Source organism: Leptodactylus fuscus, chromosome 5, assembly GCF_031893055.1.
Source record: "Leptodactylus fuscus isolate aLepFus1 chromosome 5, aLepFus1.hap2, whole genome shotgun sequence".
Classification (NCBI taxonomy): domain Eukaryota; kingdom Metazoa; phylum Chordata; class Amphibia; order Anura; family Leptodactylidae; genus Leptodactylus; species Leptodactylus fuscus.
In genome coordinates this window covers 88832341-88948123 of record NC_134269.1, presented here as the reverse complement: position 1 = coordinate 88948123, position 115783 = coordinate 88832341, and the positions used below count along the sequence as shown (strand labels likewise).

Sequence of the window (115783 nt, the reverse complement as noted above, 5' to 3'; positions counted from 1 at the left end):
ACTTTTTTCAACGTCACCGGTGTCGTAGTTCCTGTCCCACCTACCCTGCGCTGTTATTGGAGCAAAAAAGGCGCCAGGGAAGGTGGGAGGGGAATCGAGTAATGGCGCACTTTACCACGCGGTGTTCGATTCGATTCGAACATGCCGAACAGCCTAATATCCGATCGAACATGAGTTCGATAGAACACTGTTCGCTCATCTCTAATTATGAAGATAATCTTGTTTCCCTTAGTCCTAACAGCGGCACAATATGGGATATTTTCTGCCCCTGTGTGCTGGTAGGACAGGTGGAATTTTTATTCAGCCAATATTTAATTCACATGGATTGACCCTTAAAAAGGGCACCTCCCCCTACGTGTAAATACAAGAGTAATAAAAGATAATACAATAATAATCATAGGGTGGGAAGCCTTGTGCCGCTGTTAGGACTAAAAGAAACAAGATTAACTTCATAATCCTTCATTCCCTGTCGTCCTACCAGCGGCACAATATGGGGAGATAACAAGTAATCCCCTAGGGTGGGACTTCACCACAAACAGAGCTTAACACTGCTCGCCCAAAAGCGGTGGCTTCTGAGGTACGTGAGCTCAGACGATAATGACTCACAAAAGTCGATTCAGAAGACCAAGAGGCAGCCGCACAGATTTGGTCCAAGGGCAGAGCCCTATTCTCTGCCCAGAATGTGGAGACCGCTCTTGTAGAGTGAGCCCTTAAAAGGGCAGGCGGAGATAACCCCTGGCTGCAAAGGATGTTTTTATAGCCTCCCTAACCCATCGCGAGATGGAAGCTTTGGAACCTCCAGTATACGCCTTGACTCATCCACATGAGCTGGGCAAACCAAGTCCTTTTTGGCCAGAACGGGATTATGGCAATTCCCGAGACTTGGTCCTGTCTTATTTTCATCAAAACCTTTGGTATGATGGGAATTGGAGGGAAGATGTATATCAGCCTGAACCTCCACGGGATGGACATGGCATCCACTGCCAAGGGATTGTCCTCCTGGTACAGAGAGCAGAAGGTTTCCACCTTGGTGTTGAGTCGGGTTGCCATAATATCGACCTCCGGGAGACCCCATCATTGGACGATTTGTTGAAACACGTCTGAACTGAGTGACCATTCTCCTGATACGGTGGTGCCCCGACTCAACTGATCCGCTACTATATTCAGGGAGTCCTTGATGTAAACAGCAGATAAGTGGGATAGGTTCTTCTCTGCCCACAAGAAAATTAGATTCGCCTCTCTCAGTAGGGCTGGAGAACTGGTTCCTCCTTATATGTTGAGGTAAATCACTGTGGTCATGTTGACTGACTGCACTCTGATTGCCTTCCCTTTGAGAAAGGGGGCGAAGTGACAAAGTACCAGATAGACTGCTCTCAGCTCTTTCAAATTGGATGTTCCCTCCTCTGGGATCCTCCACTGAACTTGAATGTTTTTTTTCGTCCAGAGGGGCTCCCCATCCCGTATGGGATGCATCTGTTGTCAACAGGGTCCAACGAGGTTGAACCGAGGACCTTCTGTCTTTCAGGTGTCTCCACCATCTGAGGGACAGACAGGTATTGGGAGATAGGCAGATCTTCTTGTGCAGTCCCCGTGGAGACCTGTTCCAGGTGCTCAACATTTCCATCTGGAGGGGACACAAATGCCATAAAGCCCAAGGGAATGCCCTGGCCGAGATGAAATTAAGGGTGTACTGGGGCCAGCCAAAGCTTTTTGATCTCAACCCACTTTGTAAATGCCCAAGAGGTTGCCCAAAATAGGATACATTGCAAGTGGGATGCCCAGTAATGGTGCAAGAGGTGTGGGACCGCCAACCAGCGCCGCACCTCCCATGAGGCGACCTGAAGCGACCGCTTCAGGCGGCGCTATGCCAGGGCCCCAGGGAGGGCGGCATTTTTGCTTACCTAAACCAGTCCAGGACAAGCTGTCCAGGACAGATTTGGTCCAAGGGCAGATTTGGTCCAAATCGGTCGCTTAGCACCGAGTGGTGGATTGGGGAGGCCACTGGAGCAGCGCTGCTCCAGCAGCCTCCCCTCACGTTCAGGCAGAGAGCAGGTCCTCTCCGTGCCTGCTCTCTGCCTGCGAACGCCGCTAAGCCCCGCCCCTTCGCTGCGCCCCACCCCCTTCGATCTGTCACGCCCCTCTGCTCCGCCCCCTCCTTCCAGAAAGGAAGGGGGGGTGGCTTTCTGTCGTTCGCCTCAGGCGGCGAAAGGGGTAGGTTCACCCCTGCCACCAACCCCCACTCTCCTTTGCCTGCAAGCATGACTGAGTGAGGGATGCGGTGGCGATTGCCATTCCAAATAAATTGGAGAATAGATTTTTGTAGGGTATGGAGTTCAGCACGAGGCACTGCTACAGGTAGTGTCTCAAAGAAATAGAGAAGCTTTGGGAGGAGGGTCATTTTAACTGCTGCAACGTGACCTTAAAGGGCCCAGGAGTTTTAAGTTACGTCTCTGTATAAAGGCATGTACATATAGATATAATGTATATAATCTTGTGTTTATTTTTGTGTACAGGACTGATAGCATTCCTTTAGTTAAAGGTAGTTAAAAGGTTAAAGGTATGAAATGTGATCTTTTCAGAGTTCATAGTACACCATAGTTTTCTAAAGCACACACCTGCCCAGCCTCTTTGTTTGACATCAGGCTTTGCTCAGTAAGGCTCACACTTTCTACTGTGCAGGATGGCTATCGTGCAGAAAGCTTTGATCGGGTTACCATTACTATGGATGCTAAAACGTATATTTTTCCCATACCTATGGCAAGACATCAGATTTTTCTTCAGAGCAATTGGCTATGCACGGAAGATAGAACAAGCAGTTAAATCCTGCCCTTCCTTTGGCATGTTGGATATGTTTCTGAAACAGGTATCCATAAGACCAAACCAGACATTTATTCTGTATCAAGACCAGTCGTACACTTACAAGGAGATAGATCTGAAAAGCAACCAAGCTGCATGGGCTCTAAGTCACTATGCAAAACTGAAGAAAGGTGATTGTGTTGCCATCTTCCTGGGTAATGAGCCTGCATACATCTGGCTTTGGCTGGCACTAGCTAAATTAGGATGCCCAATGGCTTGTATGAACTACAACATACGTTCTAAGTCCTTTCTTCATTGTTTCAAGTGCTGCGGAGCAAAAGTGCTAATTACTGCTCCAGGTAAGAGAAATCTACTATAAGTATATATCATAATACGTAATAAAGTATTTCTAGCAACTACATACAGGTAGGTGAAGTATGTAGGTCAAGTATGTAAAGAGCTGCATGTGAGCTTATACAGGAAAGAAGCTCAAGGGGTTAAGTATTATTGGTAATAAACTATATGGAAACAAGTGCTGCAACTAGGTTGTCTATGGACAAGGTGACCTGTCACTTCTTATCTTTTGTAATGTACTTTGCATGAATCTTGATCACGAAGATGATATTCTATGAACTGTGAGACACAATCTATTGTACTGTAAGTACGACAGTCCATTCATTCACATAAATATTGTGCAAGCTGTGTGTAGGTGTGCAAGATGTCTGTTTTTCTCTAACATCAATTTCACCGTATCTCACAGTTTAACGTAAAGTTGTAAAACACATTATACGCATTCTATAAATCCATTACTTGTCTTTTTGCATAGAGTTCTGTTTGTTCACTTTACTGACATATTTCCACTAGCTGGCACTCCTGTTGCCTACTGTGCCTACTGATGCCTACTGTGTGTGCCCAGGGTCCTGTGGTATCCCAGCAACTGTTACCTTGACCGTGCTTGCCGAGCACACAAGAGAGAGCTAAAAAGAAACAACAATGACATCATTTAGAAAAAGAGTCCTTAGTTATGTCTTAAAAAACTTACCTGCATCTTTCTGTAATATCTGACCCATATTTACTGTTGCTGAATGTAGTGGAACATTGTCTAGATTTTTATTATGGTAAGGCTGTATTCACATGGGTCTTGTTAGTTCTGCTGCATTATAAGGGCAGAGCAAAGAAAATTACACAAGGGTTTGATCTCTAAAATGATGGACATCAACGATGCCCCTCAGATTCCATAAAAGAAGTCTGGCGTTGTACCAGACAAAATAGTATTACAGTACTATATCCATCATAATCGATGGATACTGTGGCAGAGGCTCCTAGAAGGACCTCCAGTGCAGATGTGAACACAGCCTAAGGCTAAGGAGAAATGTGCTGAGTCTGTTATGGGATGTCTCACTGCTGTATTTTTTCTGCAGGGTGTGGATGAGATTTGGTTACATTTAATTCACTGCACTCCTAGTTCTCAGCGACCCAGTCTGTAGTGATTTGGAGGCTAGCCAGTCTCTAGTTTATTACATGTGTCCCCAGACTAACACCGAAATCACTTGTTTTTTCCATGGAATTCCATAACATTCTACTATATGCCAAACATTATTACCTATGTTTAAAGAGGATTGTCCAGCAATTTCAGTACTTGGGCAGGAGGCCAGGGAAGGTGAAACAGAGAAAAAAAATCATGCCCACCTGTCCCCACCGCTGTCCAGTCCAGGGCACATATTCGAAACAGCCGTTTCGAATAGCATGCTCCCAAAGAAATGAATGGAAACGGCTACATTCATTCATTTCTATGGGAGCGTATTATTCGAATCGGCTGTTTCGAATAGTGATCGCTCATCTATAATCAACACTTATGCCAGTGGAAATCCTGTCTGCAAGTGACCACTGAGGCCAATCAGCAGTCAAAAACTTCTGCCAGCACAAGCCCCAGTATGTGCTGGATCGGACAGCAGTGGGAGAAACTGGAGCGTCAGAGACAGGCAAGTATGATTTTTTTTTCATCCTCTCCAGCATCCTTCGCAAGTACGGTAATTTTTGGACAAACCCTTTAAATATAAATAAAATAATAACTGACACTGCAACTTAGTGAAATGGTGACAAATACATTTGGCCACGACCTTTATTAAATGTATAATACGAAACAACTGAATAATCCTTGAAATATTAAACTCATCTCAGTTAAACCATAAACTCAAGTACAGTATTCCTCTTATGTTAATGAGCGACAAACCCCCTGCCAACAACGAACTGTGACACATATAATACATGTATAGCCAAAAGACAGGGTGGATGGGAAGGCTTACCTAGAAACAGCGCTGAGGTATGACTAACACTGCAGCGCTCTGCTGATTTTTAAAGCTATCTCTGACCGTTTCACTCTGGAAAATAAAATATACTACTACTAGCCTCTGCCCACGACTGTTGTTGGCGCCAATGATCCACCTATATTGAGTAAATTGCTGACGTCGATGGTTTGCCTCCTCCGGCATTTTGGCAGCTCTCAAGCTGTCCTGCTGCTGAACTTGGTCCTCGCGCCGTGCCTGTGATTGTTCCGCCATCTCAGCAGCTGGCTGAGATGCCATATAATGAATTTTGGATTAAAGGGGTTTTCCCATGTCAGTGTGTATGCAGTTCCTTGTACATAATGGACTCAGTGTTATCTGTGTGTTTACATAGTGAGATAACAGACCAGGCTTTGTCAGCAAACTCTAATTAGCTGATAGTGCTGGTAGCAAGAGCAGATTAATATAGTATATGAACATAAATTCATAACAGTCGTGAAGTCAAGTAATTTACTGGGATAAAAAGTAGTATATATGTTAATCCAGGTTACAAACTATCTATGTGCCAAATTTCATCCAAATCCGTTAGGTAGGGGCCCCATTACAAATTTTGCATTGGGGCCCACAATCTACAAGTTACTCTTCTGCTGCCCAGTGACCAATTACTGTCACCAGTTGCAAAGGGAAATTTTCCTCTGTAACCTGTACTCTGTAACATTGGCCCTTAGGGATACCCAATCATAGACATCAGTGGGTAAGACCCCATTCACATGACTCAGCGTGCATCTGTTCTGGGGCCAAGTTTGCAGCAGAATATAGTCGGATAACACACAGAGAGACATCCTAGTGTCATCCCAGTGCATTCCGTTATGAATTCATGTCTACCGCGGCTTCTGATCCATTCCACCACACTGTCACAGAACAATATAGGACCTGCTCAGTTTTCATCACAACAGAAAGGACCAGCAGACACTCCCTGGGATGGCACACTTGAACGTGTGCATGGAGCCTTAGTGACTATCTGCTCAAATACTGGTGGGAAAATACTTCCTATCCATAAATTCAACTCAGAAAGAAAACCCAAGGGATGTCAGTAATCCTGAGGTTCTGGGCTTCTCCCTTTCCTTCCTTTTTTTTTTTGGGAAATATGTTTGACATATAAGGCGGATTGATAGACCTGTGTCTTCTTACTATCTTATCAACCATTTAACCTATGAAATGTATAGGTAATGTGTGAACTGGCCAAGTTCTTAGATGCAAGTGATACAAATGTTTTCTAGTTACATATTAAAGATCTGCTGTAAATGCAACTTTTAAATAATAAGCAAAGGTAAAAGCTCCAAGCTGTACAGTATAGCCATATGGATCTGATAATATATGTCAGCTTCATGGATACACAAGATATATATTTTATGAAAGTTTAATTGCATTTTATTCATTGTACTGTGCACCATACAGCAGCACTGCACACATAGACTTCTTTTTTCAATACGGCATCCTGAACATGACTTGACGTGTGCGTGGGGCCTAAGGCCGGTCTTACACTACCGTAATATATGTCTGCAAATGGTCCGCAATTGAGAGTTTTCAATTGCGGACCATTTGCGGATGCATTATAGTCTTACACCACCGGATATTTTATCCGTGGTGTGGCTGGGCCGCAGCCGTTGTCCGCAATTTATAGAATGTGTCCGTTATGGCCATGAATTCCAGCACTGCACGGACTCGCCCATAGAACTCTATGGGCCAGTGCGGCAGTTTACGGGCATCTGCGGTGTCTATGTTGGTGATCAGCAACTAGTGTTGCTGGTCAGCAACTTGCAGACCGTAAAATCATTACGGTAGTGGAAGACCAGCCTAAGTCTGCTAAAAGCACAATACTTTAACGGAATATTAGGTTGAGGACACACAAGATGGGTTTACTGCAAAAAGCTGTGACTTTTTACTAATTTTGGTATACTGGTTTATTTTCTTATACTAGTGTTATTAGTCTTATTGCATTCCTTTCACTGTGTGCATAATGGGTGAATGATAGCAAAATTGAACATCTATATGCACTTTATTCGTTGCGGTCACTGTGTAAGAGAGAGTCCACTGGATGTCTCAAGCTGAAACCAAAATTGTAATTCACCATGGATGTGGTCCATAGTCTAGTAAAGAAGTTTCAACTCAGTTTGTTTGTAAAACGTACAACAAACATTTCTAATGCGCTTTTCTTATAATAGAAGTAACTAAAGGGGATTTTGCAGTGTTCTATATATAGCGAGGGTGTTATTTGTCCTCAAATGCCAGACTCAGTAGATGTGTGTTATGAATCAAATGCAGCACCAAGCTACATGGTGAGTCCCAGCACCAGACAAACTGCACTGAGCATCCAGCGCACTCCGAGCTACACCAAACCCGACCCTCCAGAGATGTTCACCAGAGCCCCTGATGGTGGGGATGGACTTGGAAGCTACTGTTGGGCAGGATGATTAGAGTTCAGAGAGCGCAGGATGCACAGCGCACCACTAGTCCCAGCAGACTCAGAAACTGAAATCACTTACCGGAAAAATTACAGACAGGAGGAAGGTCTGAAGATGCAGAAAGCAGCAGATGGCAGTAACCAGAAGGTGGCAGCAGCATAAAAGTAGAGTAATCATCCAATCATAATCGTCAACATGAGGTCAGTTTAGTACAAAATAAATCCACCCTCAAATCCACAGCAAATTCCTTTATGTGAACAAAACCTAAAGTTGACCTACAGCAGCGAAGAATAATATCCAGGTGATTAAACCAGTGTGTATGTGAGCTTGTGTAACAGTGTCATCCACAGCATCCTGCCCCTTTAATACACCAGTTAAGAAAAATCACTGGGTTGTTATGGAAACCTGGAGTAAAGCGGTGTTCATGTGGAGACTAAGCGCTTGTGAGCTTCTATTGGCTGATAAGGCACATGTGACCGTGTGTATGGCAATTGGAATATGAGTGAAAGACTTTCAGCCTTGCATTGGCTAATGCAGGTCATTTATTTGGGAATACTGCATTTCAGGAATGGTATGTCCTAGAGTGCTGAGACCCGGTCTAAAACCTTCCCGGACACATGATGTACCTGTGTATTTGGTTATGATTGGTCCAGGCATTTTGATGGACATAAAGAACAGACAGACGGACAGACAGATAGAAACGGTCTCTCTCTCTCTATATATACTAGTCTCTGCCCGCGACTTTGTCTGCGGGTTGTTGGCATCGGTGATCCGCCTATATTCAGCAAATTGCTGCCGTCGATGGTTTGCCTGCTCCGTCATTTCAGCAGCTCTCAAGCTGTCCTGCTGCTGAACTTGTTCCTCACACCGTGCCTGTGATTGTTCCAGCATCTCAGCAGCTCGCTGGGATGCCATATAATGAGTGTGTTGTTGATGTTGATGATCCGCCTGCTCCGGTGTTTCGACAGCTGTCAAGCTGGCCTGCTGCTGAACTCGTTGCTCGTGCTGTGCCCGTGATTGTTCCAGTATCTCAGCAGTTCGCTGGGACGCCATATATTGAGCAGGTTATTGGTGTTGATGATCCACCGGCACCGGCATTTTGACAGCTATCAAGCTGGCCTGTCACTGAACTCGTTCCTTGTGCTGTGCCCATGATTGTTCTGGTATCTCAGCAGCTCGCTGGGAAGCCATATAATGAGCGTATTGTTGGCATTGATGATCCGCATGCTTCGGTGTTTCAACAGCTCTCAAGCTAGCCTTCCGCTGAACTTGTTTCTCACAATGTGCCTGTGATTGTTTCCGTATCTGAGCAGCTCGCTGGGATGTCATATAATGAGCGTGTTGTTGGCATTGATGATCCGCCTACTCCAGCGTTTCGGCAGCTGTCAAGCTGGCATGCCACTGAACTCGTTCCTCGCGCTATGCCCATGATTGTTCCGGCATCTCAGCAGCTTGCTGGGACACCATATAATGAGTGTGTTGTTGGCGCCAATGATCCCCCTCAACTCCGCTTGAGGTGAACTCTGTTGACTTCTGGCTACCTTCATAGCTCTTGTTGTTTGTGACAAATTCGATTTTCTTTCTCCAGGCATGTTTAAAATTGGCAAACTGCCAATTTGGATTAAAGGTGTTTGCCCATGTCAGTTTGTCAGCACTGCCTTGAGCAGATCAGATAATATGCAAATGTGAGTACACAATCCACTGAGGGTTAGCTGAGTGTTTAAACAGAGAGATTAACAACCCTGGCTTTCTCAGAAGCTGAGATAAGAACAGTGTAATATAGTATGTGATCATAAATTCATACCAGTCGGAAAGCCATGTCATTTACTGGGATAAAAAGTAGCCTATGTTTTAATCGAGGTTACAAACTATCTATGTGCCAAATTTCATTCTAATCTGTTCAGCCGTTTTGCGTGATTGAGGAACAAATACACAAACATCCAGACACACAAACTTTCACATTTATAATATTAGTAGGATATATAAATTTTACGTTTAACCTCTTTAACCCCTTCCCGCGGGTAACATTTTTGATTTTCATTTTTGACATTTTTTATTTATTTGTTTTTTTACTTCATTTTAATTTTTTTCTTGCAATTATTGGACCCCCTAGGGGTCTTAAATCCCAGGGGGTTTGATCATTAATACAATGCATTGTAATGCATTGAAAAATACAGGCTTATGTATGACAGGCTGGCATAAAAAATAATGAACTCCCCCCATGTATGTAAATAGTAGAGCATTGTTTAAAGGAGAACATATACTTTATGGTGAAAGTTTTATCGTATTCGGGCTCTTTGTGCATTGCCATATTACAGAGCTTAGAACAGGTTCAGATCATGCCATGTTAGAACAGGTATGTTTTTCAAAGTTTTTTAGAAAAGACTTTTCAGAACTGGATTGTACCCTGTGACTTGTTCTAGGTATACAACTTAAACAAAACCATAACAGGGTTGCAAATGCACCAGTATTAGCTTATTACCGTTTCATTTGCAATATCCTGATCATTTGGACTGGGTCTGAACAACCGCTGAAAACGTTACATGAACAATTCAACCAGTTCCATCCCACAATCAACCTGACGCTCAATCACTCCTTCTCTGAAATAAACTTCCTGGACATAGTCATCAAGATACAGGACAACAAAATTGAGACATCGCTGTATCGGAAGCCGATTGACCGCCCTACCTACCTAAGATGGGATAGCTTTCATCTGAAACACATAAAGAAATCCATTGTCTACAGCCAGGCCATCAGATACCATCGCATATGTTCAGACCCTGTGGACAGAGACAAGCACATTGGGGGCCTCAAAAACACATTCTTGAGGCAGGGTTACCACCCAAGAACAGTTGAAAACCAAATTAACAGGCCACGAGAATACCAAGATCGGAGTTATTAAAATACAATACCAAACAGGAAAACAATCGAGTGCCCCTGGTCGTCACATATAACCCACACCTGGAGATGCTGAGAGGAATTACATGCAAATTACATCCACTACTGCAAAAAGACAACCATCTAAAATCCATATTTCCAGACCCCCTCTCCTGTGCTACACACAGCCACCAAACCTCAGGAATATGGTTGTCAGCAGCTCACTGTCACCTCCAACCAACACAGGAACATTTCCATGTGGACAGAAAAGGTGCAAGACATGCCCTCACATACTGACTACGGACAAAATAAAGATCCCGAACTCTGATCAACACTACAAGATCCCAGGTAACTTCACCTGCAGCACACCTAAAGTGGTGTATTTAATAATGTGTACCAAGTGTCCTGGGGGCCTGTATGTAGGTGAGACAGGACAGTCATTTAGGATGAGGATGAACTCACACAGACATACGATTAGAGAACAGAGAATGGACCTCCCTGTGCCAAAACACTTCTGCAATGAAAATCATAATATCACCAAAGATATGAAGATCCTGGTACTAAGAGGGAATTTCAGAAACAGAAAGGATCGCCGCATATGGGAGATTAAACTCATGATGACCTTCAACACCCTCCAAAGGGGATTAAATCAGGCACAGGGTTTTATGACGTTTTACAACAACTAGACACCACGTCACTGATCAAAAGAAGCAATAAACCCAGAGAGCTTTCCTGTGAACTGATATATATATATATATATATATATATATATATATATATATATATATATATATATATATATATATGTTTTTTTTTTAACTTTGTATTTACATGTTCTGTTTTCCATCTATTTTGCATCTAACACCCCACTCCTCAGTATATATATATATATATATATATATATGCTTAACTTCAGAAATTGTGTTATACCATCCTGATGAAGGGACCTAGTAGTCCCGAGAGATCAATATGTCATCAGAAAATTTTTAAGTTAGCCATTAAAAAAGGTATCAACTACTGAGGACTTCTCTCAATTTTTTTTTTCAGTATTAGCTTGTCATAGATCCATTTCTGAGACACGATATACAGTATATTCTAAACATTTCTTTATTCATTTTTACCAGAACTGAAGACAGCTGTGGAAGAAGTGATGCCAGATCTTGTAAAAGATGGCGTGCAGGTGTTCTACCTGAGCAGAGATTCACCTACTGATGGTGTTTTATCTTTACTTGACAAAGTGGAAGCTGCCTCTGAAGGTCCTGTTCCTGAAACCTATAGATCAGGCTGTACGGTGAAATCTCCGGCTCTATATATTTACACTTCTGGAACTACAGGTAAAGCATCTAAAGATTAAACTAAACAGGTTAAAAAATTATTAAACTATTAAAGATTAAACTATTCATGTCCTGCTCAGCACCTCTGCTTATGTAACTAATATTGATGTCCCCAATGGAACTGATGCAAATACTCCAACCAAAGTAACATTGGCACGTTTATCCGAGGTGCATAAAGAACAGAAAAGGGAAATTGTTTAAATCGTAAATTGTTAATATTATTATTCCCCTCATAGTCTCCAAAAATACCTCCAATTATAAAGCAACTTTTCACAAATCAATAGCATAGGTGAATATATGAAACTTTGTAAAATAGCCTATTAACCGGTTAAGGACCAGGCCCAAAAGTATGTTAAAGACCAGGCCTCTTTTTTCAAAACTGACATGTGTCACTTTAAATGGCAATAACTTTGAGACGCTTTAACTTACAAAAATGATTTTGAGATTGTTTTTTTCGTAACACATTATACTTCATGATAGTGGTAAACACTAATCAATATTTTTGCATTTATTTATAAAAAAAACTAGGAAATTTGATGGAAATTTGAAAAAAATTGCAATTTTCAAAATGTGAAATTCTCTACTTTTCAAGCAGATAGTCATACCATCCAAATACATGAATAAATATTATCTCCCATATCTCTGCTTTATATTGGCATCATCTTTTGATGGTCTTTTAATTTATTTTGGACGTCACAAGGCTTAAAAGTGTAACAGCGATTTTCCAGATTTACAAGAAAATTCTCCAAACCAATTTTTTAGGGACCACTTCAGTTCTGAAAGTAATTATAAAGGCCTGTATAATAGAAACCCCCATAAATTACCCCATTTTCAAAACTGCACCCCTCAAATTATTCAAAACAGCACTTGGGATGTTTGTTAACCCTTTAAGCATTTCATAAGAATAAAAATAATATGGCAGTGAAATTTAGACATTTCATTTTTTTTCACTAATACATTCATTTAGACCTAAAATTAACACATTCACAAAGGGTTAAAGGAGAAAATGCATCTGATAGTTTATTGTGCAATTTCTCCCGTGCACAGAAATACCCCACATGTGGGTATAAACTGACTTTTGGGCACACGACAGTGCATGGAAGGGAAGGAGCGACACTGGGTGTTTGAACAGCAGATTTTGCTGGAATAATTTTCAGGCGCCATGCCTTATTTGCAGAGACCCTAGAGTACCAAAACAATGGAAACCCCCCAAAAGTGACCCCATTTTAGAATCCACACCCCTCACAGAATTCATCAAGGGGTATAGTGAGCATTTAGACCCTACAGTTGTTTCACAGATTTTACTAACATTGGGATGTGTAAATGAAAAATTACTAAAATGTCACTTTATCTCCAAAGTTTTCATTTTCACAAGGGGTTAAAGGAGTAAAAGCCCCCCACAGTTTGTTAAACAATTTCTCCTGAACACGGCAATACCCCATATGTGGCCATAGTATGCTGTATGGGAACATGGCGGGGCTTGGAATGGAAGGAGCGCTATTTGGCTTTTGGATGGCAGATTTTACTGGAATAATTTTAGGTGCCATGTCGCATTAGCAGAGCCCCTAGAGTACCAATACAGTGGAAACCCCCTAAAAGTGACCCCATTTTGGAAACTACACCCCACACAGAACATATCAAAGGGTAGAGTGAGCATTTTGACCCTACAGCTGTTTCACAGATTTTATTAACATTGGGCCTTGAAAATGAAAAATTACTTTTTTTCCAACAAACTGTCAATTTAGCCCCAAATTTTTAATTTTCACAAGAGGATAAAGGAGAAAAAGCTCCCTAAAGTTCGTTACACAATTTCTCCTGAACACAGAAATGCCCCATATGTGGCCATAATCTGCTGTATGGGAACATGGCGGGGCTCAGAATGGAAAGAGGGCTATTTGGCTTTTGAAGGGCAGATTTTGCTGGAATATTTTTCAGATCCCATGTCGCATTTGCAGAGCCCCTAAAGTATCAATACAGTGGAAACCCCCTAAAAGTGACCCCATTTTGGAAACTACACCCCTCATAGAATTTATCTAGGGGTAGAGTGAGTATTTTGGCCTCACAGGTGTTTCACAGATTTTATTAACATTGGGACGTGAAAATGAAATATTACTTTTTTTCCCAATGAATCGTCCATTTAGCGCCATATTTTTAATTTTGCAAATAGTTTAAGAATTAAAATCCCCCCAAAGTTTGTTACACAATTTCTTCTGAGCACGGCAATACCCCATATGTGGCCATAATCTGCTGTATGGGTACATGTTGGGGCTCAGAATGGAAAGAGCGCTATTTGGATTTTGGAGGGCAGATGTTGCTGGAATAGTTTTCAGGTGCCATGTCGCATTTGCTGAGCCCCTAAAGTACCAATACAGTGGAAACCCCTCAAAAGTGACCCCATTTTAGAAACTACACCTGTCAAGGAATGTATCAAGGGGTATTATCATTTTGAGCCTAAAATGCTTCCCAAAAATTAATGTACAAAATGAAAATTGAAATTTTTAAAAATATGCCATTTCGGTGCCCAATACGTTGCACCCACTTTGTGTTGTCAGAGACCTACACTCCTAAAACTATTAAGGGGCCATCCCGAGGGGCAAAAAATTATATATGTGGGTGTAAACTGCTGCTTGGGCACACAGCAGGGCTCAGAAGGGAAGGACCACTGTGCGTTTTAGCTTTTGGGGTAGAGATTTAGAGGGACCCTCTGGGCACCATGTTGTTTTTGCAGAGCCCTGGAGGTGCCAGTAAACTGGAATTCACCAAGAAGTGACCCCATTTTGTAGGGGCAATTTTAGGGTCTCTGCAAATGTGACATGGTGTCCAAAAACGAAGAATCTAAATCTGCACTCCAAAAGCACATATTGCTCCTTCACATCTGCGCCCTGCTGGGTACCCAAATAGCAGTGTATGCCCACATGTATGACACTGGTGTACCCCGGATAACGGACTTAATGCCATATGTGGGTATAAATGGCTGTTTGGGCACAGCCGGGGACAGAAGGAAAGGAGCGCTATATTGGTTTTTGGAGCACACCATGCCACTTTTGCAAAGCCCCTGAATTGCCAATAAAGTGGAATCCGCAGACATGTCACCCCATCTTGGACACTAGCCCACTAATGGGATTTATCAAGTGGTGTAGCGAGATTTTTTTAACCCTTGAGTGTTGCATTTATTTAGTTTCCAGAAATGAAATCGCAACTGATAGAGAAGTTAAAAATGAAAATTTTACTGATTTGCCATTTCAGTGTGCAACATGTTGTGCCCGACTTATGTCAGCAGAGACACTCCAAAAACTGTTAAGTGGGTATCCTGGGCACAACAGCTTTCAGAGCGTTCATCTCTGATACAAGTCGGGCATAACATATTACGCACTGAAAGGAAAAATGGTCATTTTCACCTTTCACAATCAGCTTCGTATTCATTTATGGATAATAAGTTATAGCAACACTTGGGGGTTAAAAATGCTCTCTGTACCCCTGGATAAATCCTTCAGGGGTGTAGTTTCCAAAATAACATCTCATATCAGGGGATTCCACGTTAAGGGCGTTTCAGCTCTGCAAAAGTGTCATGGCATCCAAAAACCAAACCGTCTGCGCTCCAAAAACCCAATAACCCTTCTTCCCTTCTGTGTCCGGCTGTGCCCCAATATCAGTTTATTCCCACATATGACATTACGTCCGTTATCCCGGGTACACCAGTGTCATACATATGTCATACATGTGGCATAAACTGTAGTTTGGGCGTACAGCAGGGCGCAGAAGGGAAGGAGCGCGATGCGGCTTTTGGAGTACAGATTCAGATGTTTGGTATCTGGACGCCATGTCATGTTTGTAGAGCCTGTAAGGTACCAGAAAAGTGGATTCCCCAAAGGAGTGACCCCATTTTGAAAACTGCACCCCTCAAAGAATTTATCAGGGGGTGTAGTGAGTATTAGTATCCCGGACGTGACTGCACAGCGGATGGCGAAGAGGGAATATATAAGCGGTGCGGAGTACATTGGGGACACCAAATTCCCTACTATGTCCCAGTAGCTCCTATGATTGGGGGAGTCACTCTGGGGGTCACTTTAGGGGTCACTTCTGGTGTCCGTTCCCTCATAAGCTGTAAATCTGGGGTGTCCCCTGATATCCGCTCGCACCGCTTATATATTCCCTTCCTGCCGCAGCCAGTTGTGTTCTAATAATTTGGCGATTTTTGCGGACTTTTGTCTTCACATTATTAGATGCTATATTTTCTTTATTTTTCTGGTGACGCGGCCATATAAGGGCTTGTTATTTGCGGGATGAGATGCATTTCGTAATGACACCGTTTTTGGGTGTCTACATCTTATTGAATACATTTTATTAACCCTTTTTTGCTGGATTTAAAAAAAAAAAAATCAATCCTGGCATTGAGTTTTACTTTTTTAATTTTGCGCCATGCAGCGTACAGTATAAGTAACATGTGTCCTTTATTCTGCGGGTCGGTACGGTTACGGCGATACCTCATTTATGTTATTTTTTATGTGTTACTAGTTCTGCAGAGGAAAAACACATTTGGGGACATAAATCAATGTTTTTTGCATAGCATCTTCTGAGAGGCGTAACATTTTTATTTTTCGGTTGACAGTGTTGGTTGAGGGCTTATTTTTTGCGGGACAACCTGCGCTTTTTATTGGTACTGTTATCGGATGCATATGACTTTTTGATCACTTTTTATAGTATATTTTGTAAGGTGAGACGGCGAAAAATCATTACTTCCAGCGAGTTTTTTCCGGGTTTTTTTTCCGGCGTTCGCCGTGTACATTAAATATTATTTCAGTTTTATTGTATAGATTGTTACGGACGCGACAATACCAAATATGCATTGTTTTTATTACTTTTTAGTTCTTTTTTTATATAATTCATTTTCTATAGAGAAAAAGGGATTTTTGGGCTTTATTACTTTATTAATTTTTTTCATACACTTTATTTTATTTTTTTTTTATTTTTTTTTTACTTTTTCATGTGTCCATTTAGGACACTTCAATCAGCAATACTGTGCTGATATAGAATGCCATGTGAGACACAGCCTGCAGGTGTCCCACATGGCATTCCGTAGCAGGATGACAGGCTGTGCAGACGCACAGCCTGACATCAGAAGGTCCTGGCAGGATCACCAGGTATGTGGGGGCTCCGGGCAGTCTGGGGTCACTGGCCAGACCCCAGACTACCTTTTACTGCTATCGGCACCCTCCGATCTCGCCGCGGGGGGTGCCGATCAGCTTCAATTGCTGGCGGATGCCTTTCGATCGCGCCGTGATGTTTCACGGCGCGATCGAAAGGGTTAAAACGTCCAGTCGGACTCAGTTCCGACTGGACGTTATTGAGGAAGGGGTTAGGTGTTAGTAACACCTAACCCCCGTCCTCCCCGCACCCCTCCCCCCGCCAAGAAGGTACCTAAAGACAGGACGTATTTTGACAATAGTCCGGTCTTTAGGTACCTGGACCGCAGGCCGTAAATTTACGTACGGCGGTCCTTAACCGGTTAAATCTTAACTAAACTTTTTGACAACCTCTGATTTTCTGGCAGTATTTGGGTCATTAATAAATGTAACCAAATAAGTGAATGAACAGAAGGATTTGAGAAAGCCCACATCCACAGACGATATGTGTTTAGCTCTCTAAGGCCTTGTTCACATCTGCGATGATACGCATGAGGACCCCCCCGAATGGAATACTGAGTGCAACTGCAAGCGGTGTGCCAGTGAAAGCACACGGATACCATAGACTATAATGGGGTCCATGTGCTTGCAGCCAGATCTCTGCAGGGATCGTTTGGACAGGAAAGTAGTTCACAATCTACTTTTCTGTTTGCATGATTCGTGCAGGCAGCACACGGCAAGTACACGGACCCCATTATAGTTTGTGGGGATCCATGTGCTTTTACTGCACAGCGCTTGCAATTACGTTTGGTATTTTGGTCGGGAGTTCCCATGCGGACTCCCCCAAACGGAATGCCAACGCAGATGTGAACCAACCCTAAGATGTAGAGAGAGCCGAGTTCCTTTAACCCCTTCCCGCCCCTCCTTCCAAGCCCCATAACTGTTTTATTTTGCCGTTCCAGAGCCATATTAGGGCTTAATGTTTGCAGGACAAATTGTTCTTCATAGTGGTACCATTTACTATTCTTTACAATGTACCGGGAAGCTGGAAAAGATTCAGAATGGGGTGGAAAAACGATGGCCATTTCTTCAATGTATGAAATATCTCCCAATTTAACATTTTGTTTTGAAATGTTCACAAGGACCAGTAGTTTTTATCCCTATTTGTCTTTTTACTCTTGTTTTTCCTTTTTTAATGTTTAACTGCTACTCTTTGGATTTGTATTGCACATTTGGACTTTGTTTACTTTATGAATTACAAAACCTAATTCTTGTGTTGGTTGTTGTAAGTCTATTTCCATACAATAGCTCAGTACCTATATAGATATATAGATTTCTAAGAAAAATTATCGCTTCATTGAACTGTGTGCAGAAATATAATATTATATGAAGCCATATAAGTTTCTTTGTCCTTTTAATGGTAGTCATTGGCAGATGCATACAATTGTATAAGTATACACTTGGATAGATCTGGGACAAAGATTCTCATTAAACATAATTGCCATGGTCGCTTCAGGTTGGCACTACATTTGGCAATTTAGTGTGAAATAACCTACCTCTATATCTATACATTTGTATATGTGTGCATGACAGTTATAAAAAATACTGGTCTAAACTAAACAAACTAAGTACACCGGTTTCTACAGTTTAGGTCAAAAAGTTTCCCACTTTGTCAATTTTTATCAACTCTTGCACCACTTTTTAGAAAACAGCATGGGGCAGGGTGGTTATGAAGACAGGCCATGGTCGGGACATCTCAGTCCATCAGATTTACTGTAACACATCCCAGATAAATAATGTGACTTATACCTGAAATACACGCCAGTATAGACTTTATTTCTGGAAAAGGGACCTCCCACAATACACCAAAATTAATAAGTGTCAAGCGGCTAGTGTCTTGTAATAATTCTGGTGCATCTGTCCCCAGCATTCACAATATTGAGAGTGGGGCACAATGTAATGGTCTTCAGAAATACCCCACTATGCATTAGAGGCCTAACAGATCAAAACGTTAAAAAACACACAAATTATTTCTGACTTCATCTTGAATTCGGTTTTACTTCTACTTTACTGTAGGCAAAATCTAATATTTAATTTGTATAGTCAGCAAAAATTTGGGATACCTGATATGCTGAAAATAAACAGTAATATCACATTATATTTCTGATGCTTATATTTAAGTGGTATAAAAGTGCACAATTTTATTCCTAGGTCTTCCCAAGGCAGCGGTTATAAATCAAGGACGTCTTTTGATAAGCTCTTCATTAAGTACACTGGCTGGAGTTTCATGTAATGATGTTTTGTACATTACCTTGCCTTTATACCACAGTGCTGGCCTTATGATAGGAGTCCGTGGATGTATCCAGCAAGGTAATCTCCCTTTCTTCCTCTTCCAATAACTAAAGCAAAAGGTTCAAGTTTAGCTTTTAACATGTAGTCCTTTGGTCATCCAGTGGTTTAACTACAAAAGGTCAAGTTCTCCAGTGGTCTTGTTAATGCAGACCTATTATATTACAGTTACATAATTCAGAGACCACCATAATGGACACTGACCACTAAACTATATTAATTGTATGATAACTAATAATATCTTGGATGCACAAAGAGCACCAAATAAACTCATTGATGATGTATACTTGGAATTAATACTTTATTTTTTTTACCCAGGAGCCACTTGTGTTTTAAGAAACAAATTCTCAGCTAGCCAATTCTGGGATGACTGCAGGAAATATAATGTAACAGCCTTCCAGTATATTGGGGAGATCCTCCGATATTTATGTAACACTCCTAAGGTATGGAGAATTGTATACATTTTAATGAATTGTTTAGATTTTTGCTTAGAAACAAGCAAGAGAATCACAGGACGCAAACAGGAGCGAGGAAGATAAGAGAATTGCTGTTTGGTCCTGTTTTTGTCTATATTTAGGGATCCTTCAGTACACTGAAATTAATTTTCTGCCATAGTTGTGTGAACCTGGGTTTAACCATTTACAGACACATAGCTCCAGTTTTCAAAATTGTCAGGACACGCAGCAGTGCCAATTTTAAAAAAAAATAATTTTATTTATATTGCTCATGTATTTTAGAGAAAACTATGAAAATCAAGAAACAGCCTACACCTTAGGAGAGTATGTTACTCTACTAAAGTAACCACCAGTCAGTGGACAAAGTAATATCAATCAAACCTGGGCTCTTCCTCGAACTGACAATGTCCACATGACATTTCTCAATAACCTAAAGTAGGAACATGTCTGAAAACATTACGTTGCAGATACTGTAGCTTTATATTTGTAAATTGTCCTCACTGGTTCTTTTTAAACAGGACCTTTCACTACCTCCACCAATTCAAGTTTTTAGTACCTATTAATAGTTGCTGCTCGACAGATTCCAGCACAGTTGGAATTTTCCCTCTAGTTTTGGTCTGATGTGCTATTTAAGTTCTGTAATGTCAGAAGGGCGGTGTCAGGCAGGGGGTGTGACTCAGAGCTCCAATCAGAGGCAGCCAGTGTCAGCGCTCAGAATAACACCCCTTATCTGATCCTGCCTGACCCCACCCTCCCGACAGTACAGAGCCTAAATAGCATATCAGGCCCCAAAACTAAGAGCATTATTGCTCAATAATGGTGGGGGCTAGAGAAACAATTCCAACTGTGCCAGAATTAGTGGAGCAGAAATTATTAAATGATGTAAAGCGCTGGACTTGATGAAGGTGGTGAAAGGTCCTCTTTAAATTCATGCAATGTACTCGCTTTTCTGGTTCATTCTAGAAACACAATGATAAGGACCACCGGGTACGACTTGCGGTAGGAAATAGACTAAGGACAGATTTTACTCAGTTATTTGAAAAAGGGCTCTGCATACTCTGAAACTTCTGTTTGAGAAAAGTAAATAAAAACTGGATGTATTCACAACTACAGCAATAATAATTTTTTACAATACAAGGCCAATTGGAGGTCCGGCCAAAGCCATTATTGGAAGTTATCTTTCTATTCCACATCAATTGCCTTACATTTGTATAATGATCTGACTTGTTCTTTTTACATTCATGCAGTGTACACATTTTTCTTGTTCGTTCTAGAAACACAATGATAAAGAACACCAGGTACGACTTGCGCTAGGAAATGGCCTAAGGATAGATGTCTGGAAAGAATTCATTAATCGCTTTGGTGATATACATATTTATGAATTTTATGCCGCGACAGAAGGAAATTCATTTTTTTTCAACTACACCAGAAAAGAAGGAGCAATAGGCAGATGCAACAGGTTTCTAAGGGTATGTTGTGTAACAAAACTCATTAAGTAATAATTACACTTATTGGCTTTACGTATATTCTTTATAAAATTTGCAAGTAAAATTGGGCAAAACACATCCTATAAAAGCAGTTTGGTTGCTTAGAAATAACTAATATGCTGTCTATTTAGACTTGAATGAAAGTTGTTAATTAAAATTCGACAAAAATAATATTAAGCGGATTCTGGAAATTGTTGTATTTTAGCGCATGAGACCTTTTGAACTGATCAAATACGATGTGGAAAAGGATGAACCAGTCCGCGATGCTGCAGGACATTGCATTCGTGTTGTAAGGGGTATAAATATTTTTTTTATATTCTGAAAATACAAAATATGTTCAGATATAATACTTTATCTTTTGGAGTTTCTGGGGTGTTCCAGGAAAGGTTATATTTAGCAACATTCATTACCACTATGTCTACATTCAAGTAAGCACATAATAAGCTACAATGCCTTCTGTTGTATATAGTAATCACTCGATTTAAAGGGTTAATCCCAATTCACTGCAAAAATGTGAACAACAATCTGCACGTCCCGACCACTAGGACAGGACTTAGAAACAGGTGAGTACCTCTGCTCTGTTTCCATAGCCACTATAGAGGTTAATGGAAGCTAGGGAAACAAAATAGCACATTTGGTCATGCTGTTTCCATAATTTTGGAGCTACGCAAACAGATTAGCTCAGTTGTGCTATGCTGATCCATTCGTCCCGTTCACCATACCTCCCAATTTTCAGAGGATAGAAAGAGGGACACAATGCTTAGTGTGCTGCGGCTAATTTAGCTCCACCAACTTCTAAGTTGACTCCAGCCATTCCCATATTTCTCTTTGTGCTCTCCACACAGTATAATGCTCATACAGTCACCCTAATATTATATACCCCCCCACATTATAATATATTCCTTAAATTGATCCTACAGTATAAAGTCTCTCTCCTGTTGCACCCACAGTTTAATGTCCCCTTCTAGTTGCCCCCACTTTAATGTCCTCCACCAGTTGTCCCCAGTTTAATGTCACCCTCCAGCTGCTCCAAAGTTTAATGTCCCACTCCAACTGTTCCATAGTTTAATGTCCCCCTCCAGTTGCCCCAGTTTATTGCCCCCTCCATCTGCCCCAGTTTAATAACCTTCATCTGCCCCTAATGTCCCCTTGATCTGCCCCCACAGTTTAATATCCTCCTCTATCTGCCCCAAAAGTTTAATATCTCCCTCATATCACACCCCCCCCCCCCCCCCGTTTCATGCCCATCTCCATCTGCCAAAGTTTCTTACTTTTTAAATTTTTTTTACTCGCCTCTCCTTGCTCCCCTGCTGTGCAGTCTGCAGTCTATCGTCCCGCAGTGTTCAGGGAGCTGCAGGCGTAATGTCATCATATTGGGCCTATGGGCACACAGGGCTAGTTCACATGGGGATTCCACTCCGGATTAAGCCCAAATGAAAGGGCCTAGTCCGGAGGGTGCTTTCGCAAGGTGGATGCAGGTGCTGAATCAGCCGCGGAATCCACCTGAAGAAAGGGCAGCTCGCTTCTTTTTTCCGCTAGCGGGAACAAACCGCTTGTGGAAAAAAGAATGCTAGTGGACTGTGAGGGGGCGGATTTTGAGGCAGATTCCGTGCCAAAATCTGCCCCCTCTTGCCCCGTGTGAACTAGCCCATAGGGGGCACAGTACTGAGAAAGGAGCTGCCTGCTCCTACTACACCACTGTACTCAACTCATCTGTGTCCTCTCAGGACGCAGAGGAGTTGAATTTGGGACATACCTTTCGCTGACCGGGACTGCGGGACAGTACCCGAAATCCGGCACTGTTCCACTGAATCTGGGACAGTTGAGAGGTATGCATTCACCTTTATAGGAATTACTGAAACAGTATTAACTCTAGTGGTTGGGACTAGCGGGAAGATATTTCTGTATTGGCAGTGAATTATCCATTAATCAGTATACAAAAAGCTTTGTAAATGTGAACTACGGGATATTGTCGGGATTTAACCGTCCACCAAAAATGCATGGGATGAAAAAAAATAAATAAATTTTTATTTCTGGAAAGGTTGTATATCTAATGAGTGTAAAAAGTAATTCCTTTATCGCATTTCTAAAAAAAGAAGCGTGCCAAATTCTTAATACCAAGGTTCAGACTCTAGAATTACCTATAATAATATGCCATATGGCCAAGCAGGTACAATTTCTTCATTATTTGTTTTAAAAAAGGATCAAACCATGTCTGTGTGAAAGAGACCCAAGGCTCTGTGCAGGAGTTGTATATTTAGTAACAGGACACAATCGAGCCTTTTGTAAAGCTTGTATTGAGAAAAGCTTTCTTGACCGCACAGGATGGCATCCTGCTCTTGGTACTAAATATACAGCTCCAGCACAGAGCAGAATTAGGTCAAGACTACACTACCAATTTTTGTAGTATTACTGAGTCATTTTAACTATTTAGTGACAGCTGCAGCACACAGCGATGAAAACTGGTGGTAAAACCCCCATCAATAATAACATGCTACGGGTTCAACTCCCAGAGCATAAGTCTTTTTAAATATGTTTCAAGCGGCTCGATCATTGGGAAATTTCATTTTTAACTAAGCACATCCTTGCATAGTCTTTAGAAAGGCTACTCCACACCTACCTTTAGTATGTAAATTCCCTCAGTAGATTTTGAATGAGCCCGTTTTTATTCCTTAGCCTGTTTAGACTTACCTGCTCTCACACACAACAGAGAAAGGAGTGCTCGCTGAGACTTCCGGGTGCACACTGGGGGCTAATTAGCATGTGAATAAAAATGGCTCATTCAAAAACTACTGATACAATTAATATACAAAAGGTATGTGTCAAATAGCCTTTCTAGGGCTATGCAAGTATGTGATTAGTTAAAAATTACTTTTCCCAATGATAGAGCCCCTTTAAATTCCATCCTCTATATTACCAATGTACAGAGAATGGATAAAGTCCCAGTTGGTAACACCGAGGAATAATGCAGTGCGTGTCCTTGGCCTTATATCCACATGCATAAACGATAACAATTTAGATGCCTTTACTGTGCTTACACATTGCCCTGTTTATTACGACTTGTTCACAGGAGAGACTGGTTTACTAATATCTGAGATTACAATTACCAATCCTTTCACGGGATATGCAGGAGAGGAGTCACAGACTGAGAAGAAGAGACTTCGCAATGTCTTTAAGAAGGGAGATCTGTATTTTAATTCAGGAGATTTGTTAATGATAGACAAACAAGGCTTTGTCTTTTTCCAGGATCGCGTGGGAGATACCTTTCGGTAAGATATTAACCTAGTCTACTTTAGTAGTAAAAGCTTTATCTTCAGAATACTTCTAGTTTTTAGTGAAGTTCACATTTTATATTCTACGGGCAAGATCGATCAAGTGTGTTATGTTAATATTGCTATGAATTGTTCTATAAAAACTGAAACCTGCCATGCTCACAAATACTGAGCCACAGCTAAAAAAAAACATATTGGAAACGCATTGTGTTATTCTGCAGCCGTTTCATTGACTTTCTACTTTTTTTTGTAGTTTTTCTTCCCTTTATTAAATCTATAGCTAAAACACTCACGTTTCCACAGGTACAATTGACATGTATTTTCAGAAATACATGCTTTTTCCAAAAACGCAGCTTTTCCACAATATTTGTTTTTTCTCCAGTGTGTGGATGGGATTAGCCAGAATCGTATTCACTTTGCTGATATTATAAAAAGCAGCACTTTTTTCTACTGGGTTCTCACGCAACGAGCTGCAAACCTCCAAAAAAAAATGTTTTTCACAGAAAGCCCACAGAGGTTTCCCCTGCGGACTTCATTGCTGTATTGCTAACATAAACTTATACATAGGATTTAATTCTCTTGCAGATGGAAAGGTGAAAATGTTGCAACTACAGAAGTAGCGGATATTGTAGGGATGACTGAGTTCATTGATGAAGCCAATGTGTATGGCGTACCAGTTCCTTGTAAGTGAGAATTAGTATTTACGCTCCATTCATATCATGTTTCTGCTGTCTTTCATAGATTCAGATAATAGATTTTTTTTTTAATAGTAAAAATGGTTATCGATATGCTTGCTTTTTTACATTAGAAAAACATATCCTTTTTGTTGAGCAGAGCGATGAATAGATGGTCTGACCTCACAAGATTCGTTTTGTGAGGATCCCTCAGTGTGTCATTTTGGGTCTGACATGTATAGCTAATCACTGTGTAAAATCTTTCTATATATATATATATATATATATATATATATATATAATTATTTTTTTAATTTATTACACCCCCCACACCTTATCAGCATTGACGTTTTCTTTTTTAGATCATGAAGGAAGAATTGGAATGGCAGCCATCAAGCTTAAGCACGGTCAATCATTTGATGGGGAGGCACTGTACCAAAAGGTGGCCGATTATTTGCCTAATTATGCCAGACCCCGTTTTGTGAGGCTACAGGTAATAGTATTTTATCTTATTCCATTAAATTCTGTAATACTGAATATTTAATATATTAGCCAAAATACCTGAATAATCATATGACTAATGTGTATGGAGACTTCCCGACTGTTTTTCATGGAAAATATTGAATAAGAAATGTTCAAATAATATTCACAAAGATCGAAACCTCGACTCGACACTAGTCAGAGCTTAAAAGAGAAGAAATAAATGAAAACCTCTTTAGTGTACATATAAATAGCATTCATTATGCTTACATACGATTGCATGAAGTGACCAAACGCTGAGCCAGTGGGGCAAATATACTAAGCCTATGTTCACAGAAACTTTGGATAAATGTAACATTTTTCACAGCCGTTTTGCATCTAGGCACGACCCGTTGTCACAGGCTGCTCATAGAGTTGACTCTTGATGGATCTGTGAAATCGGGTAAAAATAGGACAAACTATTTTTTTGATGGACTGTTAAAACAGACCGTCAAATAAAGGGTCAGAATAGCCACATCTATATAATGCAGCCTATCTAATGTGGCCTATTATAAATAGTATGTGAATGTAAGCTAATACTGTCTAGGCTTTAGTCAGTACATACTATGACTAGACCAGATTTTCCAAAGGGTCTAATGCGGTTTGAAAATATGACGCACTTTTAGTCTATCTTTATGCTATTTGGTACTTGAGTTAATTTCTGCAAAAAATTGCCCCACAAATTTTTGGTGCACAGTGTTCCGTATTAAAGGGGTTAATCCACTTTCTGCTATTGATGGTCTATTTTTAGACCACCAAATGAATATCCTTAAGATAGGCCATAAATATTACAACCCCAATTACAAAACAGTTGGGATGCTGTGCAAAATATGTAAAGAAAACAAAAATGCAAAGATTTGGAAATTTAACCAAATTTAACTCATTTTAACCATATTTTACTTACAGTAGAACACACAGCAGAAGATGAAAGTTAGACATTTTTCCATTTCATTAGAAGTAATTAAGGGCTCGTGCACATCTGCGCCCCTAGGACTCCGTTATGCAGGTTTTAGTTTCCTGAACAAAACAGAGCAGGAGACGGAAAGCTGCAGGACTCTTTCATACCCATTCATTTGAATGGCTTTGAAAGGTGTCCGGCCGTTAGCGCTGGTGAGCGTTTTATGCATGAAACGCTCACCGCCGCTCACGGCCGGACTCAGCATGATAGGTTTACGTCTTCTGCATGCAGAAGACGGAAACCTGGGAACGGACTGCTGAATGCTGGTGTGAACCTAGCATAACTCATTTAGGAATCGATGGCAGCAACAAAATTTGAAAAGTTTAGAGAGGGCCATGTGTACTATTGGGGAGCATCCTCTCTTTTTATAACAGTCTGGACAACATATCTGGGACTAGAGGAGAGCAATTGCTTGAGTTTTGGGAGAGAAATGTCTTCTACTACTTGTACAGAGCCTAAATAGCATATGAAGAAGCAAAACTAACAAACAGCGTTGAATACTCGGATACGGTAAGGGCTAGAGAAGGTGATCCAACTGTCCCAGATTTGGTGGAGCCGAGCCTATTACTTGATGTATAGAGTTGGACTTCGTGGAGGTGGTGAAATGTCCTCTTTAAAGGTTTTTCTACTATAAATTGATTACATCTCCCTTATGTCATGGAGTGTGGGGACTGTGACAGAGATGTCAATCATGCTCAGTAGGCGTGATTAGCAAGTAGACAGCATGACTAGGTTGAACCTGTTCCCCGCTCAGCATGACAACTTAGGTCAATTTACATATGACTTTTTATTCTTTCAAACATTTATAACTTCACTTTGCTACAACAGAAAGATTATAGAGGAGGACCAAAAAGGCACCTGAGCCTTTATAGGATCAGGACAAGTTATGGAGGAAAGGTTCCCTTTAAATTAATTTAAACTACAGGTTTTAATATGATCCTGTAGATGGGAATACCAGTTTAAGACTAAGGCTCCACATAGTGAACCCCAGCTAAAAAATACTGCAGAAAAAAAATGCAGCGAAAAGTGTTTTTTTTTTTTTTTTTTATTTAAAAAAAGCTTTTTTTTTATTGTCTATTTCTTTGTGTTTTTTCTTCCTTTATTAAACTTTTAGGGTTTAGTGCTGTGTTGTTTTTTTTAAGTTAACTATAAAACAGACCATATATCATTAAATCAGATGTAAGAGTAGCAGACATTTAGTATAAAATGTTTTTTTTCCTTACAGAGAGATATTGGATTTTTTTGTTTTGTTTTGAAGCAGCAGCCATTTTTGCAGTAAGTGCAATCTCTGTCATGTAATGGAAACATCCATTTAAACTAATGAAGTATTGCTTACATCTACAGGACTTTATTGAGGTTACCGGAACCTACAAGCAACGTAAAGTGGAACTGGTCAAAGAGGGCTTTAATCCAGCGAGTGTAAAAGATCCATTGTACTTCTTAGATGAGACTGAAAAGCGATACAAGCCATTGGATAGTCACATTTACAATGTTATTCTAGAAAAAAAATTAAAACTTTAATTCAATGTGATCATGCACAGATAGCTGATACTTTAATAGTGAATTTTCTTACGTAGAACAATGCTTGTCCCAATGTTCATCATATCTTTAATTATAGATTATCCCAGCTCAGATTAATCAGTTTGATGGTTTATATGTCATATTAACTTAGAATTTGGGTGAAAAATGTAATAAAGATTAAAACTGCTGACTGGACATAATTGGCCACTTCAACATCCCTGATACAAAGTAATACATCACATACATAAGTTATATGTTTGCAGTACTGATTATTGTGCTAATTAAGCATTATACTTTGTGAAATACACTGCTTAGTATGTTACTGGCCTATAGGGAAACTAGGCAAATGCCTACCTGTATTCTGTTTGTACTGTGGATTTAGCTAGTGTTGTTTCACCAAAAGTTCTCAATAGACATAAATGCTTTCAAAATTCTGTTTGTTGCTATACTTCGCTGTCATCTGAGCATTCACCATACACTGCTCTTTAATAACAAGAGAACAGTAAAATCCACAACTTTAACTTTCACTGAGAAGATTATACCAAGCAATAAAGGTACCAACACACTGTATTGTTTAGTTTCAAAGGTATTTATTAAATGGTATCAAAGGTACAACAAAGAAGCAAATAAAAGCACAACCATAAAAACAGTCTAGAAAATAGTGCAAAAAAAAAAATAGAAAAAAACCAGGGCACTCACCAGCCAGTAGTAAAATTCACCAAACTTTAATAATCTTCCATAAAAATAGGCACTTGAACAGCATTTACAGACGTCTGTAAATGCTGTTCAAGTGCCTATTTTTATGGAAGATTATTAAAGTTTGGTGAATTTTACTACTGGCTGGTGAGTGCCCTGGTTTTTTTCTATTTTTTTGCACTATATTGGACTATTTGTTTAACAGTGAGCACCACCTGAATGCCAGATCATCTAGTTTGAGATCCAGTGATTTGGTGTATGTTCACACTCACAGAACGGGACAATGGCAAATTCAGACTGAAGTCCTGTAAATTAATAAGGATAAAAAGGCAAATAGCCAACAACAAACATAATTAGGAAGGCAAAAAAATGGATTCTTGTACTCACCATAAAATTCTTTTTTTTTTTTTTTTAACGTAGATTGTGAGCCCCATATGGGGATCACAATGTACTTTTTTTTTTCCTTATCAGTATGTCTTCGTAGAATGGGAGGAAATCCATGCAAACACGGGGAGAACATACAAACTCCTGCAGATGCTGTTCAGGGTGGGATTCGAATCCAGGACTCCAGCGCTGCAAGGCTGCAGTGCTAACCACTGTGCCACCGTGTTGCCCCCATAAAATTATTTTCTTGTTGTACTCAATGGGGGACACAGAACCATGGGTATAGACCTGGGCACTAGGAGGTTGACACTAAGAATTACCAAAGATATGGCTCCACCACAAGGCTATGCCCCCTCCACAGACACTGTGCTGGTAATTTTGTACCGCCGCAGTAGGCGAGAGACACAAAAAAAACAAAAAAGAACATGGAACCAACAACTACCACCATTATCTGTGTCCCCCAATGACTACAATGAGAAAAGACAACAGGCCTCCATTATAGCAGAATGCTCCCAAGACTTCCTTCTCCTGATCTATTCAATCAGGCCCTAGTGAGGGCGCTCAGGGAGAAACAATAAGCCATACAATCTACAAGAGGACTAAGATAAAGACAAATAGAAATGGATCATCTGGACACATCCAGGCAGAGAAGACAGCACTCACACAGATGCTAGGGGTCTAGTCAGAAAGAAGGTAAGACAAGAAGAAGATGGTGGACAAAGAACAGCCTGTTGAGAACAAGAAAAAGATGCTCCGAGACAGGGCAGCCGCTTCGAAGACCCTGCAAATGGGAGTAATGGCTACTAGGAAGGCAACCTCCAGGACAGAAGGCAAAGAGATATCTCGCACAAGGGTTTGAAAGGGGGAGCATGAAGCACCTCAAGTGAAGATGGTAGGAGGGAACACAGAGTGTGCTACTCCCAGCAAGAAAGTCTTCACCTGAGGTCAGAAGGCCACAGTCTTGGGGCATGCACAGTAAGGGTGTAGCATGTAACAAGGTGGGGCTGAAATGAGATTCATGAATGCAGATATTATTGGGTTTCAGTTTTTCAAATTGGAGGAATGTCTTATGATATTTCGGAGGGGGAGTTAAATCTCCTTACATAGAGATAAACTTACACATAAGGAGAACACAAAGTAGGACTAAAGAACTGACATCTAGAAAGGGACACTGTATTTTTTTTTATTGCTGCTTATCTTATCTTTATACTGTTTTATCCAAACTACCGTATTTTTCAGACTATAAGACGCACCTAGGTTTTAGAGGAGGAAAATAGGGAAAAAAAATTTTGAAGCAAAAAATGGTAAAATATTTAATATATGGAAGTTGTAGTTTTGCAACAGCTGCAAGGCCACATTGACAGGTGACCCTGCAGCTGTACGGGGATGCATAGAGTGTTTTTTTTTTTGCGGGGCCAGAAGTACTTTTTAGTTATACCATTTTGGGGAATATCTATTTCTTAGATCACCTTTTATTGAAAAAAAAAACGGTGGTTTATGATATATGATTTTCTACTTTTATATATATATTCTAGGGACAGGAGGTGATTTAGAACTTTTATTTATTTCATATTTTTAAAGTTTTTTTTTTTTTTTTTACTATTTTATTCCCCCCGGGGGCTTGAACCTGCGGTCGCTTGATTGCAAGTCCCATAGACGGCAATACAACTGTATTGCCGTCTATGGGACATTCTGTCTATTAGTATTACGGCTGGTCATAGAGACCAGCCGCAATACTAATACAGCAGTGACAGGCCTGGGAGCCTCATTAGGCTCCCGGCTGTCACCCGAACAGGTCGGCTCCTGCGATATCGTCGCGCAGGAGCCAGCCTGCAACTTTACAGGTACGGGGCCGGTGGGGACCGGCCCCGGGGGAGAAGGGGCCACGGATACTGACCCGGCATCCGCTGTACTAGAGAGGCGGATGCCGAGGAGGGACAGACGCCGGGGCCTGAGACATCTCTGCCCTTCCCTGCATGAAGCCAGCGGCGGGGGGAAGGAGGAGCGGAATAGCAGCATCACTCCTCCCGCTGCTGGCTTCATGCAGGGCAGAGGAGCGCAGCGATGTCGCAGGCCCCGGCACCTGTAATGGCGTCTATCACTTGCCGGCTTCCGCCTCTCTATTACAGCGGATGCCAGGCGCCACATTCGTACTATAAGACGCACCCTTCTTTTCCCCCCAAATTTGGGGGGAAAAAAGTGCGTCTTATAGTCCGAAAAATACGGTATGTCCCCCAGGGAACCGAATAGGGTATTCTGCTTTATTTACTACCATTTGTTTTCCATACATTTCTCATCGCAGTTTCATCTATGAAATAAGATTCACTTCACTTGTGTACCAATTTGACTTAGTTATTAGTTAGAATTAGTTATTCTGTTCCTATTATCTTCATATTTGTTTTAGACTGTAGTCACAAACTCATGAAACATATCTGTAGCAGAGATAACCTAAATGTCACCAGATAACCAGAAAATGTCTGGTTAAATGGCTAGATATATTTTTGATAAATTAGGCAATGTAGAAAATAGACTGGAGAGGGTGTTTAGACTAGTGTAGGAATTACATTTTATCCCAGACAACCCCTTTAAGCCTAATTGTATTAGATTGCTAAAGGGTTAAAGTACATATAAGGCACCAGAGTTTTGTACGAATAATATTAAATTCAAACAGAAATTCAAAATCTGCAATAAAAAAAGTGACAATTTCATAAGGGTTTTTGCAATTTTAATTTGACTGTTAGAGGATTAAACTACTGCAGCATGATATCTTGTCACAGAAGCCAACTAAAAACAATGTAAAATGTTTTTTCCAATGACCTTTTATTGTTTTCTGTTGTCTTCTGCGATAAGATATCACACTGCAGCGGTTTAACTAATTGCAGACCTTCGGGTTGACACTGCTGTACAATCTGTACATTAAAATATTCTTAACCAGTCTTTCTTAAAAATAATCTGACAGCAGGCTCATGCTCCCCTAACCAAGCAGTACAGAACAGATGCAAGCTCCCTCAGGACAAGAAAAGGCTGCAATTTCAGAGAATACAGTTTAAAAAAGCCCTGGTCAAAGGACCGTGTCCGCTAAAATGGCTCCCCTCCTGCAGCTCTCTCACAGGTCTTTTGCTATTTGTATACATGTTCCCTATAATAGGAATGATGCCTTTAACCATTGCTGTATGCTATATGTTTATCAAAAACCACTGACCCCAATAGAAACAGAGTTAAAGGGGTTGCTCAGGATAACCTAAAATCCCAGCACTATTCTAAACACCCTCTTACTTTCTAAATAACAGTGATTATGAAAAATGGATAGTTACCCACATTTTCTGATTATCCGGTGATGATACGCTTCCCCATTTCCGGAAAAGGATCGTCACTACTATTGCCTCCCCCCATCCTCTCATACTTACCATCCACGGCTCCTCCTTCTGCTGTCTATGTGGTGCGCGCTCTGCTACACTGTGCACGCCGCCGCCTGTAATTCACCTCTACTGCGCTTCCATGCAGTGGACTCACCAATTTTGATGTTCCAAAAATAATCAAATAACTACTATTAAATAAAAAGAAAAAAATTAATATGCGAGCTGTAGCTATGCAGTCTGTGGATACGTTTATTAGTTTGAATTGTATATAATACTTTCATAAAAATGAATTTGCAGGTAATGTAACCAGATTTGTTACAAGCTGGAACATTTACAATCACAGAGTAACCCTATATGCCTTTTACCATACTGCTGATCATTACTAGTCCAAGCAAGGGAAAATTGGTCAAATTTATAGTGAACCTGTCACCTACAAAATGCTATACAATCACTAGCAAGGGAAGGTGAGATTATTGGTATATCATTTTTGGGTAACGTTTGCATATATAACTTGTTATCTCTGTTCTTTTTATGCTGAGAAGTCAAGGAGCGGTCCTACCAATGATTGACAGCCGTCCCTCTATGACAATCCATACAAAAACAGCTCACCTGTCCCTTATGCTCCATAGTCCTCCTAGAGCGGTCTGGTCCTTCTGCTTGGCTGCCTTCACAAAAAGAAACTGCTTGACGGCTGTGATGTCCTGGATCCCATCCACTGAAGCCGGTGATTAGCCTCAGTGGTCATGGCACAATTGACGCCAATCAGGAAGAGCCCCCTTACATTATGTGCCCTTTGCTGAGGCCTCTGATTGACCTCAGTGGTCACGTTCCAGGGAAATTCGCCGGAAGATGACAATGGACTGGGAGGACCCGACTACTGGGAAAAGTGTTTGTTTTTTTTTTACCTTCCCCAGCCTATTTAACATATAAAAAAATTGTCTAGCCAACCCCTTTAAATGAATAAATGGCAAGTTATATCAAACTTATTCCCACAAAATGATATAAGAATCTGTCCAGCTCCACCTGCCTGCATTTTCCATGTGACAAGCTAAGGGAAATCATCATAAAAAAGAACAAATAGAAAGAAGCAGCCATGTAATACCAGATGTAAGAAAATAGTAGCGTCTTATGAAGAAGCTATCTCTGCAGAACCAAGAGAAGAGATAGCACCTTGAATGGAGTAAAAGAGAGTTTCACACCCTGGTCTTGGAACATGAGTGGCTGGCTGTTGCTGGGACGTTCCAAGAGGTCACACCTATGGAAGAAAGAAAAAAAAAAGACAATAGTTTTAATCCTACTACTACTGGTGGGGTTTACATCCTAGTCCAATGAGACCCAAGAAAGCATCTATCTTCATGGTCCAGAACTGAAAAAACTTGGGTAATTTATGGTATTTTATAATATGAACTAGTAAACAGTTATTACATTAAAGGGGTTGGCCACTTTCAGATCAATATTGAGAGACAAATATTAATGTTTGTATAATTAAAAGTTATACAATTTTCCAATATACTTTCTGCATCAATTCCACATGGATTTCTAGATCTCTGCTTGCTGTCATTCATTCTGTTTACTCCCAGTGGATAAAAATCAGTCCATGGTCGTGTGATATACAGTCCATGGTCATGTGATATACAGTCCATGGTCATGTGATATACAGTCCATGGTCATGTGATGAACACACAGATGCACAGCTCGTTATAGTCCCATCACAGTAATCAGACATCTGCCTGGTAACAAGCAGTGAACCTGTGTGCTCATCACATGACCATGGCCCATGAGGCCTTAAAGTTGATCTGTCACCTTAATATACAGTTCTGTATAAGGGCAGCCTATTATAGCTACAGGACTGAATGTTTCGCTACTTGCAGCAGAGAGAGATTACACCAACCTCACAGTAGAAGTATGTCTGTATTCATGAACAGAGCAATAACTACACCTCTTCTCATGGAATCAGGGAAGGTGGTGTTAGCGCTCTGCTCAAAAATACAGCTGGAATAATACTGAGTCTGGACAATCTTTCAGCAACTCTAGTAGCAAAACAACATATTGTTTTGCCATTTGGACCTGTACTTGCATGATATCTGCTGCACCTGAAAAACTATCTGGTCTTCTCAAAGAGGTGGTCATTTGTAGCTGTTACACTGTATTATATTGTTCATAATGTGCCGTTCTAATGTACCGTACATTGGAGGAGATTTATCAATGTAAGTATGCCAATATTTTCTAAACAGAAAAGTGCTGTAAAATAATGCCCGGCTAAGTGTTGTTTTCACACTGTCACAAGTGAATGACATAGAATGAATATGGTGTAGATTGCTCTGGGAAAAAAAACTTTTGTCCTCTTGGTATGGTACACCAGTAATAACAAATCGCCATCATTGTCTTAAAATCCATCATTGTAACCACTTAACAACCACATGAGGTGCTGTACGAAGAGGGCTCAGGTGCAGGACCTTCACCATACACAGATTATGTCATCTGTATAATAAAGCCAGCACCCGCCGCTAACAGCCATGATCGTTGCCAGCACAGATTGCAGTTGTTAACACTTTAGATGGTGTGTAACGGCAACATAGGGTGGCAATCAGTTGAATGTTTCCAGGCCAGTCATTACTGTGGTTCTATTATTATGAAAAAAAAATTTGACTGGTTAGTAGGGGCAGCAGTGACATTGTAGATTTATGGAGACTGTTAGTTTCAATGCCAGTTTCCATATCCCTTTCGCTGGCAGGGGGTACACCTCATTTATGGCAAGGCGCATGCCTCCTCATAAATGCATGATCAGGTCATTCACCTGTAGTGGAAGCTACATCAGTTCATAGTTTTTTGGTGTAAATGATAAGAAATATGGTTCCTAAGTATGTTCGGTATCTCCATGTGCGTATAAGTCCCTACTATCCAAAAATAGTGTTATTTATCCCATGCGGTGAACGGTGTAAGAAAAAATATATATAACGCAATGCACAAATTAACGTATATTGGTCACTTTGCATTCCCCAAAGAATAACAATAAAGACTGATCAAAAAGTCATAAATATCAAACATTGGTATCAATAAAAAGTACAACTTGCCCCGCAAATAAAGAGCCCTGACATATCTCCAATCAACAGTACAGTAAAAAAGTTATAGATGTCATATATGGTGACCCCAGGAATATTGTTCATTTTCAAAAAGTGGCATTTTATTTGTAAAAGCAGTAAAACATAACTAAAACCAACTTAAATTTGGTATCATAGAAATCGTAATGTACCGAAGAACAAAGCTGCCATGTCATTCTTAATGCAGAATGAACACCTTAAAGCAAAATGCAAAACATTATGATAGAACTATGTGTTATTTTACATAAACCCCAAAGCTGAGGTTTCCAAGTTTTTTTTAATCTGCATTAGTGAAAACTGATGACAATCTTTTCAGTGAATGTTTAACTTGGTTCTCTGGTTTAATCTTCTATTTTGTACCAAATACATATGGTAGCGCTGAGTTACGTATTGCATCCATAGAGTTTATAATTAACTGTATATACTCACAAGAAAACTTCTTTAACTGGAAGTGAGGTCTGCAGCCAAGTATCCACAGTACTCCCATAAGACTCGTACAGTCTCAATACCAGAGAGCCTGGCCGCTTCTCTGCCTGTGAGAACAATTAAGTATTGTGGGTGAAACTGTACAGAATTAGGACTAGAAAATGGAATTGCTGCAGCTTGTGTTATGCTTATATTACTAGCAGTACTGTATCATGTTAACTTTAAAGAGGACCTTTCACCACTTTTGGGCACAGGCAGTGTTATATACTGCTGGAAAGCTGACAGTGCGCTGATTTCAGCGCACTGTCGGCTTTCCCGATCCGTGCCCGGTGTAAAGCGCTATCGGTCCCGGGACCGTAGCGCTTTAGTGTCAGAAGGGCGTTTCTGACCATTAGCCAGAGACGTCCTTCTGCCTCGCGGCGCCTATCGCGATGTGCTGTGTGAGCGGGGAGGAACTCCCCCCTCCCGCTCCTGATAATACTCGTCTATGGACGAGCTGTGTGAGCAGAGGGAGGGGGCGTTCCTCCCGGCTCCACAGCACAGCGCGATTGGCGCCGCGAGGCAGAAGGACGTCTCTGGCTAATGGTCAGAAACGCCCTTCTGACACTAAAGCGCTACGGTCCCGGGACCGATAGCGCTTTACACCGGGCACGGATCGGGAAAGCCGACAGTGCGCTGAAATCAGCGCACTGTCAGCTTTCCAGCAGTATATAACACTGCATGTGCCCAAAAGTGGTGAAAGGTCCTCTTTAATGAGGAACTCCACCAACTCCAGTATGCTATACCCAAGTTATAACATACTGTGTAAATAAACGTTGGAATTTTTCATTGGATCGCTTTTTATACTCATGTAAATAGTAAACATTTTTACATTCATGATGTATATAGAGTTAAAGGGGTGTTCCAACTGTTTTTTTGTTTAGTAGTGGTTCGAAAGGGGTCAAAAACTTAAAAAGCTTTACTCACCTTTCTCTAGGCCTCTGGTTGGTCCAAACTACAGTTTACACGCACCTCAGCTTTTTGTGCTAACTGACCGCAGTCAATCACAGGCCTCAGCGGTGACCTCTTCACATGCCATGTGCAGTTTGTGAAGAGGTCACTGCTGAGTACTGTAGCATTCACCTAGCACAAACAGCATGTCACTGATGATAGGGATGAGGGACAAGTAAATCAAAGTCCAGACCTACTGCCACTAGAAATGGAGGACTGGGAAGAGGCCAGTTAAGTTTTTTATGTTCAATGCCTCTTCAGCAGCACCATTAAAACAATAAAAAATATGTTGGCCAACCACTTTAATATTATATTTAAATGGTTGGACATCCCCTTTAAACCCAGTTGACTACATGTATAGGGGCTCTCAATAAGATGAGTGTTCGGTTCAGATCTTCAATCTTCTTGTGTTTTGTTTTTGTTCTTTCAAAATTTCAATTATGTTTTTTGGATTAGGTGTGGTCACAGTAATGCATTATGTATTATGTGAGAGAAATGAGCGCTGTGTTTGATCCTTTATTTGGATGAACTTGATTTTCTCCTTGCATCATGTCAAAGCCTACCAGATTTACATGTGCTAAGCATTTCATCTATACATAGAGGGATTAGATTTACTAATCCTAATATCCAGATGGTGCAAATTTAGTCCAGGGGTCTCAAACTCGGCTGGGCAAATGGTCCACACATAGAAATTTTTTTTGAAGTTGATGGGCTGCATCCCTTTTAGATTCTATACAATACAAATTTATTGTTGAATAACCCCAGCAGCCGCCCCATACAGTTTGATGAACCCCAGCAGTGTTCCTGTATACTTTAACCCCTACCCACCACAGGTATTTTTCGTTTTCGACTCCCCGCCTTCCAAGTCCTATAGCTTTTTTTTTTTTTTTTTTTTTTTTTTTTAAAGTGAAAACATATTGGAACCTAAGACTCATATTTAGTCTTATACTCACACAAAAAAACATATCAAATAATAGATCAAGGTGTACAAAATGTGTATATATATATATATATATATATATATATATATATATATATATATATATATATATATATATATCAAAACCTCAGTATCAGCAAGAGCTTGTACTCTCCTGATTAGGCTCAGAGGAGTATTACATTACCCCTAGATGGAACAATCAGACAGCAAAGTAAAGTATGCGCTCTGGCTGATAGGAGAGGGGATAACATGGACAGAAGTCCATATTACCCCTCCCCCGGAGGTCAGACACAGTTTATGCACAGACAATGATGATTATTCATTGTCTGTGCATTTTGTAGGTCATCTCCTCTTCCACGCTATTTGGAGAATCTGGCTGATGCTTGGAGAGGAAGAAACACCTTGAAGTCCTCTAATTTAGGAACCATAATAGTCATCAAGATCTTAGATTCATTTTAATTGCCTACTAAATAATTTTTACCAAAAAAACCTCCTAAGGACACTGATAATGTTTCCAAGGCTCCCCTGGGAGCCGCTGATATAATCTGTAACTTTAATTGCTGATAACTTAATTTGGGAATGAGGGAAGCTTATGTGCCAACAATTCATAGCACTGATCAGAAGAAAACAAAGTGCACTTACTTGTTTGACAGTGTCTAGCACTATGGCTGGAGAAAGTACAGTGAAAGCACTCCAGGATTCCTCCAGCGACTGTAGTGCTGAGGTCGTAAGAAGAGGCATACAGAAGTTATATGCATGCTGAATTACACCAGCCTCTTGAAATGATCCTGACAACAAAAAAAAGGTGAAAACTATATGTACAAAAAAAGTGGAATAAAAGTGCAATACAACAATGGAAAACACCCCTCCCCCTACACAGATATTACCCTGTTAGAGATTATGGCTTTCAAAAGTCCCAAGATACTGGCACTAAGGCAAAGTGGAACCCTACATTATCCATTGGCTACACAAGAAATATTCCAAGATACAAGCTGACAATCATTATTTTATCATAAATCTATTTGTAAGAGTCATTTCGCTTCAAAACGCATAACTGATGTATGTTTTTTTTTTTTTAGGGGTTTCTATTGTATTTTCTTATGTATTGAATTAAAGGTTAAGTTTTATATTTCTTGATAACTAGATCAATTTTTCGGAACATTTTTGCCTTTCAACCCCATGTCTGGAGGTGAGATTCAAAATACCGTTACAAGACCACCTAATTTCAAATCTATTTCAGAATACGAAAAATTAGTTTATCCAGAAAACCAGTACATAAAATAATAGGGTAGGGTAGCAATAGTAATAGGGTATTATCCAGTTAGATGATGTGACAATGTAATCTCACATTAACAGTAATAATAATGAAAACTTATTTTATATCTAAATACATACTCTCGTGAGGCATAAGTGCATAGGAAAACTCATGATCTCCAATATCAGCAGTGGCATCAGGGGACTTTGGAGCTCTCAGTCTAATAAATCATACAAAATAATTATTAAAACAGAATATATGATCCTTCAAAATTTCAATTCGTTATCATATCAGCCGACGCTATGTTCACACCTGTGTTCAGCTGTCCGTTCTGTGGTTTCCGTCTTCTGCATGCCAGAAGACGGAAACCACAGACCGGGTCCGGCCGTGAGCGTTTTATGCTCTCCGCCGCGAAACCGGTTTTTTAAATCCAGACACAGAGTACTGCATGTCCGACTCTGTGTCCGGATTATAAAACCTGGTTTCGCGGCGGAGAGCATAAAACGCTCACCGCCGCTCACGGCCGGACATCTTTCTCACCCATTCAAATGAATGGGTGAGAAAGACTCCTGCATTTCCGTCTCCTGCTCTGTTTTATGCAGGAAACGGAAACCTGAAGTACGGAGTGCCGGGCGCAGATGTGAACGAGCCCTAAGCCAGATATTTTTAATGCTCAGACCTTTTTCACATCAGACCAGTGCTCAGGCTCAGTTTCCTAAGCAATATCAGAATAAAAGTGCACCCAGCACTTGGCCAAGTGGAAGCTATGCAAACCTTATTACAAGTAGACAAATAGCCACAGACAAAGAGAAAAGTGCATGCTATAAGAAAGCCTACGCGTTTCGGAGGCTACAAGTGTTAAAGATCGATTAAACCATAAGACAAGAAAGAGAGATATAAAAATGTAGAACTCTCCTATAAGAATTTATTAAGAATAAATAATTATTTGAATAATGTGACATTAATTCCCATAGGCAGTTTTACAGCATGCACTTCTCACTTTCTCTGTGATCATGTGTATGTTTGGAAAAAAAAGTTTGCATAATTTCAATTTAGCCAAATGGTGGAAGAACTAAGTAAGCATGGGTCACGTGGACGCCATCCAGTGGAGTGGCAATCTCAGCTGGTGAATCCTGTTTACTCAGTTTCCTATGGAGCTTTACGTTTTATGTAAAAGCTGCTGAGAAATCCAAGGCAATGGTGGGACAGGAAAGCCAATGTAACATTGTTTTCGTTTATGTTAATTTTACATTTTTTTTTGCATGTAAAGGCCTTGGAATCCCTATACCGTATATATATATCTATGATAGACATATACGTACAGATACATGCACATTATTTGTCGGTATTTTTAATAGACTAGAAAATGGTTTACTGGTCACTGAGTTTTGCTCATGTATACAGCTATATCGCTCCCTGTGAAATTTATTATATGCCTTTCCTGCAAAACAGAGTGTGAACACACAGCAGCTTTCATATAAAGACAGAGCTGTGTGTGTTCCTGTATTTGTTCAGGTCTGATATTATGTGCTTACATCCCTTAGCCTTCTCTACTCCTTTTACTATGTCATATTTGAATACAGTATATATGAGAAGAAACCACTGATCTCTCCACTTAGATCTGTGTATTACAGCCACTGTTCTAAATAAAATCATGTGTGCACATTCAATGACAAAACAGAAGCTTTTTTTGCAATAATAGTCGAGAAGCGTACTACCTATCTACTGCCTTTCAAAAGAACAAGAAAAATTAGAGAAAATACTGGCAAAACTCACAAGGAAAGGCTGAGAACACTTCCAAGCACCGAACAACCGTATTTACAGTCATTCAGAACTGCTATTCCAAAGCCATGTTCTGACAGATCCATCCACCTATGTGCCCAAACCTGCAAAGTGAACAGAATACTAAATATAAGCATATACAACTACATAAAAAAAATACAAAAAATACTAGTTTTCCTATCCAAACAGCAGACACAACAGAGGAACCCAACTGAAGGCAATGTAATACAGGGGATATGTTGTTTCTTTTATTTTATCTAAAACAGTGTCAGTTTCAAACATTGTAAAGCTTTATTAATCTAATGATGTGTCTGGTAATAGGCTAATATAAGATACAGTACTAGGAACAGTATGAAGACCACACCTCATATCGGGCCCAGTCCCAAGACGTATTGCGATGAGTAGGTCTCTGCAAATGTCCGAACTGGATCTCATAGGTTGCATTTGTACTGTGAACTGTAGTAGGAAATTCAACTTTCAAAAACTTATGAGCTTCATTCCAGGTTACCTGTAGCAAAAACAGATATCTATCATAGGTACATTGATCAAACAAAATACTGAGACTGAATTTCAATATCAAGACAAATATAAGCCTCCTTATGATAAGGATAATAGCAATGTACTTTATTAATGCTACAAAAAAACTGAAACAAACCTAAAGATTTAAAATTGATCACACATTATCCGCTACTGTGATAAATCAGGGGTAATTTTACACCGCCTGTCTAAGATTACACTGAACTATTTGCACAAGTGGAGCGTATTGACTTATTAAAGAAAACAAGTCGTGGTCCATCGAATTTGAGATCAGCTTGTCCTAGCAGTTACACTCCATACATATTGGAGACAGTTCCTTGCATATGGCATTATGGGCAAATCCTAAACTAAACTAACTGGACACAGGATGGACATAAAGGTTTGATAACAAATAAAATGCAGATATAGCCTCTGTTTCTTTCTGTTATGTTGTTTAAATACCATATGAATTCCATACATTACCTTAGTATTAAATCTGATGTACGGACTTGAAGCATCAAGGATTATCTCTTGCACTAAGGTGCTATGACCACTGATATTCAAACTAAACTTCACAACTCCACGCAGCCCTCCATTACTAGTAATCTCTGGTTTAGTCAAGACACTTGTTATGGGTTTCCTACAATAAGAACATGACAGAATAAATGATAGCTCATAGCAGGGCTTTACATGAACAAAACAAGGCTAGAAGAGGGTACCTGGTCTCCAAGTGATAGTCCATTACATCCCAAGCATCCCAGTATAAGGGAATGTCATCAAATATCGCAAACTGGTTTCCATAACAATCTTTGGGGATGCACTCTCTGGAACAAAAGCCATAACGTTACATTATATGCACTGTTTTTAATGAAATGCTGTACTACATGCAGTACACTCAATGCAATCCATAAGTAAACATACAAAATATATTCTTACTGTCTGCTCTGTATTAGTTTCTTACATCTGCAGATAGCTAGCTAGAGTCAGAACCATCTCTGCCTGCTTGGATACAGTGTTATTATCCTTCTCTCTATATATTTTCCTTTATGTGCTAAAAGACCATAAATATACAGTATAAAAAGTCAGAACTGTCCTATTCTTCAGTATAAATGTGTAACAGGAGTCTGTGTAATCATCTGCAGTAAATATTATATAGTAGTTTGTCTTCGGTCCTGAAGAGAGTATGTGTCTTACAGTCCATTTAGTATGATTTTACAATCTGTCGCCAGAGAAACAACATGCAATCGTCAGAGGGTCAGACTGAGATCCCAAGAACAAACAGAAGGAATGACTGAATGGGTTTTTTGACTAAATAAGGTAATACTAGCTGAATTATAATTGGTGTATTGGGGAAAATGAAAGAAAAATTAATTTGTGTGAATTATTGTTAAATTAGGTTGCAGAGCGAGCTCGCACCGAATTGCAGTTGGTGAAAAAAATCTTATTTTTTTTCCACTGACATGATGCTCAGATTTTATAAATATTATCAAGCATTTAGTGTAAACTGCTTTACCTTTTGCATGATAAGAGCTTTAGAGATGTCAAACGCCCCATCAAATCAATGTTGGCCTGAAGGATTCCATTCTCCATGGTTATAGAGCCATCACCCTGAAAAGGTACTGATAATTTAGCCTTAGGATTGGTCATCGATATCTCCAATGTACTCTCATACATTATATAGCAGCTGTGCTTGGTTTTGCAGCTCATTCCCATTCATGCTATAAGCCAAATAAGCCGAACAGTGGATCTGGGGTTTGGACCGCCACCAATCTAATATTAATCTAACCTAGTGATAGGCCTTCAATTTTAGAACTTTTATATTTTTATGAAGAATATATAAAAACATGGCTTATGGAAGCCGCTGAAAATTTAGTCATATATAAATATAACCATTTTTACAGGCTCGCAGGACTACATTTATGCAAGTAATTTTATGACACAAAGTTCCCTAAATCTTATATTAGTAAGCCCAGTAAGTAAATATTTTGTTCTCAGAAAAGGAAAAGATGGACTGCACTGAACTGCAATAAATGAAATTAAAGAGCTTGTATAAGCTTAGAAGATAGGAATTATTTCATTTAAGTCACTTAATGGTAACATTTACTATTGCGGTATCTTGCAGGTGCATGCCATGGCCTTATTCTGTACCAGATTTATACTCATGCATATCTATAGATATATATATTTACACATACATACACTTATTGAAGTCTTAACAGGTTTAATCTATTATATCTGTACATACCCGCATGATAACCGTGACAGGCGAAACTGGATTTACTTCTTTAGGTAATACAGCATAACCCATACTGGGCACACTTACAAGTCCTAAAAACATAAGATGGCAAAGTCAATATAACCCAGGAAATATAACATAGTTACTACTGGAGGTTAGTGGATATAATGGGAAGTCTTTTAGGACCCTGATACATAGTGATAGTTTAACTGGTTATTATTAGAGATGAGCAAACACTATTCGAAACAGCTGTTTCGAATAGCACGCTCCCTTAGAAATGAATGGAAGCGGTAGGCACGCCGACTTTGCCGGCGGCTGGCCACTTAAACCCCCGCGTGCCGGCTACGTCCATTCATTTCTATGGGAACGTGCTATTCGAAACGTCTGTTTCGAACAGTGTTCGCTCATCTCTAGTTATGATAATTATTCATCACTAGAAGAATGTACCAAAGAACATTTACAGATTAAATTAGCCATTATAGATTATTATAGGCACATATAAACTATTGCAAGTAAACATAAGGAAGATTTACCAACATATATATATATATATATATATGTATGCTACTGTAGAGGCATACAGTAATACCTGAAGACTATTTCATCCAAATATAAAGAAAAAAACCTGTATATCATGTGGTGGCCCATTGTGTAGGAAAGCATATTCTGTACAGGACAGCACATTCTGCTGTGCTTGCCTATAAAGTTGAAAAAGGTATACAAATTAAGCCAGCCTTACATCAGCCAAATAGATACCTTGGGTTTCAGTAGGGTAGATGGAGTTCTTTGGATACATATGATGTATGCCAGAAGATTTTTCTGGCATATACATCAACTATAGAGCTCAAATACAATGTGCACAGAACCTGAAAATGTCAGTGTTTATTTGGGTTGCATATCAAAAACTGCCACATACAATTTAAAAATCAGCCTTTCCCTGGATATGGCATGTACAGGAACAGTATTAAATGTAAGAAATGTACCTAAACGCTGCTCTCCTGATCCTGGTATGGAAACAACCTCTGTGCGCTCCCAAGGCAAAGTGTTTATTACGGAGAATGATTGACTGGTCGCAGGCTGCAATGGCGTTTTTAGTAGTGACTGCATTGCTTCTCTGAGAAGTTTGGCTCCTTCTGTTCTGATTTCTGTCACATGAAAACAAATAATCAATTTAAAAATATATTTTATCTATAGAGATTAGAGATGTATTACTCCACTATAGATATTATATATATTTTACTAATCTCTTAAAGGGGTATTCCCATCTTTGCAGACTTTTCATTCATTTCTAATGTATGTAGTTCTGAAAACAACCCTGCTCAGATTTTTTTTTGGAACTTCAAAATAAGTGAATGGAAACAACTTCACATGTCATGTCAGTCCACCTTCAGTGAGGTCACATCTCCAAGAAGGGGGTCAACAGACAGGATTCGGGTCACTGTAGTTTGACCCACATCTATTAGACATTTATACCATGTCCTGTGGATAAGCTATAAATACTTAAAATACCCTTTTAAGTATGACAACCACATCCAGTCCCATACCTGTTACATACAGCCAGCGTTTGTAGCATGGTCTTGGTTTAGGGTCTGTAAACCTCATATAATGGAACAAAAATGATAATCTAACACAAACATAAAAGGAGTATAGGATGAAATAAATGATGTTACCTTCATAGTATCTCAAAGCATCTTCAACCACCAGCTGAATACAGCTACCAGGTAGCACATCATGAAACTGATTCAGAAGCAAAAGCCTTGACCACGAGGAGAGAAAAGTATAGAGTTATCCTACTGCAGTCAGATGATAATACAGTATGTTATCAGTACATGGCATACAGTTAATAAAGAAATAAGATCCAGATTGCTCTGGACTAAAATATAAAACAAGGACTAATGATTTTGTTCAGACATAGTAAAGGTGCATTTTGTCTGAATTGAGCAGTGGTCAAGCAGTGTGCTGTATTTCGGCTATCTTTGGTACGCCCATTGAAATGGATGAAAAAGTATATGTACTGCTGAACCACCACTTCATTCAAAACAGCAGACATAAATCCACTCGTCTCTTGATCAGTGAAGGTCTGAGCGGGTGGACCCCCATTGTTTGCAAGTTTTTTCCTATCCCATGGGTAGGGGATAACATGCTTTGATGGGGAATCCTTTAACGCCAGTTTATGACCGAAGAAGACATTTCACTGTACCTCCAAAGATGCTGAAGCCTATCACCTGGGTAAATGAAACTCTTATCCTGGGCCAGGGCAACAGAGCTGAGGAACTCCACGTCATGCAGTAACTGCTCACAATGTCTGTTTCCCTTCTTGATCTAAGTGGGAATATAAATGAAAAAAATAAATATATATACATATATTGTAAGCCGATGGCTGGTCAGGTAATGGAGGGGGTGTACATCTCACCCAGACTACTCAGGTGGGTGAGATGAGAAAACTCCAGAAATGTTTGTTCTCAGCAGACAACTTTCGTCTGCTGAGCATTTTTGTAAATGCTCAGTACTGGGCTGGATTTGTAGGAATGACAGGTAGGATTGGTAGTGGGACCTGTCATACCACCCCCCTCCAGTACATACTTTGGGGATGTTCCGACAGCGACTCAGCTGCAGAGAGTCTCCTCGTCAAAGAGGCTTAAGAAGTAAGCTCCAGCAGCAACACTTTGGCAGAGCTTGGCTGGAGAGCAAACAGAGAGGTCATATTTTTGGAGATGTGTCCTGAATGATTCTACTGGCTTTTGGATTCCTGTTATTCTAGGTGTGGTAACCTATTCTATGTTTAGTTAGAGCCTAGCCAGGCAGGTATTTATTTCTGTATTGTTTCCTTTTGTTGCTGCACTCCCTTTTTGAGTGAAAATAAACTCTACTTTTGTTTTGGACTGAAGAAACTGGACTTGTGTGTCTATGCCACCCCACCTAGCAACCACAGACCTGAACTTTATCCAGCATATATGTCAAGTGGAGGGCCATTAATGTGACATGAACATACTATATCCTTGTCCATGATTCTGCAAAGAACTAAATGTCACAAGGACAGTATGTCATACTAAAGCCAGAACTTTTGGACAGAGAAGAGCCTGAGATGCATAGGAAAGTTTTTATTGACAGAAAAAGCTTTTTAAAAAGAGTACAATTTTCCTTTGCTACTTAGGATCTATACAGGCTATATACAACACATCAAGCTAGGCCAATCCACTACATCCTACCTGCACAGCAGATTAAAATCTATTATTACAACTGACCTGGACTTGCCTGTATGAACAATAGCACAGATGTTTTTATTTCCAGCCAACGGTATTAGGGTTGTGAAACGGATCAATCACACTGAATAGTTAATGCACCAATAAAATTCCCATGAATTGTTACCTGAGCTTGTGTTGTGTAAGTTCCATTGTGTAGCTCCAGAAAGAGTTCTCCAACCCAGGAGCAGAGCTGAGAAGTGTCTGCTTCCAAAGCAGAAAAGAACCGATCAGGAGTAGACATCTGAACTCTGTTGTGGGAAGACCAAAAATAAATAGGCAAGAATAAATAACACAAGTTTATCCTAACACATTTGGTGTAGATGGGAATGACCAGATTATTAACCAGTTGTATTATATGACACACTTTAGTAGGATAAAAGGCAGAAGCAAATGTAAACCAACCAATAATTTTTCAGAATTATCAATTAGGTTAAAACTTCTTGATTATGGTATTTCCTATTTCATACCTGTCAATACTACAAGTTTATTAACAATAAGATGATTGTTAGGGGTCCTAAAGCTGGGACACCCTATAAGTCACCTGTTATTTATTATCATCTAAGGAATGGGTCAATATATCCTCCTTTCTCCGCAGCCAATTGAAGTCCTACATGAAGTTCATTAAAATCAGTGGGTATGTCTGTGTAAAACATGGAGGTGGGTTCACCAGAGAAACAGTCTTTGCAGCAGCAGCTCTGCCGTCAGTATAATAAAGAGGCTCCTGAGTATACCCCAAAACAAGCAACTCCTATATTATGGTGTCATTTTATGGAGTGTTTGATTCAGATGTACATTATAAACCTTGTCATTTTCAGTTTTTGGTCATTGTCGATTTTGTACTTCTGTCTGACAGGACACATGGAAGGGCTCAACAACACTGTGACAGCCTCACGGTAAAAAAAAAGGCATAAAAACAAAATCAACGGTACAAATATGTTATTTATCTGTTTTAATCATTATGAAGAATTCAGTAGCTAAAAAGCAAAGGTACAGTCTGTCACAGAAAATGTATTGGCAAGAACTGACCTAGGCAAGCCGTCTGTATCTTTCATCCGTCTAAGTCTTCCTACCATTTTTTCAGTCGGACCTCCACCACCATCGCCATACCCATAGAGAACAATACCACAGTTGACACGACCCTTGTCTCTGTTGTTCCTCACGGTTTTAAGCATCTGAATTTTTACACAGTAAATGAACACAAGTTATCGAACCAACAGTGCACTATGCACCAACAGTGCACTATTGCACTGCACCACTACCACTACATCTATAAAAATACATCAAGAAAATTTGTCAAGCAGCAGAAGGGCGACCCAGAATTCATAGAAATCAGTAACCTGACCCTCAAACTTTGTTCTGAAGATTATTGGGCCGACTAAATTCTAACTTCTGATTGCCAAACTCATTTAGCCCATGTTAATGACATACAGACTTAAAAAAAATGTATGAAAACTGCATACAAAACTGATAGTGATGTATTCTCTCACCTCTTCCACTGTACCCTTCATTCCATAAGAGTCTCCTGGAGGAAAATGAGCAAGTACCTTCGAGCCATCAATGCCTACCCAGTGAAAGGTATGATGCTGCATAAAAATAATAATGAAAATAAACTTACGGATGCAAAACTATCAAGAAACAGAAAACAAATAATATCCTAAATGCAATGCTACAATTATTCATCATAGCTATGCTGTCACGCTGTAAAGATACACAACTACCAGAGATGAAGATTTGCATGGGGACCCGAAAGACGGAGACCCCGTCCACTTAAGAAGTGGTTGCACTATAATGGGGTCCACCGAGTTTCTGCCGGCTTTAAACTGATTCTGCAAGTGTGGATCCAGCCTGAATGCATCATCAATACATTATTTATGAAAATCAGATCTGTGCGGGGTCTGGGAATTGAAAGATCACTGAAACATATAACATTTTTCTAAACTGTTTTTATTTTTCTAATCTGTTTTTATTTTCCGACAGCGAGGAATCACACCATTACAACTCCGAGGTGTTCGGTCTGAAATAAACTACAGGTAGAGCCTTGCAAATATTCTAACAAGTGAACCGAAATAACCAATGTGAACAAAATCACGTTGGTAATCCTTGTTGATGAACGGTTTTAGTTATTTTGAGATTAACACTAATGTTTTTTTAATATATAGATATAGCATTTCCTTCATATAATATACCATCACACTAATGGCGAAAGTTATCTGCTCAATTTATGTTCAGTTATTGACACATTTGACTCACAGGAAAAGCATTAACCAGGCTCCAGCTTAATTTCTGAGTGAGGAAGCGATGGATGCCACAACCATTCATCAGCTGTGGCAGCTGAGCAGAGTATCCAAAGGTGTCTGGTAGCCAGAACTAGGAAGAAGATGAGAATATGCAGCATTATTATATTAGACAAGCAAAAGGAAAAAAAGGAAACATTATGACATTTTCATGAAAATATAAGACATTCATTCAAATGTGTTTTCCCCACAAAATACATTTATGGAATATCTCCCACTCACTTTCGAGAGAGTTAAAACATTATAGCTCAGAGTCACACTCTACCTGACCATAGCTGACAAACTGCAAAGTAAGTTTATGGTTAGGTAGGTATCCAGGCAGGGATGCTGGGGTCTTACTTTAGAGATAGGTGCAGGTCCCAGAGGTAGACATTTATGAATACATCTTTTGTTAGAAAACTCATTTAATACAAAGACGTTTTGCTTAACTACTTACTTCAGAACATGTGTTACCAAATTCTTCTTGGAAGAAGTGCTGACCATGCAGGAACTGGCGCACCATAGCCTCGCCGCTGGGGAGGTTTCCATCCTTAAAGAATAAAAACATATAAAATTCAATCCAAGGGACTATGTGCAGTACTTATTGTTTCTACAGATACAGTCAAAGGAGAAAAAGGACAATCTTTTGGCATACACCGGGCCTATTACAGCATATGGATACAAGAAACACAGATTTTCCCAGTGTGTATGTTGAAAGTGCTCCCCAAACAAACTATGAACCTATTCTAGGAAAGATTCTTCCAGAATGACCAAATCGCAGACCCTGTACACCATTATTATTATTATTGTTTCTTTATATAGCACCATTAATTCCATGGTGCTTTACATTTGGGGGTTTACATACAATACACAAAATGGTAGATATAATACTAACAATGACGGACTGGCACAGTGGGATAGAGGGCCCTGCCTGCCAGGGCTTACAATCTATAAGATAGCTGTCAGTCAACAGTTCTGTTTGTGTTTTGAATGGGGTGAGTGGAGTAAACCACTTCCACTCGGGAGGAGGGGGCAGAGCGGATGGGGCGGGGTGAAGGGGGCGTGGCCGAGCAGCGCTAGCAGGCAGAGAGCAGGCACGGAGAGGACCTGCTCTCTGCCTGAGCGTGCTCCAGCGGCCTCCCCAATCCACCGCTCGGTGACGCTAAGCCAGTCCAGGACAGCTTGTCCTGGACTGGCTTAGGTAAGCAAAAATGCCGCCCTCCCCGGGGCCCTGGCATAGCGCCGCCTGAAGCGGTCGCTTCAGGTCACCTCGTGGGAGGTGCGGCGCTGCCTGGAATAGCTCATTTGTGCAGGTTAAGAGAGTTGGACCCCATACTGATAACTTAACCTGTGGATAGGTAACCAGTATGAAAATTCAATTAGGGGCCGGAAAACCCCTTTAGGCTAAGGCTCCATGATGTGCAAATGCAGCTTTTTTTGTTGCAGATTTTGTTGTGATTTTTTGAGCCAAAGCCAAGAATGGCTACAGAAGGAATGGGAACTATATAGGAAGTTCTTATAGTTCTACCTTTTGCTCAATCCACTCCTGGCTGTGGCTCAGAAAACTGCAGCAAAATCTGCAACAACAAAAAAAAGCTGCATTTCCGCATCATGGGGCTTTAGCCTTAAGATACTTTCTTAAAACGTTTGCCCTAGTTGTGTTTGAAATAGAAAATATATTTGGACATGAACTGATAAATGATGATAATTTCTAAAAAGCACTACTCACTACAGACATTGTATAAGCAACATAAATAAAATATATTAGCCTACTGCAGAGGTCCTTTAAGAATAATGGATGAACCTACCATTTCTACCCATGTTCCACCAACAGGTATGAATTGGCCAAGTGTGACAAATTCTTTAATCTTTGAATATAATCCAGGATACCATGTTTTCACCCAGTCCATTTGCTGAGCCTATAATAATAAATAATACATTTTATTTATATAGTGCCAACATTACACATATATATATATATATATATATATATATATATATATATATATATATATATATATATATATATATCTCAATCATGTTGGAGAGTAGTCTTTCTCGTCTTCACATATAGACATGAGATGGTTCTGTCTTTCAGATCTCCACCAGGTGAGAATATTCTTCACACGGGGCCATTTGTTGGTGACTTGTACCACAGTAGCTCATTGACTGAGATAATGCAGCACTGGTTGTTGGATAATGGTTCTGTATTGGTCTGACTGGTAACGCAGAGTACTGAGGCAATGTAGCACTGGTTGTTGGAAAATGGTTCTGTATTGTTCTGCCTGGTAATGCAGAGTATTGAGGCAATGCAGCACTGGTTGTTGGATAATGGTTCTGTATTGCTCTGACTGGTAATCAGAGTAGTGAGGCAATTCATATGGTGTCGGAGAACTTGTTTGCATATTCTGCCACCTTGGGTCAATATATGGGGTTCCTTGTGAAGGTAGACCCTCTTTAGATGTTGTGCTTGCCATATTTTCTATCACAGGATTTGAGCAAAGTGATTGGCTCAGATCCATGTAGCAACTACTGCTTTGGTCACATCTTGTCCTTTGCACAGAAGCTTGTCTTCTCTGCTCAAGCACTTATTCACTGAGACCCAGCTGTTCTGATAGGAGAGAGATATAGCGTATGGTCAGCTGTAATGTTTCTATTTTTGTTAGGGTCTTGTTAATTGGAGCTAGACATCCTCTCAGGTTCTGTAGAGCTTTGGAGAGGTCCCTCATCCTCATCTTCTCTCAATCACTTGCACTTTGTCATTGAGTGTAAGGTAGTTTTCCTTTCATCCTCTTTGTTTTATTTTCTGAGGGAATTTTAGGCTGCAAGTCCATAGGTTGAGAGCAGGGTGTGGAAATGTTATCACATGCTTCTTGTGGTGTTTCATAACCAACACATAGAGGAGATAGGACATTAGAGTCTATGGAAGATACAGGAGAAAGGCTGCTGTATCCCTCAGAGCTGGGATAATTGTGCTGATATGAAGTGGCAATGGCCTGGTGCATGTTGTCCTGGTAGTGAGGCACAGAAGAGCTTTCCATGTTCCTTACTTCTTAGAATACTTATAAAAATAATTATGAATAGTGTCAATTATTAACCACACAAATTTATATTAGTAAACTTAATGTATGGCTCGGTATGTAGCTTTGCCTATACTACAAAAGCGTGAAAACCAGTAACGTAACTTAAGTTTGCACCGAGGCCCCATTCACTATCCCTAGTGTATGTGCTGTGGCTACTGCAGTGGTATCCCACTGTCTTTTTCAACCGTCCTTTTCGATGTTAGCCCACATTTTCCTTCTTAGCCTCAAATTTTCTCAATTGTAACGATTTCAGCATATTCTAATGGCCGCAAAAATCCATATCACTTTCAATTAGAAGAAACCTTTTCTCTCATTGACTGACGTTATTCAGAGACTTGATACTGTCATACGCTACGAAAAAATTACTACCTCCATCTCTCATGTCCGTCCACTTTTCAATAAGATCTGGACACTCTGGATTAACAGGTCTGCCATACTGTCTACAGCTTTGGTTGCTGAATAAGATTCCCAGAATTATTCACCCCCCACCGCCCTTATTTAAGGTACAATCTCTTTCCCACCAACCTCTTATCTATTTGCGTAACAGCGCTCCACCACCCCTCCTCCCATATTCCTCTATAGTTGATTTTAGGTATTAGTTATTTTGTACCCCTTTGCCTGTGTTATGTTTTTAAGGACTTACATTATTACATATTCAGGCTCTTTACATTTCTGTTATTTCGCATTTGTACACTTGTATTACAACTGTCTTTTTGTTTGGACTGTCTTTGATTGTTGTGACATTTCAATGATTTTGAAGCTAAAAGGAGTATTCAAATTCCTTTTCATTGTTAACTTATAATGGAGAGGATTTTCCAAAAGTTCGTTCTGAGCCTGAAACTTTTGGGGTTCGTCAACCATGGAACACTTATACTCTATGGTCTCCTCAGATCAGTATGTGCCAACAGCCCCTTCTACTGCATAGTGGTGGTTTCGGGAAAGTGTAGTGCCGCTTCTAGTACTTGAGTAAAAGCGGTGCTACACTTGCTAATAGTCAACCTGGAGGCCTTAATCCCTTCATTTCTGTGATCTCTCGGAATCCCCTATTCTAATGTTATGGTATAACCTAGTGACATGGAAGTCATAGTAACTTTTAGATGAATTCTGCATTTTGAACAACCAAAATGATGACATTAGATGTACCTGAGAGCATGTAAAGGTGAAATCAGGATTTTCTGTCATCAGCTGTACAGCAGTAACCCAGCTGCGGCCACATTTTCGAATGGTTTCTTCATATGGCCACAACCAAGCTGGAATAAGATGTAAAAATCCATGTTTTACAAGCCATGGAAATTAATTAGTTATCCAAAGTTAACCATGTAACATACAACTCCCTACTGGTGTATACAGTAATGGCACCAGAAGCTGGTGCAGATCAGGAACACGCACAGGCTGCTCCTACTCAAGTACTAGGAACAGTGGTTCCAGGTTCCACTTAGTAAATTGTCCTCAACAGTGTAAAGGACTTTTAACCAAACATATCTAAAAATGAACGCAATGGATGTAAACTAATCATGAATTTTGAGAAATGGAACTACGTAATAAATACTTCCCCAGATTAATATTTCAACTGGAATACATGAATGCAGGATTTACCAGAATCAATGTGACAGTGTCCCATTGCATGTATAGTGTGCTGGCTGTCACCATTTTTCTGGTTAAGGAATGCAGAAGCCAACTTGTGGACAGTAGGAAAGGTGCCAGGGTCAGTGACGTCGCACAAATTAACCATTTGATTAGCCACATACAGAGCCTGGAAGCTTCTTTGGTTATCTTCACCAAGCAACTGGAAAAGGATCATAATAAAAAAGTATTACAGGTTTCAAAATGTGATGCAATAATCATAATAGGGATAAAACATCCTTTGTCAGACAACTATAATCATTTTTAATAATAAACTACTTGTGATGCAAAGAGCTAGGTGCAGGAACTGGTCTGTTAGACATCTTTTGGTTGGTTTTCCTCATAGGAAAGAAAAATACATCGGACTAGGATAGTCTGGTCTGCCATAATAGAACAATGGCTGAGAATAAGGCTTAGTTCACACGTAAATAACGTGTGGCTTATTTTGGCACCGGAAAAAAACGCTTCCCAATTAGGAAGCGTTTTTTTTTTTTACCTTGGCACGCTTTTTGTGCAGCGTTTTTTTTTTGTTGTAAAAACTGCTTCCAGGCGGTTTTCCCATCCTTTAAGAGAACGGGCCGCAAAAAGTGCATCACATTTTTTACTGCACATTTTTTTGTAAAAAACTGCAACATGTTTTTTTTGCAAAAAAAGTGCGGTAAAAAACGCTTCCCATTCACTTCTATTGCTTTCTTCAGGCGGAAAACGCCTGAAGAAAGGTCATGTCGCTTCTTTTTCTCTGTTAGCAGAAAAAAAAAAGCTAGCAGTCTACATAGACTAACATTGTATGGAGGAGGATTATGACATGGATTCCGCTGTCAAAATCCTCCTCCATGTTCCCGTGTGAACTAGCCCTAATGCACCACATAACACATTTTTAATGCATGAGATGTTGTTTCACACACATACCCCCAATAGCAACAACACATGTATCATAGAGTTGATTTGTGATAGCCTCTTACCCTGGCCATATCATACAAAATTTCAAAGTCCAGAAGGAGTTCTTGGACGTCACGGTTGAAAACAGCAAGCTCGGTTCTTTGTAGAGTAAATGTTTTTTTCGGATCAACGGGAGCAATCATACCTCCTTGGCCAGCACCAAAAAGACCATTACAAGCCATCTCAATGTACAGAGTCATGCTGAAATAGAAAGGTACACGTCATACAAACTTAGTTCATGTAGTAAGGTTTTCTCCACTCCCCCCAAGGCGGTTATTTAAACAGGTGATATATCATGCATCGATTGGCTAGCTGCCTTAGGGTGACAAAACGTATATAGAGACAGATGGAGCCAGAAGCAGCTATGTTCCTATTCAATTGGCATAGAGCTACAACACCCTGGGACCATTGCTATACAGTGGATGGGGCTACAGCTTTGTGACTATATGAACAGAATCACAGCTGCTTCCCGTATTTATCTCTATAGCTTCCTACAGACAGGTCACCAGTATAGAAAACTCATGGAGGCTGGAAAACCCCTTTAACACTTGAAATGAAGCAGTATATTTTATCAAACATTCAACTTGCAATGAATTTACAAATAATCTGTTAAATAAATTAATACTTATCTTTCTTTAAGTGAAGGGGATTTACCAATACTATATGACATACAATGTGACTGCTGAGCGCACTAGTGCTGTACGTGTCCAGTGTTACAGCCTAGAGATGCAATGTCATATCACTTGTGGTCACATTCTTTATATGTTCCTTACCTTCGTGGATCCTCTGCTTTCAGATGATGAGATAAAATAAAGCTGGTCTTCTCACCCTCCTTTGTCAAACCCTGAATAGAGAGCAATTATACATAATTAATGTATAATGACATTAATGACATGTCTCTTTCCTGCTTGTGACTATCCAGGTGTATATGATCCCTTTAATCAACCTAGGTGAAATGAAGTTGAATTAATGACCGGAAGTGTTGTAATTTTGCTAGCTATTAGAGATGAGCGAACACTAAAATGTTCGAGGTTCGAAATTCGATTCGAACAGCCGCTCAATGTTCGTGTGTTCGAACGGGTTTCGAACCCCATTATAGTCTATGGGGAACAGATACTCGTTAAGGGGGAAACCCAAATCCGTGTCTGGAGGGTCACCAAGTCCACTATGACACCCCAGGAAATGATGCCAACACCTCTGGAATGACACTGGGACAGCAGGGGAAGCATGTCTGGGGGCATCTAACACACCAAAGACCCTCTATTACCCCAACATCACAGCCTAACAACTACACACTTTACACACTCAATACCACCTCTCTGACAGTAGGAAAACACCTTGAAACATGTGTATTTGGCACTTGCAGTGAGGAGAGCTTGTCACCAGCAGTGAATTTGGCCCTTGTAGTAAGTTGAGGTTGGCACCAACATTTGTTTTGAAAATCAGGGTGGATTGAGCCTCTAACCAGCAGAGTTTGGGCAAATTCATGGTGGAGGGAGCCTCTAAAAACCCCAGTTTGGACCAATTCATGGTGGAGGGAGCCTCTAACCAGCCCAGTTTGGGCAAATTCATGGTGGAGGGAGCCTCTAAAAAACCCAGTTTGGACCAATTCATGGTGGAGGGAGCCTCTAACCAGCCCAGTTTGGGCAAATTCATGGTGGAGGGAGCCTCTAACCAGCCCAGTTTGGACCAATTAATGGTGGAGGGAGCCTCTAACCAGCCCAGTTTGGACCAATTAATGGTGGAGGGAGCCTCTAACCACCCCAGTTTGGACCAATTCATGGTGGAGGGAGCCTCTAAACAGCCCAGTTTGGGCAAATTCATGGTGGAGGGAGCCTCTAAAAAACCCAGTTTGGACCAATTCATGGTGGAGGGAGCCTCTAACCAGCCCAGTTTGGACCAATTAATGGTGGAGGGAGCCTCTAAACAGCCAAGTTTGGACCAATTCATGGTGGAGGGAGCCTCTAAAAACCCCAGTTTGGACCAATTCATGGTGGAGGGAGCCTCTAACCAGCCCAGTTTGGGCAAATTCATGGTGGAGGGAGCCTCTAACCAGCCCAGTTTGGACCAATTAATGGTGGAGGGAGCCTCTAACCAGCCCAGTTTGGACCAATTAATGGTGGAGGGAGCCTCTAACCACCCCAGTTTGGACCAATTCATGGTGGAGGGAGCCTCTAACCAGCCCAGTTTGGACCAATTCATGGTGGAGGGAGCCTCTAAAAAACCCAGTTTGGACCAATTCATGGTGGAGGGAGCCTCTAAACAGCCCAGTTTGGGCAAATTCATGGTGGAGGGAGCCTCTAAAAACCCCAGTTTGGACCAATTCATGGTGGAGGGAGCCTCTAACCAGCCCAGTTTGGGCAAATTCATGGTGGAGGGAGCCTCTAAAAAACCCAGTTTGGACCAATTCATGGTGGAGGGAGCCTCTAACCAGCCCAGTTTGGGCAAATTCATGGTGGAGGGAGCCTCTAACCAGCCCAGTTTGGACCAATTAATGGTGGAGGGAGCCTCTAACCAGCCCAGTTTGGACCAATTAATGGTGGAGGGAGCCTCTAACCACCCCAGTTTGGACCAATTCATGGTGGAGGGAGCCTCTAAACAGCCCAGTTTGGGCAAATTCATGGTGGAGGGAGCCTCTAAAAACCCCAGTTTGGACCAATTCATGGTGGAGGGAGCCTCTAACCAGCCCAGTTTGGGCAAATTCATGGTGGAGGGAGCCTCTAAACAGCCCAGTTTGGGCAAATTCATGGTGGAGGGAGCCTCTAACCAGCCCAGTTTGGACCAATTAATGGTGGAGGGAGCCTCTAACCAGCCCAGTTTGGACCAATTAATGGTGGAGGGAGCCTCTAACCAGCCCAGTTTGGACCAATTAATGGTGGAGGGAGCCTCTAACCACCCCAGTTTGGACCAATTCATGGTGGAGGGAGCCTCTAACCAGCCCAGTTTGGACCAATTCATGGTGGAGGGAGCCTCTAAAAAACCCAGTTTGGACCAATTCATGGTGGAGGGAGCCTCTAAACAGCCCAGTTTGGGCAAATTCATGGTGGAGGGAGCCTCTAAAAAACCCAGTTTGGACCAATTCATGGTGGAGGGAGCCTCTAACCAGCCCAGTTTGGACCAATTAATGGTGGAGGGAGCCTCTAAACAGCCAAGTTTGGACCAATTCATGGTGGAGGGAGCCTCTAAAAACCCCAGTTTGGACCAATTCATGGTGGAGGGAGCCTCTAACCAGCCCAGTTTGGACCAATTAATGGTGGAGGGAGCCTCTAACCAGCCCAGTTTGGACCAATTAATGGTGGAGGGAGCCTCTAACCACCCCAGTTTGGACCAATTCATGGTGGAGGGAGCCTCTAAACAGCCCAGTTTGGGCAAATTCATGGTGGAGGGAGCCTCTAAAAAACCCAGTTTGGACCAATTCATGGTGGAGGGAGCCTCTAACCAGCCCAGTTTGGACCAATTAATGGTGGAGGGAGCCTCTAAACAGCCAAGTTTGGACCAATTCATGGTGGAGGGAGCCTCTAAAAACCCCAGTTTGGACCAATTCATGGTGGAGGGAGCCTCTAACCAGCCCAGTTTGGACCAATTAATGGTGGAGGGAGCCTCTAACCAGCCCAGTTTGGACCAATTAATGGTGGAGGGAGCCTCTAACCACCCCAGTTTGGACCAATTCATGGTGGAGGGAGCCTCTAAACAGCCCAGTTTGGGCAAATTCATGGTGGATGGAGCCTCTAAAAAACCCAGTTTGGACCAATTCATGGTGGAGGGAGCCTCTAACCAGCCCAGTTTGGACCAATTAATGGTGGAGGGAGCCTCTAAACAGCCAAGTTTGGACCAATTCATGGTGGAGGGAGCCTCTAAAAACCCCAGTTTGGACCAATTCATGGTGGAGGGAGCCTCTAACCAGCCCAGTTTGGGCAAATTCATGGTGGAGGGAGCCTCTAAACAGCCCAGTTTGGGCAAATTCATGGTGGAGGGAGCCTCTAACCAGCCCAGTTTGGACCAATTAATGGTGGAGGGAGCCTCTAACCAGCCCAGTTTGGACCAATTCATGGTGGAGGGAGCCTCTAACCAGCCCAGTTTGGACCAATTAATGGTGGAGGGAGCCTCTAACCACCCCAGTTTGGACCAATTCATGGTGGAGGGAGCCTCTAACCAGCCCAGTTTGGACCAATTCATGGTGGAGGGAGCCTCTAAAAAACCCAGTTTGGACCAATTCATGGTGGAGGGAGCCTCTAAACAGCCCAGTTTGGGCAAATTCATGGTGGAGGGAGCCTCTAAAAAACCCAGTTTGGACCAATTCATGGTGGAGGGAGCCTCTAACCAGCCCAGTTTGGACCAATTAATGGTGGAGGGAGCCTCTAAACAGCCAAGTTTGGACCAATTCATGGTGGAGGGAGCCTCTAAAAACCCCAGTTTGGACCAATTCATGGTGGAGGGAGCCTCTAACCAGCCCAGTTTGGACCAATTAATGGTGGAGGGAGCCTCTAACCAGCCCAGTTTGGACCAATTAATGGTGGAGGGAGCCTCTAACCACCCCAGTTTGGACCAATTCATGGTGGAGGGAGCCTCTAAACAGCCAAGTTTGGACCAATTCATGGTGAAGGGAGCCTCTAAAAACCCGTTTGGACCAATTCATGGTGGAGGGAGCCTCTAACCAGCCCAGTTTGGGCAAATTCATGGTGGAGGGAGCCTCTAAACAGCCAAGTTTGGGCAAATTCATGGTGGAGGGAGCCTCTAACCAGCCCAGTTTGGACCAATTAATGGTGGAGGGAGCCTCTAACCAGCCCAGTTTGGACCAATTAATGGTGGAGGGAGCCTCTAACCACCCCAGTTTGGACCAATTCATGGTGGAGGGAGCCTCTAAACAGCCAAGTTTGGACCAATTCATGGTGGAGGGAGCCTCTAAAAACCCCAGTTTGGACCAATTCATGGTGGAGGGAGCCTCTAACCAGCCCAGTTTGGACCAATTAATGGTGGAGGGAGCCTCTAAACAGCCAAGTTTTGGGAAATTCATGGTGGAGGGAGCCTCTAACCAGCCCAGTTTGGACCAATTCATGGTGGAGGGAGCCTCTAAACAGCCCAGTTTGGGCAAATTCATGGTGGAGGGAGCCTCTAAAAAACCCAGTTTGGACCAATTCATGGTGGAGGGAGCCTCTAACCAGCCCAGTTTGGACCAATTAATGGTGGAGGGAGCCTCTAACCAGCCCAGTTTGGACCAATTAATGGTGGAGGGAGCCTCTAACCACCCCAGTTTGGACCAATTCATGGTGGAGGGAGCCTCTAAACAGCCAAGTTTGGACCAATTCATGGTGGAGGGAGCCTCTAAAAACCCCAGTTTGGACCAATTCATGGTGGAGGGAGCCTCTAACCAGCCCAGTTTGGGCAAATTCATGGTGGAGGGAGCCTCTAAACAGCCCAGTTTGGGCAAATTCATGGTGGAGGGAGCCTCTAAAAAACCCAGTTTGGACCAATTCATGGTGGAGGGAGCCTCTAAACAGCCAAGTTTGGACCAATTCATGGTGAAGGGAGCCTCTAAAAACCCGTTTGGACCAATTCATGGTGGAGGGAGCCTCTAACCAGCCCAGTTTGGGCAAATTCATGGTGGAGGGAGCCTCTAACCAGCCCAGTTTGGACCAATTAATGGTGGAGGGAGCCTCTAACCACCCCAGTTTGGACCAATTCATGGTGGAGGGAGCCTCTAAACAGCCAAGTTTGGACCAATTCATGGTGGAGGGAGCCTCTAAAAACCCCAGTTTGGACCAATTCATGGTGGAGGGAGCCTCTAACCAGCCCAGTTTGGACCAATTAATGGTGGAGGGAGCCTCTAAACAGCCAAGTTTTGGGAAATTCATGGTGGAGGGAGCCTCTAACCAGCCCAGTTTGGACCAATTCATGGTGGAGGGAGCCTCTAAACAGCCCAGTTTGGGCAAATTCATGGTGGAGGGAGCCTCTAAAAAACCCAGTTTGGACCAATTCATGGTGGAGGGAGCCTCTAACCAGCCCAGTTTGGACCAATTAATGGTGGAGGGAGCCTCTAACCAGCCCAGTTTGGACCAATTAATGGTGGAGGGAGCCTCTAACCACCCCAGTTTGGACCAATTCATGGTGGAGGGAGCCTCTAAACAGCCAAGTTTGGACCAATTCATGGTGGAGGGAGCCTCTAAAAACCCCCAGTTTGGACCAATTCATGGTGGAGGGAGCCTCTAACCAGCCCAGTTTGGGCAAATTCATGGTGGAGGGAGCCTCTAAACAGCCCAGTTTGGGCAAATTCATGGTGGAGGGAGCCTCTAAAAAACCCAGTTTGGACCAATTCATGGTGGAGGGAGCCTCTAACCAGCCCAGTTTGGACCAATTAATGGTGGAGGGAGCCTCTAAACAGCCAAGTTTGGACCAATTCATGGTGGAGGGAGCCTCTAAAAACCCCAGTTTGGACCAATTCATGGTGGAGGGAGCCTCTAACCAGCCCAGTTTGGGCAAATTCATGGTGGAGGGAGCCTCTAAACAGCCCAGTTTGGGCAAATTCATGGTGGAGGGAGCCTCTAACCAGCCCAGTTTGGACCAATTAATGGTGGAGGGAGCCTCTAACCAGCCCAGTTTGGACCAATTAATGGTGGAGGGAGCCTCTAACCAGCCCAGTTTGGACCAATTAATGGTGGAGGGAGCCTCTAACCACCCCAGTTTGGATCAATTCATGGTGGAGGGAGCCTCTAACCAGCCCAGTTTGGACCAATTCATGGTGGAGGGAGCCTCTAAAAAACCCAGTTTGGACCAATTCATGGTGGAGGGAGCCTCTAAACAGCCCAGTTTGGGCAAATTCATGGTGGAGGGAGCCTCTAAACAGCCCAGTTTGGGCAAATTCATGGTGGAGGGAGCCTCTAACCAGCCCAGTTTGGACCAATTAATGGTGGAGGGAGCCTCTAACCAGCCCAGTTTGGACCAATTCATGGTGGAGGGAGCCTCTAAACAGCCCAGTTTTGGCAAATTCATGGTGGAAGGAGCCTCTAACCAGCAGAGTTGTGGGAAAGCAGGGTGGAGGGAGCCTCTAACCAGCAGAGTTGGTGGAAATCAGGGTGGAGGGAGCCTCTAACCAGCAGAGTTGGGGGAAATCATGTTGGAGGGAGCCTAGTATTAGCAGAATTGTGCAACGCTTATGGTGGATGAGTATGAGGATGCGGAGGAATTGGAGAGGTTGAGTACAGACATGGAGTTTCATGTTGGGGTGCTTTACACAGGTGGGCACAAAAATGAAGGCTCTATCCAGTGGTGGTTCATTTTTATCAAAGTGAGCCGGTCGGCACTCTCAGCTGACAGACGGGTGCGCTTGTCAGTGATGATGCCACCGGCTGCACTGAATACCCTCTCAGATAGGACGCTGGCGGCAGGACAGGACAGCACCTCCAAGGCATATAGGGCAAGTTCAAGCCACAGGTCCAACTTCGACACCCAATACGTGTAGGGCGCAGAGGGGTCGGAGAGGACAGGGCTGTGGTCGGAAAGGTATTCCCGCAACATGCGCCTATACTTCTCACGCCTGGTGACACTAGGACCCTCCGTGGCGGCACTTTGGCGAGGGGGTGCCATCAAGGTGTCCCAGACCTTAGACAGTGTGCCCCTCGTTTGTGTGGACCGGTGAGAACTTGGTTGCCTACTGGAGGAACTGCCCTCCCTGCCGCCAACGTCACATGCTGGAAACATCTCCATCATATTCTGCACCAATTGCCTGTGGCAAGCATTGATGCGATTGGCCCTCCCCTCTACCGGAATAAAAGACGAGATGTTGTTTTTATACCGGGGGTCAAGGATAGCAAAGATCCAGTACTGGTTGTCCTCCATGATTTTGACAATACGCTTGTCGGTTGTAAAGCACCCCAACATGAACTCAGCCATGTCTGCCACAGTGTTAGTTGGCATGACTCCTCTGGCCCCACCGGAAAGTTCAATCTCCATTTCCTCCTCATCCTCCATGTCTACCCATCCGCGCTGCAACAATGGGACGATTCGAAGTTGCCCGGAAGCCTCCTGTATCACCATCACATCATCGGACAACTCTTCTTCCTCCTCCTCCTCCTCCTCCTCCTCCTCCATTAAACGCAGTGAAGCGGACAGATGTGTGGACCTACTCTCCAGCTGTGACGGATCGGATGCTATCCCTAACTCCTCTGTGTGATCTGAGTTATCCCTGATGTCAATCAGGGATTCTCTCAGAACACACAAGAGCGGGATTGTAAGGCTCACCATCGCATCCTCAGAGCTCACCCTCCTTGTGGACTCCTCAAAGACCCGTAGGATGTCACAAAGGTCTCTCATCCATGGCCACTCATGGATGTGAAACTGAGGCAGCTGACTTTGTGGCACCCTAGGGTTTTGTAGCTGGTATTCCATCAAAGGTCTCTGCTGCTCAACCACTCTATTCAACATCTGAAACGTTGAGTTCCAGCGTGTGGGGACGTCGCACAAAAGCCGGTGTTGTGGCACATGCAGGCGTTGCTGGAGAGATTTTAAGCTAGCAGCGGCTACTGTCGACTTGCGAAAGTGGGCGCACATGCGCCGCACTTTCACCAGTAGCTCTGGAACATTGGGGTAGCTCTTTAGGAAACGTTGCACCACTAGGTTGAAGACGTGGGCCAGGCATGGAACATGTTGGAGTCCGGCAAGCTCCAGAGCTGCTACCAGGTTCCGGCCGTTATCACAAACGACCATGCCTGGGCCCAGGTGCAGCGGCTCAAACCATATTGCCGTCTCATCGAGGAGGGCATCCCTCACCTCGGAGGCAGTGTGCTGTCTGTCCCCCAAGCTGATCAGCTTCAGCACAGCCTGCTGACGTCTACCAACGCCAGTGCTGCAACGTTTCCAACTCGTAGCTGGGGTCAATCTAACAGCGGAGGAGGAGGCGGTGGCGGAGGAGGAGGCGGTGGCGGAGGAGGAGGCGGTAGAGGAGGAGGAGGAGGGGGGTGTTCTTCTCGTGTCCCTGCCAGGAATGTTAGGCGGGGAGACGAGGTACACCGGGCCAGTTTGGGAAGCAGTCCCAGCCTCAACTACATTCACCCAGTGTGCCGTCAGTGAAATGTAGCGTCCCTGTCCGCATGCACTTGTCCACGCGTCGGTGGTCAAGTGGACCTTTGTGCAAAGCGCGGAACTAAGGGCCCGCCTGATGTTGAGTGACACGTGCTGGTGCAAGGCGGGGACGGCACACCGGGAGAAGTAGTGACGGCTAGGGACGGCATAGCGAGGTGCCGCAGTTGCCATCAGGTCCAGGAAGGCGGGAGTTTCAACAAGCCGGAACGCCAACATCTCCTGGGCCAGCAGTTTAGCGATGTTGGCGTTCAAGGCTTGCGCGTGTGGGTGGTTAGCAGTGTATTTCTGCCGCCGCTCCAATGTCTGAGAGATGGTGGGTTGTTGTAAAGAAACGCCTGATGGTGCCTTTGATGGTGCAGGAGAAGGAGATAAGACAGGACCAGGGGAGGATGAGGTAGAAGTCAACAAAGTGGCGGAGGCAGATGAAGTGGTGTCCTGGCTCGTCCTCTGGAGTGCATCGCCAGCACAGTCAGCAGTGGCAGTGGCAGAGGCAGAGGCAGTGGCAGAGGCAGTGGCAGTGGCGTGAACGGCAGGCGGCCTTTGTCCTGCCGTTGCTGCCTGCCACTGATTCCAGTGCTTGGATTCCAAATGACGGCGCATTGAAGTGGTGGACAGGTTGCTCTTCTCAGAGCCCCTAATCAATTTCGAGAGGCAAATTGTGCAGACAACACTATATCTGTCCTCGGCGCATTCCTTGAAAAAACTCCACACCTTCGAGAAACGTGCCCTCGAGGTGGGAGTTTTTCGGGGCTGGGTACGAACTGGAACATCTTGGGAGATTCCGGGTGTGGCCTGGCTTCGCCTAAGCTGCTGACCTCTGCCTCTGCCTCTAGCTACCCTTTTTGGTGCTGCACCTGCCTCAACATCCACACTACTTTCCCCGCTTGACATCCCCCCTGTCCAGGTCGGGTCAGTGTCCTCATCATCCACCACTTCCTCTTCCAACTCCTGTCTCATCTCCTCCTCCCGCACAATGCGCCGGTCAACTGGATGCCCTGACGGCAACTGCGTCACATCATCGTCGATGAGGGTGGGTTGCTGGTCATCCACCACCAAATCGAACGGAGATGGAGGAGACTCTAGTGTTTGAGCATCTGGACACAGATGCTCCTCTGTTAGGTTCGTGGAATCGTGACGTGGAGAGGCAGGTTGAGGGACAATGAAAGGAGCGGAGAACAGCTCTGGGGAGCAGGGACAGTTTGGGTTATTGTTCTGTAAAGCTTCGGAATTTTGGGAGGAAGGAAGACAAGACTGTTGGGTAATAGGAGGAGAGGAGGCAGAGTCTGACTGGCTGCTGGACAATGTGCTGTAAGCGTTCTCTGACAGCCATTGCAAGACCTGTTCCTGGTTCTCGGGCCTACTAAGGTTTGTACCCTGCAGTTTAGTTAATGTGGCAAGCAACCCTGGCACTGTGGAGTGGCGCAATGCTTGCTGCCCCACAGGAGTAGGCACGGGACGCCCTGTGGCTTCACTGCTACCTTGCTCCCCAGAACCATTCCCCCGACCTCGCCCACGGCCTCGTCCACGTCCCTTTCCGGGAGCCTTGCGCATTTTGAATTCCTAGTTAGAAATTGGCACTGTATACCAGTAGTAAAAATTGTGGGTGCACGTAACCCCAATATATTCTTTGAATTCCCAGTCAGACACTGGCACTATATGGCAGTAGCAAGAAATGAGGGTATTTGTATTCCCAATATACTCTTTAAATTCCCAGTCAGACAATGGCACTGTATACCAGTAGTAAAAATTGTGGGTGCACGTAACCCCAATATATTCTTTGAATTCCCAGTCAGAAACTGGCACTATATGGCAGTAGCAAGAAATGAGGGTATTTGTATTCCCAATATACTCTTTGAATTCCCAGTCAGACAATGGCACTGTATACCAGTAGTAAAAATTGTGGGTGCACGTAACCCCAATATATTCTTTGAATTACCAGTCAGAAACTGGCACTATATGGCAGTAGCAAGAAATGAGGGTATTTATAACCCCAATATATTCTTTGAATTCCCAGTCAGACAATGGCACTGTATACCAGTAGTAAAAATTGTGGGTGCACGTAACCCCAATATATTCTTTGAATTCCCAGTCAGAAACTGGCACTATATGGCAGTAGCAAGAAATGAGGGTATTTATAACCCCAATATATTCTTTGAATTCCCAGTCAGACAATGGCACTGTATACCAGTAGTAAAAATTGTGGGTGCACGTAACCCCAATATATTCTTTGAATTCCCAGTCAGAAACTGGCACTATATGGCAGTAGCAAGAAATGAGGGTATTTGTATTCCCAATATACTCTTTGAATTCCCAGTCAGACAATGGCACTGTATACCAGTAGTAAAAATTGTGGGTGCACGTAACCCCAATATATTCTTTGAATTACCAGTCAGAAACTGGCACTATATGGCAGTAGCAAGAAATGAGGGTATTTATAACCCCAATATATTCTTTGAATTCCGTGTCAGACAATGGCACTGTATACCAGTAGTAAAAATTGTGGGTGCACGTAACCCCAATATATTCTTTGAATTCCCAGTCAGAAACTGGCACTATATGGCAGTAGCAAGAAATGAGGGTATTTGTATTCCCAATATACTCTTTGAATTCCCAGTCAGACAATGGCACTGTATACCAGTAGTAAAAATTGTGGGTGCACGTAACCCCAATATATTCTTTGAATTACCAGTCAGAAACTGGCACTATATGGCAGTAGCAAGAAATGAGGGTATTTATAACCCCAATATATTCTTTGAATTCCCAGTCAGACAATGGCACTGTATACCAGTAGTAAAAATTGTGGGTGCACGTAACCCCAATATATTCTTTGAATTCCCAGTCAGAAACTGGCACTATATGGCAGTAGCAAGAAATGAGGGTATTTGTATTCCCAATATACTCTTTGAATTCCCAGTCAGACAATGGCACTGTATACCAGTAGTAAAAATTGTGGGTGCACGTAACCCCAATATATTCTTTGAATTACCAGTCAGAAACTGGCACTATATGGCAGTAGCAAGAAATGAGGGTATTTATAACCCCAATATATTCTTTGAATTCCCAGTCAGACAATGGCACTGTATACCAGTAGTAAAAATTGTGGGTGCACGTAACCCCAATATATTCTTTGAATTCCCAGTCAGAAACTGGCACTATATGGCAGTAGCAAGAAATGAGGGTATTTGTATTCCCAATATACTCTTTGAATTCCCAGTCAGACAATGGCACTGTATACCAGTAGTAAAAATTGTGGGTGCACGTAACCCCAATATATTCTTTGAATTACCAGTCAGAAACTGGCACTATATGGCAGTAGCAAGAAATGAGGGTATTTATAACCCCAATATATTCTTTGAATTCCCAGTCAGACAATGGCACTGTATACCAGTAGTAAAAATTGTGGGTGCACGTAACCCCAATATATTCTTTGAATTACCAGTCAGAAACTGGCACTATATGGCAGTAGCAAGAAATGAGGGTATTTGTATTCCCAATATACTCTTTGAATTCCCAGTCAGACAATGGCACTGTATACCAGTAGTAAAAATTGTGGGTGCACGTAACCCCAATATATTCTTTGAATTACCAGTCAGAAACTGGCACTATATGGCAGTAGCAAGAAATGAGGGTATTTATAACCCCAATATATTCTTTGAATTCCCAGTCAGACAATGGCACTGTATACCAGTAGTAAAAATTGTGGGTGCACGTAACCCCAATATATTCTTTGAATTCCCAGTCAGAAACTGGCACTATATGGCAGTAGCAAGAAATGAGGGTATTTATAACCCCAATATATTCTTTGAATTCCCAGTCAGACAATGGCACTGTATACCAGTAGTAAAAATTGTGGGTGCACGTAACCCCAATATATTCTTTGAATTACCAGTCAGAAACTGGCACTATATGGCAGTAGCAAGAAATGAGGGTATTTGTATTCCCAATATACTCTTTGAATTCCCAGTCAGACAATGGCACTGTATACCAGTAGTAAAAATTGTGGGTGCACGTAACCCCAATATATTCTTTGAATTACCAGTCAGAAACTGGCACTATATGGCAGTAGCAAGAAATGAGGGTATTTGTATTCCCAATATACTCTTTGAATTCCCAGTCAAACAATGGCACTGTATACCAGTAGTAAAAATTGTGGGTGCACGTAACCCCAATATATTCTTTGAATTACCAGTCAGAAACTGGCACTATATGGCAGTAGCAAGAAATGAGGGTATTTATAACCCCAATATATTCTTTGAATTCCCAGTCAGACAATGGCACTGTATACCAGTAGTAAAAATTGTGGGTGCACGTAACCCCAATATATTCTTTGAATTACCAGTCAGAAACTGGCACTATATGGCAGTAGCAAGAAATGAGGGTATTTGTATTCCCAATATACTCTTTGAATTCCCAGTCAGACAATGGCACTGTATACCAGTAGTAAAAATTGTGGGTGCACGTAACCCCAATATATTCTTTGAATTACCAGTCAGAAACTGGCACTATATGGCAGTAGCAAGAAATGAGGGTATTTATAACCCCAATATATTCTTTGAATTCCCAGTCAGACAATGGCACTGTATACCAGTAGTAAAAATTGTGGGTGCACGTAACCCCAATATATTCTTTGAATTACCAGTCAGAAACTGGCACTATATGGCAGTAGCAAGAAATGAGGGTATTTGTATTCCCAATATATTCTTTGAATTCCCAGTCAGACAATGGCACTGTATACCAGTAGTAAAAATTGTGGGTGCACGTAACCCCAATATATTCTTTGAATTCCCAGTCAGACACTGGCACTATATGGCAGTAGCAAGAAATGAGGGTATTTGTATTCCCAATATATTCTTTGAATTCCCAGTCAGACAATGGCACTGTATACCAGTAGTAAAAATTGTGGGTGCACGTAACCCCAATATATTCTTTGAATTACCAGTCAGAAACTGGCACTATATGGCAGTAGCAAGAAATGAGGGTATTTGTATTCCCAATATATTCTTTGAATTCCCAGTCAGACAATGGCACTGTATACCAGTAGTAAAAATTGTGGGTGTATATAGCCCCAATTCTATTGCTAGGGGACTTGCAGGGTATTTCTGGGGTGAAGGTGGGGGGGCACACCGTTGGAACGGGTATCGGGGTATATATCGGGTATACGGGAATACACTGACAGTGTATTCCATTCAGGATCCTGGGAAAGCTGGGTTGCGGCGATTGAGCCCGTCAGTGCCACGTTACACTGACAAGCTTCTCCCTGGAATTTAGCTCTTACAAGAGCTGTTGGTTGTCTTCTCCTTCCTATCCTAGCCTGTCCCTGCCTACCCAGAATCTAAGCCCTAGCTAGCTGGACGGAAACCTCCGTCCTCGGTGAATTGCAAGCTCAGAATGACGCGAACCTGGGCGGCGCTGTTCTTTTAAATTAGAGGTCACATGTATTCGGCAGCCAATGGGTTTTGCCTACTTTTTTCAACGTCACCGGTGTCGTAGTTCCTGTCCCACCTACCCTGCGCTGTTATTGGAGCAAAAAAGGCGCCAGGGAAGGTGGGAGGGGAATCGAGTAATGGCGCACTTTACCACGCGGTGTTCGATTCGATTCGAACATGCCGAACAGCCTAATATCCGATCGAACATGAGTTCGATAGAACACTGTTCGCTCATCTCTACTAGCTATATATACTCAGGTCAGATTGTTAAAAACACGCTCTGAGGAAGGAACATCTCGTTCCGAAACGCGTCTGCGTTTTTAGGGGGTTTTCATTTTTCTTTTTTTCTGTGCTATGTCAATTTTTTGTTATTTTATGACATTTTTTCATTAAAAGTTATATTTTATCGGAGAGCTGCCGGACATCTTTTTCTTCATGTTTAATACATAATTAATGCATACCTCCAATTATACAACTGCTTTTCATAAATAAATGGTACATGTGCACATAAGAAGTCCTGTAATACGTCTTATTAAATAAGTCTGTCGCCTACTTCACTTATTAGGCTGCTTTGCTTCTCCTTATATTCACTAACCCTATGTGAAATCAGATGTGTCTGTGAATAGGGGGCTATTCACAGGACAAATATTTTGGTTGTCTATTGTAATACACCAAAACAGTAAACAAAAATCTTTTAAATAGTGTAAAAAAAATTCAATAGTAAAATGTGTGGATCAGTCACTTCCGAAATGGGTATAGAATAAAACTCAATACTTTATTAATGAAAGTTCTCTCCACACTAGTCTCAGAAAACTGGGGAGTCAAAACTTCAGACAGCTGGCACAAAAGAGACCTCATATGCAGTTATATTATTTGAAAACTATTATGTGAAAAATATTATGTGAAAATATGTGTAAATATATGTGAAAATATCAAATAAATGAGGTTAATCTCTAATGACCAATCTGGGTATTGATGCTATGAGAAACAACATACTTCACATTCGTTTTTTATGTGGAAGTATATAATATATAATCTGATATCAATGTCTCAACATCATAGCGCATCAATAAAGTGCATAGAAAAAAAATCTCGATTCACAGGCTAAGGTAAATAATGCCTGTATTAACCCCTTCCCGCCGATGGCATTTTTTGATTTTCGTTTTTGACTCCTCTCCTTCTAAACCCCATAACTTTTTTATTTCTCCGCTCCCAGAGCCCTATGAGGTCTTAATTTTTGCGGGACAAATTTTTCTTCATGATGCCACCATTAATTATTCTATATAATGTACTGGGAAGCTGGAAAAAAATTCAGAATGGGGTGGATTTGAAGAAAAAATGCATTTCTGCGACATTCTTACGGGCTTCGGTTTTACTGCGTTCACTGTGCAGCCAAAATGACATGTCCCCTATATTCTGTGTTTCGGTACGGTTCCAGGGATACCAAATTTATATGGTTTTATTTACATTTTGACCCCTTAAAAAAAATCCAAAACTGTGTTGAAATTTTTTTTTTCTAAAAGTCGCCATATTCCGACGGCCATAACTTTTTTATACGTAAGTGTACGGGGATGCATAGGGCGTCTTTTTTTGCGGGGCCGGGTGTACTTTTTAGTTCTACCATTTTCGGGAAATGTTCCTGCTTTGATCACTTTTTATTCAAATTTTTATCAGAATCAAAACAGTGAAAAAACGGCGGTTTGTCAATTTTGACTATTCTTCCCGCTACAGCGTTTACCGAACAGGAAAAATATTTTTATAGATTAGTAGAGCAGGCGATTTCGGACGCGGGGATACCTAATATGTATATGTTTCACAGTTTTTAACTACTTTTATATGTGTTCTAGGGAAAGGGGGGTGATTTGAACTTTTAATACTTTTTATATTTTTTTTATTTTTATTTTTTACTTTTTTTTTTTTTTTTTTTTTTTGCATTTATCAGACCCCCCTAGGGGTGTTGATCCCCAGGGGGTCTGATCACTAATGCAATGCATTACAATGCTAATGCATTGCAAAAAATCATCCTCTCTTTTGCAGGCTGCATAGACCAGCCTGCAAAAGAGACAATTTGCAGACAAGCCTGGGAGCCTTGTACAGGCTCCCGGCTGTCATGGCAACGTGACATCGGCCCTGGAGCATGCTCCAGGAGCCGGCGATCACCGGCAAAATGGCGGCGCCCATGCGCCACCGGGAAAATGGCGCCTCCGGCGCCTTTGTCCTCAGCGCCGGAGGGGTTAATGCCTCCGATCGGTCCGGGTTACAGACCCGACATGCGCCGTACTATTACGGCGCATGTCGGGAAGGGGTTAAACAGAAAAATACCCTCCGCTATATTCAGCGCATTATCCTCCTCTACCTCATAGATTGTAAGCTCCTGCGAGCAGGGCCCTCAGTCCCATTGTGTGAAATGACTTTCTTTGTAATGTATCTTTCTGTCTGTATTTGAACCCTAAAAATTGTACAGTGCTGCGGAATATGTTGGCGCTATATAAATAACATGTATTATTATTATTATTTATTATTATTATCAGCTTTCACGTTCTCTGCCCCTGGTGAAGAGCTATTGGTGCCGGTACCGTAGCTCTTAACTGTCAGAAGGGCATTTGACAGTCAGTCAGGAACTCCCTTCCTCACGGTAGCGTCTATAGCGCTGTACTGCGAGAGCGATGAGGAACGCCCCCCTCCCCTCCTGATAGTACTAGTCCAAACGCCATCACTGGGCGGTAAACCACTCCTTCTCTCAGAGTACAGCACAATAGACGCTACTGTGAGAAGGCCAGAAAACCCATTTAACCCAGAATCCTGACTATCCATTCTTTATTCGCTTTCCTACACAAAGAACATTTTGTAATGCTGGGTAACGAGTAGGGTTGAGCCGATCTTGAGATTTGAGGATCGATTTTAAAATCCGATTTCCGATCATTTTCCAGCTGATCCCGATCGTGAAATTTGCTCTATTGCCGATCGGAATCCAATCTTTCCCGATCACTCAACCCTAATTGTATATTATATATACAGTAGGGTTGAGCCGATTTTGAGATTTCAAAATCCGATTTTCGATAATTTTCCAGCCGATCCCAATCATGAAATTTGCTCCATCGTTGATCGGGACCCGATCTTTCCCGATCACTCAATCCTAATTGTATATTATATATACAGTTGGGTTGAGCCGATCTTGAGATTTCAGGATCGATTTTAAAATCCGATTTTTCATCATTTTCCAGCCGATCCCGATCGTGAAATTTGCTCTATCACCGATTGGGATCCGATCTTTTCCGATCCCGCTCGCTCAACCCTAATAACCATGCATACCGTGTAGAAGGGCCTCCCACTACCCCAGTTATCAGCATTGCAGAATGCAGCAGGGAGGCAGAAGTCTCATTCCTCCCCTGCTGACCCTTTGACTCTCAGTCACATGACCAGCTCTATTTAGTGGAGTATCTGGAGTAAAGCAGAGTCAGTGATATCATAAAAAGCATCATACGTTCAGACTTCTTGTGGCAAAGGAATGGCACATGCCCAAACAGACAGTGGCTGCCGTCTAAGGCAAATTAATGGACTCAGTGGCCACAGAGTCTGAATGAGTCAGGTATGTGAGTGACATAACTAGGTATGGTAAATTTGGAGAAAAAAATACAGATGACGGATTTTATTTCTGTTTTTTTTTTGTTATTAGTGTCTGGTAAAGATACCACATTGCGCATATTCTACGGGTCACTGCTATCCCAATACCAAAATGTTATTTTTTATGTTTTAATAACTTGAAACAAAATTAAAAACTTTGAAAAACATCTAAAATTTTGTGGCATCATCATATTGAGATACCAGTAACTTTTTTTTTTTATAATTCTGTGTACAAAACCGTTTATGGTGTCTTTTTTTTTTTTTTGCCAAATGAGACATAGGTTCTTGTGTTTGCATTTTGGAGAATGATGATGTAGGTTTTTGCTGTCCGCTTGAAAAGTCGGACATCTTTGGAAATGGACACTTAAGGACACCCACGGACAGTAAAAGAATGCACCCGATGTCCATTTAAATCAATGTAAAATGTCATGGACACAGCTAGTGTCTAATGCTAATGTCCGCACAAGATTTTGCATGGACATTAGCAGCGGACACTAGCTGTCTGACATCGACGATAGTGTGAACGCCCCCTTACTTTAGACTTTACAAACCGATGTGTATAGCACAAATCCTACTAATATTATAAATGTGAAATTTTGTACTACTAATATTATAAATGTGAAATTTTGTGTGTTTGTATGTTTGTTCCTCAATCACGCAAAAACGGCTACATGAATTTGAATGAAATTTGGCACATAGATAGATTGTAACCTCGATTAACACATAGGATACTTATCCTACTTTTATCCTGGTAAATGACATGGCTTTACAACTGTTATGAATTTTTGTTCACATACTATATTACACTGCTCTTATCTCAGGTTCTGATAAAGTCAGGTCTGTTATCTCTCTGTGTAACACTCAGCTAACCCTCAGTGGTTTGTGTTCACGCATTTGCATATTATCTAATCTGCTCCAGGCGTTGCTGACGCACTGGATGGGAAAACACCTTTAATCCAAATTGGCAGTTTGCCAATTTTCAACATGCCTGGAAAAAGAAAATCTAATTTGTCGCAAACGACGAGAGCTATGAAGGAAGACAGAGGTCACAGAGCTCTCCTCAAGTGGAGCTGAGGGGTATCATCGATGCCAACAACGCACTCATTATATGGTGTCCCAGAGAGCTGCTGAGATACCGGAACAATCCCGGGCACAGCGTGAGGAAGGAGTTCTTAAGCAGGCAAGCTTGACAGCTGCCGAAACCTCCGCACCAGGCGGATCATCAACACTAACAACACGCTCATTATATGACGTTCCAGCGAGGTGCTGAGATGCCGGAACTATCACTGGCACAGTGCAAGAAACATGTTCAGCAGCAGGCCAGCTTGAAAGCTGTCAAAACGCCGGAGCATGCGGGTCATCCACGCCAACAACACGCTCATTATATGGCGTCTCAGCGAGCTGCTGAGATACCAGAACAATCCCATGCACAGCTCAATGAACGAGTTCAGCGGCAGGCCAGCTTGACAGCTGTTGAAACGCCGGAGCAGGCGGATCATCAACACCAAGAACATGCTCATTATATGGCATCCCAGCGAGCTGCTGAGATGATGAAACAATCACAGGCACAGTGTGCGGAACAAGGTCAGCAGCAGCAAAACCTGCGAGCTGCGAATATGCCGGACCAGGCAAACTATTGACGGCAACAATTTGCTGAATATAGATGGATCATCAACGCCAACAACCCGCAGATGAAGTCGCGGGCAGAAGCTAGTGGTTAATAAATATGGCTTACAGCACAGAAGAAACTATTTCCAATGTGCTAAAATGGAAAGCACAAATATATTACATGTAGTCCATTGTGTATTATTAAGCATTACAGATATATAAGACTAAGTTTTTAACCTCCATTTACATAGAAGTCAATGTGGAAAAAAAACTGAATTATTTCTGCGCAATGTGATTGGCTTTTTGCATCCATTCAATAGATCTAGTAAAAAGATGTAAAAAACATGACGTGAATATTTAATATAATATATATATATATATATATATATATATATTATATATCTGTATGTGTGCGTGTGTGTATGTATTCCCTGACAGTGATGTCACAGTATCAGTGTTCTAATAAGCCATCATGATGTCACACAAGATGTGATGATAAAAGTTCTGGTTCCGGCCACATCCGCTGAGAGAGAAATAGAATTTGTGGAGTGAAAGTTTTGCACTGATTTATTTAAGCAAAATGTCTGAAAATAAGCGAAAACGCGAATTTTCCATCAAGTCTGATACAGACGACAGCAGCAGCGATAACCTGGTGAGTGGCAAATTCTGCAATACATTGTCTATGGCACATATTTCTATTTCATACATGTACTATAAAGTCTTACTATATCCATATAGTCTGAACAAGTGTCTAGTATACAGGCAGTGACCCAGGTATAAAACCAGTTCTACCAGTATATGTTCTCTCCCTAATACTGGTGTCAGTCTGGGGTAACTTGGGATGACCAGATAAAATATAAATGTACTAGTCATAAATCATTACATATTCCGCTAGTCATATATTAGTATTCATGCTATACTGATGATAATGCCCAAACAAATGTACCTGTTATATAGCAGTGCCCATAATGGGGGTAACGCCATGATGATGCCCATGGGCTATTTTAGCCCATATTATAGGGCCGGGTGGTTCCACTTGGCCTAGAGGATCCTCTGTTGTACCCCAGGACAAATACATTGCCTTATACCATATACAACACCAGGCAGATTCTACAATTACACAGAACAATGAGAATATATTTTATTTAATATGGTGAATTGTGATTACAAATGTTTGTTTTCCTTCATAGTTTCCGGTCACTAAAAAGCGCTGCAAAGTTATTGCGTCCGACACAGAGGACAGCCACAGTGGTGAGAATCAGGTGAGCGCTGACTTCTCTACAGTCAGGTCTATGGCCCAGGGCTCTGGCTGGGATCAGTGGATGCTGCATTATGTCGTACACTGGTATATTGCTTCTTTCCCTTCATTCTAAGCGTTTGTGTCTTTATGTTTCTTTATTCCAGACTCAACCACTAATTCCAAGGTCTCCGAGGAGCCTTGAGGATGATGACGATGATGGTGGTTACTCTGGTCCCCACCTGCATTACATAGATTCAGGTATCTAAGAAAACTTCTAGAAATACAATAAACTCCTTCCAGTAAAATAAGAGATTAGACTAAGTGAGAAGAAACCTGAATTACATAGAAGTAAATGATGATATTTGTTTCATTTTCCAGAGCCAAATTCTCCCTGTTACAGCTTTGTGGATGTACAGACAGCAAGGTAGTGTATTTCTATATAACCATGTTATGTGCTTCATATTATCTGGTCACTACGTGGCAGTGTTATTTGTATATTCTCAGCTAAGCTGTTAGGTGTGTTTTCACATGTTGGATATTTTCTTCTAATATTCTTATTATTGATGTGTGATCCTCTTATGTTTTGTGACCAGGATACAGGAGCATCCCACCAATGACTGTTTCCTCAATGATCTGTTTAAAACCACATCCAAATATGTCACACACTTCCATAAGAACAAACAGGAGCTGATAAGACGACTCTACAGGTTTTATAACCAAATTGTCTTTGAGAACCAGGTATTTATTTATAACAAGCAGCCGGGTATAGGGCGATATGTGGGCGTAGTGAATGAAGGGTTTGGGTTATTGTATTGTATCTAGTATATATAGTTCTTTACATCTTATTCTTCCTTCTTCTGTAGCTTCCTGATGACTTAAAGATAAGCTGGAATAAAAGGCTGAAAATAGCAGCTGGTCGCACCACCTTTCTTCGAAGAAACGGGGAACGCTACGCCGTCATCGAATTATCAGATAAAGTCTGCGATTCTGCAGGTAGGTTCCATGTCATGTACATCTTATAGATTTGCTGCACATACAATGTCCTTGTGTCTTTCCTTCTGACTGTAAGTGTATCCTCCTTTGTCTTCAGAACGACTTCGGGACACACTCATACACGAGATGTGTCATGCTGCCTGCTGGCTCATTGATGGAGTAAAAGATCTTGTCCACGGCATGCTATGGCAATTTCACTGTGCCATGGCCAAACTAGCTCTACCTGAGCTCCCACCCATCACCAAATACCACAACTATGAGATCCACTACAAGGTGGTCTACCAGTGCTCAGGGTGCCAATCCAGGTAACATACAGCTTTATGTGGGGATATGTTTGTGCATTTTTTTAAGGTCTGTCTTAATATATGCTTTGTCTCTCACCCTAGAGTTGGACGTTGGACACTTTCTCTCGACACCGAGACATACAAGTGTCGCAAGTGTCACAACAAGATGGTTCTCCTAAACCAAAACTAAAAGGACCATCAGTGACCACTATCCTCCATCATAAAGAACAGCCAAGATCGCAGCACATGGAAGAAGTCACTCACAAGACCTGTAGAAAGTGACATCACTATCTTCCATCAAAACATCTTATGTTTAATTCTGGGCAGCACGGTGGCTCAGTGGTTAGCACTGTTGCCTGGCAGCGCTGGGGTCATGAAAAAAAATATGACCAAGGCCAACACCTGCATGGAGTTTGTATGTTCTCCCCGTGTTTGCGTGGGTTTCCTCCGGGTACTCCGGTTTCCTCCCACACGCCAAAAATATACTGATAGGTTAATTGGCTTCCTTCTAAATTGTTCCTAATACAAATAAATATGGTGGCGCTATGTCCTCAACGGGATACAATTCCATCATTGAATAAAATATATTTAAAATATTAATTATATTGTTATGTTACATTCTTTCAGTCAGAGTACAGAATATTTATATAAGAACTATAGCCAATAAAATTGTACACTACAAGAGTCAAAGTGGTTCTGCAGCAGCTGAGGTGTGTATTATAATATGTTACATAGAGGTCACACAGCTGCTACTACACCTGGAAATAGAAGACAACGCCATGGCCAGCGTTAGAGGGGCTAACTGAACGATTGACTACAGCCCCCTCCTCAAAAGGATCCCCAGGATCTTGTGCACCAGGCCTTTGGTCTGATGAATTGGATTGGGGGAGCTCCACTGACCACAGTATTACCACACTATGGACACCAGTACTGTAAGGCTCCGTTCACACGGGGAAAGAGGGGGTGGATTATGGCACTGAATCCACGTCATAATCCGCCCCCTCACAATGGAGGTCTATCTAAACCGCCAGTTTGCCGCTCACGGAAAAAAGAAACAAGCTGCCCTTTCTTAAGGCGGACTCTGGGGCTGATTCAGCCCCGGCGTCTGCCTCGCGGCAGCACCCTCTGGTCTAGGCCCATTCATTTGAGCCTACTCCGGAGGGGGAAGCCACGACAGTCGTGGCAGGCACATTTTGGCCCTATTATGACATGGCTTCCCGCATCACTCTGAGGACCAAAATCCGCCAATCCGCTCCACGTGTGAACAGGGCCTTAACGCTAATCACCTATGACTGTGGTTGAGCCGATCTTGAGATTTCAGGATCGATTTTAAAATCCGATTTCTGATCATTTTCCAGCCAATCCTGATCGTGAAATTTGCTCAATCGCCGATCGGGATTCGATCTTTCCCAATCCCGATCACTCAAACCTAGTAACGAGATATACCCTATTTCTTTATGTATAAGAAACATTGAAGTTGCTTCAAAGAAGAAAAAATGTGCATTATATTATAGGCTAAGGTTACATGGCAACTTTGGACATGACAACCAAAGATCACTGTGTCAGCCTACAACTCCTTCACTAATGTACATTAGGGTGCTGCAACATTTAATCATAAAAAATACCTGCAGTGATGTCTTGCTACTAGAAATAGAAGTTACTGCTCCCTCAGGACTACAACTAAAATTAGTAAAAGTGGAGTGAGTTGCAGGGCAACACGGAGAACTTTTCTTGCGTGATGGCAGTCAAGGCCAGAGTCACCGAGTAGCCTAATCTTAGTGTCAGTTATTAATACTGAAGACCATTGGAAGTTTATGTATGCAGACCTGGTCACAATTCTAGAAATGTGTGTTGAACCATGTCTCACCTGGACTGGCATGCCATCTTTCCACACCATTCCCTCGCCATCGCTTTCCCATATGAGATGAACCTCCTTTCCAGACCATTCCTGAGGGATGATAATCTGGACTTTAAACCAACAGGTCCACCATCTCAAAGAAAATAAAACACATTAATGGTCATGTTAAATGAATTGCAAAATAAGAGCTCTTCTTGAAAGTATTTTTGAAGCCATTTTCACTTGAAATTGAATATGTAAAACATGATGTATTCCTCCCATACTGTGATAGACCCTTTAACAAGCTACTAACGCTAACATACAAAGCCATCCACAACCTGTCCCCTCCATATATCTCTGACCTCATCTCCCGCTACCTGCCCACACGTAACCTCAGATCCTCCAAATACCTCCGACTCCGCTCTGCTCTCATCCGCTCCTCACAAAACCGCCTCCAAGATTTCTCCCGTGCATCCCCCATACTCTGGAACTCCCTACCAAGACACATAAGACTGACCCCCACAATCACAGGCTTCATGAAGGCCCTGAAGACTCACCTAGTCAGGAAGGCCTACAACCTCCAATAACACTATCACCACACCACCATCTGAACTGTCTCCCCCTCTCCTTCTTTCTCTACCCCCTTCACCCATAGATTGTAAGCCCTCGCGGGCAGGGTCCCCTACCCCACCGTGCCAGTCGGTCACTGTTAATATTATATCTACCTGTATATTTTGTGTATTGTATATAAACCCCCAAATGTAAAGCACCATGGAATTAATGGTGCTATATAAATAAACAATAATAATAAAATGGGTCTGATATAAAACAAAAAACAAAACTAGATCCATTTCACGATGGACTGTGAGGACTTATAATGGCACCTGTCAGGTTCTACCACATTGTTCATTTTTTGACAGAAAAAAAAGAGAATCCCCAACACAACAGAATCTTCTATGGAGGCTCCTAAAGGAGCTTTTGATGCAGATGAGGATTGTCCTTAAAGAGTACTTTCTTTGGTGGCCTACTCTCAGAATAGGTCATTAATATCTGATCAATGGGAGATCAATACCTGGACCCTGCAACAATCAGGCTTGATACTATACACTTTACAAGGAAATAGGCAAAAATACAACCAAAAAAAAAAAAAAAAAAAGAGTATATTTGTGTAAGTTTATCCAAAATGCATCTAAACATCTACACGCAGCCGTTAACACATTAAGTTAATAATTAAATCCAATAAATTTTTGACATTTTATTATACTTACGTAGGACCAAAGGTTTGTCCAACATGAGCAGTTTGAAAGTCACTTTTCACAGCTTCGTCATATGAAATCCTCTTCTCTGTTAGAAAGTAGGAGAGAGAATCCACTGGACATGTCAGCCCATATAATCTGGAAAATATTGACAATTCAAAAAACTGTAATGTAGAATTAGGTGACAGTGTATAGAAATCTGTTGCAGATTGTGCACATTTGTGTAAAAAACACTATAAAAAAAAACCAGATAATGTTGAGCAAGTGTAAAATAAAACACTAATCCAAGTTGGGAAAACGCTTGCTGGACTGAAAATTATTTAATGCTATATACAATCAGCCACACATACAGCATGTATATATGAGCACGTGAGAAATATGTCATTAATATATTAAATTCTGACAGATGCATCAGGCAAAAGTGTGATGCTAGGTGCCAGCGGTCAGTATACAAAATATTTTATAAGGACTCTGCAGGGAGTCCCTGTGATCTTCTGCCAGCTGGGGGGAGTCGCAGTGTAAATATTTGTTTCTGATGAGGGTATAGTGAACAGGATTCCAGAATGACTTCAGCAAATAGTGGGGGTCTTGAGCAGGAGACAGGGGGTATACATTACTGTTAATATGGTGAATCCTGATATAGATCAAATAGAGAATAAGTCGGATTTATTATAGTGATAACTGGGTCTTTTTGTCAGAGGCGCGGACTATGACAGTTCCAATAGTCAGATCTTTATCTTTCCAGTAACTCTTATTTATCTTGATGGTAATTCTAATGTTGGGGATCAGATGGTAACTGCACCTGCTTTATATCTTTATTGAATTGTTTGGGTGTTTCAGCCTATACGCAGCATGTATAGTCTAACAATCTGTCCCAGACCCATCTAGCTATACATGTATGTATACAACACTTATACACCTCTAGCAGCCCCGGTGTGGAGGAGAGGAAGTGACTACCACAGCTGCACTGCTCACCTCCCCCGCAGGTTACAGTCAGTGAAGTACAGCTCGGACAGAAACTTCTCCACTCGCTCTAGAGTCGCCCTCCTGTTCTTCAGCACCAGGCGCTGGGATGGCGGCTCCTCCATAGCTCCTGCACTGCACAGATGCTAGAATGTAACGAGTAAACTCAGGTGCTGCCTGCTATGCTGAGAGGACAGGGCACACAAGCTACTTCCTAGTAGACTAAAAGGACCTCTGGTGACGTCATGATCATGTGATCAGACACTTACGGGCGGGGCAATTGTGGATTGTGTAGAGAGAGGTACAGTGTACAGGCTGTGTGTACGAGCAAGAGGGGGATATGGGGGTCTAGGATGTGTGAGAAATACAGGAGGACATGGGGTGCAGGCTGTGAGAAATAAAGGACATGGGGTGCAGGCTGAGAAATACTGGAGGACATGGGGAGCAGGCTGTGTGAGAATTACAGGAGGACATGGGGTGCAGGCTGTGTGAGAATTACAGGAGGACATGGGGTGCAGGCTGTGAGAAATAAAGGACATGGGGTGCAGGCTGAGAAATACTGGAGGACATGGGGAGCAGGCTGTGTGAGAATTACAGGAGGACATGGGGTGCAGGCTGTGTGAGAATTACAGGAGGACATGGGGTGCAGGCTGTGAGAAATAAAGGACATGGGGTGCAGGCTGAGAAATACTGGAGGACATGGGGAGCAGGCTGTGTGAGAAACAAAGGACATGGGGAGCAGGCTGTGAGAGAAATAGAAGAAGACATGGGGGTGCAGGCTGTGTGAGAATTACAGGAGGACATGGGGTGCAGGCTGTGAGAAATAAAGGACATGGGGTGCAGGCTGAGAAATACTGGAGGACATGGGGAGCAGGCTGTGTGAGAATTACAGGAGGACATGGGGTGCAGGCTGTGTGAGAATTACAGGAGGACATGGGGTGCAGGCTGTGAGAAATAAAGGACATGGGGTGCAGGCTGAGAATTACAGGAGGACATGGGGAGCAGGCTGTGAGAGAAACAAAGGACATGGGGAGCAGGCTGTGTGAGAATTACAGGAGGACATGGGGTGCAGGCTGTGAGAAATAAAGGACATGGGGTGCAGGCTGAGAAATACTGGAGGACATGGGGTGCAGGCTGTGTGAGAATTACAGGAGGACATGGGGTGCAGGCTGTGTGAGAATTACAGGAGGACATGGGGTGCAGGCTGTGAGAAATAAAGGACATGGGGTGCAGGCTGAGAAATACTGGAGGACATGGGGAGCAGGCTGTGTGAGAAACAAAGGACATGGGGAGCAGGCTGTGTGAGAATTACAGGAGGACATGGGGTGCAGGCTGTGTGAGAAACAAAGGACATGGGGAGCAGGCTGTGAGAGAAATAGAAGAAGACATGGGGGTGCAGGCTGTGTGAGAATTACAGGAGGACATGGGGTGCAGGCTGTGAGAAATACTGGAGGACATGGGGTGCAGGCTGTGTGAGAAATACTGGAGGACATGGGGTGCAGGCTGTGTGAGAAATACTGGAGGACATGGGGAGCAGGCTGTGTGAGAATTACAGGAGGACATGGGGAGCAGGCTGTGTGAGAATTACAGGAGGACATGGGGTGCAGGCTGTGTGAGAATTACAGGAGGACATGGGGTGCAGGCTGTGAGAGAATTACAGGAGGACATGGGGAGCAGGCTGTGTGAGAAATAAAGGACATGGGGAGCAGGCTGTGTGAGAAATACTGGAGGACATGGGGTGCAGGCTGTGTGAGAATTACAGGAGGACATGGGGTGCAGGCTGTGTGAGAATTACAGGAGGACATGGGGAGCAGGCTGTGTGAGAAATAAAGGACATGGGGAGCAGGCTGTGTGAGAAATACTGGAGGACATGGGGTGCAGGCTGTGTGAGAAATAAAGGACATGGGGTGCAGGCTGTGTGAGAAATAAAGGACATGGGGAGCAGGCTGTGTGAGAAATAAAGGACATGGGGAGCAGGCTGTGTGAGAAATACTGGAGGACATGGGGTGCAGGCTGTGTGAGAAATAAAGGACATGGGGTGCAGGCTGTGTGAGAAATAAAGGACATGGGGAGCAGGCTGTGTGAGAAACAAAGGACGTGCTGGTTGTATGAGAAATAGAGGAGAATATGGGAGTGCAGACTGTATGAGAAACAGAAGAGAATATGGGGTGCAGGCATTTTTTTTGTTTCTAGCTTTATGTGGATAGAAGAAATGGGACTCCATGATGCGAAAACAACCCTACAAGGTCACCTAGTGCCCATAGACTGAGGGTGTTTTCTAGAATGGAGGCGGAAAAATCGTGTGTCTGGTATGCTGTGGATCCAGTATGAGGCACCACCTACTGTATCCATGTCAAACCAGGCGGGTTAGGATTGCATATAGGGTAAGGTTATTAGCATTTCATTACCTGTTAACAAAACTCTTAATTTACTGGCAGACATAGTTACACTGACAGCAGTGGAGTCGGCAGAATCTTTCACGCACAGGTTTAGATGGACTACTGGCTCATTCACCTCTTCCAGTATACTGGAGCTGAGAGTCTGGTCTACTCGCCAGCTCAGGGAGGACAAGCGAGATACTGTAGAAACAAATAAAATAGGCAACTTATGTAGGAACCAATGTGAACTTGCAAAAGAAATCTAGATAGAGATAAACTTTATAGTCCCACAAAATGTTTTCCACCATTAAGATTTATTCAGACTAAAAGAGACAAGATGCAAACAGGATCAAAGCGAAATAACACTTTATATTGAAGAAAACTTTCTAGAATATAGGAGGGGTGTATATGTATATTTATACGTCTACATTTTTTTGTTTTCATACACAAATCAGGGCAAAAAATTGTGACTTTTTTCACTTCCACCAGATTAATCATTATTTAAACCAGACATCTTTCACAAATGTTGGAAGTAAGCTAGTGTACATTTCCCCTCCAAACACACAGACCAACAGAGGGTGCCCATAACTTATAAGGAGGCACGCCCCTCCTCATTAATGAAGTGCTCCCTCTGCCCAAAAAGGGGTTATGAAGACTGACCATTGTATTGCCAATCTTCATAAATCTGCCCCATTGTGTTCAGCTTGTCTTTTTACCCTGCAAAGATCATACAGATGAGTGACAAGCAGGGAGAGAGGAAAGTGCAGCTATGGACAGATGGCAATTTCTCACAATGATTGGACAAACCTGTTTATGAGGGTACTGCCCAACCATTAAATAGGTTTATGAGCACCATGATACTGATGACCTATATTTAAGATACCTTGCACTTTCTGCTTTGAATGGAACCAAGCAGCAAATATGCTATATTACTAATGATCAGGTCTTTGAGGCAGAAGTGCACTCACCTGAGTGCTGCTTCAGTCACCCGAACGGCAGAGGTGCTGAGTGTTGGACCCCCACTGATTTAATATGGATGAACTATCCTTAGATTGGGCACCAGTATAATAGTCCTGCAAAAAATCTTTTAAAAAAAGTAGTTTATAAGACAATCACTTTCACAAAAGAGTTTTTTCTTGTTTAGGCCTTATTCACTCATCTGCATACATATACTGTCTGCATATTTCACGAACAGCATATGTATCCATTCATACTTTTTTATCCAGACTTTATTTTTAGAGTTCGGTTGTTTTTTTGCTCACAAATTTGTAGATCTACTGTACATTGTTTTTCAGGGTTTTTTCCCTCATGAAAAGGCTTTTTGAACAATTCTGAAAAAAAAAAATACCTGGAGGATACTGTGATTAATTAAAAAAAAACAAAAAAAAAAAACCTCTTCAGGCCCAGGTTCATATCTGCGTTCGTTAATCCATTCGGGGAGTCCCCCTGAACGGACTACCGAACGCAATGGCAAACGGTGAACAGTGAAAGCACACGGACCCCATAGACTATGATGGGGGTCTGTGTGCTTTCCGTGCAGTGTCCGCATGAGTCATGCGGTCAGGAAAGTAGATCGTGAACTACTTTTCTGTCCGCATGTTCTGTGCGGACATCGCGCTTAAATATTATAGTCTATGGGGTCCGTGTGCTTTCATAAGCTCACCACTTGCCAATGCGTTCGGTTGTCCGTTCAGGGGTCATTATGTGGACTCCCCGAACAGATTACTGAATGCAGATGTGAATCAGGCCTCAGACACCAGTGTATAATAATCAGAGGCCCAAGGGAGGTGAATAAACATAACAAGGAGTCTTACTTGCCTCCCCTAGACTCCAGTGCTGATCACCCTTCTCTTTGGGTCTCTTCTGTCCTCCTGAATAACTTTAGGGATCACTGAGGGCTGTGATTGGGACTCAGCAGTCCCTGATGTCATTCAGGAGGCCTGAAGAGGACATGGTACTGCACCAGAGCACAGGGAAGTTGAGTTTATGATTACTCACCTCCCCTAGGCTTTTGATTATTATTATACTCTGGGTCTGAAGTGACCCCAGAGTTTATTAGTATTTTGTGGGTGGCGGACCCCAAACATTAAGGTTTCGGCTCAGCATAAAAGGCTTGGGAAAATTTGTAGCATGTGTGTTTTTTTTTTTTTTTATTTTATCAGTATAGAGGACACTCTGGGACATTATACTGTGTGAAAAGGCTAGTGTGGAGGGCCACACTAAAAGGAGGAGGGCCACACAAAAGGCTAGTGTGGAGGGCCGCTATGACATTATACTGTGTGGGGATCACTATGGGACATGATACTGTGTGGCGGGCTGCTCTGGGACAGTATTCTGTCACAGGAATCATTGGTGTGAATTGAAGGTAGAGGCATGCTTTCTGAACAGTCTGGGCCCATGGTATCCTTAATCTGCCCCACTCCCCAAATTATCACAATTGTGGCCATATGTTGCTCCGCAGTAAAGCCAGGATTAACACACTCACCATGGGGCCTCCATACTTAACTTGATCATTGTTAGATCCCCCACGGAACCTAGATTAGTTGCTAAAGACTGTAGCAGTCCAGGTTCCATGACACCACTACAAACAAAGGCAACAGTGCCTGGCTGGCTGTCAATGGCAGGACACATAACCCTTTTTAAATAACCCTGGGATGCTGGGGATTGGCTTGGGACAGAATGGCAAAATGGCAATATATGACTCAACTACTTCAGAGGTCTCTACAAAAACATCCCCGAAGAAGAACTAACCGCAGAACAGCAACAGATAACCACCACACTGAGGGACATGGAGAAAGTCATCAAAGACTTCCAGAACCATCTGGACTCGCCAATCACCAATCTAACCCTCCCCGCACCCGCCTTTCTATTACAGCGGATGCGGGGTCTGTATTGGCGGCCACATTCGAACTTTAACACGCACTCTTCTTTTCCCCCCAAATGTGGGGGAAAAAAAGGGCGTGTTATAGTCCGAAAAAAAACGTAAGTACTTTTTAATGTCTTCTAGAGAAAGGGGGGTGAGTTGAATTTGGAATTTTATTTTTTTTTCAGTTGTATATTTTGGTAGACCCCCGAGGGGTAGCAGGGAGTCTGATGAGTAATTCAATGCATTGCAATAGGAATGCATTGCAATGCATTGCATAATAGCAGCAGTGGTATTGCAGGCTAGGTGGCGTAGCGTGCAGACGGCTGACAGGAGTGAGCTGACATGGAGGCGTGTATGAGACCTGGCGGTTGCTATAGCAACCAGACACCGGCAGGGTAGCAGAGTGCAGGTGTCGTACATGAAGAGGAGGAGAGGTATGCGCAGCGGGGGACAGACTGGAAACGCGGTAGAGGTATGTGGTAGGACAGGGTAATGTCCACGATTGCTGTGGGCAGCAATCGGGGACATTACGGTGCGGAAAGGGTCATGTCCACGATTGCTGTGGCCAGCAACCGTGGACATAATGGTGGCTTGCCAAGAGCATGGAATATTAGGCAACGGGGCTATGGCGGCCGTCCGGCTGCCGGGCGGCCACCATAGCAAACCCACCGACATGCGCCATAGTACAACGGCATATGTCGGCAAAGAGCTAACTGAGTGCCAGTAGCAACAGAGGCGTGTATGGCGGGCGCATGGGATAAGAATGCAGCTGGCATGGGCCGTAGTAGTACGGCGTATGTTGGCAAGGGCTGAAGCCAGGTTTAAGTGAATGTCTGGTGTTTGGGGGGGGGGAATTGATGGAGACGGCAGACAGGCAGATTGTTCAGATGTTATGGGCCGTAACGTGTGTATAGTTTGTTCAAAGGGTACAGCGGAGTGTAGAGGAGAAGGAGTGATTGCGGCTGTGGAGCCGAACTTACCAGTGTGGCGTGTAGAGCTTGGCAACGTGGATGGTGAAGACGAAACAGCAGGGTGGTCACAGTGCCATTGGGGAGTGTAGGTGGCTGGAGACAGTACGTTGGGTGCTGTGGCCTACGTTGGAGGCGCAAAATGGTGGCGTGCAGGAGCACGTTGTGTAGGTGGGTAAGATGCGCATGCTCCTGGCAACACAGTGGAGTGGCTGGGTGGGCAGTTTCACGGAGCGTGCAAGGGGTGGAGGGACGGCAAACATGGCTGCTCCGGAGCATGGAAGAAGTAGCCTCCCGTAGTATCGTTAAGGTGAGGGGCAAAGTCTTAAAGTATGTGTAAATGTGATTGTGTGGGGTTAGGGGCTAGGCTGTAGAGGGCAATAGGAAGTTTTGTGGTTTGCTATGCTTGAAAGTGTGTGAGATTACACAGATGGAGATGTAAGTTTGGGCGTTTGTGGGGGTCCTAGGAAAAACGTGTGTGCACTATTGTGACGAAAAGTAGCCTATTGCGCAATCCAGTGTAGTAACTATGTTTGTGGAAATTTTTGAGCCAAATCGGTGGAGCGGGTTTTGCGTGATTGAGGAACAAACATCCAAATACACAAACCCACAAACATCTAAACTCACGAACTTTCACCTTTATAATATTAATAGGATAGGATTCCGCTATACAATACAGATATATCCTGTTCATTCCAGGTCTATCTAGCACAGGAAAAGTATTATATATCTCACTCCACTATAGACTAAAGATATCTCTTGTTCATTCCTGGTCTATGAAACTTATAAAACTCATGAAATCTTTATTTTAAATCGGTCCCCATTGGTAATAATGTTTATTCTTTTTAGTATGTTCTAATGATTATGTCATTACCAGAAGCCGGAGGAGAGAGTCAATGTTGCCGCAATCCTCAGCGGCCCCAGAACCCTCCCCCTATGCACTTTACCTTATTTGTGTAGGAATAAAAACCAGATTTTCATTAAAACTAAGCAGCCAAACATATTCTAGTGGTCACGACTTAGCACTATAAGGTTTAACAACATTTTTGGTGCTGACTGACACCCTTCATGCACTATATAGTTATGGGGCAGAGGGTGACGTGGGAGCATTCATTGTACCTCCATCACCATGGCAACACATTAGCACCCCACAATTGCATGCAGTGGTGCCATAGGGGGGTGCAAACACAAAGAGAGCCCTTAGATCTCACAGTCATTATTGATGGCAGCATCTAAGGGGTTGCATCGCAGTGGTGCCAATGGGGGAGGGAGACGCAAAGAGACCCTTCATGGCAGTATCTAAGGGGGCCGCAAACTGTGTTTTCACCACGTACAACCATTACAGGACGATGTCAGTTGTGTATCTCCTAATGTCAGTTCATGGGAACAGATTCCTGCCACTAATGTAGTAGTACATCACAGGGAGGGAACCAGTTAATAATTCATGGAATATACTTTATTAGTGGATTTTGGCTCCTTTCTGAGAAGATATCTATAATATGATAGACATTTCACCATTTGCTTTACGTGGTTGACCATATTATATGTAACATTCGCCCACTGGGCCCCAACTTTTTGTGAGCGGTTCAATGGCTTATTTTGTTTTTAACTCCTGTTTTTTTATATTCTACTAATTCTAACAATGTTTTTTTTTGTATATTCTTTGAGTTATGTGAGTATAACCTACATTCTTGGATTAGCTATGTAATATGCAGTCTTCCTCCTGTACAATAAAGAAGAATAGAGGAAAGTGTCTGTATTTATCTGTTTTATTCCCTGCACCGTACACGGTTTGGCTTCAATTTGCTTCTTTCCCTCTCATACGTCTTGAGGGTATTGCCTCTCAGTGCACAGCTGGGTATTGGCTGGGTGAGAGGTCTTAGATCTTAGTTACGTGACTTCTGGGCAACTTTTTGTCTCATAACAAATATCACCATGTGTTCCTAGTGTAAAAGCCTCAGGAGCAGGCTACATAAACCCATATAAATAGACAAAAAATAAGCGGCCCTCCAAAAAGCAACATTTCTGTCCTCACTAGAGATGGGCAAAGCTCCCAAGATTCGTTTCATGATCGGCAACTTGGGTCTTATTGTTATAGGAGATTATGCTTATTTGGGAGAGAAATTTGTGACCATGAGCCACAAAAATGCCAGCAACAATGATCATGATGGGAGCACCAATATCGCGAAAATATCACCAGCAGTGTGTTATATTGGAACGTGATGGTGATGGAGGGAGCTGTGGTGACATGTGCGGCAGTGCGGCAGGGACCAATATGATGGAGCACATTTTAGTACCATGGCCAATTCTACTACTTTACTATTGTTTGTGATGTAGATCTAGAATGACAGATGTGCACACAGGGCTCCTGCACATACAGATTTACAACATCGCTCAGTCTCCTTCACTCTGTGTGTGGATCAGACACCACAGCAGACCAGAATGGAAAAACATGAAATTCCTATTCCTAAATGTGTTTTTTAAGAGTACAGAAGGCTAGACTTTATTGGGTGAATATACAAAAAAAAAACTCCCAAAAAACCAAACACCAATATAACGGAGATTCATTAGCGAAGGATGGACTACTAGTATTACCACAGCCACTGCTACTCCTTTACTATTGTGTGTGACGTTAGTGGTGTAACTAGGAATGGCGTGGACCCAAGGCGAACATATGACATGGTTCCCACCAAAGACTCCGAATGACCGACAACCCCCCTCCCTCGCGCACACGTGCGCGAAATGCATAGCTACACACACTATTATGCCCCATTGTGGCCCCTGCACACACTATTATGACCCATAGTGGCCCCTGTACACAGTATAATGTCACATAGTGGCCCCTGCACACAGTATTATGCCCCATAGTGATGCCTGTGCACAATATTATCCCCCATAGTGGCCCGTGCACACAGTATTATGCCCCATAGTGGCCCCTGCACACACTATTATGACCCATAGTGGCCCCTGCACACAGTATTATGCCCCATAGTGGCCCCTGCACAGTTTTATGCCCCATAGTGGCCCCTGCACACAGTATTATGTCCCATAGTGGCCCCTGCACACAGTATTATGCCCATAGTGACCCCTGCACACAGTATTATGCCCCATAGTGACCCCTGTGCACAATATTATCCCCCATAGTGGCCCCTGCACACAGCATTATGTCCCATAGTGGCCCCTGCACACAGTATTATGACCCATAGTGGCCCCTGCACACAGTATTATTCCCCATAGTGACCCCTGCACACAGTATTATGCCCCATAGTGGCCCCTGCACACAGTATTATACCCCATAGTGGCCCCTGCACACAGTATTATACCCATTGTGGCCCCTGCACACACTATTATCCCCATAGTGGCCCCTGCACACAGTATTATCCCCCATAGTGGCCCGTGCACACAGTATTATGCTCCATAGTGGCCCCTGCCCACAGTATTATGCCCCATAGTGGCCCCTGCACACAGTATTATGCCCCATAGTGACGCCTGTGCACAATATTATGCCCCATAGTGGCCCGTGCACACAGTATTATGCCCCATAGTGGCCCCTGCACACACTATTATGACCCATAGTGGCCCCTGCACACAGTATTATGCCCCATAGTGGCCCCTGCACACAGTTTTATGCCCCATAGTGGCCCCTGCACACAGTATTATGTCCCATAGTGGCCCCTGCACACAGTATTATGCCCATAGTGACCCCTGCACACAGTATTATGCCCCATAGTGACCCCTGTGCACAATATTATCCCCCATAGTGGCCCCTGCACACAGCATTATGTCCCATAGTGGCCCCTGCACACAGTATTATGCCCCATAGTGGCCCCTGCACACAGTATTATTCCCCATAGTGACCCCTGAACACAGTATTATGCCCCATAGTGGCCCCAGCACACAGTATTATACCCCATAGTGGCCCCTGCACACAGTATTATACCCATTGTGGCCCCTGCACACACTATTATCCCCATAGTGGCCCCTGCACACAGTATTATCCCCCATAGTGGCCCGTGCACACAGTATTATGCGCCATAGTGGCCCCTGCCCACAGTATTATCCCCCATAGTGGCCCGTGCACACAGTATTATGCCCCATAGTGGCCCGTGCACACAGTATTATGCGCCATAGTGGCCCCTGCACACAGTATTATCCCCCATAGTGGCCCGTGCACACAGTATTATGCCCCATAGTGGCCCCTGCACACAGTATTATGCCCCATAGTGGCCCCTGCACACAGTATAATGTCCCATAGTGGCCCCTGTACACACTATTATGCACCATAGTGGCCCCTGCACACAGTATTCTGCCCCATAGTGGCCCCTGCACACAATATAATGTCCCATAGTGGCCCCTGTACACACTATTATGCCCCATAGTGGCCCCTGTACACAGTATTATGCCCCATAGTGACCCCTGCACATAGTAGTATCCCCATAGTGGCCCCTGCACACAGTATTATGCCCCATAGTGGCCCCTGCCCACAGTATTATGCCCCATAGTGGCCCCTGCACACAGTATTATGCCCCATAGTGGCCCCTGCCCACAGTATTATGCCCCATAGTGGCCCCTGCCCACAGTATTATGCCCCATAGTGACCCCTGCACACAGTATTATGCCCCATAGTGACCCCTGCACACAGTATTATGTCCCATAGTGGCCCCTGCACACAGTATTATGCCCCATAGTGACCCCTGCACACAGTATTATGCCCCATAGTGGCCCGTGCACACAGTATTGTGTCCCATAGTGGCCCCTGCACACAGTATTGTGCCCCATTGGCCCCTGCAGTATTTTTTGTATCCTCCAATAAATGCCGCTCCGCTGATTCTGGCAGACTTGTTTTGGAGCAGAGGAAATTTTCTCTTGCCTTCACCATTCCCAAGTAATTGTTTCTGCACAGTAATTGTCACGGCCCACGATGCTGTGGGAGGGGCCTGCGCCGGCCGCAAGGAAAGGGCCATGGGGGGGGCCATGGGCGGCGCTGCAGGTGGTTCGCGCAAGGGTGAAGGGACAGTGGACAAAGTCGCGGGTTATAGCTAGTCTTCTATAAGACACAATGAGCCCTTCACATAGCAGCTACTGACTTAACTGCAGGACTTTTGATGACTTCACAATCACATGACCTTACATGACAAGCCAATCACAGAGCAGTAGCACTTAAGGACCTCCCCCTTTGTTTAATATATGCAGGTTCTTGCCAGTCCGATACTGAGTTGGACTGAAAACTGTGCTGAAAAGTCATCTTATACTGAAGTATATACGGTAATACCCCACATATGTCCCTAGTTCCAAGTAATATCCCCTAATGTGCCCCCATTGTGCCCATTAACCCCAAACCCCTATACATATACACCATATACTCTGTTCCAGGGGGAGGCTTCATCTGTGCTCTGGGGCAGGGAATATAGACCTGGGGGGCAACTTGTGGCAATTTTAAGTAAAATGTAGAGGGGTGTAGCATAGGGACACTATTTTGGCCAGATTTATTGACCTGGTAATAGGGTGCAGTTCTGGTAATAGGGTGCAGTTCCTGTAAACATGAGGCGTGGCCTAAACATATTGAATAAGGACAGCCCCCAGATATAACTTTGCTTGGGGCCCCAGAGATGACAACTCAGTAACCTGCACATTACCCAGACTGTATAAACCTATTGGAGATTGGCAGACTGGTGTTGTCCCTTATAGCCAATCAGATTGCAGCTTTCATTATTGCAATACAGTTTTAAAAGCAGTGCTCTGATTGGTTGCTACGGTCAGCTATGGCACGTCTTGCCTCTAGGCATAAGCCCCGCCCCCTTGTTCTGTTCCAACTGCCATCTCTTCTAGCCAACACCTGTTTGGAGAAAGGGAAATACAAGAGCAACAGAGCCCGGCCTGACCCAGCAAGAAATAGGGCCCAAAGCCTGACAACATGAAGGTAAGGTCAGGTCTGACACTGGAGCCTTCAGGGCGGCTAAATAAACATATGTGTAAGGGGAGTGGCTAAAAGATGATGTGGGGCATCAGTGGGTGGAGCTAAGAGGGGGAGACAAGGGGTTAATGACAATAGCTTTTTATCTTCTCAAAATCACAGGCAAGACTTGTGGGTACCCGGCACCTGGGGTACATGTCCAGCAAACCCCCAAAACTAAGCCCCTATCTAAGAGTAAAATACACGTAATGCTACTACTGAAGCCAACAGGACAGTCATAGGGACAGCTTCGGTATTATATGGTACGTGGGGGACAGTGTTGTACTGGTTGCCGTAGGAACAGCAGCCGTTGTGAGAGAGTTACTTAGAGGCAGTAAGTAAGGCTTGGTTCACACATCAGTATGCCATCCATCCGTCTGAATTCAGGTTGAGACTAAAAATGGACTGATGCACATACTGATGGTATACTGACACCTTTTTATGCTGATAGCAAATGCTGTCCGTCCCCTAGAGGACAGATAAGGGGATTAAACTTAGCAATTATAAACAGAGTAGAGATAAGGAGATATAATAAATGTCCTTATCACATATAATAAATGTCCTTATCACATATAATAAATGTCCTTATCTCATATAATAAATGTCCTTATCACATATAATAAATGTCCTTATCTCATATAATAAATGTCCTTATTTCATATAATAAATGTCCTTATCACATATAATAATTTTCCTTATCTCATATAATAGATGTCCTTATCTCATATAATAAATGTCCTTATCTCATATAATAAATGTCCTTATCACATATAATAAATGTCCTTATCTCATATCATAAATGTCCTTATCTCATATAATAAATGTCCTTATCACATATAATAAATGTCCTTATCTCATATAATAAATGTCCTTATCTCATATAATGAATGTCTTTATCTCTACTCTGTTTACAATTGCTACTTGTAATCCCCTTATCTGTCCTCTAGGGGACGCACAGCATTAAAAGGTGTCAGTATACAATCAGTATGTATGTCAGTCCGTTTTTGTCTCAACCTGAATTCAAACGGACAGATGGCATACTGATATGTGAACCAAGCCTATGGAAAATGTAGAGTTTATTCCAGAATTATACAAGGGGCTCAAGATCATATCAATGACCCTGATGGTTCCTGTAACTAGTAGAATCACAGAAAAATGCGCCCCCTGTAGTCAGCTTAGGTAACTGCAGAGTGTTGGCCATAATGGCCGATAATATTAACCAATACAACTCCGTCCATACATAGGACAAAACATAGGAGAAACAAGGACGTTGTTTTTGCTCCAAAGAGATCAATGTTTTAACCCCCTTATTACTCCAAATAAGGCTGGTCTTACACGACCGTATTGGTTTTACTATCCACAAGTTGCTGATCAGCAACATAGACACCGCAGATGCCCGTGTCCTGCCGCACTCGCCCCTAGAGTTCTATGGGCGAGTCTGTGCAGTGTCGTGAATTCACGGCCTTTGCGGACCTTCTCTATAAAGTGCGGACCTCGATTGCGGCCCGGCACACCACGGATAAAATATCCGGTGGTGTAAGAGGCCGCACTGAATATAATGTGTCCGCAATTGAAAACCCTCAATTGTGGACCATTTGTGGACTTACATTATGGCCGTGTAAGAGCAGCCTAACATATTACACAGACTTATGTGTGGGACAGATGAGAAGTCCCCATTCAGGATAGGCCTTTTCCTGTTATGTGAGGGAGTTTCTTTGTGTTGTACCAATGAAGTGTTTGCTGGGTATTGTAGTCCGCCTGTGCTAATACTGAGGACTGGGACTTTGTTGTGGTGATGTTTTGTCTTTCTGATTCATTTCTAGATTGTGAAGTGTGAGAGGAGCGAGACCAGGATCCATGTGAAGAAAGCTGCTCATACTATACAGACTGCTCATCTCCTGTCCACAGTCACTACAGACCTGCAAACATGGACCTGATCCTAGACTGAGAAGAACTCTACCTCACTACAGCCGGAGTCCTGATCCTCAGCAATGGACGACAACCTCAAGACACTTGGGCTCCGACCAGAGGAAGGACTCTCACATCTCCTGGTGTTAGGTCTCCACTATCGGATGGCATTATATGTTGTAGATTATTGGTACATGTGCACATGACTTGTTTGACAACACTTTTAAGCAACTTAATTGTTGGTTGAAATAGTTGTCATGGATTTAAAGGGAAACTGTCCCCTTTATTATGTGTTGTATCCGCTCACCAACACCCCACAGTGCTCTTAAAAGGGAATGTGTCACCAAAAGAAACCCTTCAGTTCTTAATGTAAAGTAATTTGTATGTATTTATGTATGTTTTGGTTTCTTTGGGTTTTTTTTCAGTTTTCAGGAAATAGTAAAAATAATAACATCATCTTTTAATATTAACCAGGGTTTGCCACTAGAGGGAGCATCATCTATGTACTGTGCTAATGGGGTTGTCTCAGGTGCTATGTACTGTATATTGAATAGTGTTGAACAATCCACAGGATAGGCCATAGGTGTCAGATTGGTGGAGATCCGACACAGAGACCCCACAATGATAAGCGGAATATATGGTATACAAGTGGGAGCAGCTCTACTTCTTTTCAAGTGATTGGGAGCAGAGCTGCAGTTCCACTGCTTCACCATTACAGCATTGGTTCAGTGGCAGTGTTGCGGTGGAACTGCAGCTCTGCTCCCAGTCACTTGCATAGAAGACGAGCAGCTTCTGGCAGTATAGAATGTATACAGCTTCTGGGACTCTGAAACAGGTGGATCAGCAGATCAGTGTGAGGTTTGGGTGTCAGACCCCCAACTATCAGGTACTGATGGCCGATTCTGTAGCTGTGGTGTGTATGTGTTGTACATGTCGTTGGGCTGTGTTTATAAGGCAGCTCTGACACGAGCTCACACAGCAGGACTTATGCTATTCTCTAATCATGGCGTCACTAGAGGTCCTATAGCAACTAGAGATAATCTTTGTACTGTGTGATGCATTGACACAGTACACACGGTGCTTCCCTCTAGTGGCCAACAATGGGAAAGATTAAAAGCTATTATATATATTTCCTGATTCCTGAAATGTGAAAAAATAAATATACCAAATATCCTAAAATGAATAATCTGTACAATATATATAACAGCTTCCTAGTCATGTTAATGTCAAAATTAATTTTACTGAAGAAACAAAACACTTTTATACAATATACAAATTCCCCATCTAGTCAATACTCAATGATAATGTACAGTGCTGCAGAATGAACTATGTGTGTGGAAACTCAACAGCAAATTGTATTTACCTTAATGAGTTTCAACTTAAGAAAACCTAGCTAAAAAGTATTAGGATTCTTTAACATTTTATTTATTTTCAAATTTACATAAAATAGATTATAAAAAATATAGGATGAAGACAACCGTCTGAGGCTTCGGTCTGACTGCCCCTTTCTTTGAGTGGCCCCTCAATGTTTTGGAAATGGGTGGAGGACATTGTCTTCATTAGAATGGGCTCCCTCAAGGTGCTGATGCAGTTTGGACTTGACATTAGCTCGTGGCAGTTTGGCCATGACATGAAGGTTTTGAAGAGTGGTGATTTCCCAGACCCTAAAACCCGGTGCCGACTCTGTGCATTAGCATCTAATGGGCAAACTGTATTCTGGTTAGATTGTGAGCCCTAATGGGGACAGGATCTGATGTGACTTAATGATAATGTACAGTTCTGCAGAATTAACTATGTGTGGAAATTCAACAGAAAATTGTATTTACCTCAATGTGTTTCAACTTAAGAAAACCTTGCTAAACAGTACTAGGATTCTTTAACATTTTAATTTCAGATTTACATAAAATAAATTATAAAAATACAGGATGAAGACAGCCGTCTGAGGCTTCGGTCCGACTGCCCCTTTCTTTGAGTGGCCCCTCAATGTTTTGGAAATGGGTGGAGGACATTGTCTTCATTAGAATGGGCTCCCCCAAGGTGCTGATGCAGTTTGGACTCGACATTAGCTCGTGGCAGTTTGGCCATGACATGAAGGTTTTGAAGAGTGGTGATTTCCCAGACTCTAGAACCCGGTGCCGACTCTGTGCATTAGCATCTAATGGGCAAACTGTATTCTGGTTAGATTGTGAGCCCTAATGGGGACAGGATCTGATGTGACTCAATGATAACGTACAGTGCTGCAGAATGAACTATGTGTGTTGAAACTCAACAGCAAATTATTTTTACCTTAATGAGTTTCAACTTAAGAAAACCTTGCTAAAAAGTACTAGGATTCTTTAACATTTTATTTAATTTCAAATTTACATAAAATAAATTATAAAAATACAGGATGAAGACAACCGTCTGAGGCTTCGGTCCGACTGCCCCTTTCTTTGAGTGGCCCATCAATGTTTTGGAAATGGGTGGAGGACATTGTCTTCATTAGAATGGGCTCCCTCAAGGTGCTGATGCAGTTTGGACTCGACATTAGCTCGTGGCAGTTTGGCCATGACATGAAGGTTTTGAAGAGTGGTGATTTCCCAGACCCTAAAACCCGGTGCCGACTCTGTGCATTAGCATCTAATGGGCAAACTGTATTCTGTTTAGATTGTGAGCCCTAATGGGGACAGGATCTGATGTGACTTAATGATAATGTACAGTTCTGTAGAATTAACTATGTGTGTGGAAACTCAACAGCAAATTGTTTTTACCTTAATGAGTTTCAACTTAAGAAAACCTTGCTAAACAGTACTAGGATTCTTTAACATTTTATTTAATTTCAGATTTACATAAAATAAATTATAAAAATACAGGATGAAGACAACCGTCTGAGGCTTTGGTCCGACTGCCCCTTTCTTTGAGTGGCCCCTCAATGTTTTGGAAATGGGTGGAGGACATTGTCTTCATTAGAATGGGCTCCCCCAAGGTGCTGATGCAGTTTGGACTTGACATTAGCTTGTGGCAGTTTGGCCATGACATGAAGGTTTTGAAGAGTGGTGATTTCCCAGACCCTAAAACCCGGTGCCGACTCTGTGCATTAGCATCTAATGGGCAAACTGTATTCTGGTTAGATTGTGAGCCCTAATGGGGACAGGACCTGGGATTGGAAGCTCATCTGAATATTTCTGGTGCATTCTGGGAAGAGGAGAAGAGTCGCCTTAATCTTATCGATTGCTGGGAATTGCTGGGTCTCGCTGGTTAGAGGACATCGCAAAACCTGGGATTGGAAGCTCATCTGAATATTTCTGGTGCATTCTGGGAAGAGGAGAAGAGTCGTCTTAATCTTATCGATTGCTGGGAATTGCTGGGTCTCGCTGGTTAGAGGACATCGCAAAACCTGGGCGCGCGAGTTTCTACACTTCGTAGACGGCATCAGACGAGGAAAAAAAAAAAACATATACAAGATCATTCATCCAAATTTAATGACCAACATGGAAGAGGAGAAAACCCACATGGTGAGCTGCAAACACTTGCTATATGTTTACAGATCTGCCGGACCATAAAGCCAACTTCACCTGTATGAAATGTAAACTAGTGGCCCTTTTAGAAGAAAAAGTGCAGAGGTTGGAAGAAAGAATAGTGACATTGAGAAGCATCAAAGAAAGTGAGGTCTTCATTGATGAAGCTGAAGCAAGCCTCCAGAACACAGTAGGGGATGAAAGTGCTAGAGAGCCTACAGTTGCAGAGACTGATGCAAGTCCCCCGAATACAGTAAGGGAAGAATACTTGAGAGAACCTACAGAGGCAGAAAACTGGACACATGTGACCAAGAGATGCAAATGGATCACAAGGCCATCACCACTCACACAGCTAAGTAACCGATATGAAACTCTCATGCAGGCGGATGAAAATGACAAAAAGAACCTATCAGCAAAAGAAGAAACAAAAGTCACCCAGAGACAATCAGGAGCAACAAGAAATGGTGTTGCAAGGAAGAAAAGAAGAGTAGTGGTTATGGGTGACTCACTGCTAAGAGGCACAGAGGCAACTGTCTGCAGGCCAGACTTAACCGCACGAGAAGTATGCTGCCTCCCAGGAGCAAAAATCAAGGATGTGGCCAATAGGATACCAAGCCTCCTCAGCTCTAAGGACGACTACCCATTCCTACTGATACATGTGGGTACAAACGACACGGCAAAAAATGATTTACCAACTATCTATAAAGACTTTGAAAATTTGGGGAAGACAGTGAAGGAATTGGATGCGCAGGTAGTATTCTCATCAATCCTCCCAGTTGATGGTCATGGCATCAGGAGATGGAATAGAATACTAGAGGTAAACACCTGGCTTCGACGGTGGTGCCGAGAGCAAGGATTTGGATTTTTGGACCACGGCGTGAATTACCTCTACGATGGACTCCTTGCTAGAGACGGGATACATCTCACAAAACCTGGGAAAAACATATTTGCCAGAAGACTTGCCACACTCATCAGAAGGGCTTTAAACTAGAAGAAGAGGGGATGGGAAGAAAAAAGAAAGACAAGAACATGCAGCTAAAAGACATACTTAACAAGGTTACTAGATGTGGTAAAGAGGACCCAAGACAGGATACTCAGAAGGAAATTACGAAAAAGGATACAACAGAGCACAATCTGAAATGTTTTTACACAAACGCACAAAGCATGAGAAACAAACAAGGAGAACTAGAGCTGATGATACACAAGGAAAACTATGACGTCATCGGCATCACAGAAACCTGGTGGAACGACATGCATGATTGGAACATACAGATGGAAGGATACAACTTATTCAAAAAGAATAGAACTAATAAAAGAGGGGGTGGAGTTGCATTGTATGTTAAAAAAGAACACATCTCCTCAGAAATTACAGTTTTACAGAATGATAATCTACTGGAAATTATTTGGGTAGTAATTCAAGGGAAAAACAATGATAAGGACATCATACTAGGCGTTTATTACAGACCACCAGGACAGACAGAAGACATGGATGAGATTTTTTCACAGCAAATGACCACGCTCTCAAAGAAACATGAAATAGTGATCATGGGAGACTTCAATTACCCTGACATTCATTGGGAAACCCACACAGCCAAGAGTAAAGGCTCCATCAAATTTTTATCCTCTCTAGCAGACAACTTCATTGCCCAGCTAGTAGAAGAAAACACGAGAGGAACATCCATTTTGGACCTAGTCCTAACCAACAAAGAGCACATGGTTGAGGGACTACGGGTAGCAGGGACACTGGGATTCAGCGATCATGCTATACTTGAGTTTGGGGTTGCAAGAAGAAGAAGACCTGAGAAGACACAGACTTCAAGGCTCGACTTTAGCAGGGCAGACTTCAAGAGCCTGAAGGCAAGGGTTAGCAGAATTCCATGGTGCAAAATTCTTAAGCACAAAAATGCACATGAAGGGTGGGAAATCTTCCGTAGGGAAATCATTAAAGCACAGGAACTAACAATACCTAGAAGGAAGAAAAATGGGAAGCACCTAAAAATATCAGGATGGATGACCAAAAAATTACATAACCTGCTAAAAAGGAAAAAGGAAGCATACAAAAAGTGGAAGATGGGAACTACCTAAGGAAGAGTACACAGCAGTCTGCAGACTCTGCAAGACAAGCATCAAAGGAGCTAAGGCTGAACACGAATTGAAGCTTGCAAAAGAGGCAAAGAGTAAGGTAAAAGGATTTTGGGGATATGTTAAAAGCAAAAGAAAAGTGAAGGAGACCATTGGAGTCCTGAAAAATGACAAAGGAGAAACAGTTAACATGGTGGAACAGCAGGTGGAGCTACTAAATTCATATTTTGTATCCGTCTTCTCCCAAGAAACTAATGGAAATATCGCCATTAATGGAGATGAGGGGAAGGAGGACTCCAAGCTGACTATAAGCGAAGGTCTGGTAAGAGAGCACTTAGCCAAGTTACAGGAAACCAAGTCCCCAGGACCAGATGATTTACACCCTAGAGTCCTGAAAGAGATAGCAGAGGAAATAACAGAACCCCTTGCTATAATCTTCAGTAAGTCATGGGAAACAGGAGTGGTCCCTTTAGATTGGAAAATGGCAAATGTTGTCCCCATCTACAAAAAGGGGAAAAGGGACGATCCAGGAAATTACAGGCCGGTAAGTCTGACCTCGATAGCAGGAAAAATCTTTGAGCAAATTGTCAAGGAACATTTACTTCGGTACCTGGATGGGAAGGCATTAATTAACCAGAGCCAGCACGGCTTTAGGACCAATAAATCTTGTCAGACTAACCTGATTTCCTTCTACAACAAAATCACTGAATGGTTGGACCAAGGGAATGCCGTGGACATAGTATATCTTGACTTCAGTAAGGCATTTGATAAAGTATCACATAACCTTCTTATTGAAAAAATGATTAAGTATGGCTTTGACAAAAAATCAGTTAGGTGGATTCACAACTGGCTTAATGATCGGGCACAACGAGTAATACTAAATGGCTACACATCGAACTGGAAGAAAGTCAAAAGCGGGGTGCCGCAGGGCTCTGTTCTGGGCCCAGTACTTTTTAATATCTTTATAAATGATCTGGACGATGGAATTATTGGGGAACTCATAAAATTTGCAGATGATACGAAGATAGGAGGAATAGCCAACACTAGAGAGGAGAGAGAGTGTATTCAAAAAGACTTAGACACACTGGAACAATGGGCGGAGGCCAACAAAATGGTATTTAACAGGGACAAATGCAAAGTTCTACATCTGGGTAACAGAAATGTAAAAAACATATATAGTATGGGAGGAATAGAACTAAGTGATAGCATAGGGGAAAAGGACTTGGGCATAATAGTAGATCACAAATTCAACATGAGCCAACAGTGCGGTGCTGCTGCAAAAAAGGCGAATAAAATTCTGGGATGTATTAAGACAAGCATTGAATCTAGATCAAGAGAGGTCATTATTCCGCTGTACTCTTCCCTGGTCAGACCACACCTGGAATACTGTGTACAGTTCTGGGCGCCTCAATTCAAGAAAGACATCGATATATTGGAGCAAGTCCAGAGAAGAGCAACCAAAATGGTGGAAGGTCTGCAAACCATGTCCTATGAGGAGCGGCTAAAAGAACTGGGATTGTTTAGTTTGCAGAAGAGAAGGCTGAGGGGAGATTTAATAGCAGTCTACAAATATCTGAAAGGTAGTCACAGTGCAGAGGGATCTACCCTATTCTCATTAGCACAAGGAAGTACAAGAAGCAATGGGATGAAACTAAAGGGAAAGAGATACAGATTAGACATTAGGAAAAACTTTCTGACAGTGAGGGTAGTGAGAGAGTGGAATAGGCTGCCACGGGAGGTGGTGGGCACTCCATCAATGGAAATCTTCAAGCGGAATCTGGAGAAACATATAGCTGGGATGATTTAGGAAAACCTGCACTCGCAGGGGGTTGGACCCGATGGCCCTTGAGGTCCCTTCCAACTCTACCATAAGAATAAGAATAAGAATGATGTGACTCAACGATAATGTACAGCTCTGCAGAATGAACTATGTGTGTTGAAACTCAACAGCAAATTGTATTTACCTGGACTCGTGGCAGTTTGGCTACGATACGACATGAAGGTTTAGAGGAATGGTGTTTTCCCAGACCCTAGAACCCAGTGTGGACTCTGTGTATTAGCACCACAAGGGAAAACTATATTTAGAAGTTTAGATTGTGAGTCCTAATAGGGAGAGAACACTCGAAGAGAACACAAAAACGACACCGAGCAAACCAATGATAGTGTAGTATTTTTGTATAACGATCTAATATATAGACAAAAAAAGGTTAATAGACCAGATGGCCTCTCACCTGCTCCGGTTGTGACAATTGCGTTCACAACCACGTTTAGAGCTTTGCCATAATGGGCTGAAAGAGCAGATGGAGGGGGCAGCACGCCTTATATCCAACGGTAAACCAAAAGGAACCCGGGAACGACAATGGAGAAAGAAGAAAGAATATTGGCAGTGCTCACTGATCGAAAACAGGTCCTTTTATTGGAGAACTATGCAGGAATAAGATCTGCTTATGGTCTATATGGGTCATACCATCCTATACATTATAGACTATATGGATCATACCATCCTATACATATGAAAATTACTGTGGCAGTTTGGTACTTTACAAAAGGATCACTATATGTATGTGTATGTGCGTATATATATATATATATATATATATATATATATATGTGTGTGTTGTTAAATTATATAATATGTCAATCTCATAAAGTCATGCAATTAATGACAATTTGTTATGGGATCACGTATATTTATTATGTAATTGGTTTTATGTATTTTTATTGACACAAATAGTTGCATTATTTCCATTTTTTTTATTATTATTGGTTTTTTGTCTGTTTTACCAGTTTATGCACTTGAGAAAGGGCCAAGTGGAGCCCGAAACGCTTTGGTGTTTTTAGCGTTGTGCCTATTGTTCTCCAATAAAAGGACCTGTTTTTGATCAGTGAGCGCCGCCAATATTCTTTCTTCTTTCCCCTAATAGGGAGAGAGACTTATCTGAGTAATAAATATCTGTACAGTGCTGTATAATACTTTGATAAAATAACTTTGATAAAATAAATTTTTGGTTGTATGTGAGTCAACAAGGGTTGGACCTTGATTGTTATTGACTAACAATGTGAATGAGAAATGCATTCCTCAATAAAACTCCGTTTATATTGTAACTTCTTGTAGCTGAGCTCTTTGTGAACCACATGTGTTTTGAAATAACACCACACTCATTGTACAGTGAAATGATTTAGTATGGCTTAGATGTAATGACATCTACTGGAATAAACTGCTGAGTAATCTGCCCCCAGCAGCTGCGGCTGGAACCTAGTTTCATACGTCTGCTGGGCTCCTTAGGGCTAGTTCACACAGAGTTTTTTGGCAGCAGATTTTGACGCGGAATCCGCCTCAAAATCCGCTGCCAAAAATGGCTCCCATAGACTTCAATGAGAGATGCTCGCTTCTTTTTTCTGATTGCTAGTAACGGAAAAAAGAAGCAACATGCCCCTTCTTCCCGTGGATTCAGTGGCTGACTCAGCCGCGGCGCGAAACTCTCTCCTGATTAGGACCATTCATTTGGGCCTAATCTGGAGCGGAATGCCGCTACTGGATGCTGGTGCACTGCATTGGCATTCTGTCACGGCTACCCTCGCGGTATGTACCCTCACGGAATCAATTTTATGCCATGTGACATACCTATCAAAGAACATGCAGGTACAATGGCAGTGACATTGGTAGGAGATATATTTTCTGCAAAGGTCTATGTGGATTTTTAAACCACCTCCTCAGGACCTTATGCAGAGCCATAACATCACAGGGCCGCAATGCAAAATCTGTAATGGTGCCCCTACCTTGAGTCGGTTAGAATAGTGATATATGTTATGTGACAGAGAGACCTTTGGGACCCTTTGGAAGCTGCTACTTTTGTACCCCTTATAGCTAGCGTCTCTGACTTCTGAGAACCTCAAGGGAACCCTGTCCGTTAGAGAGTCTTATTACTAGTCATGTGACACAGCTAAAGACCAAAGCGGTGGATAGCTGACAAATACAGTCACTGGTAAGAATATTAACTTCACTATAGTTTATAACAGGTAACATAGTTAATAGATATTCTTATTGAGATACCAAATGCGTATGTAATAGATTGCCATATAATAATGTGTAGACCTTTAGGGGCCTTTAACTTTACATCTGATCTTTTCTTTTATAGAGGATCTGCCAGGTTAATATGGTTCCCTATGTAAGAGCCGCATAATACCGCCACAGATCTGTACTTCTAGCAGCCAAAATGGCACCAATATGTTATTTATACTTACATGGTGCCATCTATATTCCTGTTACTGTAAATATAGCCTTACTACCTGGAATGTTTGTCTTAGGAGTGGCTGTGTCTTTAAGGGAAATGGGTTAAAGGTTTCTACTTCTAGTGACTTGAAGATGACACGGCAGAGCTCTGATACAACTATTAAGTTTTATATCTTATATGCAATTCTTGGTGTCCATATCATAGAGACAACTGCCTTGGGGGTCATAGTATAAGAGGGTCTGGTACTTAAAGGGGCCTTTTGGGATTTTGATATTGATGACTTATACTTAGGATCAGATTAGTCAGACTCCTGGTACCTCTGCTGACCAGTTGTTTTTAGCCAGTAAGCTATCATAGCCACTACACAGTGTATGGGACTATCTGCTGCCTGCTCCATACACTGCATAATTTTGGCCCCGGCAGGCCAGTGACATTTCCTGTGTGAAAACAGGGGACCAGGAAATAGAGACTGGCATGTGACCTGTAAGAATCAGAACAGGAGAGACAGAGTATTAGTGAGATAATACTAATCAGCACATAACTCATCTGGTTAACCCTGGCTTGTGACTCTGTGGTCTGGTGACAGGCTCTTGCCATGAGAATCAGGAGTGTCAGGGGAAGTGATACCTACTGGTTTCTGGAAGGGAAAGGACTCTGGTTGAAGCTCATTGTTTTTAGGCTGGACTCTTAGGCTAGGTTCACACTGTTGATGAGTACCGCCCTAAAACTAAAAGAGAAGAAGAGGTGAGAATCCTCACACACAAGCCTCCTTTTTCTTCTCAGTGTGATCAGACACATCGTGGACTACAGAAGCATACTGCGCATGCGCAGGATTTCATCGAAACACTCAGTGGCCTCAGAATCTTCCACTGTCCAGGGAAACAAACTAAAAACCAGGATGGGAGAGTTTACGGATGACTTGGCTGTGCTCAGGAATTGAAGACTACATTCCCTGTGCTCTGTGGACCTCATTTGCATGTCAATTTAAACACCTTCCCGGGGGCTCATCACCATTACAAAGCTGTGGTCTGACTTGTATTCAGAGCCTATACAGCAAAATACCAGTGGTTTAAAGTGGCTGGGGAAGGTGATAGACTCCCTCTAATGTCCGTTGCTTATTAATGTGACTGAACTGTGTATTGAACTGGGCTGGGCGTCAAACTGGTACAGAGAGTGTGACGCAGTGAGGTGCAGAGACTCCTTTGTGAGCAGAGTGACTTGACATGAGAGAAGCAGAGAGACCATCCAAGCCTGGGGGACATTGGAATGGTGTCTACTGTCACCAGTAAGAGAACAACAAAGTCTACATGTGTTGTACGAAGAAGTGATTGTATACAATCCGGCGGACCACGAACACCAGAGCCTCTATTAGTGAGAGGCCATTGGACTGGCAAGAGGGCAGAGTAAAATAAGTAGGCTGTCTCCTCCAGAGCAGTAGGTGCCATATTCCAAGCATACTTTTGTGGCAACCCAGTGGAGGGGATCAGAGAGTGCATGTAAAGACGACACGGGCTGTACCACCTGCTAGGCCTGGTACGCTACTCTCACAGTCTGTTCCCTCCCCAGGGCTGTTCACAGACAAGGGGGTCCTGCAGTTCTACTTGTTGGATGCAGTAGAGGTCTTGTTTTTCCCCGGGGCACTCCTTGTTGGAGAGGGGACCTCTCAGTACTGAGCCGGTGCCGTGTTGTACAGGAGCTGCCCTGATGGTGATGCAGGCAATGACTCAGGAGTCCAGGGTTGCAGGGTAAACCAAATAACTCTTTATTTAACAGCGCCAACAGATTCACCAGCAGCTTTGCAAGATGGGCTACAGCATACAGTTCAATATGCAGTGTCTTAGACTTAAGAGACTCGCAAGGGTAACTTAGACTCTGCAGTACTAGATGTACTTTTCTCCTCTCCTCCTATCATACCACTCCCTACCTCAGCAGATAGGGGCTGTAGCGGGGCAAAGAGTCCTGATAGGGAAACCCGGGTACCTGGAAGGTAGGCCAGTATTCAATACTCCTGTCGGGTACCTTTGTAGCTTCTAATGGAATGGACACAGATGTCGTTCAGTGACACCCCAAGTTCTCTCACTAACTCCAGGACTGTCTCTGGATGTACCTGATATAAGATGGCTTCACTCTCAATTACTAGGACAACACTTGAAGGAACTTGACTGAGTTCTCCAACTGTTCTGAACAGCAGGGCGTATGCCAGGTGGCTATACTGGACTCTGAACATTGCACTCTGCAACTGGATACTAGACCTGAATTTGAACCTGGACTAACCTTGCAACAGGAGAATATAAATCCTTTCTTCAACCCCGCCCACTGGCCTGTGATTGGTCATGAGGTAGTTATCAAATTGTAGAAAAGTGCAGATATACAGAGAAATGGCTGACATATTGCATTTACCATAGACATATAAAAGATAAGACAAACAAGACAACCTGCAGGTATCGAATACAGAGACCTTGCCTCGATCCCCTGCTGTTCTGTCTGCAGTCTCAGTCTGTTCTACTTCAGCGCTGAGTTCTGGCTCCGGGTGCGATGTGATGATGTCATCAGATGATCGCGCCTGGAGCTGAAGCACAGCGTTAAAGCAGGAGCTGTGCCAACAGCTTCTGCTTCCTCCGATACTGTATTCAACTTATCTGTGGCCTCCGGACGCAGATGAGTTGAAACTGGAACATACATCCCGCCGACCGGGACTGCAGGACATGACCCTGAAACTGGGAAACTTCTGGGACGTATGTATATATATATATATATATATATATATATATATATATACACATTTCTGTCCCAGTATACTGCCCCCCCCTCCATCTCTGCCCCTTTATAATTTCCCCCCTCTATCTCTGCCCCCAGTATAATGTCCCCCTCCATCTCTGTCCCTAGTGTAATGTCCCCCACCATCTCTGCCCCTAGTGTAATGTCCCCCTCCATCTCTGTCCCTAGTGTAATGTCTCCCTCAATCTCTGCCCCTAGTGTACTGTCCCCCTTAATCTCTGCCCCTAGTGTAATGTCCCCCTCCATCTCTGCCCTTAGTGTAATGTCCCCCTCCATCTCTGCCCCTAGTGTAATGTCCCCCTCCATCTCTGCCCCTAGTGTAATGTCCCCCTCCATCTCTGCCCCTAGTGTAATGTCCCCCTCAATCTCTGCCCCTAGTGTACTGTCCCCCTCAATCTCTGCCCCTAGTGTAATGTCCCCCTCCATCTCTGCCCTTAGTGTAATGTCCCCCTCCATCTCTGCCCCTAGTGTAATGTCCCCCTCAATCTCTGCCCCTAGTGTAATGTCCCCCTCCATCTCTGCCCTTAGTGTAATGTCCCCCTTCCATCTCTGCCTCTAGTATAATGTCCACCTCCATCTCTGCCCCTAGTGTAATATCCCCCTTCCATTTCTGCCCCCAGTATAATGTCCACCTCCATCTCTGCCCCTAGTGTAATGTCCCCCTCCATCTCTGCCCTTAGTGTAATGTCCCCCTTCCATCTCTGCCTCTAGTATAATGTCCACCTCCATCTCTGCCCCTAGTGTAATATCCCCCTTCCATTTCTGCCCCCAGTATAATGTCCACCTCCATCTCTGCCCCTAGTGTAATGTCCCCCTCCATCTCTGCCCTTAGTGTAATGTCCCCCTTCCATCTCTGCCTCTAGTATAATGTCCACCTCCATCTCTGCCCCTAGTGTAATATCCCCCTTCCATTTCTGCCCCCAGTATAATGTCCACCTCCATCTCTGCCCCTAGTGTAATATCCCCCTTCCATTTCTGCCCCCTGTATAATATATATACATATATATATATATATATATATATATATATATATATATATTATAGTTGCATACACTGGTATTCAACTTCAGTAAAACGCAACTTGTAGTTACTTGCCGTAGGAGGGCTATAGGCACTTTCACACTGAAACCTGAATAAATGCACTAGATAATTATAGGACATCTAATATTTAGCCAACGTTGTATGTGGTATTGGACTGTTCAAAAATATATAAAAATAAATAAATATAATATTAATAAAAACAGAGATACATAGGAGAGCCTCCCATGTATTGCTAATTTAAGGGGAAAAGGGGGGGGGGGATTATATGTATTACCATATACAGTACATAAAAATTCCCAAGCCATCTATAAATGTTCATATATTAATATTCACCTAACCTCAAGAGGGAAAGGAAGAAATAAGGATTGTAGAAAACCAATCACTGTTTAATTTTTGGAATTGAAAGTAAAGGGCCCCTGTATAAACATATTATACTAATAGGAATATGGAAAGAGAGGGAAGGGAGAAAGAAAAGGATAGGGAGATGGGATTATGTTTCTTTGTTCTCGAATATATAGCATAGACCTGATTTTTCAAGCAGTTCCATATAAAATTACATTGGTTAAATATTACAGATTAATTGGGGAAAAGAAAAATGCTAGCCAGGATCATACAGGTATTAGCCACTAATGTCCTCCATTCAGCCCAGCCCGTGTTAATGTATTTAACCTGTATTTAACATGTTCATAAACAGGGGAATGACAAATACGCCACGATGCTACAAAGTTGTGTTGTAAAATCGTGCCTTAAAGTAAGCCAACTTAAAGGTAGTATAAACAATAACTAGACAATCTATGGATATAACACCAGTCACTGTGATAAATCTGGTGTCGTTTCAGACTGCCTAAATTTGCACTGCATAACTAATAGTAAATCTGGGCCACTGTGGTTTTACTGCTCTGACATTGCTGTATAACAGCCTGGGACATTAGGGGCTCGGTGACAGCTGCTACCACGGCTATCATTATACTCGGGGGCCCGAAAAGACAGCTAGCCCTCAGTCCTTTCTGTACATGCATTTGTATATTATCTGATCTGCTCCAGTGCTGAGACACTCACTTGGGAAAACACTTCGAATCCAAATTGGCAGTTTGCTACTTTTAAACATGCCAGGAAAAGAAAATCTAATTTGTCGCAAATTTCTAAAACAATGTGAACTATGAAGGTAGCCAGAAGTCACAGTGTTCTCAAGCGGAGCTGACGGGGATCATCGGCGCCAACAACACACTCATTATATGGCATCCCACCGAGCTGTTGAGATGCCAGAACAATCACGGGCACAGTGCAAGGAATGAGTTCAGCGGCAGGACAGCTTAAGAGCTGCTGAATCGCTGAAGCATGCAAACCATCGACGGCAGAAATTTGATGAATATAGGCAGATCATCGACGTCAACAACACGCAGACGAAGTCGTGGGCAGAGGCTAGTTAGTTATATTTTTATAGAGTTTTCGCTTTATCTCAGGAGTGGCTACATCTTTAAGGGAAATGGGTTAAAGGTTCCTCCTTCTAGTGACTCATGAGGAAGGATAAGATCAAAGCTCTGACACAACTGTTATGTTTGGATTATATATTACATGCTATTGTTAGTGTCCTGGTCACAAAGTCAACTGCTTTGTGGTCATAGTAAGGGGTGACCAACACTTAAAGGGTTTTTTTTAGGGATAACAAAAAGCAGCATAAGAAGTAGAGACAGACGGCACAGCTAGTTCCCCATATATAAGTGGAAAGATGGTATGAACTACCACATTGAAATATTATTCCTGATCGAAAATACTGACAATGTAACGGTGGTGCTCACAGACCCCGGAAAAACAGCAGAGATATGCAATAAATGAAAAGAAAAATGTGGGTGGGCACTCACCAATCAGTAGACGGCATTTTCTTCTTTATTTAAAGCAAATCCTTTATTAGGTATACATAAAACATTCCTCAGGGAGTGATAGCATTATTGGCAGAAAAAATGGCAACAGCCATTTCGCATTAAACCAAACGCTTTTCAAGCCTAAGATGCAATACCATAAGTTCCACTTAACATGTCTTAAATACAGAACACTAATCACACTCAATTGGAAACCTTATGTGTCGATCATGGAGTGACCTATCTCCATCTAGCAAAGGTCAGACCTGAATGAGAACTGGTTCGTCTCTAGACCACGCCTAAACATATGGAACAACCAATCGGCATATTGCCGATGGCTCTCCCTTAGTTAGAAGGTCGGACCTGAATGAGAACCGCTATGTCAGTGTAGCAGGTTAGATCGTATAGAACGAAACTACGCCTCCTCTGGGGAATGGAACCTCCCTCTAATGTAAGGCACCAATAGATGAAGCGCCGACTAGCTATCCTTTTTCATAGCTCCGCCCCTATTGTGGTGTCGGACCTGAATGAAAACCGCTACAATCCAAAATCCTTTGTCACTCAGACACGGGTACTACACTATGACACGTGAAAGCTATCGGAAAGACGCCGACGAACATAGTGATATGTCTATAGGAATAAGTAGCCAATCAGACAAGCGCCGATGGAGTAAATGACCAATCAGACAGGTGTCGACGTGTAAATACAATTTAGGGATATCTTAACATTAAACTGGAATGAGGACATTCAGCACGTATATCTAAACTTAAGTTACTTGCCCACGATCATACTCTTATCCCAATTTAGTATACTCTGGATAATAGGAAAGGCGACAACTCCATAATGTCCGACACATGAGATGGAAGCAAACATATATACATACTAGCTATAACCCGCGACTTCGTTAGCTGTCGCCTCACCCTTGCGCGAACCACCTGCAGCGCCGCCCGTGGCCCCCCACGGCCCTTTCCTTGCGGCCGGCACGGGCCCCTCCCACAGCATTGTGGACCGTGACCCCGGCATTCCTACTTACACCACTGGTTATTGAGATACCAAATTTGTCTATGTAATGGTTTGCCATGTTTGTTTAAAAATGTGTAGACCTTTAAGGGCCTTTTACTTTACATTTCAGTTTAATATGGTTCCCTATGTTAGAGCCCCATAATGCCACCATAGTTATGTACTCCTAGCTCCTAGCAGCCGAAACAGCACAAAAAAACAAGTGGTGCCATTCGGCTACCTAGTCCTATTGTACTATTGTATTGTATTGTATTGTATTGTACTAATATTATAAATACTAATATATATATATACTAATATTATATTATTATATTATATTTTATTATATTATATTATAAATGTGAAAGTTTGTGTGTTTATTCCTCAATCATGCAAAAACGGATTTGGATGGAATTTGGCACATAGATAGATTGTAACCTCGATTTAAACATAGGCTACTTTTTATCCCGGTTAATGACATGGCTTCACAACTGTTATGAGTTTATGTTCACATACTATACTGTATTACACTGCTCTTACAGCAGCCTTATCTCAGGTACCAGGGTTGTTATTTCTCTATGTAAGCACTCAGCTAACCCTCAGTCCTTTCTGTACATGCATTTGTATATTATCTGATCTGCTCCAGTGCTGAGACACTCACTTGGGAAAACACCTCGAATCCAAATTGGCAGTATGTGTAAATGTATCACATGCATCAGAGATGCGCTGAACCCTGCTGCACACTTAGCTCTGCTGCATCAGAGATGCACTGAACCCTGCTGCACACTCAGCTCCTCACAGACGAGTCTTTGGCAGAACCAGCGTTGATTGGCCAAATGCTGTACTCAGTATGGCATTCGGCCAATCAACGCTGGTCAATGCATTCCTATGCTGAGATATAGCAGTGCTGGCCATGGGCTCAGCTCGACTACACTGGAGAAGCAGTCGAGCTGAGCGCACGGCCAGCATTGCTACACAGGAGATGTGAACCCTGCTGCACACTCAGCTCTGCTGCATCAGAGACGTAGCAGAGCTGAGTGTGCGCTGAACCCTGTGGCACACTCAGCTCTGCTGCATCAGAGATGCGCTGAACCCTGCTGCACACTCAGCTCCTCACAGACGAGCTTCTGGCAGAACCAGCGTTAATTGGCCGATTATTGGGCGATTATTGGCTGTTTACACATTCCAAATCAGTGGCGTTCAAAACAGATCCCGTTGCTTTCTATGGGAGCTGGCATACGTGCGCTCCCCCAGTGGTGAACCTAGCCTTTTTACCGCCTGAGACGGATGACAGAAAGGCGCCCCCCCCCCGCGCCGGATTGAATCCAGGGGGGAGGGTTGCCAGTGGTAACATAACAGAGGAAAAACATAGCACACGAGAGTATATGAAACGTTAATTGACAAATGTACAACTCTCATACATAGGCCCAATAATGAAAGGCATATTTCAACCAGAAACAGAATACAAAAACAAACAAGAAGGAACAACAGTTCCAAAGGGTTGAAATATTCAACATACAAAATAGTATGAAACAGTATCTTTTATTAATGAAAAATCATTTCCAAAAATACATAATACGAATAGTATGTTAAACACACAGACACAAATATTCAACACAGACAGAGGCAACCATATCACAGCAGGTAAAATCACTGGAGAAATGCTGGAAACATACTACTAGGCACAGCATATAAATAAAGACGCTAAGGTGCCAGCACATATGACACTATGTATTACAAGTGTGTCTATCACAAAGTCCTTGCTGGCACAAAGGTACATACGTAGATGTCAAAGAATGTAAAGAGTGCAGTACTGACATAAGAACATCCACAAAATAATGCTAGATGGTTTTATTCTCTAAGGGGCATATGAAGTAATATAAAGTGCACATAAATATATATGCCCACTAGTGAATAGTGCCTAGATACAAGGAGAGTGTTCCTTACCCATATCTAGAGTGAAATCCAGGAGCCCGCTGGTATGGTTGCGACCGACCCGACGCGCGTTTCGGCACGAATCACCGGCCTTCTTCCGGCCTTCTTGTGTCTGTGTGTTTAACATACTATTCGTATTATGTATTTTTGGAAATGATTTTTCATTAATAAAAGATACTGTTTCATACTATTTTGTATGGTAACATAACAGTGTGTAACATTTTGTGGTGACTCACCAGAGACGTCCCTGACTAATCGCTCACATTTCCCGTCTCTTCCCTCTGGACCGCCATGACCGCTTCTTCCAGTTGTGATTTGTTTCTGAAAAGTTTGCAACACAGACATCTTTGACTCCTCACTTCTCCAGGCACCAGACCCATATTGTCCTCACCTACACAACGCCCCTTAAAGAGGACCTTTCATGAGTTGGGGCACATGTGGTTTTATACACTGCTGGAAAGCCGACAGTGCGCTGAATTCAGCTGAATTCAGCGCACTGTCGGCTTTCACGATCTGTGCCCCCACTGAAGAGCTATCGGTGCTGGTACAGTAGCTCTTCACTGTCAGAAGGGTGTTTCAGGAATGCCCTTCCTCACAGTAGTGCCTATAGCGCTTCAGCCTGCGCAGCGGTCTTGTGAATGGAGACCGCGTAGGACGCAAGCACACGCCGGGTGCGGGCCTGATTACGTGGCCACGTCACCCGGCGTGTGGGGAGGAGGGGGCGGAACGGAGGGGGTGGCGTTAGCAGGCAGGGAGACGACCTGCTCTCTGCTAAGGATGAGGGGTGGTCGCTGGAGCAGCGCTGCTATTAGGTGAGTTAAAGCAGCGCTGCGTCCACAGGGCCGCCCCAATCCACCACTCGCTTCCCCTGCCGGGCTGCTGAGACGGTGACGCTAAGCCAGTCCAGGACAGTTTGTCTTGGACTGGCTTACATCAGTAAAAATGCCGCCCCTCCCCCGGGGCCCTGGCATAGCATTCCCCATAGAAATGAATGAGCTGTGAGATATTGTACCCGGACCTAATGAAATGTGCCGGGATAGGGAGCAACAAATTTTTGCAACGGATGTTAAATTTGTGCTGTTTTATGCGGTCTCGCACACGTTGGGTGGTCTCCCCAACGTATGCGAGACCGCACGGACATTTTATGAAGTAAACCACAAAATTAGAATTGCACATGAAATAGTCTCTAAGTGACAGGGTCTGACCTGTCTGTGGATGATAAATTTTGTCCCCCTTCTGGACGTTTGAACACTGATGGCAGGAAAGGCAGGGAAAAGTGCCTGTCCTTGGTGTGTTCATGAAGGACTGTCGAGGTACCTTTAAATTGGATCCTAGGTCTGCCCTCACTAATCTGTCCCTTAGATTTTGTGGACGTTTATAGCAGGTTCGAACGCTATTCTTAACGAGCTCATCTACCCTTTTCAATAATATGTACCCGTATATTCACTTCTGTGCATGTATCATTCCACTCATAGATCTACTGGATTGCCCTACCCTGGAATTCTATTCCATTATTATCTCCACTTGTCAGATACTGCAGGTGAATATTCCCCCTTCTTACTGCACTTTTTTTAGTCATTTCAGATTATACTGTAGATTTCATTACCCCTGCATATTTATTTTTCATGACTATGAACATGGTGCACTCTTGATTCATATCCTTGACTTGGTACAATCAGATATATCTCCAGGATGGATTCGTTGGATAATACCCAACCGTTTAGCGATATGGCCTCTCTTGTATATTATTATTTGTATATATGTACATATGTATGCACCATTGTCACCTGTATTCATGTAATCATACTTCATTGTTTACACTGTGGTTTTTCTTATACCTTATGTAGAGTCTGAGGAAGGTCAGTGGACCGAAAACGGTTATCTGTACTCTACCAATAAAACATGTGGTAATTGGTTCAGCATCAACAGTGTGAAGTTCATCTTTTGTCTATTGGAGACGGGTTGGGACCCTAACTTCACTAACTGGGACTACGTCTGTATCCCTACACGATCTG

General features: G+C 42.6%; 2 protein-coding genes and 1 pseudogene across 3 annotated transcripts; 1 reads left to right on the top strand and 2 right to left on the bottom strand.

Annotated features, from left to right (window-relative positions):
- The first annotated feature begins 2479 nt into the window (after nt 1-2479).
- LOC142204900 (long-chain fatty acid transport protein 2-like) lies at nt 2480-28115 on the top strand. Of its 2 annotated transcripts, XM_075276226.1 has the most exons (11): nt 2480-2507; nt 2700-3155; nt 11548-11757; nt 19092-19250; nt 19548-19672; nt 20959-21153; nt 21377-21467; nt 24242-24440; nt 25029-25126; nt 25480-25610; nt 27939-28115. In XM_075276226.1, exons 1-11 carry the CDS (start codon nt 2480-2482, stop codon nt 28113-28115), a joined length of 1869 nt encoding a protein of 622 aa, XP_075132327.1. The 2 variants fall into 2 exon arrangements, with proteins under 2 accessions (XP_075132327.1, XP_075132326.1); XM_075276225.1 differs by lacking the exon at nt 2480-2507 and having other exon boundaries at nt 2681-3155.
- Nucleotides 28116-32730: 4615 nt separating this feature from the next.
- On the bottom strand, nt 32731-81448 carry MAN2C1 (mannosidase alpha class 2C member 1). Its single transcript, XM_075273683.1, has 26 exons — nt 81282-81448; nt 80319-80444; nt 79081-79204; nt 55737-55807; nt 54987-55164; nt 53998-54187; nt 53545-53651; nt 51127-51237; nt 49776-49868; nt 49296-49412; nt 48533-48628; nt 48072-48217; nt 47170-47293; nt 46001-46122; nt 45471-45556; nt 44784-44945; nt 43810-43892; nt 43078-43172; nt 42284-42388; nt 42048-42204; nt 41413-41556; nt 41043-41152; nt 39407-39486; nt 38654-38799; nt 36085-36188; nt 32731-33809 (listed from the first exon to the last, which is right to left on the bottom strand). Exons 1-26 carry the CDS (start codon nt 81392-81394, stop codon nt 33692-33694), a joined length of 3108 nt encoding a protein of 1035 aa, XP_075129784.1. The 5' UTR covers nt 81395-81448; the 3' UTR covers nt 32731-33691.
- LOC142204899 (uncharacterized) lies at nt 51456-52359 on the bottom strand (annotated as a pseudogene).
- Nucleotides 81449-115783: the final 34335 nt, after the last annotated feature.

Excerpts from the sequence above, each read along its gene's own strand:
- LOC142204900 (XM_075276226.1), top strand. The coding sequence starts at position 2,480 with ATGTATATAATCTTGTGTTTATTTTTGT. Across the intron at positions 2,508-2,699 it reads AATCTTGTGTTTATTTTTGT|CTTTGATCGGGTTACCATTA; the intron begins GTACAGGACTGA and ends TCGTGCAGAAAG. Across the intron at positions 25,611-27,938 it reads CCCGTTTTGTGAGGCTACAG|GACTTTATTGAGGTTACCGG; the intron begins GTAATAGTATTT and ends TTACATCTACAG.
- MAN2C1 (XM_075273683.1), bottom strand. The coding sequence starts at position 81,394 with ATGGAGGAGCCGCCATCCCAGCGCCTGGTGCTGAAGAACAGGAGGGCG. Across the intron at positions 79,205-80,318 it reads GGACAAACCTTTGGTCCTAC|ATGGTGGACCTGTTGGTTTA; the intron begins GTAAGTATAATA and ends ATTTTCTTTGAG. Across the intron at positions 43,893-44,783 it reads ATCAGGAGAGCAGCGTTTAG|GACTTGTAAGTGTGCCCAGT; the intron begins GTACATTTCTTA and ends TTATGTTTTTAG.